General features: G+C 36.2%; 6 protein-coding genes, 3 long non-coding RNA genes and 2 pseudogenes across 15 annotated transcripts; 1 reads left to right on the top strand and 10 right to left on the bottom strand.

Moving 5' to 3' along the window:
* Positions 1–7,845: 7,845 nt before the first annotated feature.
* On the bottom strand, positions 7,846–8,565 carry LOC113341775 (dnaJ homolog subfamily C member 12-like). The gene has a single exon (XM_026586526.1). The coding sequence runs from the start codon at positions 8,563–8,565 to the stop codon at positions 7,846–7,848; it is 720 nt and encodes a 239-aa protein (XP_026442311.1).
* Positions 8,566–26,450: 17,885 nt separating this feature from the next.
* LOC113341730 (shikimate O-hydroxycinnamoyltransferase-like) lies at positions 26,451–27,935 on the top strand. Its single transcript, XM_026586490.1, has 2 exons — positions 26,451–26,885; positions 26,979–27,935. Exons 1-2 carry the CDS (start codon positions 26,451–26,453, stop codon positions 27,870–27,872), a joined length of 1,329 nt encoding a protein of 442 aa, XP_026442275.1. The 3' UTR covers positions 27,873–27,935.
* Positions 27,936–58,104: 30,169 nt separating this feature from the next.
* On the bottom strand, positions 58,105–59,347 carry LOC113341774 (uncharacterized mitochondrial protein AtMg00810-like). The gene is made up of 3 exons (XM_026586525.1): positions 58,614–59,347; positions 58,372–58,559; positions 58,105–58,238 (listed from the first exon to the last, which is right to left on the bottom strand). Exons 1-3 carry the CDS (start codon positions 59,345–59,347, stop codon positions 58,105–58,107), a joined length of 1,056 nt encoding a protein of 351 aa, XP_026442310.1.
* A 6,713-nt stretch (positions 59,348–66,060) lies between these two features.
* On the bottom strand, positions 66,061–69,277 carry LOC113341772 (endo-1,3;1,4-beta-D-glucanase-like). The gene is made up of 7 exons (XM_026586524.1): positions 69,202–69,277; positions 67,815–67,961; positions 67,163–67,184; positions 66,721–66,838; positions 66,553–66,643; positions 66,364–66,453; positions 66,061–66,104 (listed from the first exon to the last, which is right to left on the bottom strand). Exons 1-7 carry the CDS (start codon positions 69,275–69,277, stop codon positions 66,061–66,063), a joined length of 588 nt encoding a protein of 195 aa, XP_026442309.1.
* A 3,840-nt stretch (positions 69,278–73,117) lies between these two features.
* On the bottom strand, positions 73,118–78,418 carry LOC113341794 (putative germin-like protein 2-1). The gene is made up of 3 exons (XM_026586544.1): positions 78,172–78,418; positions 73,937–74,035; positions 73,118–73,824 (listed from the first exon to the last, which is right to left on the bottom strand). Exons 1-3 carry the CDS (start codon positions 78,374–78,376, stop codon positions 73,274–73,276), a joined length of 855 nt encoding a protein of 284 aa, XP_026442329.1. The 5' UTR covers positions 78,377–78,418; the 3' UTR covers positions 73,118–73,273.
* Positions 78,419–79,490: 1,072 nt separating this feature from the next.
* LOC113341798 lies at positions 79,491–82,659 on the bottom strand (annotated as a pseudogene).
* A 6,467-nt stretch (positions 82,660–89,126) lies between these two features.
* Positions 89,127–95,282, bottom strand: LOC113341778. 6 transcript variants are annotated; one of them, XR_003356127.1, is made up of 11 exons: positions 94,968–95,282; positions 94,847–94,879; positions 92,475–92,791; positions 92,032–92,334; positions 91,650–91,940; positions 91,432–91,520; positions 91,170–91,224; positions 90,780–90,848; positions 89,872–89,992; positions 89,527–89,659; positions 89,127–89,369 (listed from the first exon to the last, which is right to left on the bottom strand). It is a non-coding gene; the product is annotated as an uncharacterized LOC113341778 (long non-coding RNA). The 6 variants fall into 6 exon arrangements; XR_003356126.1 differs by having other exon boundaries at positions 91,432–91,940; positions 92,475–92,855; XR_003356125.1 differs by having other exon boundaries at positions 91,432–91,940.
* A 7,299-nt stretch (positions 95,283–102,581) lies between these two features.
* On the bottom strand, positions 102,582–112,487 carry LOC113341771 (annotated as a pseudogene).
* Positions 112,488–118,920: 6,433 nt separating this feature from the next.
* Positions 118,921–119,640, bottom strand: LOC113341770 (dnaJ homolog subfamily C member 17-like). Its single transcript, XM_026586523.1, has one exon. The coding sequence runs from the start codon at positions 119,638–119,640 to the stop codon at positions 118,921–118,923; it is 720 nt and encodes a 239-aa protein (XP_026442308.1).
* Positions 119,641–127,755: 8,115 nt separating this feature from the next.
* On the bottom strand, positions 127,756–130,281 carry LOC113341711. Its single transcript, XR_003356101.1, has 2 exons — positions 128,390–130,281; positions 127,756–128,249 (listed from the first exon to the last, which is right to left on the bottom strand). It is a non-coding gene; the product is annotated as an uncharacterized LOC113341711 (long non-coding RNA).
* Positions 130,282–133,369: 3,088 nt separating this feature from the next.
* On the bottom strand, positions 133,370–136,617 carry LOC113341715. Of its 2 annotated transcripts, none has more exons than XR_003356103.1 (5): positions 136,234–136,617; positions 134,969–135,112; positions 134,535–134,654; positions 134,102–134,172; positions 133,370–133,992 (listed from the first exon to the last, which is right to left on the bottom strand). It is a non-coding gene; the product is annotated as an uncharacterized LOC113341715 (long non-coding RNA). The 2 variants fall into 2 exon arrangements; XR_003356102.1 differs by having other exon boundaries at positions 134,535–134,647.
* Positions 136,618–144,179: the final 7,562 nt, after the last annotated feature.

Below are 144,179 nucleotides of genomic sequence, written 5' to 3'. Positions count from 1 at the left end.
TAAGGATTCCTTGAGTTTCCATCATACTGTGTAAAAATCTCTGCAAGTAGAAATACATGTGCATAAATCTAGCTGAATCATCAAAGTTAAGAAGCATAAATGGAAAGAGGTAGAGAGATAATCAAAGTTTGTCTGCGGAACTTACTTCATGAGGTTCAATGATTCGTTGTAGACATAAGTCTCTGATAATATAAAGGATAGGTACAATATAGGTAGAAAAACCACCAATGACTTCCGGTAACCTGGTTCCAAAAAAAACTTGCAGAAATGTGTTTATGCCAGATAAACATAGTAGTGTTTGTATCACTCGTATCTTGACACCTTGAATGGAGCCTACGAAGATAAAAATATTTCATTAATACCAAAATCCAAATAAACATCAAAAATGAATATATTAATACACAAGAAAGGGACCATTGATTCTTACGAAGATACCACCAAGCTTGTCAAGCATCCAATGCTTAAGCGCATTGAGCCTATTCAAATGCTTCGTTAACACTCTTGCCTGTTACCACTCAAAAATTAGTACACATACACATAGATGAATGTCAAACTCAGCTAATCCCAAGATACAGTCCTGTAATTTGATAAATATCATATCCCTGGAAAGGAAACTCAAACAACAATATGAGAAAATCTCATAATACATTGTCGATGGTTTAAACAATCAAAACTCATACCGATATCAAAACAGTAATGCCATCAGACGAGGTAATCTTTGTGAAGAAATATCAATCACCATTCAGCACAAGCATCACCATCACTATCTGAAGAAAAAAAAATCTATGAAAACAACAAGTAGTGCTACTTCAAGCCAACAAATAAGAAAAATCTGGATCGAAGAAAGAAAGAGCATTCAATTACAGCATATTGAAGATAGTAAAGCAACAGACAGACATTCTTTGTTGCTGTAGCTGTAAATTGACATTTAAAACAAGATAAGTTCAAAGTATACCTGTGCTCTGTTATAAGCATACATGAGACCCCCAAAAGAATAGCTATGAAAACTCCTGAACTACCCTGTAGAAATATATTACAATGTAAAATCAAATATGAATTAAGTATCAAAGATACCAAAGCTAACACGAGGCCACCGCCAACAACTGCAGAACCAACTAGCACCAAACGAATGGCTCTGCATATGTTGTTTCAAATGAGCTATATTTTGAAAACTAGCACCAAAAGAGTTATTTTATTTTAACACCCTTACATAGGTATAATTACACCCTTATCTCATCTGGAGATACTCTTGTTCTTACCGCAAACATATAAAGAAGAAACTTTAATGGCTGCACGGAGAGAAACCCTGATGGAATCTCCTGCCAAACCAATAGCGCATCCATTCTTCCAATGACACCTAATGAAAAACGGGGGCACCACTCAAAAAATAATACTACATGAAAAACAGATCAAACCCATAACATTACTCAAATTACAATTTCTCAATTCACCTTCATCCACAAATTTATAACCCAAAATAATACTTTTCAACATTCCATTCACAAAAACCATATGTAACTCCCCAATTATTGAAGAATCACTTAAGAAAATTGAATAAATTACCTCATCGTTTCATTGGATTGTTTCTGAAAGCAAATAATATTCAACACCTTCAAAGAAAAAAGACAAATATCAATCTGCAGATAAAAATCTAGGGTTTCAAAACTCAAAATCAAATCTAAGCAAAGAGAGAAATAAAAACATTTATACTTGAATTTCAGATGTGGATCTTGGAATAATCGAATTCGTTATTTCGATCTTAATTAACTTATGCACCAGGAAGATGTTTTACTCTTTTGTTCATGATATAACTTCCAGCTGCAAAACACACACATCCCATTAAAAACCCTAATCACTAATTGATCAAAAATAACGTTAAAAAAAACCCATTGAAGTAAAAGCCCTATTTCTATTAGAATTTGGAAGAACATCTCCATTAACACTACCTTGATGCCCTTAAAGTTTCTACAAATTGAACTTCTAATGACTTTACATCATCCTCATCAAGAAACCCCTAAATCCCAAATTGAAAAAAAAGACAGAATACAGATAAATCCCTAGATTGTAGCAAACTAACATCACAAAACGTTGCAAAAATGTACTGAGAAATCTTCTACATGACAGTTCTACATCGATTGTAGCTTATTTAAACCCAAGAAGATTTTCCCTTACATTAATTTCTAAATCGAAAAAAATTCTTCACACTGATTCAATTGAGATGGATATCGAAATTAAAGGTTTCAGGGTTTCACTAGTAATATGATTTAATCATGGTGGGATGTTTCTTCTTGGATTAATCTTTGTTCGAGAAAGCTTGGGTTTTTAGTTGTCTGCAAACGAGAGAAAAAACAAGGGAGAGAGGGATACAAAGGTGAGAGAGATGGAAAGATATGAGGTGGGGGTGAAGAGATAAGGTTTTTTCTTCTTCCATGTGCCCGCTCACTTCAGAATCTCAGATTGCATCGTGGCCATACATAGTGTGGGCCCAAGAATCCTGACACAAAATCACCAAATCAACATCGCAGTTTAAGCGTCTCTGAATCGGAGGGCAGAATGGTAAATATATTTAGTTATTCAGAGACCGTTGTATAGGCTCTCAGATTTTTTCCGTGTTTTTACCGTATCAGAGACCACTATATTTGGTCAGCGATCCAACTACGGTCAATGAGGGTCTCGGATGTGAACTTTAATAGTTTACAAACTTTAGCAAAAAAAGGAAATGGTGCCAGGATTACGTTTCATTGAACTTCCAAAATCAAGATGTGAAAATTGTGTCTTTGGCAGGAAGCACGGAGATCCATTTCCAGTCAACAAAGCTAGGAGAGATAATCATCAATTGGAGATTGTTCATAACGGTATGTGTGGTCCTATTGATGTAACTTCACATGGAGGCAATAATTATGTTATAACTCTCATTGATGATTTTAGTAGAAAGGCATGGGTTTATTTGCTTAGGAAAAAGAGTGATGCTTTTCAATATTTTAGAAGTTTAAAAGCTTATGATGAGAAATAGATTGGTAAGAGCATCAAGATATTAAGAACTGATAGAGGAACATCAGTTATTAGCATGATATACACCTCAATAAAATGGTGTAGCTGAAACAAAGAAAAAAACTATAATGGAGATGGAAAGAACTATAAGAAGAAAAAAAGATTTACCAAAGAATTTTTGGGGTTATGTTGTTGATACTGCAGTGTATCTACTTAACATATGTCATACAAATAGTTTGAATAAGAAAACACCAGAAGAAGCTTAGAGAGGAATAAGACCAAGTGTAAGACATCTGCGAATTTTTGGGTGCATTGCATATGCACATGTGCCAAAAGAACTTAGAAAAAAGTTAGATGATTAGAGTGAAAAATGCATTCTTGTTGGTTACAGTTCAGTGACAAAAGGATACAAGTTGTATAAACTAGAAACTGGAAAAATAGTTATAAGTAAATATATGATATTTGATGAAGACTCACAATGGAATTGGAATAATGGATCAATAACTAATGTTGACCCTCATAATACTGGATCAACAAGGAATGTTGATCCACCTACTGCTGTCAGAACTGTTCCAATTATGGTTGAAGAAGAAGTGCAAATTCAATACAATGGTGAAGAACATCATGAAGAAGCAACAATAGAAGCAATAACACAAAAGGAAACTACAAGACCAAGAAGAAAATATATCATACCTGCTAGGTTGAATGATTATGTTTTATCAAGAGATAATGAAGATATTGTTGATGATGTGGTGAACTTTTCATTATTTGGAGATTGTGATCCTATAGCTTATGACGAAGCTTCTAAAGAACAAGATTGGATTCAATCTATGAATGAAGAATTGGAGTCAATTGAGAAGAATAACACTTGGGAACTGACAACGCTCCCACCAGGAGAGAAGCCTATTGTTGTTAAGTGTGTTTACAAAATAAAATATAAGTCAAATGGTGAAATAGAAAGATTGAAAGAAAGATTAGTTGCTAAGGGATATATAAAGAGACAAGGAGTTGATTATTCATAAGTGTTTGCACCAGTTGCAGGACTTGATACAGTAAGGATGATTATTGCTTTAGCTTCACCAAAGCATTGGAAGATTTTACAGATGGATGTGAAGTCAGCATTCTTAAATGGAGTACTGGAAGAAAAAGTTTATGTTTAGAAACCAGCTGGTTACATTATGGAGGGAAATGAGAATGAAGAATACAAGCTAAATAAAGCTTTGTATGGTTTGAAACAAGCACCACGTGCTTGGTATACAAAAATAGATTCTTATTTCATCAAGAAAGGGTTTACGAGATGTCCACATGATCATACTTTATATTTGAAAGCTGATACTCTTGGGGATCATATTATAATATGTTTGTATTGGATGATCTTATTTTTACTAGAAATAGTTCTTAGATGATCAAGGTATTCAGGAAGGATATGGTGAAATAGTTGGTTTAATGTCATTTTTTCTTGGTATTGAAGTACAACAAACTGAAAGAGAAATTTTTATTAATTAACAAAGGTATGCAGGAGGAATTTTGAAGCGTTTCAATATGGATAATTGTAATCCAATTTTAACACCAGTAGAAGAGAGATTGAAGTTGATAAGAGATGAAACAGGAGAGCTAGTGAATTCAACAGATTTTAAATGTCTTGTTGGATGTCTCAGATATCTAACTGCTACAAGACCTGATATCATGTGTGCAGTTGGATTGGTTAGTAGATTTATGGAATCACCTAGACAATCACATTTGCAAGCTGCAAAATGTATTCTGAGATATGTCAAAGGAACAACTAGTTTAGGAATATTTTATATTGTTTCAAAAGATCCAAAGTTAGTTGGTTTTACAGACAGTGATTGGGCTGGAGATATATAAGAAAGAAAGAGTACATCAGGTTATGGATTTCAGTTGGGAACTGGATTTTTCTCTTGGTCATCTAAGAAGCAACAAGTTGTTGCATTATCTACAACAGAAGATGAATATATAGCTGCTATCAACTGTGCTACACAAGCTGTATGGTTAAGAATGATGCTGAAGTCATTATTTCAAGAAAAAAAGACACCTGCAACAATAGTTTGTGATAACAAGTCTACAATTTCACTAACTAAGAATCATGTGCTTCATGGAAGGAGTAAGAACATTGATATTAAGTTTCATTACATCAGAGAGCTTGTCAGTAACAAGGAAATTGCTGTGCAGTTTTGTGAAAGTGAAGAGCAGATGGCTGATATTTTCACCAAGTCTTTGAAGTCTAACAGTTTCATTTACTTGCGTGGAAAGCTAGGAATGATTTACAAAGAGTATCTTGGTTTAAGGGAGGATGTTGAAGGTTAAACCAAGATAATGAGAAGATCACACTATGGATCAACAAGTATTGTTGATACTGTTGATAGAGATAAACTATGAGAGTTGACAGAGTTTGAGTGGATCAACAAGTGTTGTTGACCCAATACCTGATTCAACTAGTTTGGTTGACACATTGGTACGGGATTTAGAAGTAAAGTAGGGTTACACGTTTTACTGGTTTTAGAGTTTGTTTGCGTGAGAATTCTCTATAAGTTTCTTTGTTAGAGTTTGATTATGTTTGGAAAGTCTTTATTGCTTGAGAGTCAAGTTTGTTAAACATATAAATAGGCTGTTGAGCCATGAGTCGTTTTACATCAATCAAGAGAAGTATTTTCTGAGTTTAGTTCTTTGTTCTTTCATTAAGTCTTTGATATCAGATTTTCTACAGTGTGCTCATATATTTAATCAGTTTCTGTTTCACGTTATAGAACTAAACAAACACCCAAAATCAAATTCTACATAATTGGTAAATGGTTATTCATTCTTGAGCATCATTTGTTGGAAGTGCAGACATCAGTTTAGTGTTTCAAATATATGGGAGTCCTCTTTATAGTCTATTGCAGTCATTGTATTTGGATTGCAATCCAAAAAGGTTACGGGATGTCACCTGTCACTTCGATTTTGGAACTGCAGTGGAATGGAATATTGATTTCGTACCTGCAGTAGAGTTTGAGGAGCCTGCAAATTAACTTTCTGGGCCTGTATCTTTCATTATGCAACTGCAGTGGCCTGTTCTCTTTTCTCTTTTGCTTCTGTGGCGTTTCCAGACTGTGCAGGCTTAGTGTACTCTCAACAAACTGATGTAGTCGCTGTCTGTGGGTCTGTAGGAAAAGAAGGTTATGAATTGGAAGTCTGCGAGCTAGTATTTGTACCTGCAGTATACTGCAGTCTGTCTGCATTGGTTGGGATTGCAGTTTTTTACCTCTGCAGTTTTTCAGTCCCATTTCTTTTCTGTTGTTTGCTCACTGTAAACTTGCATTGGGCTCGGCCTTTTTCTTTTTCAATATATTATACTACAATACAATGTATGGGTATGATGTACACTCTCAAGATTTAAAGTATTTGGAAAGTTGTGCTTAATCTACTCTTATTATTGATAAAATAGATCCACAAACTACCTGACATGAGCGTTCAGCAGAGTACTGCAAAGGGGTTTCCATGTAGAAAAACATCACGACCTTTGATTACAATACATCGTACTCACGAGGTTTATAAATGCCGGCTTGACATGACTCCCCCCTCTTATTTTGTATGCCGGCTTGACCAATCTTCCCTTGATCACTTATACAATGCATCATATATGTAGTTCAGAATTCAAGCATATCACCTAAATAATCATACAGAGAGAGATGTCATACTTAGTTTTCTTAATGTAGATCGAATGTTATCGCCTTGCACCTCCTGTTACACGAACCGTGCAAGTTTTTCCATCGGTCATGATGTCGTTTATTAATTCTGATCGCTTTGTCGGTATTGCTATTTTCTAGTGCTACCACATGAATATCTCAATTGGTTTTGCACTTACATATCATCCAAAAATGATAGAAGACATCTTCTACGTGCCACACATATATCAAGTCTCATCGGGCTTACCTAAGATTCATGTACCTGGCCAAAATTATGCACCAATGTACCTTCTTTGCCACAGCATTAATGAGAATAATGAAGAGTTGCTCCTTTAACTAAATCTTGCAATAGAGAAACTGAACCATGTTTAATAAGCTTGACTTATTCATAACAAAAGTATATGATGCTTGTCAAAAAAAAAAAAAGTAGTGGTGTTATAAAAGACTCAAAAAGTACCAACATGCCAACTATTGAACTAAACTCAAAATTTATCAAATAAAAACTCCACAAACCAGATGGATATGTACTTTTGGAACTCCAAGTCTGATCTCTAATTCCAAGTGAAGTTCATTGGAGTAGAATATTTTGAATGAGAGGAATATGAGGTTGATTGAAGAAAAGGTCAAAGATGTTGAATTGGTGGACAGAACACCTGAGCTATGCTATTATCCAGTAGTTTGAATGGGTTCCAGCAAATGTGCTATATAACTGGGATCTGCTGACTGCTGTTCTTATATTTCTCTGAATGTTTTTTCCATATTTGTTTTCTCATAAATCTTGTAAGTTGAATACATGTGTGTATATACTTCTTTCTCTGATAAAACTCAAAAGATCTCCAATTTGTTTTTGTTTCCATTATCCATAAAGAGGAAGACGCTCAAAGAAGAATTCATTAGATTAAAAGGAGTACAAGACATAGTACATTAGTACCACACTAGGTGGAATATACAGATAAAAAGAGAAAAGATTACAAGAAAAGCAAAACAAAGCTACAAAGGAAGCTAACAAAAAAATTTGGTGAAGGATTCGTAATTAAATTAAATTATACCAGGGTTTCTAGCTAAGAATCACAAATGAACATACAATCCATAAGAATGTCCAATATAGTCATATGACTTATAAAAGACCAAATAACTTAACCAATTTTTTTTTTTTTTTTAAATATGCTTGTTAATCAACTTGTACCCTTTTTCTGAAGCGGAAGAACATGTCTAACCCTTTTGCTGAATAGAAAGAAGAAGCAGCTTGATAGTATCTTTTCCCAGCAGCAATACCAATCGAAGAAGCAGCTTGGTAGTATCTTTTCCCAGCAGCAATACCAATCGAAATTATTTTACCGATAACGGTCATAATTTCTAGACCTACCAACGACAGCTCAACGCATATATCAACTTCTACTTCTCGAGCTAGTTTTTCTCGAGCTAGTTTATCAGAATCAGGAGAAGAAGAGATACTTTCAGAATCAGGAGCAGAAGAACCACGTTCCAGGTTGAACAGCGTCCTAAATAGTTTTGCTAAAGCTTCTCTCAACTGCTTACGACATCTCTCTTCTTCTTCTCGAACTTGTCTATCATGATTAGGAGGACAAAAATAAGCAACAACTTTATCATGATAATAAGCCATCATTTGGCCAAATTTTGTGGAATCATCCTGTGCACGAGACCTCAATAGATCATCGAAGCGTTTACGCTCTATTTCATCTCTAAGAATATCGTATGATGATTGAAGTTTTTGAAAATTAGTATTTGCATTAGGATCATCAGGACACTTGTCTGGATGTAACTCTAGGGCTTTGGATCTATAAGCTTTCTTAATGTCTGCTTGAGTTAATTTTGCCCCTTCTTCGCCTGATGGTAACCCTAGAACAGCATAATGATCAATTTCCGTCATAGATTCTCTCTTAATCCTAGAAAGATATTGAGGACGAGAGATATTTAATCATATAGAGGAAGATCCCATGTAGATTGGGTAATACGAAGACAAGATTTATATATAATAGCACTTTGCTTAATATGCACGACCAACTTAGCTTAATATGCACGAGAACGTCCACATTGCTATAAGTTGGCCCCGTGGAACGGCTTAATTAGGTTTCGAGACACGGTGAACATAATGGTAACACTTAGCCTAATATGCACGACCAACTTAGCTTTATGCACGACCAACTTAGCTTTATATGCACCACCAACAAGATTACAACAGCACCAACAAGATTACAGTAGCACCAGTAGTTTGAATTCTGTGGAGATCCTAATTCAACTCCAAGTCGTTAACCTACCATATTAAGGAATCCAAAAATTCTTATATTACTGAGAAAGTGTAAACGGTAAGAGAGCCGGTGGAATAGAGAGCATCACTGAAAATAGAATTGTGAAAATCTACACTACATATATTCTTCATGATTAAGTAAAAAGTTCTTACAAAATAAGGAAACCCTAATTCTTTATGATTAAGTGAAACACAAAATTGGTTAAAAAGACCAAAACCAATAATTCCTGGGTGAAAAGGACACTTAGATTTTGGTACTGTTTAAATGGACAAAAATGTAAAAATAGCCAGGATGTAAACAGTTTCATCCTGCCAATTTTCAAATACTTTTTCTTATTTTTTAATTTACACAGGATGCATCCAGTTTCATCCTCACTATTTTTTAAGTTTAAGCCAGGATGAATCCAGTTTCATCCTTGCTAAATTGTTTTTGTCCATTTCACCCATACTAATTTTTACTCGTCCATTTGAACCATGTTTTAAAAATATTTGGACAAATGACCCATTTTCCGTGAGTAAAAAGGTCTTCCAAAATAAGGAAACCGTAAATTCGTGTTTCATTATGAACATAAAATATGGAGGAAGGTTTAATGACTTCATGGGCCTTACTGGACCTAAAATTAGAAGCAAAAGTATAATGATTCTTTTTTTGGGGACCATGGGAATTTAGAAGTTGATAGGGGATGATTCTGTCGCAAAAAGGCAAGCTAATTCTACCTTCCACATCAAATTCTGTAATATTGCGCCATCTGAGATGGAATCTGGGACCTCCTAGAATGCATGAAACCTTTGTGGAAGGGGATGACCAGCTATGCTAGATACCCGTTTTTTTTTTTTGTTTTTGTTTTTTTTTCTGTTAATTAATTTTATTAAAATCTTATAATTTTTTTAAGAAAATTATTAGGTTTGGTTAAGCTAGAATTTTTTTTTAGCCGAGTTCGGCTACTTTTTTTTTTTCTAACAGAATCTAATGGAAGTAATTTAAAAGTAATTTTGTTCAGTTGGGAGAAAAAATTGCGACGTAGCCGATCTCGGTTAAGAGAAAAAATTGTGACGAAACCGAACTCAATATATAGGTTTTCAGAAAAAAAGTTTTTTAGGAGGAAAGAATTACGACGTAACCCAACTTAATATATAACTTTTGAGAGAAAAGTCCGGTTAGGAAAAAAAATTGGAATGTAAACGAACTAGATGTATAGGTTTCAACTCGACCGAACTCTACATTTTTTGAGGAAAAATTGGAATGTAAACGAAAAAAATTTCAGAGGAAAAGAAAAATTAAAACTCAACAACATAAATTTAAGAGAAAAGTTCGGTTAGGAGAAAAAAAAATCAACTCGACCGAACTCTACATTTTTTTCTTACTAACTAAAGCTCAGTTAAGAGAAAAAAGTTTCGACTTGCAACTTTACTTTGTGACTGTAAAAAGTCTCATGTTTTCAAAGCATAACTTGACGTGTGGATAAACTCTGGGGCAATGGTTTTATAAGCTTTCTTAATACCCGCTTGAGTTAATTTTAGCCCTTCTTCACCTGATGGCAACCCTTGAACAGCATAATGATCAACTTCCATCATAAATTCTCTCTTAAACTAAGAGAAAATAAGACGAAGTTTGTTGTTTATATTGAAGATGAGAGATGTTTAATCAGATTGAGGATGATCCCATGTAGATTGGGGAATACGAAGTTGTTGCAAGGAAGATCCCGCGTAGATTGGGGAATACGGAGTTGTAAAAAAGATATATTACCTTGAGAATACTAGCAGTGAGCTTAATATCCACGACCAACTTAGCATAATATGCACACCAGTAAGATTACAGTAGCATAGTAGTTTAGAATTCTATGGAGATCAAAATCCATCTCGAAGTCGTTAACCTTCCATACGAAGGAACCCAAAAACTCTTATTATATGAGATAATTGGAGATTGGTACTTAGGTTTTGTCCAGGACTAGATTTCGGTCTAACATTTTTCTAATGTTAGCGCTTGGTGCCTAGACCACACACTGGCCCGAATTGATTAGGTTAAGTCCTAACTTTTGTTTAGTAATTATTGAAAAATTTATATAAAATGTAATTATTAATGAATTTACTATAATACCCTTTCTGAATATTTAAAAAAAAATCAACTTCTTCTTAGCTTGTCAATACAAATAATCTATGGCAACCATCTCTTCCATCATTCCTAGTAACCGCAATAACCGCAAAAGACATACAACTTGCACATTCAACACACTTCTCAAAAAAAAAATCGCACTCCAATTCAGCCGCAAAAAACATACAACTTCAGAAAATCCCACCTATTCTATCTCTTCTCCCAACTATTGGTTGCATGCATTTCAACTCTTGATTGCATCCATCTCAGTCTACGCCACTTTAATTTCTTCATATCTTTCATTCTCCATTATCGTTTCTCCCTTAGCATCATCGTATCCACCACCAATGTAACATAGATTTGGTTTCCATTTACAAAAGTTAGGGTTTTGGATTTCGATCTAAATCAGTAACCTAGGGTTTTGTTCAATTCGGTAAATAATGGTTTTGTTTGACTCAGACATCAGGTTTCAATTTAATGAAATTAAGATGTTGATTTGAGTTACTAAACCATGGTTTTGTTTTATTCGGTAAATCAGGGTTTTGTTTTCTTCAGAAGTTGGGATTTTGATTTGGGAGATTAATTGATCCAATAGCTTTGTGACTGAATACATCTGGAAAGAAGTTGATGGAGTTTACAACAATTGTGTTCTTAATAAAAATCAAGGAAACTCGATTGATCAATTAACTTAACAAGAAAAAATTAGAGTAGAAAGAAGGAGAGAAAGAACCACCTGATGTCCGTGTATACAGGAAAAGCAACTGCTTTTATTGAGATGTGAAAAGAGTGAAAGAGAATATGTCGGTTTGGTGGAGAAATACAGGGATTTCGAAGTTTAGAAGGAAACGAAGATTGAGTACGATTCTATTTGGGTTTACGACAAGAACTGAAACCAAGAAAAGAAATAATTTCAAATATAGAAAACGTGTTTGAATTGAATTTATGTTTGTCAGAAAGATGGCTTGAGATTGGAGATGCTCTTGAACTGGATAATTAAACCCAAGACATGACTGAAATCGGTTAGAATGGGTTAATGTAGATTGTTGAAATTTCTGTAGGGAAGGCAGGATTTAGTGGATCTGGGGTTGTGTCGGTCATTGATATGAATGTTAGGATTGTGTAGGAATGTATGAATTCAATACAGGAAAGGAAGTATAACCAGGGTTAGAAGAGCAAAACAAACTCATCCGAGACATAGACTTTTTTTTTTCCAGGGCTAGACTTGTAACCTCAGTATTTTTACAGATTTTTATTTTACAAATTTTAATTAAAGTCAGACCATAGACACTCAACAGGGTCAAGATCTGCTCCAGGTGCCAAGCGCTAATGTTGGACAAATATTAGACCGAAGCGTAGTCTTGGAGAAAAAATGAGTACCAAAGTCTAGTAATCCCTATTAAAAAAGTGTAGAGATAGCAAGTGGAATATAACTCAATATAGAATTTTGAGAAAATTTATATACATATATTTTGTATGATTAAGAAAAAAGGGTGTTACTTCCCTCTCTTTTTCCTTTCGAAAAAAAATAAATAAATAAATTAAAAATAAAAAACCTTAGCTCCATCCACTTCTTTCTCAGATTTGGTCCTCTTTGTACCAGATGCGAGTAAGATTTCTTTTATTTCTTCTAAAGTTTTAGTCAATAGTTAATCGAATAAAACATATTTTCTACTATTTTGATGTTTTTAAACATATTTCTTCGCTATTTGGAGCGATTTTTCATCTCCATTTGTGGAATCTGTATCTTCGCTTTCAGTGCGGTTCGTTCAAATCTTCATGGATGGATTGTGGCTTTCTATTCTAGATTGAAAAACATCAATTCTTCAACATGGTATCGCTTTGAATCTATTCTCAGTATAAGAGATCTAGGGCATCCGGGTTCGTTTGGGTATACAAAATTACTGGAAAAATACTCATTTCCTTTAACAGTTCCTCAGGAGTCTTCTTGGTGTTGGGACTCTGTGAATTTATTAAATGATAATTGGCACCCTAAAGGTAGAGTTGCAGATTGGATTGATCCTAATGTGCTTGATGTTTTAGGTATCTCTCAACTGAGCAAGGTTTCTGATTTCATTAAAGATGAGAAGTGGACCTTTCCTGATAGTATGGAGGATACTGTGGTGGAGACCGTGGCTGACATTTCTTCTGTGGAGTTTTAATGTGGCTGAGGTTGATATGTTCATATGAAATAAACTTATAAATGAATTTCTTCTCACAATCTTGAACATAGATGGATAAGATCTTGTTTGGTTTAAAAACCATATCCCAAGACACTCTTTTATATCTTGGTTGGGCTTGCATGAAAGGTTAAAAACTAGAAATAAACTTCTCAATTGGAGAGTTATTCAAGATGATAATTGTATTATGTAGTGACCATGAGAATGAAAATCATCTTTTTCATGCTTTCCCTTTTGCTTCTATCATATGTAAAGGTATGATTTTTAAAATGGGGTATGTAAAGGATATGGAAAGTAGTTGGGATGAAGAAGTAGCCTGGTGCATTAATGCTTTTAAAGGGAGAAGCTATGTTTCTACGGTTAAGAAGCTGGTACTCAATAGTTATATCTATCATACGTGGAGAGAAAGAAACAATAGATTATTTAGATCTCCATTTGCTTCTGCTGATGCTGTGAGTTTTCTCATTGTCCAGGATGTTAGATTTAAAATGTCAGACACTAGTCATCAGGAGGTTGAGAATATTAATGCTAGATTGTTTACGCAGAGATGGAGGATAAATTATTTTTTTGTTGTTCCAGAAGTTATTAGCTGTTCTTCGCAGGGTCCTTGTGAGCCGGACATTATGATTAATTCAGATGATTCTCTAAAGGATGATTCTGGAGGTTTTGGGGATATTCTTCGGAAGTGAAAAACCGGGGGTCTAACAACCACACCCAATATTTCACTTAGCAATCTGTACGGAAAAACTCCAATATACTTTCTAGAGAATCAACTAGACAGTCAGACTCAATCTAGATAAAAAGTATATCAAAGAGTTATATCTCAATCTCTCAATTTGATATATACTCAACAAAATAGAAATGTGCGAGTGTTTATCAAATACTGGAGAGATAACTTGGATGGTACCAAAGACCAATATCCAAGTGTCAATCAATTTAAATCAACAACTAAAAAGTCGGATATTCTAATTGTTTGATCAACGCACAACCTTGATATTTCAATTATATAACAAAATATAATGCGAAAAAGAAATAACACCATAATTTTGTTAACGAGGAAACCCCAAATGCAGAAAAACCCCCGGACCTATTCCATATTGAACACACACTGTATTAAGCCGCTAAAGACACTAGACTACTCCAAGATAACTTCGTACTGGACTGTAGTTGAACCCCAATCAGTCTCCCAATGATCCAATGTACAGTTGAACTCCCTACGCCTATGATCCCAGCAGGATACTGCGTACTTGATTCCTTAGTTGATCTCATCCACAACTAAGAGTTGCTACGACCCAAAGTCGAAGACTTGATAATAAACTAATCTGTCTCACACAGACAAGTATATCAAAGGATCAATCTGTCTCCCACAGATAAACCCTAAAAGGTTTTGTTCCGTCTTTTGATAATAACCAAGGTGAACACGAACCAATTGATAATACGGTCTTATAATCCCGAAGAACAACCTAGAGTTATCAATCACCTCACAATAATCTTAATCGTATGGTAGAGAAACAAGATGTTACGGAATCACAAACAATGAGACGAAGATGTTTGTGATTACTTTTTATATCTTGCCTATCGTATATATCAATCTCAATCCAATCAATCTGATTGCACTCGTATGATAGAAGATGCAAGATCAGATCACACAACTACGATAAAAGTAGTATCGGTCTGGATTCACAATCCCAATGAAGTCTGTAAGTCGTTAACTTAGTTTTAGAAGAAGAAAACCAAAGGTTAAAGGAGTACCGACTCTAGTATACAAACTAGTATCACGCGTGAGGTGTGGGGATTGGTTTTGCATAGATACTATAGTTCCCTTTATATAGTCTTCCAAATCAGGGTTTACAATAAAGTTACCTTGGTAACAAAGCAATCAATATCCACCGTTAGATGAAAACCTGATTTAGTTTCAAGCTGATATTTCTCAACCGTTAGATCGAAAAATTAGCTTGTTACACAAACTTGACAATGCACGCTTCTAGGTTTGTTAACCGTACCCAAACGTATGCACTTGTTTGTTCAACAATAGTTAACCAAAAGGTTATCCATATGAACATTCCATATCAACCACGTTCTTCTTCACCATAACTAGTTCAAATGATTTCAAATGAACTAGTTAGAGAGTTGTTCAATTGTAAGGAAATCTCATGTACTACACAAGACACAATTGAAGAAAAGATGATTTGATTCACTTGAATCGGTTCATGAACTTTTATATCCACGGATTGTAAACTGCATTCCTTAGTCTTTTTAAGTTTAAGTTCAGAAATCATCTTCAGATATATAACCTTCTCAAGTTCGAAGACTAGGTTCGCGGACTTAAGTTACCGGGCAGAGTTTACAAACTCCAACACAAATTCTCGGGTATGAGAACTTTCCCGGTTCGCGGACTGGATTCGTGGACTTAGTTTCACGCAAGTGGTTTGCCAACTCCAGCATAAATTCTCGGGTTTGAGAACTTCGGCAGTTCGTGGACTTGGCTCACGCCATTCTTCCGGTTCTCTTGATCAACAAAGTTCACAACTTTTGGTTAAAGGAATATGACTTATACATAAATGTGTTTCCACAATAGTGCTTATGTCCACCATTGGTTATGTAATCTAAACTCTCATTTCAATCATTGAAACATTTTTAGAGGACGTTATATAGTTGTTACACCATTTCTCGTCAAAGCAATTTTCAAGATGATTGAAACATATCATGACTTTTGTCACATGGTAAAGATAAACTTGGTTAATGTGAAAATCTTACCAACTCATATTTCGAGATATAGATAGGCGAGGTATACTCGTCTCGAAATACCAAATGTGTATAACTACAGTCTATATATAGCATACGACTTCTTGTCTCAAAGAGTAGGAGATAGAGTAGATAGACTTTTGGGTGATAGATAAATTCAAGTCTTCACATACCTTTTTATCGAGAAGTTCCACCAGTTCCTTGAGTAGTTCTTCTACTTGTATGATGAATCTCAATGAAGTCCTTGAGCTCAACTACACTTTCTATCCTAGTCCGAGACTTAGATATAATAGACTAGAAATCAAGACTTATAGTTTTGATCACTAACATTGAAAAACATGCTTGAGATAGCAACGCATGCGAGTTCGACCGAGCAATGCTCTAAAAATCTTCCCCTTTGTCAATTTTAGTGACAAAACTATCAATACATATGGAATAACAAAAAGATAAAGAAACTCTAGTAGCTCCTATTCCACATGTCTAATCTTAAACATTCCTCGAAATCTTCGTCACTTCCAAGTACTCCAATGATCCCAAAGGTTGTAAGTTTAGCATCACCACTGTTGAAGATCCATAGCTATAAATTGACCATAAGAGAACCCATGATTAATTTAATCAAACATGCTCAACATAAGTAAACTTATGGAGACTTAAAAACACTCAATTAGATTAATCACAAGAAAACCCATAATTAATCTAATCGAAATACACAACTAAACTAATCACAAAAGTAATCAATTTAATTGGTCATGCTCGACACAAAGTATCTCATGGAACAACAACTATTTCAAAACAATGACTCGGTCGATAGAGCTCAATATAAGACACCTTATGGAACAACACGGTATGTACACAAAAATTGTGGATCGAAGATCGACCTTATACCGTCGAATAAGCAAGGACTCATTCTATTTTCCATCACTATTTGCACAATGACATTCAATAGACATAATCCTTGAACACAAAAGATTCTAACCTATCTTCCATCAAAAATTTACATAATAGGCTTAACTTTTGTATTTGTCAAAAGTCAATTCATTCTTTCATCAATACATGCATATCAATTCATGAACGACATTACTTTTTACAAAGTATGGGACAATCAAGTTCACGGACGTAAACACACATATCCCATAACAATATTGCAGTATATAAAACCACAAAGATTAATACTGCAAAAATCATCTTCCAAACAACTTTAGAATTTAAATAAATAAATCTAAAAACATTGCAAGATGAAAACGTTGGACATAACTATGTGTACTAACAATAATTTCTATTCTAAACTCTAGTAATCCTTCTCAAAAACAAGAATAAATTCTCATAAGAAGTTTCCTAGGCATCAAGATAAACTCGTAATGCACATATAAGATGATTTGTCCTTAGAGGGTAGAATCAATCTTTTTCGCCCGGATTTCCACCAAGAATAGTTACCAAAGGCGTATAAAATGATTTTCTTAACAAAGAAGAACATACACAGTCATTAACGACTATGCACCATAATTCACATAAAAATGATTTTGTGAACATTCAAGAATCCCATAGTAATGTGTGTTACTGCCCATTCTTGAACTTCCTTCTTTGTGATTAACCAACAACATTCTTGTTAAAATATACAAATGAGATTAAAAGAGTAGTACTCCAAGAATCCAAGTTCCCAAGTCCAAGAGAAGTGGAACAAGTGCGACGAGACGGAGCAAAACACTCGAAAACAAGAGGCAGGCCAAATACCAATCTTAACTCATCCAAATTCAGCAATTCGCATCTCCAATTTGAAGAGAATTCAATGAGGAAGAGAATGCTAAAATAATGGAGTCATTCCGAGTTCGTACGAAGAAGTTACGACCAGAACAAGTTTACCTAATATTGACAAGTATGCATACGGGTTTGCAAACAAATTTTCGTGACCTGGAGCAGTATGCAAACAGGTATGCTTACTTTAGTCCATGGATTTTGATTTTAAACGATGGTGTGCACACGAGGTATGTGTACCATGAAGTCCAAACATCCCGAACTACTATTTTCAAACCTAAACATTTAAGAACCTTAAACACAGATCAAGTTAGGTAGAAATGAACGATAAGCAAGGTACATGGATCATTATAAGAACTCTAAGAAAATAAAACAAAAATATTGCTCAAGTTTATAGATATACCTTTTTAGATGAATCAAATTGAATTTTACAACCATACCAAACATAATCTGTGTGCCCTAATTCTCGTGCTTCCCTCACCGTATACATCCTTGGTGAGAATGCACTTAAAACACACTCAAGTTGTGTTGAGGTGAAAAATGTCTTTCTCACCACAAGTGACTTTTGGATTATCATGAAAGAGATCACTTTTAGAACCTTTCACATCCAAATCCATCTTTCCAAAGAACTCTTTAAGTTCCAACATCATGGATACTGCCTTCTCCATAGTCATGGAATTTTTTGGGAGATCATTCCTTTTCACACTCAAAGTGTCATTGAATTTATTTGGAACCCACTTATGAGTACGTTTAGAAACAACCGGAACCTTCTTCCCATTACTCTATTCAAGATTTATCGAAAGAGGATTCGATTTACTATTCTTTTGCAAGTTAGTCTTTCTCCAACTGGGAACATCAGATCTGTCTTCGTCTTTATGAAGTTATCCTTTTGATAACCATTACAATTGTGAAAAGAATTCGTATGACGTTTGTAGGCCAAAATAGGTTTATCAGAATACTGATTCCTTTGCCTAAAGGTTGGACAGTTACAACCTGTAGATTTAAGGGGATTATCCTTAACATATGATCTTGGTTTTACAACTTCTTGTGATGCCCAAACAAGAACATCATGAAGTTTCTCATTCCTTATACGGAAACGACATCTCCTTTCCAGGTGACCTTTATTTCCGCAATAGTGTAAAACATAAGGAATGTTCTTACCTCGATCTGTGTGTGCTGACTTTGGAGGTTGATATACTTTGTTCTTTTGAACCTTAACTGTCGGTGCAAGTATATCACTTTTTCCATCAGGATAAACCTTTTGTTGAGAAGAATCACTAGCCTTGACAAATTTTACCTCTTTTCTAATACTTGGAGCATCTATTCCCTTATAGCCCAATCCTCGTGTATCACGATGATTTTTACTTGCTCATAGCATAGTGGTTAATTTGCTTGAACTAGTATTGATTCAAGTCATCTTCCAACATCTTGATTTTATCAAGAGAAGCAGCTAAATCATCCTCAAGGAGTTTTTCTCGAGCGAGACAAGCACTTTCTCTGTCATCAAAACTAATTTGTTGAGAGTTAAACCTTGCTTCAGATTCTGCAAGTTTCTCTTCCAACAAAAAGTACTTTTGATAAAGATTATCACATTCAAGTGACTTCATACTTAGGTTTTCCTCAGAATCCTTTAAGATAGATTCGTTAGAACGATTCGAAAAATAACCACCTGTGTAACATCTTTTCAATTTCTTGTTTTCTCAACAGAGATGAGTCAGAAGAGGTGAGACATGAGAAATTGTAAACCCTACGGAAGGGTACCCTTAAATACAAACTGTGTGCAGGGAAGGACGGTGATTACAATATCACCTCGGCCCCTCGGGTTCGCACACGGCATAGGAGTCGTGGCCCGAGTCGACGACAACGGTTCACCCCCCGTATGGTACGGGAGGTAAGTCCAATCGAAACACTCGCGAATCTCCTGTAAGAGAGTTACTGTATTTCTTAAGGTGATCATTGATTGAGGAGAACAAAACCTAACGCGAACCCATGCTTTAAATTCTGATTAGAACGAGACCTATAGGGTAACGAGCTTTGTAGGAAAGTCGTTTGAAAAATATTGGTTACTCTTTTAGCATACTTCGAAGTTCATGATGGTTTCTGTGAGTTGAATGCGTGACTGCGCCGCCTTGTGATAGCGGTGAGGCCTTGGGTATCAAATCTCCACTGAGCTTCCCTCGCCTAAATTCAACTTACTTTGACTCGGACTGATTCCAGAGGGGTTTGCTTAAATTTTAACGAATTCCCTTTCGAAGGATTAGAAGCTGGTCTAGAAACAATCTAAGTGGAGCCATCATGCTTGTTGTTTGCTAGATTTTATAGGTTAGATTTGGTCGAGTCATCCTTGTTTGTTATTGTGTAGAATTCCATTGCAATTAAGAATGTCGAACTGGTATGATAGAAGCCAATACAATGAGTATCGACCTGAATTTGAATATGGACATCATCCTTTCTATGACCATGTTGGGAATAGTGGTTGGGAACACCATCATTTGGAAGGATATGGTGATACCCTGGTGATCCCAATTACTATCCACACATGCATCAGTCTTACTAGAAAGAAGATTATAGTACTAGTTCTTCGTCTCTAGAGGATACAATAAAACTATTGAAAAGTAGTCCTTTTTATGATCCCCCTGTTCCTATTCCTCCTTTAGAAGAGTCCCTCAGGGAGTTAGCTGAGTCGACGCGTAAGTTAGTTGAGATGAATAGTGTAATTCTAGACGAAAGAACTACAATAATGAGTGAACTTTCTATAGAGGAATCCCTCAAGCTGATGACTGAGACGAACGAAAGACTTGCTCGAAATAATCTTACTTTCCAATATAGTGTTTCCAATAATACCCTTAAAAATGAGGATAGTTATTTTCATAATCAAGATGACAAGGTTAGAATTGGTAGCACTACTTGTTTTGATGAGGTTCAATCTTTTTCATGTTATTATGATGAGGATAGTATTGATGGAGAATCATACTTATGTAGGAATAGTGATCAGGAAATGGTTACTCCAATTGAGCTTTACAATGATAATATTATTTCTAGTTCAAATTCAAATAATTTTAATAATTATTCACCTATTCAAAAGGCCGAGGATTTGACTAGAGATACCCTCGTTTTAGACGATGTAGTATTTCCTGTTTACAAAGCCGATAATGATTTAGAGGAACGAGTTTATTCTGAGAATAATGTTTTAGAGTCTAGCGATTTAGAAACAATATTCTTAGACGAAGAAGATAGACCCGTAGAGATGAGTAAAGATGCACTACCTGATAATAACTTAGAAGAATCTCTTGAATATTTTAAGGACTCTGAAGATACGGAAATTCAAGAAATAATTAGAGGTCTATCTAGAGACACTGAAAACTCTAAGTTTGGGGGTGATTATCACTTCCATAGTGCCTTACCTTTAACTCTCAGAAAGTCCCCACACTTAGGACTTGCTATCTGTGCCTCGACCATTTTACAAGATTACCTTCATACTCGTTTTCCCGAGCCTAATGATGTCCAGGAAGAAGTTCAATCGTTAGAAACCCATCCTTGGTTTGATGTGGTTTTCCCAGGCTATGATACCCAGATTGACTTTGTTTTCCCACCAAATAGTTTTCTTCCAAATGTGGGAACGTTTATATTTCAAATGTGTCGAATATTAAGTTGTGAGACTAAACCTAAATGCTTTAGGAAATTAGAATCGACACATTTGCTTAAGAGTGACCACTACTCTCATTGTGGTCAATTTTGTAAGTCAAATCTTATTGACTTAAAGGATCCTCAGTTATTTAGGTTATTATTGTGCGCTTCTAAGATCATATTTGAGTTTTTCCAGACTCTAGGACCTAATGATTCGGATCCCACCTATGAAGAAACGCAACCAATGAAACGATTTTGGCGGGAAATTTCTAAACAGTTTTGGCAGAATTTAGATCGTTAAAATGAAGGGGTTATGGGTCGATTCAATGGCTGAAATTTGGTATATAGATGTGATATAGGTTAAGGAACATAGTATGGGTGACATGATCGATCAAATTTGGCTGGAATTTTCGGTATGATTCACACACCCAAAACAGAGCACGTGTACTGTAACACGAGCAAAATTGAAGTTCTTGTGTGCATGGGGGAGTTCTGCTGGCGTGAATAAGACATTTGGGAGCATGCAGGATCAAAGTTAACGCGTGCATGGGATTAAAAATGGAAATTTTTGTTATTATTGGCAGCCGAGAATATTTGGATTAAATGGAGAATGTATGCAATCAATGGTCGGATTTTTGGCTCCAATTCACTATAAATACAAGGCAAAACAGCTTGGGAAAGGCTAGCAAGTTTGGAGAGTCTTTGGGATAGTTTCGGAGTCGAGAAGAATCAATACAAGATTACACAGCGAAAAGCTTCCTGCTGGTGCAAGGAAGAACACGAAGAACATTAGACAGTAAGAGAAAGTCGTTGAAAAGTGTCGCTTAAGTGCGACAGTTTCCAATTCCTTTCTCCCGACTTAGGAACAACAACACTTCTGTTGTATAGTTCTTTTTGAACGCTTTATATGCGTCGCAAACACTGTTGTAAACCGTTTTTCTCCATTTTCTCTTGATTGTAAACAACTTTTGAGTATCAATGAATCAATTTGAGAGGTTTTTAATCATGATTAGCTAAACCCAATCCCAGGGGTGACGGAGGAAGCCTTTCTCGCAATATTTATGTGGTAATTTTTATTTGATTAATTTTTGCAATATTTATATATGATTAATTGCATTGGAAATAAATGATTTAAATGATTTTTATTAATCAAATATATTTTCTCTTGATAATACATGCTTAGTTTTATACTCTTGATGTATTATGCTTGCGATTAATCTTTGATATTTTGAGAATCTGCTTTTGGCAATAGTTAAAATCAAAATAATTATTAAATTTGCATAATAAAAAATAAATAAAATTACATAAATATTGTTGAATGGTGGAATCATCACCCCTATTTTCTCCATAAAATTTATATCACTTGTTAATTGAATTTTATACATTTCTAAATTATTTAAATCTAAAAAAAAATTATTCCCTTCACAAGTTCGAAAAGAACCCCTTTTACCACTATCTACAACAACTTATGAAAAACATCATAGTATCGGTCTGGCTTCACAATCCCAATGAAGTCTTTAAGTCGTTAACATGGTTTTAGAAGAAGAAAACCAAAGTTTAAAGGAGAACCGACTCTAGTATGCAAACTAGTATCACACTTGAGGTGTGGGGATTAGTTTTGTACATATATTAGAGTTCCCCTTATATAGTCTTTCAAATCAGGGTTTGCAATTAAGTTACCTTGTTAACAAAGCAATCAATATCTACCGTTAGATGAAAACCTGATTTAGATTCAATCTAATATTTCTTAACCGTTGGATCGAAAACTTAGCTTGTTACACACACTTGACAATGCACGCTTCTAGGTTTGTTAACTGTACCCAAACGTATGCACTTGTTGGTTCAACAATAATTAACCAAATGGTTAGCCATATGACCATTTCATAACAATCACGTTCTAATTCACCATAACTAGTTCAAATGATTTCAAATGAACTAATTAGAGAGTTGTTCAATTGCAAGGAAATCACAAGTACTACAAAAGACACAATTGAAGCAAATATGATTTGATTCATTTGAATCGGTTCATGAACTTTTATAGCCACGGTTTGCAAACTGCATTCCTTAGTATTTTTAAGTTTAAGTTCAGAAATCATCTTCAGATATATAACCTTCTCAAGTTCGCAGACTAGGTTCGCGGACTTAAGTTACCAGGCAGAGTTTACAAACTCCAGCAGAAATTTTCGGGTATGAGAACTTCGCCGATTCGCGGACTGGGTTCGCGTAGTGAGTTCGCGGACTTAGTGTCACGCAAGTAATTTTCCAACTCCAGCAGAAATTCTCGGGTTTTAGAACTTCGGCAGTTCGCGGACTGAATTTGCGGACTTGGCTCACGCCATTCTTCCGGTTCTCTTGATCAACAAAGTTCGTAAACTTTGGTTCAAGGATCGGACTTATACATAAATGTGTTTCCACAACAATGCTTATGTCCACCATTTGTTATGTAATCTAAACTCGCATTTCAATCATTGAAACATTCTTAGAGGACGTTATACAGTTGTTACACCATTTCTCGTCAAAGCAATTTTCAAGACGATTGAAACATATCATGACTTTCGTCACATGGTAAAAATAAACTTGGTTAAAGCGAAAAGCTTACCAACTCATATTTCAAGATATAGATAGGCGAGGTATACTCGGCTCGAAATACCAAATGTGCATAATTACAGTCTATATATATAGCATACGACTTCTTGTCTCAAAGAGTATGAGATAGAGTAGATATACTTTTGAGTGATAGATAAGTTCAAGTCTTCACATACCTTTTTGTCGAGAAGTTCCACCGGTTCTCTGAGTAGTTCTTCTACTTGTATGATGAGTCTCCATGAAGTCCTTGAGCTCAACTATATTTTCTATCCTAGTACGAGACTTCTCTATGATAGACTAGAAATCAAGACTTATAGTTTTGATCACTAACATTGAAAAACATGCTTGAGATAGCAACGCATGTGAGTTCGACCGAGCAATGCTCTAAAAGGAAGTATGGAGGTACAGTGATAGCTGCTGCTAGTGGTGGGGGTCCTCCATTATCTGTGATTGCTCATGAGATGTAGGGTTTGGAGTTGGGACTGAAAATAGAAAAAAAGGAAAAGGCAGTCAGTGTTCATATTTCTATTGATTCTAAGGTTGTTTACAATCTACTTACAAACCCTAAATTGAAGCCTCCTTGGACAGTTATGAAAATCTGGAGAAGAATTCAGGCTTTCAAAAGTTCTTTTGAAGGATGAAAAGTATCTCATTGTTATACTGAAACTAACAGGGCTGCGGATTATTTGGATGGGTTGCATACTAAGAGTTAGTGGGAAGAGTTGAGAGAAGAAGATTATTCTCCAGATTTCAGGGAGATTTTAGCAGCTGATAACGCTCAGAAAAAGGTTCTGACAAGAAAAGAGTCAGGTATAGTTAGGTTTTTTTCTGCTTTTTCCTTTTTGTTTATTTTGTTTGCTGGCTTGGATCCTTGTAACCCAGTTGAGCGTGTCAAAAAAAAAAAAAAACAACCAGAGGTGGAGTTGAGAGTATCGGTGTGCAACTGCACAACAGACCCACATGGCTCTCATTTTACTTTCTTCCACTGCTGATTTGGTATCGGGCTTCACCCCTGTCCTACAAATCGGGCGGACTTACAAATTACCCATAAAAATGAACAGATAAGTAAACCCTGTAAAAGAGAACTCGATGAAGCGGTTGCTATCTAATGATTATCATTAAGTTCCAAAATATTAATAATGTATTCGAGCGGGATTTATATGTTCAGCAATACGCCACTACTTTCGTCAAACTTTGGGCCAAGGCGGGACCCGTGGATACGGTGGGCATGATTGTGGATATATTTCTTTGTCTGTATGCTGTGCACATTATTTCTTTTTTGTTATGTTCCAAAAAACTTCTATCTAATGTTGCTATGATTTATAAGGATTGATATCAGTCTTACTAAGAGAGATATCATTTCATATAAGACAAAATAATCTGAAATGTTCCTAACCGTTGGATCGACATAATGGTATCCCTAATAGGACTGGCATCAACACTTATAAATCACGGTGTTTTCCATATTATTTGTAGTTGGTCCCCAATTCTTCCTAATATTAATTTCTTCCTAAGGTCGATTTTCCACAATTATTCACCGGGTCTGTGCAATGTTGTGAAATCATTGAGGTCGAGACTGCCGCTCATCTAAATTTGAATTGTCCTTACAGTTACTGAGTGTGGACCGATTTCACTAAGGCTTCTAGAATTTGTTGGACTTGTCCACTGGATATATTCATATGCTTTTTGAGTACGTCTTGGTGCGGTAATGTTTTATGAAAAAGTCTTGGTGCAAAGATGTATGGAGCAAGAAAATGTACGCTGTCATTTTGGTGTAAATCAAATCCATCTACAACTGGGAACTGGTTATTGCATATGTACTGGCAAGATTTTCACTGGGTATGGTTCACAAAGGTAGAAAGAAGACAATAGTTGTAGGCTTGTAGCAACGCGGCTTCACCTATATCGAGGAAAATCCCGCGATTCGTTTTTGGATGATCAGCGGTATTAAACTATTAATCCTTACGCGAAAGTCATGAGACTGTGGACTCAAACTTTTAACTTTAAAACCTGGGATACGAGATTTTCCAGGGTCAATTAATTAATCTAGAATTATTAAACTTGTAGGTCTTTTTCTCAAGCCAAATCTCATTACAATCACTCTTATTTATAGTGGCTGGATTTGTCCCCTATAAGAAAATGACTCGGTACCTTTTTTTTTTCTTTATTTGGGAGTAGATAATCCCACTACATTATTGCCAATGAAACTAATTATAATTTGTAGGATTAGGTGCATAATAATCCATAAGCCTAGATAATCCTACTCTCCTTTGACCCTAGCTAAGGCTATTAGCCAGTGTGTATAAAAGACATACGAAGCCAAGTTAAATATACTCAACACGGCTGTGTAGAAATACCTCCATTCCGGTTAGTTTTCTCTGCTACATTGTTTCTTAATTTTCTTGGTATTTATGTTTAGTTATAATCTTGTTCTCCACTAAGTTTTTTGATTTTCTGAATGTGCATGCAGTACTAATCTTCTAAGAACTTTTTCTTATATGCGCGAAGGTATGGTACCAGACAGTATGATGAGAGTTAGAGTGAGAGAGTCATCTGTAGTGAAACCGGCAGAAGAAACACCAAAAGTATCTCTGTGGACGTCAAATATTGACCAGCTATTCCTAATGCACGTACAATCTGTGTACTTTTACAAGCGTCCGTTAACAGACGGTTTATCTTCTTGTTCTGACGATGATTTCTTCAATTCTACTTTACTGAAGGATGGTTTAAGCAAAGCTCTCGTTACTTACTACCCGATTGCTGGAAGATTGAAGAGAAACGAGTCAGATAAAGGTAGAGCTGAAACCGATTGCAACGGTGAAGGTGTAATTTTTATAGAGGCCGAAACTGATTCCTTTATTAAGGATCTCGGTGAATTCACTCCTAATGAACAGCTTATGCCTCTCATCCCTAATCTTGATAATTACGATGATATTTCTTCATATCCACCCTTGTTGGTTCAGGTAACCAAGTTTAATTTTAACCTTGGTGAAAATCAACCACCTTTTCTACATATAAAGTGTTTTAATCTTTTTATATTTGACATATACATGCAGGTAACCCATTTCAAGTGCGGTGGTGTTTGTCTAAGTATAACAATAAGCCATACAGGAGTAGATGGAGTCACCGGAATGAACTTCATCAATACGTGGTCAGATCTATGTCGAGGAGTAGAAGACATTAAACATATTCCGTTCTTTGATCGGACCTTATTAAGAGCGCGTGATCCACCAATAGTATCTTTCCCACATATTGAACACAAACCACCTACCATGAACATACATTCTTCATCACCGTTATCAAACCCCAAGATTGCAATTGCCAAGTTCAATATCTCAACCATGCAGGCGAATCAACTCAAATCCAAATGCAATAAGGACGAGTTTCGGTTCAGTACATATGAAGTCCTCGCAGGACACATATGGCGTTGCTCATGTAAAGCACGCGAACTTAAAGACGATCAAGAGACCATGATATCAATCCCCTTAGATTGTCGTTCACGTTTGAGTCCTCGTCTTCCGGATGGTTATTTCGGGAACGCCATATTCGATTTAACACCAAGAGCAACTGCAGGTAATATCATCTCAAAACCATTAAGTTACGCTGTGAATATTATACACGAGATGATAACCACATCAGGAAACAATGAGTATTTTAGGTCAGCTCTTGATTTTCTGGAATTACACCCAAATATCAGTACCCTTATCAAAGGTCCTCAGACATTTAAGAGCTGCAATATCGGGAATATAAGTTGGGTTAGACTGCCGATATATGGAGTTGATTTCGGATGGGGACAACCAGATTATATGGGTCCTGGTATAATAGGATTTGCTGGTCTTTCTTTTGTGACTCCAAAACCACCAGGAAGTGACGCTGGCTTTTCGTTAATTCTCTCTTTGGAATCTGAGTATCATATGAATCTCTTTAAAGAGTATTTTTATGATATTTGATTTGGTTTCTTATTTGGATTTGATTTGATCAAATTGTGATAAGAAAAGTAAGCTAACTAATCTGGATTGCTTTTTTTGTATTGATTTCATTTGGATTGTATGTCTGCAAAATGATTTAAGTTGGCGTGTAGTTTATCAAGAAAAGAGAAAAAAAAATCTAAGTTGGCGTGTTGATCTTCATTTTTCCATGTCACTTTGTTACTATCGCCACAAAACTCGATTATGTTGTACATAAATTAATAGAGTTCTTGTCGTGCAACTTTTGTACAGTAAAGATACGAGTGTCTATGCTGTTGATATTAAATACCAATTAGCTTATGTACGTAATGGTGGATGGATATAGACTTAATATAATAAAATTAAATGTAGATATAGACTTTATATTAAAATCGGATATAGATATCAATCGTAGTTATATCTGATATCAATTGTAGTTTTAGGAAATCCTAAAACCACACTCTAATGATAATCTAAGGAATAATCTAAAAAATCATGAAAAAATATTTAAAATCTTTTATTAAAACTTAGAATAAATATAAAGATGATATGAGATAATCTTAACTTGGAAAACAAATAATTTTCTCTCTCCTAAATATCTTATCTCATATCACCAAAAAGATCTCTCATTTTACAATGGTGGTTGGTCCCTTTTATAGGAGTTTATATAGTGGAGGACAGCTAATAAAGCCTCTATTTCCGGACTGGAGCGCATCAATATCGCATAGAATTTATCATTGTCACATGGTTTCTTCACTACCGCACTGATCCTCACACTTTTATCGTGACTAGGCGACGTCGTCTGGTTCGTCATCCTGGGTGTACTATACGCGTTCATGTTCCCTTACTACTTAAAGGCATTCTTTTGCCTAACTAACGAGTGTGCTATATTTTGCACCCATATTTTTCCTATTCTCTTATCGTTCTTTTGGAAGAAAGAGCGGTAAGAGAAATTTTGGTCAGCCATTTTTCTGCACCAATTCATATTTTCGTATTCCCTTGAATAACGCTTTTCCGGAATCTCGGCATGATCCTTACCATGTGTTGACTTCACCACTCATCATTTGACACGTCCCTAGAAGAATATGATAACTGTCTCTTCGTATTTATCTCATCATTAATGCATTTGTAAAGAGAGATATCCTGGGAAAAGGAAATATAATCCTTTATATACCCATATACGCTTTCTTTCTCCTCTTTTTGTTCTTTCTCTTCTTTTCTTTTTTCTTCTCTACTTTTTTCTCTTCTCTGTGACCATCATCTTCTGTTGATGTTCATCTGTGTATGTTCAATCTTGATTTTTCATCACTTTCTACTTCGCATTCTCTTCCAATCATTCTTCCCATTCCCTTCTCATCTTTCTGATCATCAAACTCCACTCTTTATCTTCATTATCTTGATTATCCTGATCATATTGATTATCTTTATTAACCTTTCACCTTTTTGTATTTCCATTCTATAAATGGACCCTAAACCTGGATGGAAGAACGTCAAAAAGTTAGACAAATTAAAAATTGAATTCAAACATAGGGGCTTCATATTATCAGTTCCTTCTGGATCAGAACCTTCTTCTGCACTTGCACCTAAATGTTTTTCGTTTGATCAATGGAATGATCAGAAAATAATTATTTCGCTGGGGAAACTTTCTGCTGATCTTCCCATCCCCACTTACGTTCCTCAAATTCCTCTATTTTATGAGCTTTTGTCTGATACGAGATTTTCGCGCGGCGTACTCTAATTAAGTGGCTATTGTATTAGGATAATAGTGGAATACGCTCGTCGTGCGACTGATTTGGAATCTTCCTATCCAGAGTGGAAAAAGCCTTACAACAAGGAAGAATATACTGTGGAGAATTTCTTCCTTCATTATGATGTTGTCATTGTAAAGAACGATCAATTTCGCTGGGGAATCAGTTTGACGAGAGTGGATGGTATCGCTGATAAGAAAAGGATCATGCAGGACGTTGATTTTCACAACTCGGTTAATAACTCTGCGCGTCATTTAAAGGATATTCGTTGGGTGGAATATCCTATCATTTTGGAGGGCCTTTACAGTACTGGCAAGGGTGTTGATGAGTCTGTTCTTCCTCTTCCTGAGAAGTTTGCCACTTACAAACCTTGGGAATTTAAATGGCCAGAGGAAAATGATATGGCATGCTACTTTTAATTCCTCTATCTTGTTCATTTATTTTCATTCTCTTCTTATTTGTTTCTTTTAATATTGCCTTCGATCTCATATTGTGAAGAAGAAAAAGAAGGCTAAGAAAAATGCGTCTTAGGCGTCATATTCGCGCAATAATAAAGCAAAAAATACTCTTAATTGATTTTTGACAATATTGTTGCCTCTGTTTCTTATCTCTCATTATGCGCGTAGGTGGAGACTGGCGACGCTGAGGGTTCTAATGAAGGCGGTGGTGTTCCTTCAAAGGTAAAGGATAAGGGCAAGAAGGTTATCTCCAAAAAGAGAAAATTGTCTTCTCTAGCCTCTCTAAATACCTGCTCCCATGATGACGCGCTACTTCCTCCTGATAATTCCGCATCTACATCTTTTACAGACCAATTATCGAGTATCTTCTCCGACTCTTTATCATCCATTAATGGTGAAGCATTGACCCGTGCGTGTGAAGCGGTTGCTCAAATTTGTGATGCTCTTTCACTGAGTCATGAATCTCTACGAGGAGTTGCCTCTGCATTAAGCCCAAGTTTTCAGTTCGCATTTGGATCTTTGGTAAGTTCTACATTGTCGCGCCTATTATTATGATATTTTTATGCTTTGTGCTTATGATATTCAGATTAAGCTTCGTACTCTTGAGGCTGTGAATTTTAAACTTAAAGATGATGTCACTACTTATTCTAACAAGATGGTTGAACTTCGTGAGCGGAATAATCAGTTGATCGGTATGTATCCTTCTCTCTCTCCCACTCTCATATTGATGCGTCATTTTCGCCTTCTTTTAATTGTTTGTTCTTGCAGATATTTACAAATTACTGATGAAGCCATTAATTATCCGGTTGAAGATGAGATCCTTTTAGAGCATCTTAATTCTACTTTGAATAATATTGACAATGATGGAATAAAATCTCTTAATATGGCGGAATTGAAGTCAAAATACAAAGCTCTTCAACTTGAAGATAGAAACATGTTATCCGTTACTAATAGCTCTAGGCGTCGTTATTGTAGAGTGAATGAAGAATTAGGGGTTTGGAGGCGAAAAAGAACGCTCTTATAACTGAAAAGGATAATGTTGTTCTTAAGGGAGCGCAAGGTTTGAAGGAGTTTCATGAGGCTAAACTTCAAGTTCAAATGGAGAGGGATCAGGCCATAAGCGAAAAGAACGCCCTAATTGATCGAGAGAACATGAATCGTTATCGACCACTCATAGAAAATGATGATGAATTTGAGTAGGCTGCTAGGGTTATTGATAATGCTAAGAATGGTTTAGCTACAAATGTTAGTCTAGAATCTGATCATGCTGAATTGGTTAAGGCTATTGTTTCTGAAAAACAAGGTTGCTTATAATTCTTCTATAAAAGTTTCATCTTTATGCCTCCTTTTGATTTTTACTTTTAGGCGGTTTTAATCTCTTTGTTTTATTTTGTGGACACCGAGAATAAGCATCTCGAGGAAATTGAAAGTTTGAATGCGGAGCTTTCCTCCAGGAATTCTAAATTTCACAGACTCAAGAAGAAGTTGGTAGTTACTGTTTCCAACTTGAATAAAGATGGACTTCGTCTGCGTGATGCAGATGTCAAAAAGTACGCAGGGAAAATCTGTGTTGATCATAATATTCCTCTTCCAGATTTTGACTTTACTGAAGTTCCTGCTAATGAAGAATATTCCGAGATTTCTGACAGTGAGGCAGAATACAAAGATTATGAAGAAACTGAAGATGAAGACGGTAGTATCTCAAAGACTGGAGAAGATTCTGAATTTGAAGAAGGTTATTCTAAAATTAATGAAGCTGATAAAGGCGGAACATAGACGCATCTTCTTGAAGATTTACTTTGTTTTCTGCTTGTGAAATTTGTATCTTCTTTTTATATTATATTCTCCTTCATTACTTCTTGTACATCGGATGCTCATTATCTTTTGGGGTTTTTTCTTTAATATATATATTTTTTTCTTTCTTCATATGTGCTTCTTAATCCTGTATTTACCAATTAATCGAGACTATTCGCATGCTTCGTACATTTAGGGGGTTAGAGAATGAGAACCCGTATACCCACATAAGAGACTTTGAAATGATTTGCGACACAGTGAACTATTCGAATGTCTCCAAAGATGTGCTTAGGTTACGTTTGTTTCACTTCTCTCTGGATGAGAAACCCAAAGAGTGGTATCATTTTATTCCTTCCAAAAAAATTAGCACCTGGGATGGTCTTGTATAGGTATTTGTTAAGAAATTCTACCCACACCATAAGACTACTGTTGTTCCGCAGTCTATCCAAACCTTTAAGCACAAATTAGGTGAAAAACTTCATGATTATGTAAAAAGGTTTAGTGAATTGTTATACCAGTGTCCACATCATGGATTTGAAAAAGCACATATGGTTCAAATTTTATATGAGGACCTTGATAGTGAAACCCGTATGCAGGTAGAAACAATTAGCGGTGGAGAATTTACCCATCAAGACCCAAATGAATGTGTTTACGAGTTCATCGAGTTAGCTAAAAAAAACTAGGAAATGGGATTCATGAGAGAACATGAAATACCTAAAAATCTTATCCATATAGTCGATAAAGTTGATTATGGGTCAGATATTCTTAGGCGTCTAGAAGCCTTAGAAATGAATCAAGGTTCACACCATGCTAGATACGAAGAGCAATACCATGCTCTTTATAACAACTCTAGGTTTGAAAACCGTCAGATATTTGATCCATATTCAGATACTTATAACCCTTGTTGGAGAAACCACCCAAATTTCTCTTGGTCTAAGGGCCAGAGTCAAGGTCAGTCTAGTATTTCCCAGGCTCTCCCAGGTTTTGGGTATACTAAGAACCATTTAGGGCCAGATCAGTATCAGAACCTGTTGGATAAAAAAATCATGAGCTTTTAAGAGTCTCTCACCATGTTATATCATAACACTGCACTGTTTACGCAATCGGTTGAGAAAGGTTTACAGGAAAACTCTCAGGCTATTTCCGATCAAAAAACCCAGTTAGACTAATTGCCGAGTCTTTGCAAGAGAGAGAGAGACAAAGGAAAGTTCAACAGTCAACCACTACCCAATCCTAGAGGAATTCATGAAGTATCCACTAGAGATAATGAGTTCAAACATGTGAACTCTATAACAACCCTTAGGAGTGATAAAATGGTACACAATAAGGTAGTTATGCCTAATAGTGGACATATTGTAGATCCACCTTCTAGTTCCCACTCTAGTTCCCAAGAGGAACAAGAGGAACCACTAAATGAAGAGACTTACAAATTTTAGTGATGCCAGTGCGGTTCCTGATAGGCCATACTTTATTCCTAGATCCCCATATCTACAGTTGTTAGTTCCAACAAAGAGAGAGTCGACTTTCAACGAAATAATGGAAATATTTAACCAGGTGAACATTAATATCCCGTTATTAGAAGCAATTAGGAAAATGCCCGCTTATGCCATGTTCCTTAAATATTTTTGTATACGAAAGCGTAAGCTTAATGTCCATGAGAAAGCCTTTTTGGCTGGTCAGGTAAGTTCAATCCTTCTAAACCAAACAACCCTAAGTATAAAGACCCTGGATGCCCCACCATATGTTGTACGATTGGTAATCACATGGTTGATAAGGAATTACTTGACTTAGGAGCCAGTGTTAACTTACTCCCATATCATGTTTACAACCAGCTAGGTCTTGGTAAGTTGAAATCGACCAAAATGACCCTACAGTTATATGATAGATCTGTTAAAGTACCCCGTGGTGTCATAGAGGATGTTCTGATTGAGGTTGATAAGTTCATTTATCTAGTGGATTTCGTTGTTCTAGATACACAGCCTGTTCAGGACCTTAGTGCTCAAATACCGGTGATTTTAGGTCTCCTATTTTTATCCACGGCTAATGTTGTCATCAATTGTAGGACCAGACTTATGACCATATCCTTTGGTAATATGACCGCTGAAGTAAATGTATTTAATGTTATTAGACAACCTTCTGATGAATCAGAGGAAGTGAATATGATTAGCACTTTAGTTCAGGATCTAGATCAGGATAATTGGGACCACACTTTATTGGATGATTCCTTGGATGAATTTGATGAGATTCTATTAAGTCAAATAGGTGACCAAACTGTTGAACTAGAAAAACCTCTCGAGTACTTTAAAGATTCTACAGACCCTGAAATTCAATCCATAGTGCTAGGTCTTATGGAGAATAATGATAACCCTAAGTTTGGGGGTAGTGATCTAGAAGAAGTTGTTGAGTATTTTAAAGACTCTGAAGATCCAGAAATTCAAGCAACAGTTAGAGGTTTGTCCGATAATACTGAAAACCCTAAGTTTGGGGTTAGTTATGGTCAAGTATCCCCTTTAAAAGTCCCTAACTTGGGACTCGAGCCTAGTGTACCTAAGTTATTACTTGAGTCTCTTCCGACTTCACAACCTGATCCTCCTGATATTCCCCGGGAGGAAATCTATCTATTAGAGACATGTTTTTCGAATGAATTTATTTGTCTAGACACTCATATGAAGCCCAAGTGGGCACCTCAGATAAACCCAGTTGTCTTGCAAGAAATTTTAGATCAGGTTATGCTCAGTATGTTCATTTTTCTAATCCGGTGCAGTTGTTTCATAATTGTGGAAGTTTTATTTTGTATTGTTGATCCACATTTGTTTCGACTATTGATATATGATTCGAAAGGTAATTAGCCATTTTGTGGTATTTGACGTCTGGATGAATACTTTAAACTTAGCACTACTTGGGAGGTAACCCATTTTGTGGTATTTGACGTATGTATTGTTGATCCACATTTGTTTCCTTAACTCTTTTTCTTCAAATGGTGATATTTTCTCCTTGTTCATGCTTTTAATTTTATCTTTAGAACATCGAGGACAATGTTAGATTTAAGTTTGGGGGTATGGGATAAACTTTTTAGTTGCATCATTATACTCCAGAGCCTAGAAATTTATGACTATTAAGGATGGCACTAACCAATCTAAGTGATTGAATGCATCTTGGTTGTAGGAGTTGATGAACCAATCTGAGTGGATGGAAACATCTAAATAGAGTCTATTCATAAAAGCACAGAGCTCAGGTGTTAGAAATAACATGGTAGTTTCGCCATATCTCGTTGAGTCCTTTTCACCTTCTGTTTTTCTTTCATTTATTTTAAATATGTTTTTCCAAGTGATTTGGTGGGGCACACACATCGAATTTTTACCACTGCTAGGGTGAAGTAGAGTGATTGAGTTACTATAAAAAAAAAAGACCATACCAATCAGACCAATCAGAGTAAATATTAACACTTGTATAGCAATATGTGTGTGTTCTCCCAATCTCCGTCTCCTAAACAAGCGTGGAATGCAGGATCCATGGGAATTACCATGTAATCTGTTGACAAGAAGCATGCGCTTGGATCCAAAATATCTAAGCACACTACGGGAAAAATCATCATTGACGACACAAGATAAGAGTTGCAGTACCCCTACGACAACTCCATTTCATGCATTGTGGAACGAGGGTATTGTAGAAAGTCCAAGTTTTTCTATAATGGTTGACAAGTGTTGTAAAGAGTGATGTGATTCATGGTTCGACAATAGTTTGTCAATGTTGTGATTCTCTTTCGATTTTTTTTGGTAACCTAACACAACTCTTGCTTGTATTGTAGAACAATCGTGGACAACATAAGCAGCATATCATAGAAACATATGCAACAACAATTACCAGTATTATGAATAATATTTGCACAACACTTATATGAATTGTCGAACTATCTTGGACAACACAAACTTATGTTGTAAAGTAACTGTTTCACAATATCTAGTTTATGTAGTTGAAAACCTTTTCACGATGTCTATTAGTATTGTGAATACTCCTCTCACTACACTTCCTTGAGTTGTATAACTATTCTGAACAACACCTGCTGATGTTGCAAGATTTCATTTTACAATGATTGTGGTATGAAGTAGAAATTGTTAACACAACACTTACTAGTATTGTGAATATTACAGTCAGTACACTTGTTGGCATTGTAGAACATTTGTTTTTACAATTATTGTCATGGTAGAAATTGTTAACACAACACTTATTAGTATTGTGAATATTACAGTCAGTACACTTGTTAGCATTGTAGAAGTACCTTGATACAACTATACTATGTGTAGTAGGACTATCTTGGACAACACATAGTTGATTGTAAATAAACTATTTTACAATACTTGTGAATAAATCAAACCCATATTTCAGAATATATATTTCACTTTTGTCACTACTATTTGTGAAATGTAAAGAAACAACTAGATTAAACTGAAATGTAAATAAACAATTGGATTAAACTGAAAGATTCATTCAAATTAAACCAAACCCAGAGTTAAAGCATTCACATACCAATGTGATATACACAAAACATACAAAAAAGTGGCAGTGATATGTTTGTTACCAAAAGTTAAGTCTCCAAAAAGATCACAGAAGATTAAGAAGTCTATTGGTAGATTATTCTATCTTTGGGCCATGTGATAAAATTTGAAACAACATCATGAACAGTTCTGACTTCTGAAGTAGCTTGGTAGACAAGAGCATCATCCACATAAGAAACCTTCACACATACAGTGTAGGCTCCAAGACCGATTGGTTTTCCATGTATCTGCTTACTTGGATCTGTTTCAGCAATTTCAGCCTCTGCAACCACCTCGTCCTCCTTGTACCAGCTTAACAACTTGCAAACTTGGAATCTCTTTGGCACTTGAACCTCATTTTGTTTCCTGACATGACTTGGAGTGGTATCAGTTGAGACTCTTTCATTACAGATAACATTTCTGCTAGTGCTAGCCTCATGATTGTTGCTGGGACTTAACATGTGAGAGGGTAAGACTCCATTGCAGACACATTTTGATTTCGTTCCCTATATTAAGACCAATCAGCAGTATGAGGGGCATTATCGAGTTTGAGTTTATCAAGAAAAGGAGACCTAATAAAAGACAAGTTAAATTCTCACCTCTAGCTGCACCACTCGATCACTCAATGCTTTATAGGATTCTTGACACTCTTTAATCATCATCTTATAGTGGGACTGCGCAACAACCTTTTTACGTGTCGCTCCAAAACCAATTCCTTTAAGTCTCCCTTTAGTTTTCTTGTCCTCACCAAAGGCCTTTGCAAGAATATCATCTGTCACGGATGATCCACAGTCAGCATGATACTTTTCTCGAGCTTTTTCAAGTTTTTCCTGTGTAAGCGTGTAAAAATCAGATATTTTTGACTTTTTCAAGCACACACAAATAAAACAAAGTAACATGAGAAGATTTCTTACCAAAGCTTCTACAACACCAGGATGTGGTTTCTTTCCTTTGCGCTGTTTATGACCAACTTTCCAGATTATAGCTCTATCAATCTCTTTGGTTGTATTTTGCTCTTTTTGCTGCCAAATAAATGTATCAATACATGAGTCATCAAGAATAGCATAACAACATGGTATTATCTCAGAATATTTCTAAGATAAAACTTTGTAGAGAACTTCAAACAATTATATTTTTAACGATGCAATAGCTTTCACATGGTGAATATCAAGACTGTAGAACATACCAATTTCACCTCCAATCGGGCGTAACCTTCTCGACTTATGGTATGTGGGGTGGTGTGTTTTGAACGATTTTCTTGCATTTTTATTCTTCTGACCTGAATAGAAAAGTAAAAAAATCATTTGACAGACTTTAAAGTTTTTAATACAAATATATAGGCATTCTATATAATAGAAATTACTTACTCTGAATTCAATAGAGTCTACATGTTTCACAAACTCTTCCCACTCCCTAACTGTCATGGTCCTGGGCATTAACTTCTCCAGCCGTTTCTTTTGTTCTTCCCCTTGTAGCCGATCCAAAGCGTCGAGTACCAAACCAGCTTTCCTTGACCTTGCTTCTCTAAGATAAGTTCCCATCTTGCTGAAATAATAGTCTTGTAATACTCAGGCACAATGAATCGGTTCTACAAATAAATTTAAATAATTGAATTAGAATACGCTATGAATTAAATAATTGTTGACTATGACTTAAATAATTATTGACGAATGAAAAGATTAAAGAGTTATCAATTGCGAACCGAGACTATCTTCCATATGTTTTCTTTGGCTTCATAAGGGACAAGTCTCCAATCCTTGTACGTTAATGGAAGTTTCCGAACAAGCACCCCTAGCACACTGGCAAGTTGCACAGATGGATCACCAATCGGTTGTTCATTAGCGTTGAAGGAAATTGTTCTTTTCGGATCAGCAGAATCTAACTTCAGTGCATACATCTGGGTTGGACCACGTGGAACATATTTTCTTTTTTCTTCTTTTCCTTCTTCACCTTCCTCATTATCATCATTACCACTATCATTTTCTTCTTCCAATTCAGGCTCATCACCATTACCATTATCATTCTCTTCTTCCACATCAGGCTCCACATGATCAGAGTTATCCTCTTCCACAGCTTCCTCCTCCTCTTCCTCTTCTTCTTCATCTTGAAAATCTGCGAGAGTGTCGTGTGGATCCCTAAGTTGAACATTCAGACATGGGCCTGTGCTGCTTGTGTCAAGTTTTCGCTTTACATTCTTTCGCCCCACTCCAGATTTTTCAGTATCTCCTTCAGAGCTTTTTGATTGGGACTTTGTAGTTGTGGTCTGTGAATGTTGAGCACTTTCAGATTGCACATTCTTTTCCTAGTAGCCTGTCTCTTTGTAGTTGGTGATGACATTTTAGCACTTTCAGGTTGTCGACGACGCTTTGGAGTTGTTGCACATTAGTTAGAGAAGAAACAGAGCACTTGGTTCTAACTTCTTGTTCCTTGGTGATGATCGCCTACTTTCAGGTGGAAGGGATGGTTCTGCGGACTTGGTTTGAGTCGGGGTTTGCAGCTTTGAAGTGAGTGAAGCACTTTCAGTTGGGGACTGTTGAGTGTTCTGCTTGTTTTTCATCTGCAAAAAGTGTAGCTTAGTTAAAATGAGAAGGTAAGTAGTTTGTTGTGAAATTGAGATGAAAAGTCATTACCTTTATCGCAAACTTCTTGTTCCTTGGTGATGATCGCCTACTTTCAGGTGGAAGGGATGGTTCTGCGGACTTGGTTTGAGTCGGGGTTTGCAGCTTTGAAGTGAGTGAAGCACTTTCAGTTGGGGACTGTTGAGTGTTCTGCTTTTTTTCATCTGCAAAAAGTGTAGCTTAGTTAAAATGAGAAGGTAAGTAGTTTGTTGTGAAATTGAGATGAAAAGTCATTACCTTTATCGCAAACTTCTTGTTCCTTGGTGATGATCGCCTACTTTCAGGTGGAAGGGATGGTTCTGCAGATGGAGAACCTTTATCAGTTTTGGACTGTTTGTTTTTCATCTGCAACAACAATGCATATAGGTTAGTTAAAATGATATGGTGAATAAATTTATTTACACTGAAATTGAGATGAGAATCCTTTACCTTTATGGCCAACTCCCTGACCAGCTTTTTCTTTATTGTTTCCTTGTTAGTCTTCATTATTGCAGTTATGCCTTGCAAAAATAAATCACAGTGGCTAAACTTCATGCTTTGGCACAAATATAATCAAATCATACACCTAAAGAGAATAAGGCTACACCTATCAAATCACAAATTCTTACGAATTCTAAATTATACTTCATGCATCGAACAAAGGGTGGATTTTTTGTTATAACACAGAACAAAGACCTAAAAAACTAGAACATGAGCTGCAGAGACAATCATTGAAATGAAAATCATCATAAAAAGACCTAAAATCGAAAATTCCCTAAATTAAATAGGACCCAATACCAATTTCATCATGGAAACAACAAATCCTAAATTGCATGTGAAGATCTGAACATTTATGTGAAGAAAAAAAAAACTCAAAATTACTAAAATAGAAAACTGGAACAAAGAGATTTATTTTCTTAAGATTTGAGAGTATGAGAGATTACCCCTTCGTGAAATCCTTTTCTTGAAAATTTGTTAGGGTTCTCTTCAAAGTTGAAGAGCTCTGAGATTAATAGATAGTTATGGTTTTCTGAAGAGTTTCAGTGATTGAGAGATTGTTAGGGTTTCCTGGGGGAATTAACATGGGATAGGACACGTTGCAGTGTTCAAACATTAAATATTGTCTGAAAATTTCTTGGGCAGACACGTGACCAAATTTGAGCGGGATCTGGGGCGGGAAAGTGAAATATTCTGATTGGTCTAAGCAAAAGCATACGGATTGGCAAAGAAACACAATTTTTGACAAACAAACACAAGATTCCTACCATTAGATTTAGTAGCAGTTGCTTCCCTAAATTTGGTACGTTGGATTAGACAAAATTACAAAAAAAAAAAATTGGTGGTAACACTCTATGTAACATAGATATAACCTGGCTTCGAGCTCGAAACCTGGCGGTAACTGGTAAGTGGACTATTCTAAGTCAAAGACTTCGTAAAAACGATGAATCCGTCTATCTATAAATAATATCGGTGCCATTAGAATATTCCTCCAACCCTTAAACCTGACCGGTTTTGGCAACTTCGAGACATAACATGGCTCCGAGATCGAAACCTGGCGGTGAGTGGACTACTCTAACTCAGAGACTTCATAAGAACGATGAATCTGTCGATTCATAGGTAAGATGCTTTCATAATATTCCTCCAACCCTTAAACCTGACCGGTTTTGGCAACTTCGAGACATAACATGGCTCCGAGATCGAAACCTGTCGGTGAGTGGACTACTCTAACTCGGAGACTTCATAAGAACGATGAATCTGTCGATTCATAGGTAATGTGCTTTTATAATATTCCTCCAAACCTTAAACCTGACCGGTTTTGGCAACTTCGAGACATAACATGGCTCCGAGATCGAAACCTGGCGGTGAGTGGACTCATCTAACTCGGATACTTCATAAGAACGATGAATCTGTCGATTCATAGGTAAGATGCTTTCATAATATTCCTCCAACCCTTAAACCTGACCGGTATTGGCAACTTCGAGACATAACATGGCTCCGATATCGAAACCTGGCGGTGAGTGGACTACTCTAACTCGGAGACTTCATAAGAACGATGAATCTGTCGATTCATAGGTAAGATGCTTTCATAATATTCCTCCAACCCTTAAACCTGACCGGTTTTGGCAACTTCGAGACATAACATGGCTCCGAGATCGAAACCCGGCGGTAAGTGGACTACTCTAACTCGGAGACTTCATAAGAACGATGAATCTGTGGATTCATAGGTAAGATGCTTTCATAATATTCCTCCAACCCTTAAACCTGACCGGTTTTGGCAACTTCGAGACATAACATGGCTCCGAGATCGAAACCTGGCGTTGAGTGGACTACTCTAACTCGGAGACTTCATAAGAAAGATGAATCTATCGATCATAGGTAAGATGCTTTCATAATATTCCTCCAACCCTTAAACTTGACCGGTTTTGGCAACTTCGAGACATAACATGGCTCCGAGATCGAAACCTGGCGGTGAGTGGACTACTCTAAATCGGAGACTTCATAAGAACGATGACTCTGTCGATTCATAGGTAAGATGCTTTCATAATATTCCTCCAACCCTTAAACCTGACCGGTTTTGGCAACTTCGAGACATAACATGGCTCCGAGATCGAAACCTGTCGGTGAGTGGACTACTCTAAATCGGAGACTTCATAAGAACGATGAATCTGTCGATTCATAGGTAATATGCTTTTATAATATTCCTCCAACCCTTAAACCTGACCGGTTTTGGCAACTTCGAGACATAACATGGCTCCGAGATCGAAACTTGGCGGTGAGTGGACTACTCTATCTCGGAGACTTCATAAGAACGATGAATCTGTCGACTCATAGGTAAGATGCTTTCATAATATTCCTCCAACCCTTAAACCTGACCGGTTTTGGCAACTTCGAGACATAACATGGCTCCGAGATCGAAACCTAGCGGTGAGTGGACTACTCTAACTCGGAGACTTCATAAGAACGATGAATCTGTCGATTCATAGGTAAGATGCTTCATAATATTCCTCCAACCCTTAAACCTGACCGGTTTTTGGCAACTTCGAGACATAACATGGCTCCGAGATCGAAACCTGGCGGTGAGTGGACTCATCTAACTCGGAGACTTCATAAGAACGATGAATCTGTCGATTCATAGGTAAGATGCTTTCATAATATTCCTCCAACCCTTAAACCTGACCGGTTTTGGCAACTTCGAGACATAACATGGCTCCAAGATCGAAACCTGGCGGTGAGTGGACTATTCTAACTCGGAGACTTCATAAGAACGATGAATCTGTCGATTCATAGGTAAGATGCTTTCGTAATATTCCTCCAACCCTTAAACCTGACCGGTTTTGGCAACTTCGAGACATAACATGGCTCCGAGATCGAAACCTGGCGGTAAGTGGACTACTCTAACTCGGAGACTTCATAAGAACGATGAATATGTCGATTCATAGGTAAGATGCTTTCATAATATTCCTCCAACCCTTAAACCTGACCGGTTTTGGCAACTTCGAGACATAACATGGCTCTGAGATCGAAACCTGGCGGTGAGTGGACTACTCTAACTCGGAGACTTCATAAGAACGATGAATCTATCGATTCATAGGTAAGATGCTTTCATAATATTCCTACAACCCTTAAACTTGACCGGTTTTGGAAACTTCGAGACATAACATGGCTCCGAGATCGAAACCTGGTGGTGAGTGGACTACTCTAACTCGAAGACTTCATAAGAATGATGAATCTGTCGATTCATAGGTAAGATGCTTTCATAATATTCCTCCAACCCTTAAAACTGACCGGTTTTGGCAACTTCGAGACATAACATGGCTCCGAGATCGAAACCTGGCGGTGAGTGGACTACTCTAACTCAGAGACTTCACAAGAACGATGAATCCAACCATATACTGGGAATATTCCTTTGGAATATTCTATGTATATCATCACATCATAACCACCCATTCATTTAATTTTTAATTCTATTTCATCTACAACCGTTAAGTTTTTTTTTTTTGTTTAACATCATTCTCATATCTATTCCTTCCTCATCCTTTTCTTTTTTTCCCTCAACTGCATCTACCCAGTGTGTTCGACGGAGAAACTTCACCTCAAACCACCATTACTCAAACCACCATCACTCGAACCACTTCGGTACAGCAGCACCTCCATCACTCAAACCACTGGCAACTTCATCGTCTATGACTCCAACAACTCCGTTCATTACCATCGTTTTTAACTGCATCGATCTAAGGAGATTACTTCACCAACTTCATCATCACCACACAATGTAACCCATATCTCGACTAACCACCTCCACCAATTTCCCGAAGTTGAAGATCGATCTGTAACCAAAGCTCAATTTAGGGTATATTGTTTTTTTGATTTTTGAATTAGGTTTTTTTCAGTGACTTTTTTGCATTAAAATTTGAATTAGGTTTTTTGATAATCAACACAGAACAATATGGGTTTGGTTTAAAATTTGATTAAAATCAACAATATGGGTAGTTTGTTCCTTTCTTATTTGCATGACAGTAATGAAGAAAAGAGGGTTTCATGATTCTAGAGAGTTTTCAATTGCTCCATTTGTGTGTTCTGAATTCAATTTTGTTCTGATCCAATGTAGAATAAGAATTGCCTGCTCCAATGTGTTGAATGTCTAGAGTTATATTATCTGGGTGGTTACTTATGCTGGTTATCGTATTTTGAAATTATAAAGTAGTCTCCAAAATATTTTTTTATTGTTATATACTGGTATACAATGATTTCACTGAAATTTATTTCATTCAATTTCTCGCAATACCGGGGCGAAAGATGCTTACTTCGGAGATGTTCCTTGAGTAATTGATCTCAAGGTTCAGACTTTAAGTGACGGTAAGATGATTTACTTTACTCTCTTTCATTGTTTTGCTTACATGTTTGATGCACATGTATATATTATAGATATCAATGTGTGGTTTTCAATAAAGTAGGCAGTATGATATGGACCTGCCGGTTGCACCCCATTAGAAAAAAGTTTAAATATAATTTTCATACGGCCAGTGATTCGTGCATCAGTGAAATGAATGATGCATCATTGCATCAATGTAATTTAAGAAGTTACCACCCAGATAATATGAGAAAATTACTGCTCCAATCTTTTTTTTGTATATGTAAATATCTTATGATTTGTTAATCCGTTGTGGTTACTTATGCTGGTTATCATATTTTGATTGCGCCAGGTGCCATTAATCTTTAATAAATTCAACATTCTAACCAAAGAAGTGGCTCCAGTGTTGGTTGAGAAGGGAAATTGAAAGGTTTTTTTTAACTGGATTGAAGAACTGAACAGATTTGCAGATTCAAGTCATTCAAAATTATGAATAAAGATTGGGTTCATTGTCCAAGGTTAATATGTTGTTCACTGTAGAATATTATATTCTTTACATTGGTTTTCCCTCTTTTATTGTGTTATTCCATGATTAATTATTTCGTCGTTCTTTCATGTAGGGGTGATCTTCCATATCAGGAGGCCTTGAAGAATTTCATAGATACCGTTTGTCAGAGACTTGGAAATCCTTCTGAATTCAGTTGTCCTTGTGTTGATTGTAAGAATCTCACTTTCCCACTTCCTCCGAAAGAAGTACATCTTCACTTGATGAAACGAGGTTGGGATCCTACATACACTGAGTGGGTTTTTCACTGGGAGACTATACACACTTCTACTGATGTACACCAAGAGGGAGCAATAAGGGCATCATATCATATAGATGTTGTTGTTGAAGCTGATGCACATATCGATCAGGGACATGAACCTGTGCAAGATGAGGGTTTGGAAAACCATGTGGAAGAGGCGGACACACCGTTATATCCTAATTGTAAAACACACACAAAGTTATCCATCACTGTTGAATTGTATAGGCACAAGACAGTAAATGGTTTATCTAGGAAATCTTTTGACGAACTTCTCAAGACAATCGGTTCCTTGTTGCCGCCAGATCATTGTCTTCCTTGCTCAACATATGAAGTGAAAAATCTGCTGAAATCTTATCAATTGACTTACCAGAAAATACATGCTTGTATTAATGATTGTTGTTTGTTTAGAAAAGATTTGAAATATGCAGACGAGTGTCCTAAATGTCATTATTCTAGGTGGAAGGCAGATACATCTAACATGGACGATGCTGAAATGATAGACAAGCCGCAAAAGAAGATACCGGTGAAGGTGCTTAGGTACTTCCCCATTGTGCCGAGATTGAGAAGACTGTTTCAATCAGCAGCACTGGCTGAGCAGTTGATATGGCACGCGACGAACAAGAGTAAGGATGGGAAGATGCGTCATCCAACAGATTCTTTGGCTTGGAAGCACATAGACAAAAAGTATCCCGAGTTTGCTTCAGATCCCCATAATTTGCGTCTTGGGCTTGCTGCTGATGGATTTAATCCATTTGGTGATCTTTCCGCAGCCCACAGTTGTTGGCCAGTGATGCTCGTGGTTAATAATTTGCCCCCTCAGTTGTGTATGCAAGGTGACAACATAATTCTGAGCATGCTGATTCCAGGAAAAAAACAACCGGGTAATGACATTGATGTATACTTGCAGCCCTTGATTGATGATCTTTTTGAGTTGTGGGAGAAAAGGGTGCAGGTATATGATTCGTTTACTAAAACATATTTTAACTTGAAGGCGTTATTAATGTGGACAATAAACGATTTCCCTGCATATGGTAATTTATCTGGATGTACGTATAAAGGGAAGGCATCCTGTCCTCTTTGAGGTGAAAATACACTTTCAAACTGGTTGGCATTTAGTCGTAAAAATGTCTACTTGAATCATAGGATATTTCTTCGTCATAATCATCCTCTTCGGCAGAAAAAAGACTGGTTTAGTGAAGAGATTGAGAGGAAGGAAAATCCACCTGTTATGTCTGGTGCTGCGGCACTTGAATGTCAGAATAGTATTACAAATGATTTTGGGAAAGCGGAGAAGAACGAGGAGGAGATAAGGAAAAAGAAAGAGCAAAAAGAAGAAGAATAAGGGAAAGAGTAGTGCGGCAGCAAGTGCAAATGTGGGTAATTCTAAATGTGGGAAGCGGAAAAGGGATGTTGTTGCTGATGCGTCTATTTCTGGTGCAAATGATGATGAAACTGAACTTCGGGTGTTTAACAAACGGTCAATATTCTTCGACTTGCCTTACTGGAAGGTTAGTTCCATAACTTCAAACTTACTTGTTAATATTTGGCTATGGGTTCTTCTGCTTTGCACCATGTTAGCCTCTAAACTTCACATTATCAATGTAGGGTTTTTCCATAGATTAAATGTCTAATCTTTTATTTCTTTATAAAATTAATTACTAATGTTGGGTTTTTCCATCTTCCTAGGATTTATTACTACGGCACAATATTGATGTTATGCATACAGAAAAAAATGTTTGCGAGAGTATTATTGGTACCATATTGAATATAAAGTCCAAAACAAAAGACGGTCTAAAGTCCCGCAATGATCTGAAGAGTATGTGAATAAGACCAGAATTACATCCAGTAGAGATAAATGGAAAAATGATCCTTCCTCCAGCACCATACTGTTTAAATGACAAGGAAAAGGCTATATTGTATAATAGGATGAGAAATTTAAAGGTTCCATATGGTTTTAGTTCTAATCTTATAAAGCATTTCTCAAAAGATGGTTGCTTAGGTGTTCTTAAGGCTCATGATTACCATGTTCTTATGCAACAAATATTACCCTTTTCTTTGCAAGGACTTTTACCTGTAGGGCCAAGGGAGGCAATTTTCAGGTTATGTTCTTATTTTCGCGAAATATGCCAAACGGAAGTTGATCTCCATATATTAATAGAACTTGAAGTAGAAGTTGCTGAGACTTTGTGTATGTTGGAGAGGTACTTCCCTCCGTCAGTCTTTGATGTCATGATGCACTTGACAATTCACCTAGCTCGAGAAGTGCGATTATGTGGACCTGTACAATATCGTTTGATGTATCCATTTGAAAGGTATGCCAATTTAATTTATATTACTTCTGTTTTTTGGTTTCGTGTAGAAAGTTATGCCCTTTGTATCTTAGAGATACTAATATTTAATTAACTAGTAACTGTTGCATACTCGACTTTCCTAGGTATATGAATACATTCAAAGAATATGTAAAGAATTATGCACAACCTGAAGCTTGTATAGCCGAGTGTTATCTTGGAATGGAGTGTGTTAGTATTTTGATATTCGTAAGGCCCAAGCAGCTGAAACAGGATTAAAGCAAAGGTGTAACGAAAACACTCAAAATGGTTCCACACCGGCAGCACGTCCTCTTTCTAAAGGTGTCCAAGTGCGTATGGATAGTGAAAAGTTAAAGATAGCTCATAGATATGTTCTTTTTAACACACCCGAAATTGACCCATATATGATGTAAGTATAATGTTCACGTTTATTAAAAATGGTTTGTCAATTAATACTTCATTTTCTAATTTAATTTTGTCTTAGAATGCATATGGACGAGTTAAAATCTCCTGCTGGGAGGGCAATTACTAGTGAAGACCAACTCAATTCCATACAGTCTGACACATTTGCAGATTGGTTTCAACAAAAGGTATGTTTAGTCCACTCTTAGTCAGATTATGAATAATATAAATCTAACTTCTTATGCTTAGATAACAAATTTAGTTTTATTCTTATGTCCTGAGATTATACATTTGTAGGTTAAGATGCAAATTGAACAAGGCATGCTAATATCACACACGGTAGAATGGTTGTCATATGGGTCGTTAGAAAACTGCATATCATATAAAGGCTTGCTTATCAATAACACTAGGTTTATTACGAAGGATGTTAAGAGAGTCACACAAAACAGTGGAGTTTCAATTGAATCAACAACCTTAGTTGCAGGATTGTCAGAAACTAGTGGGTTCTACGGTGTTTTAGAAGAAATTTTATTGTTCGACTACAATCATATGTTTCAAATTCCAATATTCAAATGTGACTGGGCTCACACCAATTTTGGTGTGAAGGTAGAAGATGGCTTTACATTAGTCAATTTAAAGCAGCATAAGAACCAATACTGTAACGATCCATTCATTTTAGCAAAGCAAGCGCGATAAGTTTTCTATTCTAGAGAGTCAGATACATCTAACTGGTATGTGATGGTGAAACCACCGCCTAGGGGTTTCCATGAATTAGAGGAATACAATGAAAAGCATGACACAAATTTCTAACCAGTGGATACTTCAACTCTTGGTTTCCAAATGGATAACGAGAGCGAGAGTTACTTAAGAGAAGATGGGGAATATACCATAGTGGTTCCGACAAAGAAGAAGAACAAAAAGAAGAAGAAAAAGAAGTTCACAAGTTAGATCAGTAGTTTATTGTTTTTACGGTATTGTATTCTTACTTTAGCAATATTTGGTGTTATTTGCCTTCTCAGTAATCTACTTCAACTGCTATTCTCAAGTTTCTTGCTACAGCTGAGTGTGTAGTTCTGTATGAGTTGTTAATTAATAGTGCAAGATCTTTCTTTGTGAAGTATGCTTCTATTGAGAATGAGTATGGATAAGTAGTTGCTATCACTCGCCACTTCTATGGATATTTGATGTATCCATGCTACTGCCGCACATGGGGTGTTTTTTTACTGATATCAGTATTCAATGTGTGCTATGTGACTGCGCGTATTGGCTTGTATATTTATCACTTATCAAACTATATGTTCTATTGTTGGTAATTCAGGGTTGCTTTTGTTATCATCATTTGTGTGTGAATATCGGTTTGGAGATGGTAATGTTTTTCAGAAACGTGCAGAGTGCAGACCACTGTTCTCATATGTACAGGTTTGCAGGTTGTAAGAATGCAGCTTGCATACTCTGGTTGTATTTTCTTTACTAATACTAGTATTTTTCTTGCAAAAAGACAGTTAACAGCTCCATTTGTGTGCTTAGTTATAAAATGCTAGCTCTGTTACTTTTATAACACCATTTTTAACTCCGCCAATGCAAATGATATATCATTTCATTGCCGGTCTCAAGGCCGGATGAAGGAGGAGAGAAAATGAGACATTTCAGTTTTTATGGTTGCTATATTTGCCCACTTAAATTCTGCCTTGGTCTCAACTTATATTTTCTCTACATCTGCTTATATTCGTATATATATGCTCCCTTCCTTCTAACTTATAATTTGATGGTATACTTTTGCCATAATTCCCCAGTTTCATGCTTTGCTTAAAGTGGGTGGTCTTATAAAATGTATGTGATTATTTACAGAGAAGAATGTATATGGTTACAGAGAATGCTTCGCGCTCTTTGCGGCTCAGTCGGCTTTGAGCATTATATTTTGTTTTACAACGCTTATGAAGGGTTGTCATAATAGTATATTAAAGAACTACCAACTTTACAGAACTTGTGATAGTGTAGGTATGGTTAGTGGTGTAGACTTCCATATAGGAGGCTCAGGGTCGAATCCCCCAAACCTAATTTTTTCCCACATTCTATATTTTAACTTCAACAACACTTATAAGTGTTGTTATACGTTTCTATTAAAAAAAAGAAAAAACCTAAACTTGTGAACTGTAAGGATGGTTGAAGAGCTATACATCCACGCATTAGGTTTATGTTCGAATCTCCCCTCTAACGTATTTTTCATTATCATATTTTTGTGTTCTTCAACAACACTTGTGAGAATTGTGATAGGCTAAGTCACTACACTTATGAAACAAAGTTGTTATACCTAAATGTAGTCACAACAGTTTTGCTAAAGGAGTTTTCGTTTGTTTTCTTAGCGAAACCCCTTGTTCCTAAGGGTTGGTAGTGATGATATACGACAACTCTTTCTTTGAAACCAGTTGTAAAACATATGACTTTCTACGATGTATAACGAAGTGTTGTAAATCTCCAGTTGTAGATGTATATTTTTCCCGTAGTGGCATGTTGTAAATGGAAACAAAAATAAAAAAATATTAAGAATTTAATGAATAAATCGTCCACTGGTTCCCTTGTACATGCCAGTTGTGCTGATCTAGAATTAGGATTATCCACCGCTGGTCCCCTTGTATATGCCAAGCTGCGTTGATATTAGTCCAGACCAATATCTCAGTCCAGTAGGATAGGATTTGTCTTGGCAGTGACATTCAGATAGATATGGGAAACACTGATCACCTTAGTCAACATCAAAACCATCTATGTTTTTCTCGATATCCATCTTCTTAATCTATCCATGTGATTTGTGGACTCCGCATATTGATGTCCATGTAGAGGTCTATCACTTATATATGAATTTTAGTATGCTTGAGTGCAAACTCGTGTATAATAATTGGAATTTCGTATCAGGGTACTTCCTACGGTAGTCAATGAAAGTATGGCAACCAAGGAGACTCTTTAGTGATATTCCAAGGTTTTGTGTAGATAGCTGGGGTCTGGAGTAAAGGTTTTGTGGGTATATCTCTGGAAAGCCCTCCCAAGACTATAACTCGGCCAATATAGCCACCTAGGGGTTTAAAGGCTTGTTGCACACGCTAAGTGCAATCGCGATGCCTGCGACAGTGAGTTAGGATTTTATTTTGTAAATTAAATTTGCTCGGGAGTAGCAAATAATAAGTTTGGGAGTATTTGATAGACGCATTTATGTGTCTATCTTGATCTCAATTTTCTATATTGTTAGTACCCATTTTTGTACTTATGTTGGTATTTTATGTTTTTGTAGGTGTTTTTGGAGAAATAAACTTTTGCGGCAAAATTGGCTCGAAAAGTGATGTTTGCACCCTCTGGAGGAATTACTATTCGCACCCCAGAAAAGTGATAACGGCACCCCTAGGGGTTTCCACTATTTACAACCTAAAATTTATCTTTGTACCCCATAAATTGCTATTCGCACCCCAGGAATTGCTAAATGTACCCCAAATTGCTAAGGGACACCGGATTTGGATAAGGGGTAGTCATCTTCCTCGTTTGAATTTTAAATTTTGGCGGGAAAAATTATGGCAGAATTAGGGTTTGATAATTGATGGTGTTCTACTGAGACTAAAGTGCTGAGATTGAATGGGTATCTTTTTTAAGCCTAAACATGCCTGGTATGGTCGTTTTATTGGAACGAAATTGGCTAGAATGATTATTTGAAGCAAACAGATTGAAATGAATTTAGGAGGGAGAATTGTTCTTCAGGGGACAGAATTAGGGTTGGTATTTTGGGAGGTTTTGGAGGAGATTCAATCGCCAGATTTCGACGGGCTGGACTTGAATTAACCAAACATCCTTTGTATGATTGATCGAATCAGTGAAATTTGGCTGAATCTTCGAGTTTTATGAAAACAGAGGCGGGAAGAATCAGTTCATCTACGAACCTCCCTAATTTTGATTTGGACGAGATTTTTTCATGGATTTTCATCGGACCAAGTTAGTTTGGGCCTATCTTATCGAAACAGAGTGGCTAAGGGTTTTTTTTTTTTTAATAGGAAACAACATACATTATGACTTAAACTAGATTTTAAACTACATATAAGGAGTATTTCATGAGATCTCCAAACTCGTGAGTGGAGAATCGATCAGCTGACCTCCTACTTGAGAGTCAGACTCCTGGCCAACTGGGCTAACCTCTGTGGCTAAGGGTTTTGGAATCACAAAATACGGAAGTTTCGAGGAAAGAGGGAGGTGGAAATTTTATCGGGTTTTACCAGGAAGTTTTGGTTGAATAATTGGCAGTTACGTAGAAATAATGGATATATATCCTCTTTTTGATTCTATAGAAGGTTAAGGAAGATATTAGACAACTCAGGGTCGAGAAAAGAGGAAAGAAAAGAGAATTATTCTTGTGACTTGTCTGTGAAGAAGAAGAAAGATATTTTGAAGATTTCCGAGAGATTTGAGGGTCTATGTTGTATATAAGGTGTTGGTCAGAGTACCAGAAGGGTTATCGAGAGTTTGAGGGTCATACGGAGGATTGGGAGTAGTCACAGAGCGTAAAAAAAGAAGTTACAGGATTCTGCTGTAATTGTGAAGAAAAAGACGCAAAACAAACACCCTCCTAAGTCAGTCGCAGAGTGTGTAGCAAAATCAGTAGCACACGTATTACTGGCAGAAGACTTTCAGCAACTAAAGTTCATCTTTTCAACTATCTCTTTGTAATAGTGACGTCTTTAACATCATTAAAGTGTTGTAAATCTGCGTGTTATAATTTCTTCACTAAAACACCTTTTTGAGCTATGGATTATTCTTTTGATTGAGTGTTTGATATCATAAGCTAAACCTCAACAGTGGGATGACGAAGGAAGCCAATTCTCATCACTTTGGTAATTTTATTTAATTCTTTTTATGACTTTTGCATTAATATAAATTGAATTATAATTTCAAATTAATTAATTGTCATTTAGTTTGATGGGTTATGCTTAGCTTTACTGTTTTGATAATCCATGCTCACCATTTACAATTAATATTTTATAAAATCTATCTTGGCAAAGTTAAGAGTTAATAATTATTATTTTTGGAGTTATATTTGTCTAAGAATTAATATTGAACCATACTGATTGAGTTTGGTGAAATCCTGGTTCCCAGTAATCTCTCAATATTGTCCTTCTCTTTTATTTTATTTGCTAAATTAATTTTATAATTTAAATCTAAAATCAACTTCACAAGTTCGAGAATCAAACCCTTTTTTTACCACTGTTAAAACTACATCATTCGGTATAGGTAGATTTCCTTTTTCTAGTCGTAGTGTGAATGGAATTATTGATGCTAACTAAGAAAGGAAAGGAATGGAGGACATTGCGGGGAACAACAAGGATTTTGGTTATGGAGCCTTGACGTCATTCTGTTTTCATGTTTAAATTAATAAAATGATAAGTGTAGTTGTTATTCCATAATCAGACAACAATTTTTTTTTGTCTCCTTCATTTGAGCTTCAATACACTTTTTCCTTTCAACTTGCCTAGCCTAGGCCAACTTTTTATCACATTCTTTTCATTTTTGATCTCTCTGATCCTTCCGGAGGAACTAGCTCGTTCAGACTTGAGGTGTTGCAAGTGGCGGAGCTAAAAGTTTGGTTAAGAGCTTGCTTGAGAAGCTAGCCCGGCTTCAGCCTATATTTTAGGCCTGGATTAAGCCTACTTTTCAGGTCTACATTATCATTCTAACCAAATTAGGAAATTAAAAAAAAAAAATCTCCTTTTGAGGTGGCTTAAGCTAGCCTAAGTTAACATGGAGATCCTCCCCTGAGTGTTGTGGTTTCTAGAGAACAGTTTTATTGAATTATTGGAGGTTTGGTGGAGTTCTTTCTGTTTTGTAATTACTCCAAGTGGTGTGTTTTGGTTGAAGATTAAGAAACTTAAAGAATGGAATAAAACTATTTTTGGGCATATACTACTACAAAATTAAACGCTATTTTTTAGATATTCAAGCAGTTGACTTTGTTGCAGAAGATACACCCTTATCAGAAGATTTTTTTTGAGAATATATCCTACTAGACTGACTTTGAAAATACCTATATTATGGAAGAAACTGCATGGGGGATCAATTCCAAGATTTCATGCATGGATACAAGAAGGAGATAAAAACACTGCTCATTCTCTACCAGAGGAAGGTACAATACAATTAGAAAGCTACATGTTAAGTCCCTTAACTTTAACTAGTTAACCGGGACTTTGACTAGTTGACCAGGATCGGACTGGGCCGGACCTTGATTTTGAAAGTTGATCTAAACTCGTCCTTTGACTGGACCTTGACCCGTCGTCAAGGTTGGTTCAAGAGAAGCAAGTCAGTGTAAGTCTTTATGAAGGAAATTTTTACATATCTTCCCTTTGATGTAATAAAATGAGTTAATTGTGTCATGTTCTATATGTTCTTGGTTGGATGAATGTTGTTGGTAATGTGTGGAAATGTTTGCGTTCTTTAAGCATTTGAGACGAAAAGAAAAGGGAAAGAAAGGTTAGAGACTTTCGTTGCAAAACTGTGTGTGATGTTAGTATTGTGGCAAACTTATAAGGATGGAATAATTTTGGGTCAAGCTTGATTCAGTGAACCACGTAACAACTGCCATTTTTTGGATTTAATTTCGGATGACAACAACCGCTTTTTAAGGGTCTCAAGGTATAATAGGTTTTTCTGGTCTATCTGTTAGGAAATTAAGTGTGATTTCCTGTTTTGGGACTCTTCCATATTGAGATGGGTTTCCTATTCTAGATTTCATAGTGTTTAGGAAATAGTTTAGTTTCCTAATTAGATACTTGTGTTCTCTATATATATGACTAGAATTGTAGGTTTGTAAATATCCAACCTAGAAGAGTGGTAAATCCTTGTGCTTAGGATTTTGGTCTCTTTGGTAGGGAGGGTTGAGTGCTACCGTGAAGGTCAATATCGGTATGGGAGAAAAACTTCTTGAGAGATGATTTTGGTGTTCTACTGTTTAGGGTTCGTGGATTTTTCCTAAACCAAGTTTCTAGTGTTTCCATGTTTATCCTCTGCTACTGGAAACCGTGAAGAAGGTGTGGTTTAGACAGTTGGTTTCTATGGTTTCTTCAATGGTATTCTCGGGTATGTCTTGTTAACTCTTTGGGTATTGTCTTGGGATGCGTAAGGAGCATGTAATAGTCTTTGATTTAATGAAAGTTTCTCTGGTGGTGTTGGTCGTGGATGTAACCTGTAAAGGTGAACCACGTTTATCCTGTGTTGTGTGATTGTTTATCTTCTGTATCTATTATTATTTCTACCATGTTTGGTTCAAATCACCAATTTCCTTATGTGATCATGTTTTTCGTTGGGCTCGGGGTGCCAATTTCCCAACAATTGGTATTAGAGCCATGGATGGGCTGGTGTGATTGAATCAGAAATTGAATGATAGTTTATTGTTCTGGTGGAGAATTTTTTTTGAAGATAATATTTCAACTTGTGTTTACACAAAGATGGATTTGTTATGTGATTTACAAATCAGAGGTTCAACTTGATAGTAGTTTATTCAGTTAGGTTTATGATGTAGTATAGGATTCAAAATCAAGCTGAATGAGGTGGGATACGTATTTACTTCTTGAAGGGTGTTAGTAACCATAACTATAAAGAATAGGTTACAAAGTTTGAAGAAAGAATGAGACTGTGCGGTCTCATGAAGAAGCAAGTCCAGCAATGCTTCAAAGTTATACACGATATTTTATAGATTTATGTTCTTAAGTCTATGTTAAAGTATTCTTGATGGCTTGCACGTAATATCAAGAATGTGCCCGATCTCAGAATCATGAACCATGGTAATATGGGCATTCACACGGTATATATTCTAAGCGAGTATGTTGGGTGTGATGGTGGTAAAGAGTATGTCATATTGGTGATGGCTTTGAGAATCTCTTAAAGGATTAAGCCTGTTAATCACAGTGGAGACGCCTGATGGTTTATTTCAGATACACGGTAATCTATGTGTTGGAGTATGATATTGAAGCTAATTCTTTCTTTCTGGTTAGAATTCAATATGTTATTAGCTTAATGGTTAGGTGGAGATAATGGTGATTCTTCTAGATGGTTCTCTTGGTGATCAATGGTGGAATCTGCGCAAGGATTCGTTGATGGTGATTAAAGATTTTCATGGTTTTTGTGAAGCGTGGGCAGTTTCATAAATGTTCTTCATAAAGAAGATGGTTTGGATACTTTTATCAATGTCATGGTGTTTTGGTCGAAGAATTGGTTTCATGAAGATGGAAGATCGGGTTTGAGCTTCAAAAGTACTTCTATGAGTATATAGAGATGGTGAACAACTTTGGTGAAAGATGGAGGTAATTTCCTATGATCGTCTCATGCTTGAAAGCATGATCCGAGGTGGTGATTGTTAATAAATTTAGTGTGATTTCCTGTTTTGGGCCTCTTCCATATTGAGATGGGTTTCCTATTCTATATTTCATAGAGTTTATGAAATAGTTTAGTTTCCTAGTTAGATACTTATGTTATCAATATACATGAATAGAATTGTAGGTTTGTAGATATCCAACCTAGCAGAGTGGTAAATCCTTGTACTTAGGATTTTGGTCTCTTTGGTAGGGAGGGTCGAGTGCTACCGTTGAGGTCAATATCGGTATGGAAGAAAAACTTGTTGAGAGAGAATTTTGGTGTTCTAGTGTTTAGGGTTTGGGGTTTTTCCCTAAACCAAGTTTGAGCGCTCACCAAGTTTTTAGTGTTTCCATGTTTTCCTTCTGCTACTTGCAACGGTGAAGAAGGTGTGAAAGAGAAGATATGAGAATGGTTTGAAGAATGGTTTAGAAAGTTGGTTTCTATGGTTTCACCAATAGTATTTTCAGGTATGCCTTGTTAACTCTTTGGGTCTTCTTGTCTTGGGTTGAGTAAAGAGCATGTAACGGTCTTTGATATAATGGAAGTTTTTCTGGCGGTATTGGCCATAGATGCAGCCTTTAAAGATGAACCACATATATCTTGTGTTGTGTGATCGTTTATCTTCTGTCTCTATTATTATTTCTCTCATATTTGGTTCAAATCAACAATTATCCTTTATGATCATGTTTCCCGCTGCGCTCAGGGTGCCAATTTCCCAACACTATCTTCATTAAATAATCTCTCTCAAGTCTAATTAGCATGCATAAGAAATCCTTTAAAAAGTATTTTTTTTTCTAATAATATTTGATTGGATTTGGTGTGAGGGTATTATTTGATATCAAATTGCGATAAAAAAAAAAAGAAAACAAATGTGCGTGGTAATTTATCTATTCTCAATTATTTTGTTTTCCACTGGTCTTATTTTGACTGCTTTGTCTGCAAATGATTAGGTTGGTGCGTTCACTTTCCTTTTTTAAAACTGGCCTGGCACAGGGTGAAGTATTAATCTACGCCCACATTCAGATATTCAATCGACGCCTGTTTAAAGATACAGGTTAAGTGACCGCTCCATGAATTCGAATAAAATGAATAGATAAGTAATCCTTGTTATGGAACTTGATGAAACGGTTGCTATCTGATCTTAATTATGTTCCAAAACACTAATAATACAAAATCTAGAGGAAATTATATACTCGGCAATACGCGAATACCTTTGTCAGACTTTGGGCCAAGGCGGGACCTGTGGATACGGTGGGCAAAATTGTAGATTTTTTTTTTTTTTTTTTGGAAAATCAATATATTTCTTATTGCAAAATTGTAGATCTTGTTTTTTTTTTTTGAGAAAGGGAAAAGGAAGAGGAAGAGAGAAAAATGAGATATATTTGTTTTTTACTACGTTCAGACAAATTAGTTGTTTGCTCCAAATTTCACCAAATGGAACTAATGATATCAATATTATTTGTTAGTTATTTGGTCCGCAATTCTTCATAAGATCAATTTCTTGCTAAGGTCGAATTTTCACAATTATTCACCTGCTCTGTGCAATGCTGTGAAATCACGGAGGGAGTACTAAATGTGAAGGTTGTGTTATATACTATATATACTGAGGTCCAGACTGGCAATCATCTAGTTTTCTGAGTTTTCCTTACAGTTACGTAGTATGGCCCAATTTCCTTATTTCCTTAAGGCTTCTAGAATTTCCTAGACTCGTCCCCTGAATATATTAAGAAAAATAAGCGAAGATGTATGGAGTAAGACTATGTACACTGTGTTTTGGAATATTTGGAGGGGAAGGAATTTTGTCATTTGTGTGCTCTCAACTTGGTTCTTCAGTCATTTTGATGTATATCAATTCCTTCTACAACTGGAACTCGTTATTCATATGTAATGGCGAGATCTTCCCATGGGTATCTATTTATCTCTTTTCGGAAAAAGTGATTTGGTTCACAGAGAAAGATAGGCTTGTAGCAACGCCGCTAAACCTTTATACAAGGAAAATCCCTAGAGAAATCACCTGACTCCTTTTTGGATAAGTGTGGTATAATACTTACGCTCATGAGACTGCGGACTCCAACTTTTAACTTTCAAACCTAGGATCTTGGAAATATCAGAGAAGAAAATATCAGACAAGATGAGAAACAGAAAAAGTATTTTGTTATTGAATGAATTGTTAAAAACAATATAGGCTGTCTGAGAGTATTTATTTTTTTTATCATTACAGGACTGACTTGTCTATAAGGTCAACATAACTTTGACTTGACAAGATTTGACTTGACTGAATGCTATACTTAACACCCCCCTCAAGTCCACAGAATTCAACTTGACAGACTCAGTCAAAAAATAACAGCAACTGAAAATTTAAAACATAATAGAAGAACGAAGAGCAAGTCCAGAAAACAAAACAGCTTCATTGTCAGAGGAGAGTTCTTCTTCATCAGCAGTACATGAAGAATTCTGACACTCAGATACATCAACATCAGCACTTGAAGAATCTTCCAACAGTTGTTGATGTAAAGAATTAAAAGTAGGTGAGCACAACCCTTTTGTGAATAAGTCTGCAATCTGACTTTCAGAAGGAACATGTTGAATCTTCACAAAACATTTATCAACCAAATCCCTTATTACATGATGCTGAACTTCTATATGCTGGGTCCTGGGATGAAGTGTTATCACAAAACATTTGCATTGGAAGTTGAACTGAGATTTGCAATTCCTTAAACACATTAGATAGCCATTCTAACTCAGATGCAGTAACAGAGAAACATTTATATTCTGCTTCAGCAGAAGACCTAGCAACAGTGGGTTGTTTCTTACTAGACCATGAAATGAGAGAACTTCACAGAAATATAGCATAACCAGATGTATACCTTCTTGTATCTGGGCATCCATACCGATCAGAATCTGTATAAGCTCTTATTGTGGAGATATCACCTTTGTGTGGAGTAATTCTAACTCCAACAGTACCCTTCAAATATCTCAAAATTCTTTTAATTAAATGATAATGAACATCAGTTGGTGCATGCATGAATTGTGACACATAATTAACTCCAAAAGCAATATCTGGTCTAGTATTTGTTAAACACTGAAGATTACCTACTATTGTCTTATATTCAGCTGCATTTTCTAACAAAACACCATCATAGATAGAAGCTCTGGATTCCTTAACTACAGGTGTAGAACAAGGTTTGCAGTCAAGCATATTTTCCTTTTTAAGTAATTCTAAAGTATATTTCTTTTGTGTAAGAACCAAAGAATTTTCATTTCTGTGAGCTTCAATACCCAAAAAATAACTCAGATCCCCTAATTGTTTCGTAGCAAACTCAACACTTAAAGATTGAACTAGCTTATCCATAGCAACATCAGAATTCAAAGTAAGAATAACGTCATCAACATATAAAAGAAGTATCATCATTTCAGAGGAACAAGTATAGATGAACATTGAATAATCACTCACTGATCTTGTAAAACCAAATTTGACCAAAAAATTACTAAACCTCTCAAAACAAGCTCTTGGTGCTTGTTTGAAACCATATAAACTTTTCTTTAAGTGACAAACAAAATCTGGAAATTCAGGATCCACAAAACCTTGTGGTTGAGCCATGTAAACATCTTCATTTAAGGATCCATGAAAAAACGCATTTGATACATCTAACTATTTTATTTTCCAGTTTTGTGAAACATCTAAGACCAATACAATTCTCATTGTAGTAGATTTAACTACAATACTAAAGGTTTCTCCATAATCAACACCATCTTGTTGATTATAACCTAAAGCCACTAATCTGGATTTGAATCTATCAACTTTTTTATTTGCTTTAAGCTTAATCCTATAGACCCATTTTCAACCTAAAATGTTCATGTGAGGTTCTGGTTAACTAATTCCCAAGTGTCATCATCCTTTAAAGCAACATGATCCTCTTTCATTGAGACTTGCCACTGAGGAATCTTGATTGCACTCTTAAAGGTTTTTGGTTCAGATGGAATATCTAACAAAGATGAAAAAGCAACTGGAAGAGGATGTTTAACAGTACAATGCATGACATGATCTGGAAAAGTTTTTGGTTTTACAACACCTCTCATAGATCTTGTGACAATGGAACTAGATAGAGCAGAAAGAGAAGGTAAATCAGTAATAATAGGAGATGAAGACAAATCAGAAATTGCAGGAATTGTAGATGAAGAAGAACTAGAATGACAAGAATCAGATGAATAATAAAAGTATTGTTCTGAAAAGATTACATTTCTTGAAATATGCAGTTTTCTTGAAATTGGATCATAACACTTATACCATTTGCGTAAGGCACTATAACCTATAAACACACATTTGACTAACTTGGAGAAAGTTTATCTAATCTTGAATGACCCTAAAAAGGATAACATACAGTACCAAAAACCTTAAGAAAACTATAATCAGGTAAAACAGAATGAAGAACTTCAAAACGAGATTTATTGTGAAGAATTGGAGTTGGTGTTCTGTTAATTAGATATGTTGCAGTTAAGAAAGCATCATACCAAAAAAATTTAGGACAAAAAGAACTAAAAAGTAAAGAATTGCCCATTTCAGTTATATGTCGATGCTTTCTCTCAGCAAGACCATTTTGCTGAGGAGTATTGGGACAAGAAATTATGATGTTAGTGCCATTTGAAGTAAGAAAAGTACCCAAATCACCTTTTACAAGTTCACTAGCACCATCTGTTTGAAAAGATTGTATCTTTGTAGAAAACAAATTTTCAGTTATGTTTTTGAAATGGATAAAACACTTTAAAACATCAGTTTTCAGTTCCATTGGATATATCCAACGAAACTACTATAATCATCAATGAACAATATGTAGTATTTAAAACCTTGTAAAGAAGGAACTGGTGAGGGTCCCCATTTATGACAATGAATCAATGATAAAGGAGTAAGAGCATGAGAAGGAGATAAATGAAAAGGTAACCTTTTACTTTTGGAAATTTCACAAGAATGGCATAAATATGGAGAGGATTTTGAAGAGTTAAAAATAATGTGTTTAGACGAATGAAGTTGTTTAACAATATTATCACAAGGATGACCTAATCTACAATGCCAAAGTTCTGGAGAACCATGTAAAGCAGAAAAAGCATGATGAAAGTTTTGAGAAGAAATATGATATAAATTGTTAACCATTCTACCTTTTGCTAAGAGTGCATCAGTGGAAAAGTCTGTTATTTCATATCCTGTAGGGTCTAGCCTAAAGTAACACTTGTTATCTGATGTAAACTGACCCACTGAGAAAAAGTTATGTTTCATCTCAGGAACATGGAGAACATTCTGTAACTGAAAACTAGCATTTGAAGTATGCAAACTAGAATTACCAGTCAGAGAAATAAGTAATGACTTACCATTGCCAATTTTAACTAAGTCCTTTCCCTTGTAGGAGGAAGTATTCTGCAACAATGAAGCATCACCTGACATGTGAGCTGAAGCCCCAGAGTCTGATAGCCAAATATTAGAGCTTGAAAAAGCTTGTGGTGTAGTAGAAGTAGAATTCCCAATTGCTGATTGTGAAGGCTCAGAAACACTAACAAAACCAGAATTAGATGGAGGATAATATCGAAAATGGCACCTGCTTGCATAATTCCCTTTCTTTCTGAAAATTTGGCAATCAACTTGTGGTAAATCAAACCTCCTAGATCCACCAGTTGAGGTAGAACTACTTCCCGGATCATAATTTCCTTGAATATTAGAAGAACTACTTCCATACTGTCCACTTTTATTCCCATTACCTCTTCCATAAGGAAAATTTGAACCATTCTTCTTCTTGCCACCATTAGCATTATAACTATTCCCTGAATTAGAATTACCAATTCTTGCATATAAGCCGGAATTATGTTGACCATCATAAACTCAATTAATGTCACGGTCTTGATCAAATAACCATTGATCATGGGTAAGTAGTCTTTCTTTCAACTCACTAAAAGTATAAGGATTATCTTTGTTTTGAGCTGAGATAAGAAAAGTATCATACTCCCTACCCAAACATTCAAAACATGCATTATAAGATTAGAATCACTAACTTTCTCTCCAATGGCATCTAGGGAATCTGCTATGGACTTAATTTTCTGTAAATACACTAGAATGTTTAAATTTCCTCTCCTGATTCCAAATAATTTTGCTCTCAACATATTCTTTCTTGCTCTATATTGAGTTTGAAAACATGACTCAAGAAATTCCCATATTTCTCTTGATGTAGTTAGTCCAAGAACATCCCCAAAAATTGTAGATGTGAATGTAGCTTTTAGACAACTAACAACAAATCGATCCATTTTTCTCCATTGAACCCATTTTGGGTTTAAACTAAGAACACCATTAATCATAATTTTCTCCCCTGGCATTGGAATCTCTCCATTAACCTGACCATACAAATCAGTTGTAATCAAGATAGACTCAAATTGGTCGCGCCATAGAATAAAATTTGTATTATATAACTTAAGAGAAACAAAGTTAGTGATGTTAGTGAAAGTAAGTGTAAAATTACCGTTATCAGACGTTGATGCAGTGGAAGACATTGATACAATTGAAACTTCTGGTACTGGATTGATACGATTGCTTCTTCTAACCATAAAATTGCAACTTCCTGATCAAAGAATTAGAATCTTGAAGATCTTGATGTAAAACTTTTTATGAAAAACTGTATATGAAAGATTAGTCTATGAAAGATTTAGATCTTAATCAGCTGTAAAAGATTATTGTAAAAGATATTGAGCTGGTTTGTAAAAAATTTAGGGTTATTGAATGAATTGTTAAAAACAATACAGGCTGTCTGAGAGTATTTATTTGTATTATCATTACAGGACTGACTTGTCTGTAAGGTCAACATAACTTTGACTTGACTGAATGCTATACTTAACAGATCTAGTTACGAGATTTCCCAGGGTCAATTAATCTAGAATTATTGAACTTGTAGGTTTCTGACTCAAGCCAAATCTCATGACAATCATTCTTAGGTATGGTTCCTGGCTTTGTCCCCTGTAAGAAAATGAGCCGGTACCTTATTTTTTTCTTTATTTGGGAGTAGACTATCGGGAAAATTAGGCTAAAACACCACCCATGGATAACCCATAATATGAGGATCTTAATTAAAATAAATTTAAATCTAGGCCCCGAATTATTAAAAGACATCCATGCCCTTTTATATATTGTCAAGCCCCAAATTAAATAAAATTTAAATTTAAGCCCAAAATTATTAAATTTAGGCCCAAAATTATTAAAGTATATGTGAATGTGTAAACAGAAGTTATACATGCATATGACATGTGTATCCAGAAGTTACACATCTTTATGCCATGTGTAATGCAAAGTTACACATCAAAAAAATAGACGTCAAAAAGAACGCATACAAAAAATACATGTATTACTTTAATATCCATTTACAATAATTTTTAGCATGTGTAACTAGAAATTACACATGCATATGTCTAGTGTGATTGAGAGTTACATATGCATCTATCTAGTGTAATTGATAGTTACATATGCATCTGATTTGTTTATTCAGCGTCAACTTCAATTCCAGCGAGACCATTATCACATTTAACCAATTATCTTTTATGAAGTTATCTGAAACCTGAAATATAACAAAAAGAAATCAATATTTATAATATTAAAATTAACAGTACATATAACAATGTATATTCAGTTTCACCTACACGAAATCACATTCTATCATAAGGAGATGTGAAATCAAGTAATTAAAAACCAGAGCTTAAGAAAAAACTTTGCTGCAAGAATTCAAATTTTTTGTAAACTCAAAACAAGTGCTCATCAAACACACCAAAGTATAAGCATATGCAACAGATACACATCTACATACATGTGGAACTCACAATTACACATTCAATTAGCATGTGTAATTTATAGTTACATATCCAATTAGCATGTGTAAATAGCAGTTACACATCCATAAATCTTGTGTAACTGGATGCGTAATTTTTTGATTACAAGGTTTGTTCATTTTAGCATGTGTGATTATAAGATACTCATGCATCTGTCTAGTGTAATTCAGATGCATCCTACTTGTGTAATGTGAATAAATACGCAGTCTAGACATAAAATTTGAAACTAAAAACAACAAGAGATGGCATTATAATTTTAAATTGTATAATAAACGTGTAATGTATGTTTATGCATATAAGAAATCACTGACCCGCTCCGTAGAACGATACATGGCATGACTATGCATTAAGATTCAGATACACCAGATTGGCCTCCAACAATAAGCAAACAGTTTTGTACAGGAACTCCAGCATACTCTGCCCCTGCGCGCAATGTAGTTACCATCTTTTCAGAGCTAAACGGAAACTCAAAAGTATTATATTCCAAACTCTCTCATATTTCTTTTGTTACGATCTGAAAAAAAATAAACAAACTTTTCAGTCAGCATTGTATTGAGATCAACACCAATACTAAGCACCGAAGCAACTTCTTCTGTTATCTTTTGATTTTGTGCCTAAGCTACTCACAAAGAAAAGCTTCAAAAAGAATTTGAGTGCATTGAATAGTTTTTTTCCTTTTCATGGAGGATTCGAAAGAGTTTTAAGATAAAGAATTGACATGCTTTACTCGCTTCTATAGCTAGATCATCATCCAAACCGAATGATCACTAGTAGAATAAGGGATTACGGTCACGGTTGTCATTGTCACAGTTTAAGCTATAACCGTGACTAAATGTCCGTTGGACACGGTGTACTGAAATCCCGTGACCATTCATCATGTCTTTAGTCCCGGGATCTGTGTTAGCCGTGTCTCCAAGTTCGTCGATATTTTTATGGTCTCGGAATATTGTATGACGCGTGTCTAGATAATTAAAGGTGTAATTTAACTTGTCGTTCAAATACACGTGTCTAAGGACAAAGTTTTATCTTGTCTTTCCCTTCTTGGGAGAAAAATCGTGGTGTGGTGGTTAATCTCAATCTCCATATTCCCCACTGCACACTGTAATGGTGGAAAGAAGATTCGAGAAGGCACACCCCATTTTCCCCACTAATTCAGTTTTTTTCTACTTTTTTTTCTAATCCCGTTTTCTATTTTCTGTTCTCCAAATTTCTTCCATCCAGAGAAATTAGTTCCCTCTACAGTCGGAAGATTCGGAACACAGAAAGAGAAACCCTAGTAGAGAAATTATGTCCAGAGTAGCGGTATAGTTTCATGGTGGGTTTACATCTTTTGCTCTAGCTTGATGACATACTACTTACTGCAAATTTCAGGTAGCAGAAGTAAAGGGTTTACATCTTTTGATGTCTTCCACACCTCCATGCATCATAAACAAGAGTACAAGACAGTACAACAAGCCTGAATTGAATTTAAAGACGGGAATTTCTAGATATCTTATTATTCCAAGTACTTTCAGCATTTTATAGAGAATCTTCATCCATTTTTTGCTCGTTCATGTTAACAATATGTTATACGTATTTATGGAATATTGAGGAACTAACAAATCCTAAATTGCAACCAAAATCTATGTACTCTATAACTTGAGACGGGAAAATGTGACTTCGTGGTTTGATTTGGAATATATGGTCTATTTGTTGTCAGCTACTGCTTTGTCTTCTATTTGTTGTCAGGAACGAAGTGAAGATGAAAGAATTGAAAAGATACCAGTTTGAGCACATTCGCATGGAAGAAGAACACTAATAATAGAGGAAGAGCGATATAAACCAGATGAATGTGCTTAATTCAATTGATAATGTATCAAATTTCAAAAGAATAACATTGAAATTCCCATAAACTTCGATAAATCGTATCATGAATATAAATTTCACAAGAGCAAAGTAAGACCTCACGTTAGGAGGCAAATAAGATTCATGAAATAAGTAGTTTCTAGGAAAACTTAAAACCTTCGCCTAGGAAGGCTGAGAATCCACGACATGCACCCTAATTCGCATGAAAATGCAAGAGGCAACGCATGTCGTGAACAACTCTCAGAGAGATAAGCTAGGGGCAATGATAAGACCTATCCGCTGAGGGTCCCTTTTTATGATGGCTTTCAGTAAGGGATGCATAAATATGACACTACACCAAATTTAGTGTTTAGCAACGGTAGGTGGCAATTGCAAAGTGGGGTCGCTACATTTTTTAACTGTTACGAAAGTCGATGTTGCGAATTTTCACAGTTTTAATGTTGCAACGTTAAAAGTTCGCAACAGTTTGAACAGTTGCGATATTAGATGGACGCAACAGTTTGAAGCAGTTGCGAAATTTTTGTGACGTCAAAATATAGTGGTTTTGACCGGTCAAAAATGGTTTTGATCGGTCAAAACAAAAATCCGATTACCCCTATTCACTTGAAAATCAAATTAATCCAACAAAACTCCTAGAATTGAAATGGGCACCTTGATTTCTGAAAGATTGGCAGTTCAGTTCATGTTATTTGTAAAATTAATACTGCTCATAGTTGTTCAGTATAGCTACTAAAACATACGTCCTCCGTTTCAAAATAATAAGCTGGTTTTATGTGTAATTTGTACATGAAACCTGCCTATTTTTTAAACTGAGGTAGTATGAGAGAAACATCTTCAGAAACAATCAGAAGCAGAAACTCATCAATGACACGATTAACTGGAGTTCTAAGAAGAAGCCAAGTCGTGACTTTTACGTACCTTTGATATCTTCAATGGTAACACGTGACGGGTGCATCATTAGGATAGCTTTGAGATCATCAGACTTTGCTAGTTCTCCGACAATTTTACCTGAGACGAAACCAGAAAACAAAATACAATTTTTTTTAGCTGCCTAATAACACCAAAATACTGAAAACGTTCATGTAAATGTAAAAACAGCACACTTACCACCCCAGCACATCCCAGCAGCTCCAACGGCGGAAATTCCCTTATATTTTAGAGCTTTAATAACTTGTTTAGCTTCTACAGCTCCCTTATCCTGCAAATTTTAAAAAAACAAAAATTTCAATACATTGTTGATCCAGTGAATATATGAATTTTCTGAAACGAACTAACCGTTCCATGAGATTGAAGCCAGACTAGTACATCCTCGCTAGGAGTAAAAGGATCCCCATGGAAGAAATCTGGAACTACAACATAATATCCAGCTGCTGCAACTTTGTCGGCCAGTTTTCTTTTATGTAAAGCAACACTATGATTAGATTTGGTATACAAAATGATACGATTCATCAAGAAAATATTTAAGAAAATTTCGTAAACTGTTACTGCAAGTAGTATGAATATACTTTGTAAAGAACACACTCCTAAATTCCTAGATCAAACATGTGATATGTACTGAATCTGAGAAGGAAATAAATTTCAGGCTATAATCCCATGAGGAACTGTGTTGCAGTAATAATATATACACTAGCATTTATGGTATTTTCCAGTTTTCAAACACTGACTTTCATATCCATAGACCACTAGTTGTAAAAGCGAGTGAAGGAATTCGGTATACCTCAAATTAGGTGCTTCATATCCTGCAAAACAAAGTTGAGAAAAGCAATTCGACAAAGCCTAATGGAAATGAATCACCTTTATCTCCACAAATGCAAACAATTTAGAGAATCAAAAAATGAAAAGCAGATGGCTATGTAAGGCATATTTACATATAACGGGATATCCCTTCAAACATAGACGAAAAAATAAAGGAATAAAGAAGCGGAGAACCGTGAGGCCAACTGAGCTGCTCAGTTCAATCTATCATATTCTACTCCCACTATTTGGTAGGAGGGAACTTTCAAAAAGGGATAGTACAAGAAGATAACTTGTGAACCAAATTGGAGTGGCAAATATTGTGACTGAAACTAAGTTTTTGCGCAATGAAAAATCAAATAATTAAGAGGTTAAAGGTCTAATTTAAAAGGACCAAATAAAATTTGTAAAATTCAACCACATATACCAACAGCAACATATAAATATTAAAGCATCACTTTTAATAGCTAATGAATTCAACCAAACCATGTAAACCAAACAATAGTAACACTATTAAAACCAAAACCCATGTCAATATTAACACATTTATTTGAAGCTCATACACAAAATAGTAATGGAAGTAGCATGTTTTAGAGATTAAAAGGACAAGAAAATTAACCAAAGTGAGTAGTTACCAAAAAAGTCAGAAATAAGAAGAATTCTGAGTTTTGAGTCCAAAGAACCCGAAACATAAGCCTTCAGACCTCCAATTTCTTCGACATGTCCATAACCTGAACTTGAAATAAGAGCCGGTGGGTTCTTAGTACAACAATGATGATCTCCTGCAATTATTCCATCAACAACAAAACACAAAAGAACTATCAAAATTAGAGCTGTTGCTATGATTTTTCCTCGCAATTATTACAGATCACTTCCCATAACAATTCATATCGACCACAACACATTACAGGTCCCTTCCAATCCATGGAAATATTAACAAACTCAACTGAATTATCGTAAAACAAATTAGACAATGCATGGAACGCACAGACAGAAATACATGAATTTGTTAAACATAAACTTTTGTAAAGGAAAACAATAATGGTTACCAAAGATTCAAATGTACTCCCACCTCTTTTGACGACAAGCCACACCTACCTCGAGATCCACGATCCACTGGTTCGTTCTTTGAATCGATCGTTGTTAATAACTAACTGTTAATCACACAAGAATCTAAGAATCTAGCCAAAAGGCTCACACAAGGCTCATAATATAAACTCATACAATTCTCTAGTTATAGGCTAAGTGAATTACTTTAATTTTTCTAAGCCTATTATGGTTCTGCACATCTTCATTATCCATCTCTTGCATATCTAAAGATTTACTAGTTCAATTAGGTTGGTTTTATAGTCCATTATCTAAGTCTTATGAATATCTACAACTTTGTAGAATAATCCAAATACTAATTCAGTCCACAAGAGGTCCAAAACATAAAAATAGGATAACTAATCATAAGCTCAAATCCACTAAATAAGCCCATTACACAAGGCCTGGTCCACTAGGGTCAGTTAACAGTCAAACAAACGGTCAATGAAATCAACTAACGTTCAACGTCCAAAGTCAAGTCAATGTCCTGGTAAATGGTCACACGAGTCAACTCAATGAGTTGAAACTGATCTAGACTGAGTTAACTCAGTCAGTCACACTAAGTCAGCTAAAAAAATTGAGTCAGCTAAACTGACTGGGATGACTTATAGGTCTTAAATCTAACAATAGATTTCCATTCTATCAGATTTGGTGCAACATTTTCACTAAACAAAACAACAGTGATTCAAACATTTATCTTAAATAAACTTCACAACTCAATCACGAAAGTAAACTAACTTTACCTTGATCTGCATTGCAGGATCTTACTAAGATCACTGCCGTAACAGTACTACAACTCCCATTATAAACCCTTTCTCATAACAAATCAATTCTTCCCAACCCCATCTTCACATTCAGCATAACCCAACAACAGCTCTTGTATTTCCACACATGCCATTCACATCACCAGCACCAACCGTTGCTATCTCATCTAACTATCCATGACATCTCCACCTGCAATTTCAGTTCTATAGACCACATCACCAACTCTATGAACTGGAACTCCATACATTTTATTAATTTCATTCTCTCACTGAAACTACCACCAGACTAATAACCACATAATCTTTCAACACCACAGATCCATCATTCTCATCAACTCCCCCACTACTTCCATATCATGTAACTTATACAACCATTACATACTTGATTTCATTTCCACAATCTCGAACACAAACAATACCACATCCTATGCCTTAGCATCACCACTGCCACAAACAAAACCACCAACACCAATCTCTTTTATCAACTCCACCTACACAGATAACTCCATCACCACCTGCAACACTCACAACAGCATCAATACCACCAATCCTAACAACTCTTCACACACACCTAGTCTGAATCTCAATAATAACATCATCTATAACTCCTATTTCACCATAGAACCTTTGTAGTTCAACTTACAACTACAATTACAGCTCCACCACTATCTCAACTAACACCACCACCTGCAGTTCAGAACTTAACAACCATCACCACCAACAAATCTCAGTTCGATTCATTCACCCTCCAACAACATCATTATCACTTCAACTAATTCCAGACAACACCAATCTCTACTGATCATAAGTATCTTAAATTCACAATAAAACTGAAATTGAAGCTCCATATAATAGATTCATCTTCAATGTAGACAGACCCATCTAACATCCATCAACTATTATCAAATTTTACAAGAAAACAAATTCAAATTGAAGAACCCTAATTTACCCGGTTTCATGATTCTCCGTCAGAATAGTCTCCAATCGATAATTCAACAACAACCCCTCTTAATTCTCATCAATCATCAACCTCATAAACTTAATCGACTCCAAACAACTTCAAACTCAGATGAATCTAGCTTCAGATTTAACGTAGAAACCCTAGTTCTTCACTAAAATTCTTGAATCAACATATAATTCTTCTCCCTTGTCTTAAATAAACAAAGCCCATCATCAAATGATCGATTTTGTCATCAATCTCACTTATACTCCAAAGAAACAAAAAAATCTTATCTCGTTCTTCTCAGGTTATCTCGAAGCTAAATCCATCTTCAATTGATTTTCTCCATAAATTACAATCACGCCATCTTCATCATCCACTAGATAGCTTCAACAAATGATTCTCTCAAACAGTCGCAGAATAAAAAGGACAGAGGAAGAAAAAAGAGAAGAGAAGCAGAAAGAAGAAGATAAGAAGAAAGAAAAAGGGATTTTTAACAAACTTCCACACTTGCAAATCCCGATTCAAGAAAATGCCACCGTTTTTTTCAGAGTTTATTAAATGCCACAACCGTTAGTTTTTCCGTCAGGACCCACACACTTGGTCTTTTTCGCTGACTCGGTCAAAAGAATCTTTCGTGATTTACATATTTACCCTTGAAAACCCTATTATACTAGTCATGGGTTCACCTTCTTTATCACCGGTAAACAAAAAAAGAAAAGAATAACAGGAGGAAATGTGTTGCTTCCGTGAATCATTTTTCAGAGCCTACAATGGGTATTTGCCAGGGTCTATCAAGAGCTTTTATATCTCGACTTCCAGGCTGAAATGAGTTCGAAATGCTGAGCAGTTGATGGAGTTTGAAGACCAATTAAACCAGTGAAGATAATGGTCTTGTTGGTTGATAATTTGGACTGGATTTGGAGATTTATGATTGTTGGATAGTTTCTGAACTATGGGTTTGTTGTGAATTGAATTTGCAGGTGTTTCAGTGAGTTTAGAAGCGCTAGAAATTTCAATGTTACACCAAGATGAGAATGGCACATTAGGTGTTCGATAAAAGTCCTAAATGGATTTTTCTTCACCTCTTCAAGCTCAGTTTCTACCAGTTGAGCCTGTGTACAAGGGATGTTGCTGAAAGTTGTTGAATAGAAGATGAGTTCAACTCGGATTCGAGTTTTGAGTGATTTTGGGGATGAAATTAATATCGAATTGAATTTTAGGGTTCAGTGAAGAAAATCTTCAAGGAAAGGAAGTTGATGAGAACAAGGGATAAGAAGACACTCCTGCTACTGCCATTGATAGTACTTGAGGAAATGATGTTGCTGTTGATATTATAGATGAACTGAAGATAGGTTTGAGCTGGAATTGCAGGTGTGTTTTGCAGTGGTAGTTGCAACAGAATTGAAGGTGGTTTGTGCTTGGTTAATGTCACAGGAGCTGCAAGGAGTTGTTGTAGGCTCTTGAGATGAAGCAAGAGAAAATGACTGCGATGGTTGGTGATGAATTGCCATGGAACTGAAGTGTTGCTACAGAGTTCCATGGGTATTTGGTGACTTAGATGAATGCTAGGACAGGTGACATGACAGTGTTGATGCTGGAGAGTTTTACTGGTGGATGTTGCAGGTGCAGTGAACCCAAGAACAAGGAGGAATCGATGATGGATTACGGATGGGTATGATGTTGTTGAACTGGACATGGCGAGATTGCAAGCGAGATGAGTAACAGATTTGCTGGTAATGAAATTGAATTGGCACTGGAAATGGTATGAGGAGATGTATGTTTATGAGATGAAATGGTGCAGCTGGTATTGTTGCCGCTGCAGTTTGGTGGTAGTTCTGATGTGTTCGCAGGCAGAGATTGTTGGAAATGAAGAAAGGAGGTTAAGCTGGTCGTGGTCCTGGTGAAGCTGAGTATGCCAGATTACAGGGTGATGGCTGGAGTAAATGGAGTTGAGATGTTTAAGCAGAGATAGAGCTGTGACAGATTTGAGGGTGTATATGTCTTTTACTAAGCTGGATAAATGCCACCTATGCACTAACTGATGGCAACAGTTTTTTTGGATGGAAAAGGTCAAACGTGTGGCAATAAATAAACTCTGAAAAAACGGTGGCATTTTCTTAAACTGCAAATTGGAAGTGTGGCACTTTATTAAAATCCCCAAAGAAAAATGAGAACGAGTTAATCTTCTCGAGTGAGGGATAAGGCCGACCCAATTTGATGAGTCTCCCACTCGCTTAGACACGTGCAGCCCACAAGGGTAAATTTCAAAATTACTATTTTACCCTCCGACAACAAATTGATAAATTATCTTCATCTGGTATCCGAATGACACGTTCGAGTAGTCCATTTCACATAACTTTTCGAGATCTAACCAATGGTACTAGTTTCATATCTAGATTGTTGTTAGATTAATTTTTAATAATTAACGTCCATGTTAAACTAATCGAACTGTTATCGGCTAATACGTCTCTTGACTACTCTAATAGCGTTGACGAGCTTGAGGGTCCTTACAGCTGTGCTCATGTTGATACGACTTAATTTACACCTCTAAGTTATAAAAAGGGGAAAATGCAGTTGAATATACACGAAAAATAAGTTGTACGGGCAAAAGGAATCCCAGAAATACAAGGCATTCGTAGAATAATGAATATTTCTTTTAAGGAACTTAAAGGACATCTTTTAGATATTAAGTTTGTTTCAGTTCCTAAACATGTAAATTTCATTGCTCATGCACTATGTCAATTTGCTACGCATGTAAACTCGATTGGTTGGCAAAACTCTAATTCGTTCCTTATGTGTATCTTTTCTAAACCTCAGTTTTAACGAGGTAATCTAATAAAGTAGTTTGTTCTTAGAGTTCTTTGGAACCCCTGTTCCTCCAAAAAATAAAATAAAATGGAATAATGAAAAATATAATCAATGATGAACAAGTATCCAGTTCCACGGTCCCGAAAGATTCATGGAATTCAGATCTTAACTTGGAGTATAGCCAAGTGGCAAGGCACCGGTTTTTGATACCGGCATGCAAAGGCGAGCCAAGTGACCCCCATTGGACGTTGGAAGAAAACAAAAGCTAATAGAGAAGAAAATAAAGAAAGAGATGAACTCGATCGGGTTAACTCAAAAATTAAGAGAGTTCGCATCGAATAAGCCAATTGAGACTATCGTAAAAGAAAACAAATGTGGAATCACACTTTTTCAAACACAACAAAATAAAATAAATGAAGGCAAAGTTCTGGGTTGCATCATTTGGGTTTATCCTTCAATACATGTACAAAACAGTTGTTATCACACAAATTCTTCAAGCCTGCTTCGGAAACTGAGCTTGTAGATGGTCAATAATATTATTGTCAACTTGAAAAGCCTTGGCGAGGATATCCGTAGGAATGAATGGTTTAGAACCAAAAACAGCATTAGCAATCGTGATCACACCGGGGTTTTGACTGCTTAGAGCAGCAATAGCAACAGCAGGGGTCTTTCCAACATTAACTTGAGCATGAATGAGGCCGATGGGGAATACAAACACATCTCCCTTTTGAAGGGTCTTTGCGATGAGTTTGTTTTCCGGATTTGATGTGACAAATCCAACATCAAGGGTACCTTCCAAGACGACTAAAATTTCGGTGGCCCTTGGGTGGGTATGTGGAGGATTCATACCTCCAAAGGGAGCATAATCAATACGGACCATAGAGATACCAAGAGTGTTAAGTCCTGGAATTTGAGCAACATTAGCGGGTTTTACTAGGGAACCTTGTGGGCTCGTAATTACTCCACGTTTATTGAATGCCGCAAGAAAGAAATCTTCTGCCACAGCCAGCTTTGGATCTTTGCAAAATTGACCGTTCACGAACACTACAAAGAATAGAAGCAGTTACGTTGAGTCATAGATATTAGGGTTCGAATAACAGAAGTTAAACAAAACATGCTATAGAAAGGAAACAAACTTTAGATAATCTAAAAATACCAGCAGAATTTGGGTTTCTAGCTGCAACACAAAAGTCTTGTACGGATCCTGGATCGTTAGCATTGACAATGGAAGAAACCGATGCCAGAAAGACTGCAGCTACAATCAGATGAACCATGGAGCTTTTCATTTTCTCGATCTTTCTCTTTTTTTAGAATGAGCAAATTAAGTTGTTAGCTTAAGTGATGATGAGAACTTAACACATTATGTATTGCTACTTATAGATAAAGAAAAGGACATTTACTTGGCCTAGCAATATATTAAAAAAATTAACACTGGAAATTTAATAAAGATCAGTGAAGGTTTCATATTTATTTGTGCTGGTTGAATTAGTCCCCGAACAACAATTACTAGGAAAGTTGTTCATCTTATCATTGATTTGGCTCGAATAATCTTAATTTTATGGAGTTGCCCCACCAGCTAATTAAGCAATTGGGCGACTAACTTAAAATCATGCCACATATAATGTTTGTATTTCTTGAATTTTTCTTTGTTTACTCCACTTGCTATAATGACAAGGATCCAAATCAGGTATATTCTTTAAGACTGCAAGCCTTATCCTACTGTTAATCTTGAAAATTATTTGAAGAAGACTTCTCTATGTGAAGAATTAGCACCCCGGCTTAACCGAGGTGCACGTTCCTCCACTCATAATTGGAAGTCTTAATTACCCGAAGAAATATTTACTTTTTTTTATTATTGATTTATTACTTTTTATGTGTGATCATGAGAGAATATGTCTTTGCATTGAAGAATGCAAATTTTAATTGATTTTTCAAATTTACATTTATGAAGTGTGAGATTATGCATTCTCCAATGCAAATATGCATCCTCGCTCTTGATTTTTAATTATATTTTACAAGTTCCAATGCAATGATTGGATCTTGTGCATGGATGCATTAAAAATAAATCTCCAATAATCGTAGAATTACATTAAAAATCAACAAATCATGAGAGGAGTAATGTGCACCTGCGGGTGCACAAAGTTGCACTCTCTCAAATGCGAATGTTAAATTTTTAAATGTTATACAAGGAGTATGTTGCCAACAAAGATGTAGATGAAACATTCTTTAACGATCAATTTTATCTATTAGACCACGAGGAAGACCTTGGATCATGAGGTTGTTAGTTTGTACTCGTAGGTGTGAAGACTGCTTAAAGGTATATCTGGGAAGTGAATGTTCATATTCTAAATGTTTAGGGTACGTCTTGAGATGAGTTGCAGAAGGTTCACCTAAACTAAGAATATGCATGGTCACTCGAAGGCTGCTTCAGTCGGCCAAAGGAATGAAGAAGCAGGTTGGTCTCAGGGAGGAAGCAGAGAGATAAAAAATAATTCGTTGGTTGATAGGAATCAGAAAAGTATACACAAAATTGGTCAATTAATCCAATAACGATAATTTTGGGGTGAAAAAGATATGTAAATTTTAATACTGTTTAAATGGACGAGAATGTAAAAACAGCCAGTATGTAAGTAGTTCGTCCTACCCATTTCAGATACTTTTTTTTTTATTTTTAATTTATATCAGGATGCATCCAGTTTTATCCTCGCTATTTTTTAAGTTTAAGCCAGGATGAATCTAGTTTGATTCATGCTATTTTTTTGGTGTCCATTTCACCCATACTAATTTTTTTACTCATCCATTAGAACCATGTTTTAAAAGTATCTGGATAATTGACCCAATTTCTCAAAAGTAAACCATCATAGAATCATTGGCTTTATCAATTCATCGAATGAAATTTGAAAACAGTAATGCCGAGAAGCATAAAATAAGTTACACTAATACAAATATGATACTGTGGGACTGATTAGAATGTATAGCCTTAAACAAACACCACAAACAGAATATATAGCCTTAAACAACACAAAAAACAGATAGGGTATAGTAGCTGTGGGAATTAACGTCATCCCGACTAACACCATGTTTGTTTACTCCTGATTCATCTGAGTCGTCTGGATCTGAATCATCCGGATCTGAGTGAAATCACCTGACTCATCTGGATCTGAGTCGATATGTTTGTTTTGAGTCAGATCTGACTCATCTGACTCGGAAATAAGTGAGTCAGTGATTTGGTCTCATGAGTCAGGGGTATTTTGTTACCTGACTCAAATGAGTCCGAGTCAGGGGTTATGTCTGAATCAGAGGTCGAGTCAGATCTGACTCAAAATGGAAAACAAACGGTCTGACTGCTGACTCGGTCCGAGTCAGGGGTTGACTCAGATTCAGACGCCGAGTTAGCTGCAAACAAACAAGTTCTAACACTTGACATACTTAGAGAGCCATTTTAACATGTAATGATGAGCCTTTTCACCTTGCTTAACAGCTACTTTATTTCCAATGTTGTATCTCAAAGTCCAGCCGTGATCAACCCCTTTAAAGATCTTCACAAAGCTGTCAACCTGTAAACAAAACATAGCCAGCTCTGTTCAATTCGAAATTTTTTTTTCATCGTATAACATTACGAGAGTCTGATAATACAACCATTTTTGCAGTCATGTGCAACATAATACATTAAACGTATGTATATGATAATATTACTTACCTCGGGTTTTGTAGATAAAACTTCTTCAAATTGTCTCAAAAGTGCTGGTGGAGACTGCTTGTCGAGTTCAGCTCCTAGAATTGAAATGGGCACCTTGATTTCTGAAAGATTGGCAGTTCAGTTCTTGTTATTTTTAAAACTAATACTGCTCATAGTTGTTCAGTATAGCTACTAAAACATACGCCCTGCGTTTCAAAATAATAACCTGGTTTTATGTGTAATTTGTACATGAAACCTGCCTATTTTTTAAAACTGAGGTAGTATGAGAGAAACATCTTCAGAAACAATCAGAAGCAGAAACTCATCAATGACACGATTAACTGGAGTTCTAAGAAGAAGCCAAGCAGAAACAAAATACAATTTTTTTTAGCTGCCTAATAACACCAAAATACTGAAAACGTTCATGTAAATGTAAAAACAGCACACTTACCACCCCAGCACATCCCAGCAGCTCCAACGGCGGAAATTCCCTTATATTTTAGAGCTTTAATAACTTGTTTAGCTTATACAGCTCCCTTATCCTGCAAATTTTAAAAAAACAAAAATTTCAATACATTGTTGATCCAGTGAATATATGAATTATCTGAAACGAACTAACCGTTCCATGAGATTGAAGCCAGACTAGTACATCCTCCCCAGGAGTAAAAGGATCCCCATGAAAGAAATCTGGAACTACAACATAATATCCAGCTGCTGCAACTTTGTCGGCCAGTTTTCTTTTATGTAAAGCAACACTATGATTAGATTTGGTATACAAAATGATACGATTCATCAAGAAAACATTTAAGAAAATTTCGTAAACTGTTACTGCAAGTAGTATGAATATACTTTGTAAAGAACACACTCCTAAATTCCTAGATCAAACATGTGATATGTACTGAATCTGAGAAGGAAATAAATTTCAGGCTATAATCCCATGAGGAACTGTGTTGCAGTAATAATATATACACTAGCATTTATGGTATTTTCCAGTTTTCAAACACTGACTTTCATATCCATAGACCACTAGTTGTAAAAGCGAGTGAAGGAATTCGGTATACCTCAAATTAGGTGCTTCATATCCTGCAAAACAAAGTTGAGAAAAGCAATTCGACAAAGCCTAATGGAAATGAATCACCTTTATCTCCACAAATGCAAACAATTTAGAGAATCAAAAAATGAAAAGCAGATGGCTGTTAAGGCATATTTACATATAACGGGATATCCCTTCAAACATAGACGAAAAAATAAAGTAATAAAGAAGCGGAGAACCGTGAGGCCAACTGAGCTGCTCAGTTCAATCTATCATATTCTACTCCCACTATTTGGTAGGAGGGAACTTTCAAAAAGGGATAGTACAAGAAGATAACTTGTGAACCAAATTGGAGTGGCAAATATTGTGACTGAAACTAAGTTTTTGGGCAATGAAAAATCAAATAATTAAGAGGTTAAAGGTCTAATTTAAAAGGACCAAATAAAATTTGTAAAATTCAACCACATATACCAACAGCAACATATAAATATTAAAGCATCACTTTTAATAGCTAATGAATTCAACCAAACCATGTAAACCAAACAATAGTAACACTACTAAAACCAAAACCCATGTCAATATTAACACATTTATTCGAAGCTCATACACAAAATAGTAATGGAAGTAGCATGTTTTAGAGATTAAAAAGACAAGAAAATTAACCAAAGTGAGTAGTTACCAAAAAAGTCAGAAACAAGAAGAATTCCGAGTTTTGAGTCCAAAGAACCAGAAACATAAGCCTTCAGACCTCCAATTTCTTCGACATGTCCATAACCTGAACTTGAATTAAGAGCCGGTGGGTTCTTAGTACAACAATGATGATCTCCAATTATTCCATCAACAACAAAACACAAAAGAACTATCAAAATTAGAGCTGTTGCCATGATTTTTCCTCCCAATTATTACAGATCACTTCCCTCTTCTAATATTTTTTCCTGCAAATTTGATAAGACACAATACTGTGGTATTATGGATTACCAATCTAATCTGTCTTTTCTATAGTTGACCTGATTAGTGTAAAAAACAATATTAGTTAAGAGATTAGAGCCGACGCGTGGTTTCGAGAAGGTTACACATGTCGGTGGAATTTAACTAATCAAGTTGATCGAGTCTATGCTAATGCTCATGTATTAACACCACTTACATTTACTTTCAAGTTTACTAATCGTGCGTACGAGTACTATGGTTAGGTACCAAAACTAGTCTAGCTTAAATTAATTTAATTCGCTGCTTGGTAATTTTGCTTCAATATATCCCTTTCAAGAGGGTTCTTTTGCTAATATCACAAGGTGTTGTTTACAGTGGTTGGTTCGTTTTAGTGTGAGTCTTTTGTGCTTAAGTTTTACTCAAGTCACTGTTATCATCACCCGATGATGACATCTATTATCTTTACCAACGACTTTACAACCTGTCATAGGTTCGGTAAGTTCATTCTAAGGAATTGAATTCCAATAAAAAATGGTTTCTTATACAACAAATTCAATGTTTGATCTTGCTTATTCAATTACAGGGTAATCTGACTATGATGATGATGAATGCAGCACTTGTGTTAGATTGCCCTGTAATTTTTTATTTTTTAAAAAACAACAAACTTTTAGGTTGCGTCATTTGAGTTTATTCTTCAACAAGGCTGTTCGATAATGCTCTGCATAGTGTGTCATAAAAACTGCTTTTCATATTCATTTTGTTTTTTCCTATAGGCTACCTTAAAAATAAGTTTTATTCATAATGAAACATAGATAATCAGTTCAGTAATAGCCATAACTTTCGCAAAGCCATGCAGCAACTCAAAACTAATGCCCACATATTTAAATATTTTAGTTCAACATTTCATTCTTAGTTCATAATTTCATATACAGGCTGCATGCATGCAAATATCGAAAACTAAAATCAACTACTCAACAGTACTCACAACTCTTCTCTCACCAACTTATATACCTATATACGTCCAAATTTATGATGTTTTTGGTGATGACGATGATGGGTCGTAATTAAAATTCAACCAGTGTTCTGCATACCCGAAGCAATACCTTTCATGGTTAAGATGAGGCTGTCCTCCAGTCCTGGAGCATATTCACTTGTTGGATTAAGCTTCACCAATTCAGCAGCTGGCTTGCTTGATTCTGTAATCTCTCTCGAAAGGTGAGGCCTCAATGTAACATGGTAGTTAGGGTCTCGGATCCGTTTCAGTGTGTAGGCCTGGCAAACATTTAGGGTTGTTATGTATGACTGACGAAGTCGGAGTCTCTGTTTCAGGTAGGGGTTTCCTTCGAGAAGATCCTTGTGGCCTGCAATCTTGAGGAGATAGCTTTTGGTTTCTTCATAATCAGCTCGCAATTGCTGTCCGAAAGACCAAAGATCCTCCGACACTAGCAACTTGTCATATAAAGCAGCAATACCAGGGTCTCCTTTGGCAAACACCATTTCAACCAAATCGATTGTGACTCTGAAAAAAGGCCACTGGTTGTACATCTCTTGGAGCATATGGAGGTTTGTAATGTCTTTCTCGATGACATGTTTAAATGCATCTCCAAACCCAAGCCACACAGGAAGATGAAACCTTGTCTGGGTCCATGCGAAGATCCATGGGATAGCACGTAGAGATTCAATCCCCCCACTCGGCTTTCTTTTTGATGGACGACTCCCAATGTTCATCCTACCAAACTCAAGCTCTGGTGTTGCCTGGCGGAAGTATTCAACGAATCGAGGTTCTTGGAAGACAATAGAACGATACTTCTCTGTTGAAATGATGGCCATCTCATCCATAAGTGCGCGCCACTCCGGCTTTGGTGATACAGGTGGATGCCTGCCATGCTCGAGTGTAGCAGCAGTGTAACGCTGAAGTGTTCTAAAACACAAGTGCTCTTCCCCAAAAGATTGTTCAATCACTTTTCCTTGAACTGTAACACGTAATGATCCTTGAATAGTATCTGGGGGTTGAGACAGGATAGCAAGATGGGTTGGTCCGCGAAACATTGTCAACTTCACTGCGAATTGCTTTGCAACTTTTATGAGGTCTTCTTGAGCTTTATACAACTGCCAGGCTGCAGAGAATCGACCAGCATCTTTTCCAGAATCAGAATAACCAATCATGACTTCTTGTTTCCCTTCGATTATATTCCTGTACCATTCTACAGAGAAGAGACGAGCCATTGCAGCAGGAGCAGCTTCTAGATCCGCAAGCTTTTCAAATAACGGTACAACTCTTAGGGGATTCTTCATGTGACATTCACGTTGTAGGAGCTCTACAGAAAATACATCTGATGGGGATGTGGCCATTGAGATAATATACGCACCAAAGCTGTCAGAAGGGAGCTCTGATAGGACACGTAATGTGTCCAACACATCAGCGATTTCTTCGGTTTTTGGAAGATCGGGTCCAAAAAGAGGTCGCTTTCCACTGAGTTCAGAGAGGAGCCACTCTTGGCGGCGTTCCTCGGGCCACTCTTGGTAGGAACCAATGCCCAGGTGATTTGTGATGGCATCCATGACATCAGTGTGCCTATCTGATTCTTGCCTAATATCAAGTTTCACGAGTGAGAGACCAAAAGTGGAAACTTGGCGTAAGAAATCAAGAACGCTACCATCAGCAATTGCTTGATCACCACAAGAGCAAAGGGATTTGTAACAAAGCTCGAGAGGATCTAGGAACTGCTCGAGATTTGTATATGTAGCCTCCTCTGGAACCACTGAAATTTCATTGGATAGTAACTGATGTAGTGCAAGATATGGCAGAATCTTATTTGAAAGGAAGAGATCAGCGAAAGAATATTCGTTAACCATGCAAGAATATCTGCATGTTTGTTTTTGTTAAGAAATAAGAGATATCTTGCATGATATCGTATTTGGGTAGATTTCCTTTTATTTGCATTAATCTTAGAAGATATTGTCATTAAGCCTAATAAGGCCTATATATGTCCTTGTCTAAAGAAAAAGAGGACAGACTTTGAATAATCATATTCTTCCTTTGAGAAGTTTTATCTATGTGTGGTTTCTTCCGTTTCAAGTACTAACATCCTACACCAGTAACTGTCGAGAACGTTAACGAGTCTGATATAGCTTATCCCTCACGTCACTAAGTATAACACGATAGGGTTCACTCGGTGGAACTTTTCTCCAAAACTCCATGTAGTGTTTGGATTCTTTCTTTGAGGACCTGTGGCGCTCATCTGCACGTTCACGAAGTTCATCGCTACAACGCCACATAGACAACTCAAACATAAGGTCTTCTATCTGGGAATAATACAAGTTGGAAGCCATCATTCTAGCCAATAAGCACACATCTCTTGTGACTTCCGGTGTAACCCTTGGATTTCCATCCCGGTCTCCGCCCATCCATGAAGAAAACTGAATGAGTGGTGCGTTGTATGTAAGGAACCCGATCGTTTATCCCTAAATTCTTCAACGCTGTGTCAAGACGACGCAAGAATTTTGGGACACCCTTCCAGATTGTCTCATAGAAGTAGCTCATTCCTGCCCTCATCTCATCTTGAGGAGTAGGAGGTGTCCTACGGATTTCATCAGTTCGATATGCTGCCTGAATCTCTCTCTGAAGTGCTTCTTCGAGTTCCTGCTTATCATCAGGAGTGATATCTTTTGCATATAACTGCGACAAACAATCACGAATCCTTCCATGTTTCTGAAGCAAAGATCTTCGGACGGATTGTGTAGGATGAGCAGTAAACACGAGATCAACAGTCTGGTTCTTGAGAGCATCAAAAACCTCTTCAGGGGATTTTCCCATCTGTGTGACAAGTTTCTTGAGAGTTTCTTCGATATCTGATTCAGTTGTTGCTGAATTCTCATCTGCAAAATCCCCCTTTTTAAGCTTAATTCTTCTACGATTAGCGATTTGAACTTCCTCAGCTGAGTTAGCCAAGTTAAGCATGTGTGAGAATGATTTAGCAAAAACGATTGAATCTCCAGGATCCAAATTTGTTAGTATATTCCCAAGGTCTTCTAGCTTCTTAGGGTCATGGTTTCCTCCTTCGTAATCGGCTGAATGCTCATACAACTCTTTAACAGTTTTTTTGATGTCGTCTCCATGCAAATCTTCAAGGATATCAAGAAACCTATCAAGAAGCAAAGCATCATATTCAACAAGTTTGTCATCTTCTGAAACTTTTCCAGGAATTAAAAGCCTTAGTTGAGCATCAATTGATGCCATATTTGGTGTTTGTGTTTCCCTCTCTCTTCTCTACCTTGTGGTGATGGTGATGTTATCTTTCCTTAAACTTTTCCTGGTTGATGCTCTTTTCTTTGTGCGCTCACAAACTTCTCTCTTTAATTGTAGATAAAATTCTTGGTTTGGAGCGTATTTATATGGTGATTATTTGACACTAGTTACATCAGGAAACGGATTCTTTTCACAGGAAAAAAAAAAAGGAAACGGATTTGTAAACTGATTAATTGATACTAGTTTAAGATAAAACCTAATTACATCAGGAAACGGATTCTTTCCATCAAACAAAAGGGAAACGGATTCTTAAACTGATATAGTTGTCATGGTAATTTAAGCCGAGTAAGATACTGATTTACACGAACGACTTGCCAAATCGCCTTTCATGTCAACAAAATGTGTGTTGAAGGTTAAACCAAGATCAACAAGTATTGTTGATACTGTTGATATGGATCAACTATGAGAGTTGACAGAGTTTCAGTGGATCAACAAGTGTTGTTGACCCAATACGTGAATCAACTAGTTTGGTTGATACGGTGGTACGGTATTTAGAAGTAAAACTTGGGTTACAAGTTTTACTGGTTTTAGAGTTTGTTTGCGTGAGAATTCTCTAGAAGTTTCTTTGTTAGAGTTTGATTATGTTAGGAAAGTCTTTATTGCTTGAGAGTCAAGTTTGTTAAACATATAAATAGGTTGTTGAGCCGTGAGTCGTTTTACATCAATCAAGAGAAGTATTTTATGATTTTAGTTTTGTGTTCTTTCATTGAGTCTTTGATATCAGATTTTTTAAAACTGGTAGCAAAGCACTGATATCATATTATAGGGTTGTGGGTATGAGTTGTTAAGTTGAAGAGGATGACGAGTTTAAGTTCAATTGAGGTACCTGTGTTTGAAGGTAAAAACTTTGAACACTGGAGGTTGCAGATGGAGAATATTTTCTTTACCAAGAGGTATGGGATATTCTAAAAGACGGTTATGTAGAAACCACAGAAGGAGTAGTACTTGAAGGAGCTGTGCAAACTCTATTAACTGATGCGGTGAGCAGTCCTCAGTTACATTTCTGTTAGATTCGATGGCATGGCCGAATATGTGAATGTATCTTTATGGCGTGCTTTTGGATTCTTCAATGCACATGTACGGATTCATGTTGAGAAATTCCTGCGGCTCATAAAACTTCGGAAGTGATGATGTTGAAATCAGAAATAACCAGGTTGAGGGGAGAGAAAGCGTCTCATGCTGGTAGTACCCATGTGTAGCATACTTTCATTGCATCGCCTTGAATCCATGACCAATGGATTTGATACAAGCTTATTGTACTCTTCTGGATGTGACGCTGGGATGCTTAGGATATCACATGGACGAAATATTCTGGATAGCGAAGAGGTAGATATTAGAGAGTTATGTTGTTTATCGTTGCTCCCTCTGTTTCTTCAAGAAAATGTTTCAGCCGCGTTTCTGGAGTTATCTCATGAGTCTTTGATGATCGTCGGGATGGACTGCGATGAGCAGTCCCGAGTCGCATTTTTCTTTAGTTTCTGAAGTTGTTTTACTCTGAGCAGGCTTGGGATCCACCGCGGCCTCGTAAAGTGTTGAAGGCGTCTTCTAGACAGAAAGTGATGATATTCTTGCGCTACACCCCTGAAGGGTAGATGACCTTGTTGTGGCTATGGACTTTTGGTTGACTGTGTCTTGTGAGCTTTGACAGTGAAGGTATTCCTTGTAGATCTTTGTAGTGATTGCTGCTGCGGTGGAGCTCTGGCTGGTATCGGCAAATGAGCAGCAACAGTTCTTGGTAGCAGATGTAATTAGAAGAGACTACATTGTCGTAGGAACAAAGTACGTTTGATGGAATTTTATGGGCATCCATGGAAGTAAAAGGATTGGCTGGATGCGTAAGCGAGCAAACTTTCCATGATCATAAGTTTCTACGGGATGGATCAAAAGGTGTCCATGACTACGAAGATTGGCTGGCTGCGATCATGATCCTTGACATGGGGAGTGTGATGGAACGACCCTTTGCAGGAAGGAGCGGCGGCCACGGTACGATCTTTGGAAAGAGGGAGCGGCGTTGAAGCGGCTTCGGCTCCTGGAGAGGAGGTTGAAACTTAAGGAGCCAAACGTTGAAGCTTCGGCTTCGGATCCTGGAGAAGCTTATGGAGAGAACGCCGAAGCGGAGCGGCTGCTGGAGCGGACGTTGAAGCGGAGCGGCTGCTGGAGCGGACGTTGAAGCGGAGCCGCTGCTGGAGCGGACGTTGAAGCGGAGCCGCTGAAGGTGGACGTTGAAGTGGAGCTGCTGTTGGAGGACGTTGAAGCGGAGCGGCTGTTGGAGCGAACGTTGGAGCGGAGCCGCTGCTGGAGGACGTTGAAGTGGAGCCGCTGCTGGAGGACATTGAAGCGAAGCGGCTGCTGGAGCGAACATTGAAGCGGAGCCGCTGCTGAAGGACGTTGAAGCGGAGCGGCTGCTTCAATCAGCGTGTTGTCAAACTGGACACCTTTCAAGCGAACAGTGGTTAGGAGTCCCCAGTTCCATCTATCAATCGTTCTTTCCAGGAGAGGTTGGGATTTGGGAACGGCTTCTCTGACTGGAAACATCTGCTTTCTTGATGCAGTGCGGTTGAGGGATGCAAATATGTCTTGACGCTATACCTTGGAGAAACATAGAATCTCACATAAACGTTTCTTCATAGACTGCACGATTTTGTGGGCGAAGTCCCCAGAAATCATGCAGCTCCTGACGGGAAGAGGGTCTCTGTGAAATCAAGAGGGTTGCTAGTTTCCTTTGCCTCGATTTTGGAGAAGTCGTTCCTGATCTTTATGTGTGATGAAATGGGATTGCTGATTCCCTTCTATTGGGCATTCAAGAGCAAAGCGAGCCTCTTCATCTATAAACGCACTTCCTGCTGAAGTGCCTGCGCCGGATGTTAAAAGTATTCCTTTTCAGCTTCCTCTTGGGTTGATGTGACTCTTATGGTGGCCGCTCTGTCAGTGTCTTGAGGAAATAGGTATCTTTTTCTGAGTTATAGACACGTCTGTCTAAGCCTTACGAGAACCTTTTGTCTTTCCATCAAATCATCAGTGGTAAAAGGAGGTCGGCATCTTCCGAATCCTCCAGTCTCTTGCCCTGATGGTGGAGTAGCAGCGGCTCTGGTGACGGTTGGAGTTGTCATACTTGAAGAAACGTTGGGGTGGCGGAAGCGGCTCTGGTTCTGGTGATCGTAGGTGTATCGTGCAGAGATGGCGCGGGTTTGATCACGGAGTGCTGGAGCCATGGCGCTGTTTCGAAGGGTGATGATGGCACTGCTTTGGATGGTTATGGAGCGGAGAAGATGGCACTGGACTTTGGATGGCTGTGGAGAGAAAAGATGGCATTGGAAGGGTGCAAGCTGTTAGCGCTGGAAAGGATGCAAGCTGCTGGCGCTGGAAAGATAAAAGTTGTTGGCGCTGCCAAGGAGTGGAAGGGACGTGGAGATGGCGTTGGCTAGGATGCGAAGATGGTGTCGGCTGAAGCATGGAGATGGCGCTGGCGGTCTCTTGGCGCTGGCTTGGCCACGGCCTGTTGGTGCCATGGAGCGTCGCTAGCGGGCCCCGTTTCCTCTTCCCATGTGTAACCAAAAATAGGAAACCTTCCTCCATTCGAGATCCAAAAACATCATGCCTATAAAAGGCGCTACCCATCTTCTTTATCCTGTATCATAAGTTTTATTCCCTCGTCTTAGAGCTAGTGGCAATACAACGAGCATACTCTAGGTATGTATTCCAGCGTTTCTCCTTTAGCTTGTTCTTCCATATTGGTGCGAACCCTAGCCATAGGCATGTCCGTCGTAGTTTTATGGGTGACGCCGTCCTGACCGCGATAATTCCCCAGTCACTCCTCGTCATGTGATAACTGATAACTGAGACATTGATTCCCGAGCGGATTGTTTGCTTCTACCATCTTGAGATCGGAATTGAAAGATGTAACTGGAAATTGGAAATCGATATTGTAACCGAGAGATTAATCTCCCACTGTGGTCGCCAATTGTTTTAGAGTGAAAACAGTTTCTGCTGATTTTGGTAATTTTGAGTGTGTGGGTGAGAAAAGAGTCTAAACCCTAAACAATGTACTGCAAGGGAGTACTTTGATTCGAGAGATCAATATGTCAAATCCGGGCTAAACCAAGAAATGTCCGTTCCAGACTTGCTTCGGTCACAAAGTGAAGGATAAGGGTTGGTCTAGGGAGGGAAGCGAAGAGAATGTTGAGACCGGAATAGTTGATTCCAGAAGAGTAGTTGTTTAACGACTTGTATCAGAAAGTGGAAAGCTAACTGATGGGAAAGCTAACAAGTGATTTCTAAGTGTTGTATTATCCTCACCAAAACCTCTCCTTGGTGGAAATAGGTGAGACCTATTTATACAAGTCGCAACAAAACGTACCCTGGTCTCGTAAGAAGTGGAAACGGTTGAGTAAATGGAAGAAAATGATAACGGGTAACGCCTGGAATTGATGTTTTCATAATGAAGGAAACGTTTCACCGTTACTTCTTGTATTTACTAACCGCCTCACCCTTATGACACTTTCCTGTAACGGGCGTAGTGTACACCGCACGGTGTAAACCGCTAGACCAATACCCTATGAGCATCCCCCAGTTTGTGACATGTTTTGATGTCTCGAGTGTTTTCGTGGAAAACGTGTAGCATGTTGTTACGTGTGGCATTGCCAAAGGATTTGGCGTTTCTAGACAAGTTGGTGTCGTGACCAAAGAATAAGCATCGTAGCCAGGTTGGTGCCGTGACCAAGAGTTAGCATCGCAGCCAAGACATTGCCATGAGTCATTTGGTGGCAGGTTTGTACAGATGAGATCTTCATCTCAGGAGGAAGGGTAGCCGTAGATTGTTGCAACCCTTCGTTTGGTAACCAGCGGCATGGTTGCAGCGCTTGTATGCTCTTGGCACGACCAAATTAGGGTTTTGGCGTCGTGGCCAAGAGATTGCCATAAATCGTTTGGTGGGAAGTTTGTATGGATGAGATTCGTATATCAGGAGGAAGGGTGGTCGTTGATTGTTGCAACCCTTCGTTTGCAGCTAGTGGCATGGTTTAGGCGCGGCCGAGCTAGGATTTTGGCGTAGTTTAGGCGCGACCAAAACTAGGATTTGGCATAGTTTAGGTGCGGCCAAAATTAGGGCTTGGCATTGGGCCAAAAGTTTCCATGCTTTCGGTGGCAAGCTTGTACGGCTGAGATTTGCATCTCAGGAGGAAGGGTGGTAGCTGATTGTTGCAACCCTTCTTTTGGCAGCCAGCGGCATGTGGTAGGGACGGCATGCTTTGGAATCTTTTAGGCGTGGCCAAATTTAGGGTTTTGGCAAAACCGTGATGTTTGGCCTTGGGCCGGAAGTTTCCATGCGTTAGGTGGCGAACTTGGACGGCTGAGGTCTGTATCTCAGATAGAAGGGTAGTCGTTGATTGTTGACACCCTTCGTTTGGCAGCCAGCTGCATGTGCTAGGGTCGGCATGACTTTGGAATATTTTAGGCGCGGCCAAAATTAGGGTTTCGGCAAAACCGTGATGTTTTTCCTTGGGTCGTAAGTTGCCATACGTTAGGTGGGGAACTTGGACGGCTGAGATCTGCATATCAGATGGAAGGGTAGCCGTTGATTGTTGCAACCCTTCGTTAGACTTCCAACGACATGTGGTAGGGCCGGCATGGATTTGACATATTTTAGGCGCGGCCAAAATTAGGGTTTTGGCAAAACCGTGATTTTTGGCCTTGGGACGGAAGTTGCCATGCGTTAGGTGGCGAATTTGGATGGCTGAGATCTGCATCTCAGATGGAAAGGTAGGCGTTGATTGTTTCAACCCTTCGTTTGGCAGCCATCGGCATGTGGTAGGGACGACATGGCTTCGGCGCGGAGATGTGGATGGCATGGCATGTCATTGGCACGGTGGTGCGGCTGGCATGGTTGGCATGAATTTGACGTGGAGATGTGACTGGCATGGCATGCCATTGGCACGGTGGTGCGACTGGCATGGTTGGCATGGCTTTGGCGCAGAGATGTGGCTGGCATGGCATGCAATTGGCACGGTGGTGCGGCCGGCATGGTCGGCATGCCTTTGGCACGGAGATGTGGATGGCATGGTGGTGCGGATGGCATGGTTGGAATGCCTTTGGTGTGGAGGTGTGGCTGACATGGCATGTCATTGGCACGGTGGTGCGGCTGGCATGGTCGGCATGCCTTTGGCGCGGAGATGTAGCTGGCATGGCATGCCATTGACACGGTAGTGCGGCTAGCATGGTTTGCATGCCTTTGGCGCGGAGATGTGGATGGCATGGCATGCCATTGGCATGTTTGGCTAGCATGCGTGGCTGACATGTTTAGAGATGATGCCAGTCAGTACCGAGGGCTCTGCCATGGAGCATGACATATACATAAAAAAGGTACCCCGGTAATTTTACGCAGTCATGTTGAATGGTTCAATAAATGTGCTAGTGGCGACATTATTACTCAAGTGTGACGTCATTATTTGACTAAGGTTTTACGATTTTAACCCTAAGTTAAAAACCACCATCAACACCCATATATTTTTCATGGACCTGGGCTTCCACTTTACCGGCCTGTAATACTGGTCCTCATCCTGGACTTGGAATTCCAGTGTACACGCCTACAATACAACCAAATTGCAGGCCGTTCTTTTTGGAATTGCAATTCATACATTCAAAAACTGCATACAGGAAGACAATACATTCAATATAGAAGCTCAAAGGAGGTAAATTATCCAAAAACAATTCAATCTTATTCATTAGTCTCAGACAAGAGTTACAATTGCATATGCAAAGTTGATAATAGACATGGTTCAACATGTGATGGGGATAACTCACATGTTTAATTACGCTGCTAAATCTTGAAAGAGCTAACTCAGATTTCCCAATGTGGATATCTGTGTGTGTGAAGTGTCAAGTAGATCATTCATGTGTTGTGTCTCTGGTTCACATATGACAAAGAACGTCGTTCCTACAAAGCAAATCAACATCAGTACAATGAATTCGTTCAGTTCTTAATACATAGTAGAACAAAATAAGTTACTAGAGTATACTTCACTCATCCAATTCTACAAGTTATACATCTCACAAAGGAGTGTGTTAAAAAAGAAAAAAGAAAAAAGAAAACAGAAATTATATTTTATTAATTGAATATACTTATTTTGGTATAAAATCCAATCTTACTAGCTCATAAATACTATGTGGATCAGTAGCCTGTCCACATCTTCCTCTCACTCTAAGGCGGAAGGCAGGTGGTTGTGAAAGCAACGACACAACGGGTGGATGTTTGATGTGCATGTAAAGGCTGGAAAAATATGAGAACACGAAAATTGATTATCAAAAATTTATACAGATAATTGATTAGAAAAACTATAGCTTCAATTCAAGATATAGACAATGTAGAACAAACATTAGAATTTGAGGCGGGAAATGGAATAGCTTCCCTTTACCACTTATGTTATCACACACCAAAAATGTATAATGGAAGGTTCAAAAGACTCGCTACCTACGGTAGAAATGAGTAACCTTATACTAATGCACCAACATACGTCATGTTAAGAAAGTACAGGCACAAGTGACACGACTGTGCTAAACAAATGACTATGAGGTAAAATAATAAAAGATTTCAAGGCTTCATCAAACATATATAAACAAATAAGGTACAGAATAATCAGATGTAGAAGCCTAGTGAGAGCATTCAACAGAAGAATACAACGGTGTAAGAATGGATTTCTTAGTAATGACTTTGCCACATGATGTCGTGTAATATTGTCATCACCCGAAGCTCATACAGGTATCTAGCCTCTCCATTCCAAATCGTATATGAAACCATTATTCAATCCATTCTATAATCACATATGGAATTGCAGCATCACATATGGATTCATCCATACAATCAATCGACACAATTACAGATGTAAGATGACTGAAATTTAACAAAATAAACTATAGATAACAAGTCTGTCTCTACAATTTGGGATCAAAATTGAGCATGTTTTGCGTTTCTTGTTCAACCAATGTCACCGGACTTCATCATGCGCGCATAGGCAGTGGATACATTTTCTACAAGAATTTAAGAAATAAGAAATTACCTACAACTTGTTCACTCAAATATTATTATGCTTATCCAACTGTTTTCTTGATTTCCTTATAATGACACCCTGATATAAATGGAACATCTCTAGGAGTTAGTTTACACATCAATGGACCAGAACAAAAACAGGACAAGATCAAATGGTGCTAACAGTTGTGGAAACATACAGGAAAGCTATACCCCAATGATGTGAAATAGGTATGTTAAAATTCAGATTCAGATTCAAATATTTCAAACTTTAGTGGTAGAAGCACATTGAATGGATTAGTTATACGTGGATGGATTGCTTAATGGTAAGTGGTAACAGAATGCTCAAGATTCTAAAACAATTATTATACTTAAACAATTATTGTACTAATTTCAAGATAAAGAAAATATATAATTATACCTCATCATATACTTTCTGTTGTGCCTTGGGTTGCTTCAAAGGCTTAGTTTTACACCTACAAACAAAGAAATTTCCAAATCAGGATGCTTATTAAGAACATCATAGATGAATAGCTGAATTCAAAAAAATTACCTGGTTTTAAAGACATGATTCGATCTATGATTACCAATAACAGATACTAAAATTAGACCCGTTACACAAATTTCAAATAAGATGTTCTTGAGTAAAATACACAATTTTAAATATTAGGAAGTAGAAGTACCAATTAATATGCTAGAAAACAAATTCTCCGGCTCTGCACCCACCAATATTTCAAGATTGCATCTACTTGTTCTTTTTCTTTGGCCTCAACTGCAGTTCAAACAAGAAAATCAAAACACAAGTTTGAGCATCATCATAATGAATATCAGAAACCCAACAGACCAAAAATATATATAAATGGAAAAAACTGTTGAAAAGGTACAAAAAAACATCCCATACTAATGCAGACTGATCATGAACTTCCTTGACATAGACCCTCTTCTCTGTTGGCTTTACCATTCTACAATGAACATAATATCTAGTAACAATACATCCTGATGCAACAACCCTTCTTCGATTATCTAGTAGTTCAACTTTCAAGGAAGGAGGTCCATTGGTTATACTGTCAGCATGATCCAAGCTTTGATCATGTTGATAACCTAAGTGAGAATTGGACCGCTTCTCTGGGATGGGAGTGCCTACACGAGCTAATGATGTAGGTTCCTTGCGTTTCATACAGTTCAACATCTCCTAAGAACAAGAATAGATAAAATCATTATCTATTAACTATTAAACCTGAACATACTGCCTACATTACGACAAGTCAGAACTTAAAACTTACCTTCACTGCGCTGCCCAAGGACCCCAATTCACCTTCAATACCAATCAGTTTACGGCCCATAAACCCCACATCGGCTTCGATTTTGTTTAGCTAGCGCGCATTCTCGTTATCTCTTTGTTGAAGGGCATAATATGCAATTTCTTCCATTCCAACTTGCTTCTTCGACATATGGGATGAGTATCCACGAATCCCACAACCTTGTTTTCGTCCAAACACCTCCTCTAATTCAGCTGAAACCACATTACTAGAACTTGACTGATCTCCTTTTCCTTTGTTCCTCTCTAGAGCCCTTGATACTTTTCCCTGCATTTAGAATGAAAAAATGTAGCTGCAATAAGTACCATTTACCGATGAGATCATAAAGACACAAAATAGTAGGTGTTGGTTGAAAAAATGTAGCTCCAATATATAAAAATTAATTGTTACAAATACAAATAACTTACGCTATTCAAGTGCACTAGGATGGACACCATCACATCTTAAATGCCCGTATAACCACTTCTTTGTAGTTGACGGTGGTACCCCTTTTTCGCTTACTACCTTCATTTACATCCTTATTTAACCCTTCAAATACTCAATAGGCATTATCGACAAAATCTCCTAACTTACATTGTTCATAGCTAATGTTCTCTTCTACATGTTCCTCAACAGAAATTTCCTCCTCTAAATTTTCTACATATACATTATCAACATCCACATTTTCTTCTACATGTTCCAGCACCACTTGTGATGATGTGGTGGATTTCTCCCCATGTAGACACTAAAGTACATATGACTTGTTTATTAGGTGTACTTCTAAATGATACTTGAGAGAATACTTATTTCTACAAATATGACAAAGACAGATACAATATCACTCTAGAATTCAAATTAAAAAAATCCAAAGTGTACATAAGCAAAATCACATTAATCGATCTATAAAACATTGTCGAATAACCAAATGCTATCAACCGAAACATGTTATAGTAACCAGCAAAACATGTTATAACAATCTTATACTCATATCCCTTCTTAAAGATCAAATATGTTATTATAACAACCAGCAAAACACACAAACCCTTACTTGTTTAACTTGTTTATCTGGTCTCTACATCAACTACAAACAAAAAAAATCAACATTTACGATTGTAGTTTACTGGCTTGATTCATAGATTCAGACTCTTTTGTCAGTAGCCGATTAAGTTGAACTCTGATCAAATCTACAATCTGTGCAACTTTATAGTTCTCAAGCAAGCTCTATACCTGAACTCTGATCCTAAAGATGAAGGATCTGTCCCTCTCTTTAGAAGAGGTCATGTTCAAATATATTCATCCAGGAGCTCACAATCGCCAGGTTTGCGCTAACAAACCAAAACCCAACAATGATGAATCTGAATCTAGTTCTACAAACTTAAACTGAAATCCGACAAAAACCCAAGTTTGAGAAAGAGTTGAATTTATGTGAGATTCAGAAACAAAATCATACTAAGAATATATCATTCAACTTCACTATCATGAATTAAAATAATAAGCAGAGACAAAGATATATAACTTAGGTTGTTACTAAGGAGCTGCTAAGACACGTGAAACCCATCTGATTGTTGTAAGAAATACTGCAACATGATGTATGCAATGCCATGCCATGATACTAGGATACCTTTGCCATGTTAATATCTGTAATCATGTATAGTGTTTATATTCTCTGACGGTTCTACAGTTTAATGATAACTTCCTAAAAAACCCATATATTCACAACTGCGAAACTCTTTTGGTACATCTTTTTGGATACAAAATACTTTTCCTTAATCTTTTTTTTTTACCGAATTTTAAGAATGAATCTGAAATGAAAAAGATGTTAGTTAACACTTAATGCTGACAAGTCATTGGTATAACTGCATTACGCAACATTTATGGAAAATGTAAAACCAACTTTTATTCTAGAAGTGTATCCAAGGAATGCAGATGGCAATGCAGTTTTCCAGTTACACAAGACCTGCAGTAGATGGACCTATCGAAAAGGGGACTGAAACCCCAAAAAAACAGCTTAAAAATACAAAAACCAGTGCATAAGAACATGGAGTGATGAAGAGATATGACAAAGAATTTATCTCCTCAGCAAGCATACATACTTAGTCCGGGACCATTCTGTTTCAAGACGTTTAACCACATCACACGTTTGATTTAAAATGTCAGAAATTTCTATCGACTTCTGACTGGGTAACAGTCCAGAGCCATGACTGAATAAGATCTACGCCTGAATATGGTACTCTAGTTTGAACCAGACTGTGAATCATCTTCGTTGAAGCCCAAAAGTGATATGAAGGATAAAAATGAGAAGGGGTTTAAGAAGTACACTAACTTCAGCAAGGACTAGAACATACATATAAAGTCATAAAACTTCTTTTAATTATTATGTCGCTCCAAAATTATAGAGCAGAGGCTGTCCCAATGAACACACATTTGAGGAATCTTACCCCAGCAAAAACCATAACATGGATACATAAAAAGATAAAGAGGAAATCCAAACACCACTAGAAAACATGGGAAAGAAGCATCTCAAAGATCAAAAGTTTGATAAAGCTGTGCACAAAAGCAGCATCTCAAAGATTTTCATTAACATTCATTTTAAAACACTTGCAGAAAAATAAATGCACTCAGCACTTCTAGAACTTCAAGAACATGTTAAAGATCAAAAATGCAAAACCCACAAACCCACTATGAAAAATGAAACACATAAGCCTCAAATGGAAATCAATTCATAAATACATAAATCAAACACACAACTTGCAAAACATAAAGAGAAAAAAAAACAAACAAATAGGGTTAGAGGTAATACCTGAATTTTCAAGGATTTTACTTCAATCTTCTTCTGCGAATTTCAGACACAAAAATTAGAAAACTCAAATTTTTAGGGCTTATCAATCAAAATCGATTTATGTAAAAAGGATATTTCTTACCTGATGATAAAGATTTCTAGGGTTTCTACTTCTCAATTGAATCTTCTTCAGAGAGTTTCAATCCAAAAGCAAAATCAATTTACAAAATCAAAGATTTTGATTTGTAAATTAGGGTTTTTCAAATGAGATTTTAGGTTTAAAAAATCATAAATCAGTTAAGAACTTTGGTTTAGTTTCTGTTTTAGATTGATATTAGTTTTCTTTCGATTTCTGTTACCCGATTACTCTGGTTTCTTTTGAGCGGTGCAGAAAGAAGTCGAGAGGGGAAAAGGAAATAAAACACAGTGAGAGAGAAAAGGAGTTGGAATGAGTGGTTTTATTAATATCACAAGGACCAGACTTTTATAAACATTAAAAAAATATTGTCCAAATTTTAGACAGCCCAAAAATAAAGGTGGGAACTAAAAATAAATGGTGGGAATAAATGAAAATCATGTGTTTCAAATGATTTGGTGTGAGACAAAGATTTAGGGGGGAATTTTAGGGGGGAAAAATGTTGGGGGGTGGGGACTTTGAGAAGGAAAGTAATGGGAGAGATTAAGAAAATTGGAGAGGGAGGGAATTTTGGGGGAAGTTTGGAGTTTTGGAGGGAAATAAAATGGAATTATAATGAAAAAGAAATGATAAATTAGATATATAATAAAGTTATTAAATTTTGTAGAGACACATTTTAAGACACTTGTAAGAGTAGTTGAAAAATCGGAATTAAAGCTACTCATAGTTTTTATTTGAGACTCTTATATGAGTGGAAGCACTAAAGACATATATATGTGTCTCGAACCCAAAAATCAATAAGTCTCAAATTGGGGCATATGGTGTAGGGAAAGATTACTAGAGTTAGACCCGAGTTTCTCGTTCGAATGAACTGTAGACGAAATATATCAGAATTGAACATCACAGGTTCAAAGATTACCAGAGTTAGACCCGAGTTTCTCGTTCGGATGAGTTGGAGACGAAATATATCATAATTGAACATCCCAGGTTCAAAGATTACTAGTGTTAGACCCGAGTTTCTCGTTCGGATGAACTGGAGACGAAATATATCAGAGTTGAACATCACAGGTTCAAAGATTACTAGAGTTGGACCCGAGTTTCTCGTTCGGATGAACTGGAGACGAAATATATCAAAATTGAATATCACAGGTTCAAAGATTACTAGAGTTAGACTTGAGTTTCTCGTTCGGTTGAACTGGTGATGAAATATATCAGAATTGAACATCACAGGTTAAAAGATTACTAGAGTTAGACCCAAGTTTCTCGTTCTGATGGACCGTAAGCGAAATATATCATAATTGAACATCACAGGTTCAAATATTACGGGAGTTAGATCCGAGTTTCTCGTTCGGATGAACTGGAGACAAAATATATCAAAATTGAACATCACAGGTTCAAAGATTACTAGAGTTAGACCCGAGTTTCTCGTTCGGATGAACTGGAGACGAAATATATCAGAAATCAACATCACAGGTTCAAAGATTACTAGAGTTAGACCCGAGTTTCTCGTTTAGATGAACTGGAGACGAAATATATCAGAATTGAACATCACAGGTTCAAAGATTACTATAGTTAGACCCGAATTTCTCGTTCGGATGAATTGGAGACAAAATATATAAAAAATTGAACATCAGAGGTTCAAAGATTACTAGAGTTAGACCCGAGTTTCTCGTTCGGATGAACTGGAGACGAAATATATCAGAACTGAACATCACAGGTTCAAAAATTACTAGTGTTAGACCCGAGTTTCTCGTTCGGATGAACTGGAGACGAAATATATCAGAATTGAACATCACAGGTTCAAAGATTACTAGAATTAGACCCGAGTTTCTCGTTCGGATGAACTGGAGACGAAATATATCAGAAAGAGTTGGACCCGGGTTTCTCGTTCGGATGAATTGGAGACGAAATATATTATAATTGAACATCACAGATTCAAAGATTACTATAGTTAGACCCGAGTTTCTCGTTCGGATGAACTGGAGATGAAATGTATTAGAACTGAGCATCACAGGTTCAAAGATTACTAGAGTTAGACCCGAGTTTCTCGTTCGGATGAACTGGAGATGAAATATATCAGAACTGAACATCACAGGTTCAAAGATTACTAGAGTTAGACCCGAGTTTCTCGTTCGGATGAACTGGAGACGAAATATATCAGAATTGAACATCCCAGGTTCAAAGATTACTAGTGTTCGACCCGAGTTTCTCGTTCGGATGAACTGGAGACGAAATATATCAGAGTTGAACATCACAGGTTCAAAGATTACTAGAGTTGGACCCGAGTTTCTCGTTCGGATGAACTGGAGACGAAATATATCAAATTGAATATCACAGGTTCAAAGATTACTAGAGTTAGACTTGAGTTTCTCGTTCGGTTGAACTGGTGATGAAATATATCAGAATTGAACATCACAGTTAAAAGATTACTAGAGTTAGACCCAAGTTCTCGTTCTGATGGACCGTAAGCGAAATATATCATAATTGAACATCACAGGTTCAAATATTACGGGAGTTAGATCCGAGTTTCTCGTTCGGATGAACTGGAGACAAATATATCAAAATTGAACATCACAGGTTCAAAGATTACTAGAGTTAGACCCGAGTTTCTCGTTCGGATGAACTGGAGACGAAATATATCAGAAATCAACATCACAGGTTCAAAGATTACTAGAGTTAGACCCGAGTTTCTCGTTTAGATGAACTGGAGACGAAATATATCAGAATTGAACATCACAGGTTCAAAGATTACTATAGTTAGACCCGAATTTCTCGTTCGGATGAATTGGAGACAAAATATATAAAAAATTGAACATCAGAGGTTCAAAGATTACTAGAGTTAGACCCGAGTTTCTCGTTCGGATGAACTGGAGACGAAATATATCAGAACTGAACATCACAGGTTCAAAAATTACTAGTGTTAGACCCGAGTTTCTCGTTCGGATGAACTGGAGACGAAATATATCAGAATTGAACATCACAGGTTCAAAGATTACTAGAATTAGACCCGAGTTTCTCGTTCGGATGAACTGGAGACGAAATATATCAGAAAGAGTTGGACCCGGGTTTCTCGTTCGGATGAACTGGAGACGAAATATATTATAATTGAACATCACAGATTCAAAGATTACTATAGTTAGACCCGAATTTCTCGTTCGGATGAATTGGAGACAAAATATATAAAAAATTGAACATCAGAGGTTCAAAGATTACTAGAGTTAGACCCGAGTTTCTCGTTCGGATGAACTGGAGACGAAATATATCAGAACTGAACATCACAGGTTCAAAAATTACTAGTGTTAGACCCGAGTTTCTCGTTCGGATGAACTGGAGACGAAATATATCAGAATTGAACATCACAGGTTCAAAGATTACTAGAATTAGACCCGAGTTTCTCGTTCGGATGAACTGGAGACGAAATATATCAGAAAGAGTTGGACCCGGGTTTCTCGTTCGGATGAACTGGAGACGAAATATATTATAATTGAACATCACAGATTCAAAGATTACTATAGTTAGACCCGAGTTTCTCGTTCGGATGAACTGGAGACGAAATATATCAGAACTGAACATCACAGGTTCAAAAATTACTAGTGTTAGACCCGAGTTTCTCGTTCGGATGAACTGGAGACGAATATATCAGAATTGAACATCACAGGTTCAAAGATTACTAGAATTAGACCCGAGTTTCTCGTTCGGATGAACTGGAGACGAAATATATCAGAAAGAGTTGGACCCGGGTTTCTCGTTCGGATGAACTGGAGACGAAATATATTATAATTGAACATCACAGATTCAAAGATTACTATAGTTAGACCCGAGTTTCTCGTTCGGATGAACTGGAGATGAAATGTATTAGAACTGAGCATCACAGGTTCAAAGATTACTAGAGTTAGACCCGAGTTTCTCGTTCGGATGAACTGGAGATGAAATATATCAGAACTGAACATCACAGGTTCAAAGATTACTAGAGTTAGACCCGAGTTTCTCGTTCGGATGAACTGGAGACGAAATATATCAGAATTGAACATCCCAGGTTCAAAGATTACTAGTGTTCGACCCGAGTTTCTCGTTCGGATGAACTGGAGACGAAATATATCAGAGTTGAACATCACAGGTTCAAAGATTACTAGAGTTGGACCCGAGTTTCTCGTTCGGATGAACTAGAGACGAAATATATCAAAATTGAATATCACAGGTTCAAAGATTACTAGAGTTAGACTTGAGTTTCTCGTTCGGTTGAACTGGTGATGAAATATATCAGAATTGAACATCACAGGTTAAAAGATTACTAGAGTTAGACCCAAGTTTCTCGTTCTGATGGACCGTAAGCGAAATATATCATAATTGAACATCACAGGTTCAAATATTACGGGAGTTAGATCCGAGTTTCTCGTTCGGATGAACTGGAGACAAAATATATCAAAATTGAACATCACAGGTTCAAAGATTACTAGAGTTAGACCCGAGTTTCTCGTTCGGATGAACTGGAGACGAAATATATCAGAAATCAACATCACATGTTCAAAGATTACTAGAATTAGACCCGAGTTTCTCGTTCGGATGAACTGGAGACGAAATATATCAGAAAGAGTTGGACCCGGGTTTCTCGTTCGGATGAACTGGAGACGAAATATATTATAATTGAACATCACAGATTCAAAGATTACTATAGTTAGACCCGAGTTTCTCGTTCGGATGAACTGGAGACGAAATATATCAGAACTGAACATCACAGGTTCAAAAATTACTAGTGTTAGACCCGAGTTTCTCGTTCGGATGAACTGGAGACGAAATATATCAGAATTGAACATCACAGGTTCAAAGATTACTAGAATTAGACCCGAGTTTCTCGTTCGGATGAACTGGAGACGAAATATATCAGAAAGAGTTGGACCCGGGTTTCTCGTTCGGATGAACTGGAGACGAAATATATTAATTGAACATCACAGATTCAAAGATTACTATAGTTAGACCCGAGTTTCTCGTTCGGATGAACTGGAGATGAAATGTATTAGAACTGAGCATCACAGGTTCAAAGATTACTAGAGTTAGACCCGAGTTTCTCGTTCGGATGAACTGGAGATGAAATATATCAGAACTGAACATCACAGGTTCAAAGATTACTAGAGTTAGACCCGAGTTTCTCGTTCGGATGAACTGGAGACGAAAATATCAGAATTGAACATCCCAGGTTCAAAGATTACTAGTGTTCGACCCGAGTTTCTCGTTCGGATGAACTGGAGACGAAATATATCAGAGTTGAACATCACAGGTTCAAAGATTACTAGAGTTGGACCCGAGTTTCTCGTTCGGATGAACTAGAGACGAAATATATCAAAATTGAATATCACAGGTTCAAAGATTACTAGAGTTAGACTTGAGTTTCTCGTTCGGTTGAACTGGTGATGAAATATATCAGAATTGAACATCACAGGTTAAAAGATTACTAGAGTTAGACCCAAGTTTCTCGTTCTGATGGACCGTAAGCGAAATATATCATAATTGAACATCACAGGTTCAAATATTACGGGAGTTAGATCCGAGTTTCTCGTTCGGATGAACTGGAGACAAATATATCAAAATTGAACATCACAGGTTCAAAGATTACTAGAGTTAGACCCGAGTTTCTCGTTCGGATGAACTGGAGACGAAATATATCAGAAATCAACATCACAGGTTCAAAGATTACTAGAGTTAGACCCGAGTTTCTCGTTTAGATGAACTGGAGACGAAATATATCAGAATTGAACATCACAGGTTCAAAGATTACTATAGTTAGACCCGAATTTCTCGTTCGGATGAATTGGAGACAAAATATACAAAAATTGAACATCACAGGTTCAAAGATTACTAGAGTTAGACCCGAGTTTCTCGTTCGGATGAACTGGAGACGAAATATCAGAACTGAACATCACAGGTTCAAAAATTACTAGTGTTAGACCCGAGTTTCTCGTTCGGATGAACTGAGACGAAATATATCAGAATTGAACATCACAGGTTCAAAGATTACTAGAATTAGACCCGAGTTTCTCGTTCGGATGAACTGGAGACGAAATATATCAGAAAGAGTTGGACCCGGGTTTCTCGTTCGGATGAACTGGAGACGAAATATATTATAATTGAACATCACAGATTCAAAGATTACTATAGTTAGACCCGAGTTTCTCGTTCGGATGAACTGGAGATGAAATGTATTAGAACTGAGCATCACAGGTTCAAAGATTACTAGAGTTAGACCCGAGTTTCTCGTTCGGATGAACTGGAGATGAAATATATCAGAACTGAACATCACAGGTTCAAAGATTACTAGAGTTAGACCCGAGTTTCTCGTTCGGATGAACTGGAGACGAAATATATCAGAATTGAACATCACAGGTTCAGATATTACTAGAGTTAGACCCGAGTTTCTCGTTCAGATAAACTGGAGACCAAATTTATCAGATTTAAACATCACAAGTTCGAAGATTATTAGAGTAGACATGAGTTTCTTATTTGGGTGCATTGAAGATGAAATTTATCAGAATTGAACATCCCAGGTTCAAAGATTTCTAGAGTTAGACCTGAATTTTTAATTCGGGTGAACAGAAGATGAAAGTTAGTGAAATGTTCATTTTGCCACTTACTTAACTTTTTTTTTTTTGAAAATGACCATTTTACCCCTTATCGGAAATAAGTTCAGTAGATATTCCATAGACCGTGAAAATGACAATTTTACCACTTGCCCAAAAGTTAGTGAAATGGCTATTTTTCCACCTATTTTAATTTTTGAAAATGACCATTTTGCTCCTATACCTAAATTCTACCTAAAATGACTATTTTTTAAAAGAAAATTTCAATGCCAACTAGTGAAGAATGAGAATATATTGACAAAACATACAAAACTTTACACAAAATTTAAAAGACCGTTATCCAAAATTCGAAATATAAATTTACACTAAATGGACGTTTGCACAAAATGTTGACAAAATGGATGATATTTAGTGGTAATTCACGCAAAATGAACAAAATTTTAAGGAAATGTACACAAAATTTTAAGAAAATGACCAGACTACCCTTATCAAAAAAAGTACAGCATATATTTCAATGACTGTGACCCTTTACCTGAATAAGTGCAACAAATTCCAGACACTCTGAAAATGGTTAGACTACCCTTATCGAAATAAGTGTATAAAATTCCCTGGAGACTGTGAAAATCTCCATTTTTTCCACCGATTAAATTTTTCGTAAATGACAATTTTGCCCATGAATTGAATTTTTATAACATGTCAATTTTGCCACTGGATAGGGTGAACCAGGCATTTCAGAAGTTGTGAAAATGACCCGACTACACCTACCGAAATTCCGAGGACTGTAAAAATGGACAGACTACCCTTACAATAACGAAGACTGTGAAAATGACCAGATTACCCTTAGCAGAATAAGTGTAGTTGGTACTTTGGAAAAATGCTAAAATGGCCAAATTACCCTCAGAGTACGTGTGTCGAGGAGTTATCTTTAGGAAGGGAATGTTCGAGGAGTTACCTTTTTGACTAAACACATTTGATATCTTGTTAGCGCCAAATTTGTTCTTTTTGCCGCCATTTTAGTAGAGACACTCGGTAAAGAAAAGATGAGGCCTTAATAACTGCACACGTTTGAATACCTTTTTATTTAAGCACATTTGAACACCCGTTTGACTAAACGGCAAGAAACTTAGTAAAAGAAAAGATAAGGCCTTAATAACTTAACACGTTTGAATACTTTTTTGACTAAACACTTTTGAACACCTCTTTGTCTAAGCACATTTGATATCTAATTTTGCTTTTTCTCCCCCCATAGCATCACATATGCTGTTAACTCAGCTGTCTGAAATTAAAGGATGATCATTTTGAATGTCGGGAAGTAGAAAAGTAGTGAACAACTGACTGTTCCGGCCGCTATGAAAGAGTCGAGATTCTGGAACAGTCACTGCTGCTGAGCTCAAAGCAACAACATCACCAGAACTGTCATCTCATCACCAAACATCAATCTCCAACCAGTACTTCAGCCGTACTTCCCCTGCAATATCATTCATTTAACACAGTTCAATCAACACCAAAACAGTCATTCTTCCATCTTTAGTTTAACAGCAGCATCACCTCCGGGGCTCAACCAACATCAAAATTATCTCAAACTTTCACTCCCGTCATCTTGAATTGCCGTTCGAAACCAGCAGACAACAACTTCACACACATGGTTCTATTGCAACTACCACCAACACCTGAGATAAAGAAACCTTCACCCAAATCATGGCTTCAAAGTCTCAGTCCCAGCACCTTCAAACCCATCAAACCACTTCTCTGTCACCTAGAATTTGTACCTGAATCCTAACATTCATCTATAATACTCAGGCCAACACCAACCGCAACAGACCCATCTTCTCCATTCAAACAGATAATTGCAGTTCAGACCAAACACCTGCAACAGCCACACATCCATTTGTATCTCCAATTCCATAAACACAGATTTCCATCAGCTCATCTCCTGTTGCAGGCCAGCAATACAAATTAGGTAATTCCTCTAATTTGAGGAAATAAAAAAGGATATCATTTTATGATTCATATCTAGCTTCATGACCCGAGAGCAAAGCAACCTTCTTAACAGAACGCTAGATGCCGCATAGCAATTCCCTTGTGAGTAGCAACAGCTACTATCTCACATGGCCTGTAAAATAGTTCATGACGCGGTCAAAGTTGATCGTTCTGTTGGCTTTAGATGAACATGTGTACAAATAACAAACAAGAGGTGCGGCCAAGTAAAACGTATGCTTAGCTGTTCCTAAAATGCATCTTTTATCGGATTCTTGGGGACATTCGTAATGGATTTTTAAGTGCAGCTACCTCCAAAACAATTTTTGGTGATTCCTCGTGCAAATGTTACACACTTATTTATCATGTATGTTATTCACATGATGCGATGGCTGCCGAAAGACAGACCCTAATTCAGGATCAGCATTGCCCTCTCAACAGGTTTGTTTGCAAAGTATTTGGAACAAACACAATGAGTCCTAGTAGCATATGCTTACCTGTCAACATTGGGTGCCCAAGCAACAGAATAAACTTGATCACCCTTGTCTCCCGCCAGTGCCAACTCTGCAACCTGTAGTCACCGCTGATGAGCCTCATCAAATTCCCAAACCTGTATACTTTAAACTTGTGTCATTATTCTTAGAATTTTTTATCTTTTAGTAAATTTGTTAAAAGTCGACAGAAGAGAAAATTAATAAGCCAGTAAACTGAACTTGAGAAAAAACACACGAAAAGCAGATATTTATTAGGCCAGACACAAGTAATTATTTTGGACCAAAACAATCTTGTATGGGTAAACTTACAGATTGCAGTTCCAATAATGGAATCATCTAATTTATGTTAATCATCAGGGTGAACTATTGACTCTGAAGTAATTGACAAACACAAGTAAAAGATCTTTGAAGATGTACATGATAGAGCTTAAACATACACTTGGAAGAGTTGAACTGAGGTAAATCAGTGCAAATGTCAATGGATTCCCTTCACCTCTCTGCAGATTCCACGAGATCGATGCAGATAAGAACGATGGTTTCTCAAATGCAGACGCTGAATCATTCACATTCTGAAACCCAGCCTGGTAAATTTGAATCATAGTCAATATATAAGCAATCAAAATCACAGCCAATGCGCAAACATTTAAAAAATGTGTGTAAGATAACTTATACAAGCACGAGTAAATAATACAAAACAATGTTTGACATCTGATCAGTAATTCATACCCTACATATGAAAAGGGTAAGTAGTTATTTAACAAGGAACCAGTGGTTATCCCAATTTTACTTGGGAAGTTTAGATATTCGTCGTGTGAATAAAGAGATCCTTATTCTGGTAAATACCTTTTGGTCAGTCGTTCAATATATCTGCTTATTTTTTATGATCAGTTCAAGAAATTAGCTACTTCTTCTCCTAGTAGCCCTATGGCATCCTGCATTAATATGTCAAACATAAGGTGTTACTCTTTTGTGTCAAAAGGTGTTACTCTTTCTATCAGAGGTTTCTGCCCGAAGTGACTACTCCACTTAATCAATAAATTTTCTTTTTTAATGGGTTTCTGTTATGTGTTGCTATTGTTTTTTGACCAAGTGGCTACTCGCCTTACTGATACCTTGAAATCGATGGATCTAGGCAAAGAAATTGTCAGAAACAGGGGTTAGCATTGAACTCCATAAACAGCGTACAGACTATTTGAAGCCCATCTATTTTCGAATCAATTAAAATTCTAAAACGAATAACAGACTTCACAATGGCATGCTTCATCACTTCTATTGTATTTGCACATGGCATGGCCAGATGGCCTAACTCCTAAGTCAACTAGATTCACCTTCTGGTATACATCATTATTAATTAAAATCACCCTGGAAAGTTTCTATTCAGGTCCTAATCTATCTGAGCCTGACAATAAATAAAATCAATAATCAAGTTCTCCTTGTCCAGCAACATTTCACCAGAATCTACTTAAGCAAAGCAATTTCAGTTCAGTACAAACACAAATTGAATCCTTAGCAAATAAACCAATTTTACGCTCTAAAAAAACATCCAACAACCAAAACCCAGTTCTAAAATCAATCAAAACTAACCAAAATCTAGGTCCCCCTGATTTTGCCGTAATTTCCCCCCAAATTTCATATAACACAACCTAGAACATGACTAACTATCAATTCAAATGTAAAAACAGAACTCATAATCACTTACCTCATCAACAAAATCGACAGACCATGATTTTCTTCAACACCAGAATCACTTCTAGACCATGTTCATCGTTATCATCGTTCAGATTTTAGGTTAAATTTGTCGACATGATTAACATAAAACCTAACCTGGATAAAATCGATCGATTTAAAATCAGATTGACGGATTAGGTTGGAACTGCAATTTTTACACTCTGAGTCTCGTTAATCACCGGTTAACCATCATCTTCAGTTGCATGAAATCCAGATTGGTCGAGATGAAGAGCGGTGGTGATATTGATCCAGTTTAAATCAACATCACCCATTTCAATGGCAGCAAACCTGAGCTGAAATCGATGGAGATGGAATGAAAACTGGTGTTTTTAGGCGTGTTAATGGAGGAGTAGAACAGGGGGTTAGTCCTCGAGTGATTTTGAGGGAGTTTAGTGTATTTTAAATCTCGGATTTTGAGAGAGTTTGAGAGTGTGTAGGAATTTTGAGAGAGTTTTGTGTTTTTGAGTTCAGGGAGTTTGGAGGAGTGTAGTGTATTTTAAATCTTGTGGATTTTGAGAAAGTTTGAGAGAGTGTAGGGAGTTTGAGAGTGTTTATTAGAAGGAGTTTGGGGAAGTTTGAGAGAGTTCACTCCTAACTCATTCTCTTTTAAGAAACAATAAACCCTTATTTGCAAATAACATTGATCTTTAATCAAAAGAAAAAAATAAACGAAAATGATCATATCTCTGTATCAATAGTATGTTATTTTGTGCAACGAGATAATTTTTTTCCCTTCAATTTAACGGTCTCCATACAATTCTAACTCCCTTTGTTCACGAACATTTTCCCACGTATCATCCGCTATACTCTTTCTCCATGCATTAGCTTCTTGACGTTGTTGTTCTTGAGTTTGTTGTGTCAAAATTTCATCGTCATTTACAAGCGTTGATGGATGGCTATCTTCCTCTTCCTCGACCGAAAACTCATCTGAACGGCATTCTTTTCGTAAGAAGTTGTGTAGGCCTGCACAAGCTGTCATTATCTCCGCTTGCACCTGATACGGAAATGGAGGTTGAGACTTAAAGATCAAGAAACGAGACTTCACAATACCGAACAATCTTTCAACTACATTCCTCAAAGAAGCATGACGCATGTTAAATAATTCTTCAGCCTTTTTCGCATGATTACCCGGTTCCGTATTCTTATTCTTCCTAACATTCTTTTTCTTCTTGTTGTTTTCAGCAGGTTGGCTGGATTTTTCCATTCTATGGTCTGACATGTTAGCTACATTAGTACTTAGACTAATACTAGAACTTAACAAAACAAGGATAGTAATAACACCAAACAGTCTAATGTAAACATGATAAAAAAATGTGATACTAGATTACACAGTACTAACACGCAGAGCTACTTAGCCAAATTGTTAATCAAAGAAAATCCCTTAGCAACTCCTTGCAACAAAAGCACCGTATGAATTGGCTAAAACACGCCAATACGGAATGAAGTACGCCACTGTATTGAACTTTGGCATATAGAATAGAAGAGAAGTACGTGTCTAAATAAGAGGACTTAACAAGTGATAGTGATTCTCAATGAAACCCATGCAAAGTAGCAAGCCAATTAATGCTTGATGACATAACAAATTATGAAGATAGTTGTAAAGGAATTCTGTTTCACCGAAACACAGTTTCAGATTTTCCAATCTTTGCAGTACTAATACTTACCTGATCCTCTTTAAATTTTTATGGTACACTTACAACTCAATATTCCACAACACACTGAATAATCATAGCATTCCAACGGTTCATTAAAAATATACATTACTCAGAACCCGACTACTTTCAATACGTGCATACAGAATTCAGTTCTGGATTTCTCATACTTTGGTGTACCTAAAGTTATCAGAACTTCATGAAATTTCTACAGTAGGTAACCTTCATATATACAAACATCATACTAAAATTTCATCTTTGTCCGATAAGCGGAGAATGAGATAAATAGGAACCAGTCCCCTATTCGGGATTTAAACTCAGCAGACCATAGTAATATATTGTGCAAGATTTGCAGTAGCAAACGTGACCTGATCCGTGTGAAAGTTTTACTGTACTTCTATAGCAAGGTATACTACGACATAATCAAATTTCATCATATTCCGACGGTTGAATTTAAAGTTATCATTATAATCAAATCATGCAATTTCTTTCCAAGATATTTTGAACCACAAATTAGGGTTTTGACAGAGAGAGAGTACCCACAAAAAAAAAACTATACACACAATCAAAATAAACAATCATGGAGATCAAATATATGAAAAACAATCAAAATAGTACACAAATAAAACTATTATAAACAATCATGGAGATCAAAGAAGAAAAAAAACATACCTGGAAAAAAACGTTTCCTCTTCTTTCTCCTATGGTTTTCTACGCACCAAACTCCTTCCCAAATCTCTACTCTTTTGAGAGATTTGTTGTGAGACCAAAATACACTAAAAACTCCTTCGAACTCCCCAAATAAACCAACTCCCTAGTATTGTAGGGTTTTATGACTAACAGGGAGTTCAAGAGCTTTTTTTTTAAACTCCCCAGCGACTAACAGGTGTTTTCTAGAGAGTTTAGGAGACTCCTCTAAACTCCTCCACGACTAACGGAGATTTGGAGAGATTCCCTCAAACTCCCTCAGGACTAACAGGAGAAAACCTAAATACATTAAAATCTCTCGAACTCTCCCACGACTAACCCCCTGGAAGACTGCAGGTAGTGTTCGGGTAAAAGAAGAAGTTTGGGTCGTGAATCGTGATGTTTTTGATTTTGACCAAGTCTTTCTAAGTCTTTTGGTATTTTGGGTAAGGATTATTAGAAAAAAAATAAAATAAATGGTGTTTTATTAGATATTTAGAAAAAGAAAATATTTATTTTGATTTTTAAAATTTTAATGAAAGTGTGCTTTGTTTAATTGTTGGTATGCTAGCGATAAATGAAATCTAAATAGTGGTAAAATTAGGGGTTTGTTTTTGGTATTGAAAAACCTTGGGTGGAATTAGTATTTAAATGGTAACCGTTGTTTTTAAACTTTTTCGTCTCTGATGGAGTCGCTGATAAAACGTATTTTTTTTGTACGACCCTTAGCAGTGGGTTTCAGAATGACGACTGATTTTAAGCGTAACGAGGTACATACCCCAACCGAGGGTCCTAGATTTAAATTATAATGTAAAAAAAAGATTCAGATTTGCTGAAATGCCTGAACGGCTGAATCTGAAATAATCTGACTCCATCAAAGTCAAGTCAAACTGAACTCAAATTAAAGTCAAGTCAAATAGAACTCAAATAAATTCAAGTCAGCATCAAGTCAAATTAAACTCAAAATTTGACTCAAAATTATCTCATCAAATTCAATTTACAATCTGGACCAAAATTATTCAAGTTCAAAGTATGAAAACTTACACTAAGTTCATTATTGAACATCAAATTCTTTTACATAGCTTCACCTTACAAAATAGAGGGACCAGTTCATATATCCCCAAAAAATAAGCAAGCACACCACCAACACCTTCAATATCCTAAGAAATTATCCAATTTTCCAACATTTTTGGTACTTCCAACTCTATCGTAACTACTGAGTGAACAAATTTGAACAAAATAAAAGCATAGACCAGCAATTTTGGCATAAAATTCTTTGATCAAATTGTTGAATCTTGCATCACCGGGAGACAAGTAAACACCTCTTTCTAATGATGCTTTAGCTGTTTGGTACTCCTTTAGCTTAAAAATACAGTGCTGTGAACAGAAATAGAATGCCACAATGACATCAAAAGCTAAGCGTAATATTATCAAGAAAGGTTGCATCAAAATACATTTTCCATAATGAAGCTCAGAATTTAAGTATGAACACTAAAATAACCATTGCAAGACAAACACACAATGAAACTCATGTAATTAATTATCAATCGGAAAAATGCAAACACTTGGGTACCTAAGGACTAAAGATTCGCATTCTAACAGAATTATGAAATTGTAAAACTTTAATATAATAAAATATGCTTCATAGAATACACCAAACTTGTGTCATTTAGAGCACCAGGTGGGTTGAATAAGGCTACATTGACTAACAAGATGATTAAGTATAAGTAAGTACAAATAAGGATCTAGCTAGGTAAAGATGAAGAGGCTCTTTTAGACACAGAACTTACCGTTTATCATTGAGTTTTCTGCTGCTTATATAGTCTGTTGTCACTTGGCACTCCATAATTTCCGAGTATCTTCTCCTATTATGATTTTCCTGCGATAGAAACTACCTAGTATTAGTAACATAACAAAATACACACAAGACGAGAAACTTGCAAAACTTTAAACGCTACCGGACAACGACAAGCAATTTACCTCTACCAATAGTCGTTATTGCAGGTACAGGCAGTATCCATGGTACTTGTACAAATGCATGAACTTCCAACCATCTGGTACACAGTAACCTCAATGCGGAGGCTACAATTCATTGTGTACCTCTGAAGATGAAATGGGTTTGGTTTTGTAGCCTTGGAAGCAGCTGTTCATTGTGATGGCGTTCTGAGTTTAATGAAAGTTGTAAGAGAACATTTTAGATAATGATTATCCAATTATGGATAGATAATTTCACATAAGAAGAAGAGAAAAGTGATTATGTTGTTTGTACCTTTTCAAACAACTCAAAAACTGTCCTTGCAGGAGGAATCCATTTATTAGTTGCAAAGTGGAACTCTATAGGTTTAATCACATGACGTTTTGAGTAACATTAAATACTTAAACTCGTTAATACTAAGATTAAATGTTATCTCAACCTCACATGGTGGCGTCAAAAACTAAGAAATCTATAAACTGACCTTTTTATTCAGTGGCCTAGCCTTGAATTTTGGAATCTTTTCTAACTGCTCAGGCTCGGTTGTCTTTTTCACTTTGTAACAAAAAGGGAGAAAAACGCTGCTCACCTTCACAATTCAGTTCTTGTTAACCAGCAGATTCGATGACTTCAAATCACAATGAACAATTGACGGGTTACAACGACGAAGATAATTCATACCTCATGCATATCAAAGAGATAAACCATGCCAATAAATTTCATAACCAACTTTCTACGAATATAATTCATATGAAAAATTATAGAAGTAGTGGAGAAGAAGAGTACTTACGGTATCTTAACCCATGTTAACACGATCAAATAACCCCAAACCAACCAATCCAACTACATGTGCCATACCGAGAAGGTTGAAAAACCTGTGATTCAATCACGAAGAACTAAGTAAATAAGATGCAATTAGAACATATGCCAACACAATCTTGAGAAACAAATTGAATGTGTACCGTGAAAAAAGCCCCCATACTTGACTATATCCCAGTATGATATGTAAACTTACAGCTACAATCAGGATTCCTTGAGTTTCCATCATACTATGTAAAAATCTCTGCAAGTAGAAATATATGTGCATAAATCTAGCTGAATCATCAAAGTTAAGAAGCATAAATGGAAAGAGGTAGAGAGATAATCAAAGTTTGTCTGCGGAACTTACTTCATGAGGTTCAATGATTCGTTGTAGACATAAGTCTCTGATAATATAAAGGATAGGTACAATATAGGTAGAAAAACCACCAATGACTTCCGGTAACCTGCTTCCAAACAAAACTTGCAGAAATGTGTTTATGCCAGATAAACATAGTAGTGTTTGTATCACTCGTATCTTGACACACTGAATGGATCCTACGAAGATAAAAATATTTCATTATAACCAAAATCCAAATAAACATCAAAAATGAATATATTAATACACAAGAAAGGGACTATTGATTCTTACGAAGATACCACCAAGCTTGTCAAGCATCCAATGCTTAAGCGCATTGAGCCTATTCAAATGCTTCGTTAACACTCTTGCCCGTTACCACTCAAAAATTAGTACACATACACATAGATGAATGTCAAACTCAGCTAATCCCAAGATACAGTCCTTTAATTTGATAAATATCCTATCCCTGGAAAGGAAACTCAAACAACACTATGAGAAAATATCATAAGACATTGTCGATGGTTTAAACAATCAAAACTCATACCGATATCAAAACAGTAAAGCCATCAGACGAGGTAAGCCTTGTGAAGAAATACCAATCACCATTCAGGACAACCTTCACCATCACTATCTGAAGAAAAAAAAAACCTATGAAAACAACAAGTAGTGCTACTTCAAGCCAACAAATAAGAAAAATATGGATCGAAGCAAGATAAGTTCAAAGTATACCTGTGCTCTGTTATAAGCATACATGAGACTCCCAAAAGAATAGCTATGAAAACTCCTGAACTACCCTGTAGAAATATATTACAATATCAAATCAAATATGAATTAAGGATCAAAGATACCAAAGCTAACACGAGGCCACCCCCAACAGCTGCAGAACCAACTAGCACCAAGCGAATGGCTTTGCATATGTTGTTTCAAATGAGCTAGATTTTGCAAACTAGCACCAAAAAAGTTATTTGGTTTTAACACCCTTACATAGGTATAATTACACCCTTATCTCATCTGGAGATACTCTTGTTCTTACCGCTAACATATAAAGAAGAAAATTTAATGGCTGCACGGAGAGAAACCCTGATGGAATCTCCTCCCAAACCAAGAGCGCATCCATTCTTCCAATAACACCTAATGAAAAACGGGGTCACCACTCAATTAATAATACTACATGAAAAACAGATCAAACCATAACATTACTCAAATTACAATTTCTCAATTCACCTTCATCCACAAATGTATAACCCAAAATAATACTTTTCAATATTCCATTCACAAAACCCATATGTAACTCCCCAATTATTGAAGAATCACTTAAGAAATTTGAATAAATTACCTCATCGTTTCATTGGATTGTTTCTGAAAGCAAATAATATTCAACACATTCAAAGAAAAAAGACAAATATCAATCTGCAGATAAAAATCTAGGGTTTCAAAACTCAAAATCAAATCTAAGAAAGGAGAGAAATAAAAGTATTTATACTTGAATTTCAGATGTGGATCTTGGAATAATCGAATTCGTTATTTCGATCTTAATTAACTTCTGCACTAGGAAGATGTTTTACTCTTTTGTTCATGATATAACTTCCAGCTGCAAAACACACACATCACATTAAAAACCCTAATCACTAATTGATCAAAAATAACGTTAAAAGAAAACCCATTGAAGTAAAAGCCCTATTTCTATTAGAAGTTGGAAGAACATCTCCATTAACACTACCTTGATGCCCTTAAAGTTTTTACAAATTGAACTTCTAATGACTTTACATCATCCTCATCAAGAAACCCCTAAATCCCAAATTGAAAAAAAAAAGACAGAATACAGATAAATCCCTAGATTGTAGCAAACTAACATCACAAAACGTTGAAAAATGTACTGAGAAATCTTCTACATGACAGTTCTAAATCGATTGTAGCTGATTTAAACCCAAGAAGATCTTCCCTTACATTAATTTCTAAATCGAAAAAACTTCTTCACACTGATTCAATTGAGATGGATATCGAAATTAAAGGTTTCAGGGTTTCACTAGTAATATGATTTAATCATGGTCCGATGTTTCTTCTTGGATTAATCTTTGTTCGAGAAAGCTTGGGTTTTTAGTTGTCTGCAAACGAGAGAAAAAACAAGGGAGAGAGGGATACAAAGGTGATAGAGATGGAAAGATATGAGGTGGGGTGAAGAGATAAGGTTTTTTCTTCTTCCACGTGCCCGCTCACTTCAGAATCTCAGACTGCATCGTGGCCATACATAGTGTGGGCCCAAGAATCCTGACACAAAATCACCAAATCAACATCGCTGTTTAAGCGTATCTGAATCAGAGGGCATAATGGTAAATAAATTTAGTTTCATAGACCGTTGTATAGGCTCTCGGATTTTTTCCGTGTTTTTATCGTATCAGAGACCGCTATATTTGGTCAGCGATCCAACTACGGTCGATGAGGGTCTCAGATGTGGGTTATATAATACCCATTTTCCACTAGTGATTCTTGGTTATGACATAAGAGGACGAGACATGTGAATTTTAATAGTTTACAAACTTTAGCAAAAAAAGGAAATGGTGCCAGGATTACCTTTCATTGAACTTCCAGAATCAATATGTGAAAATTTTGTCTTTGGCAGGCAGCACGGAGATCCATTTCCAGTCAACAAAGCCAGGAGAGCTAATCATCAATTGGAGATTGTTCATAGCGATATGTGTGGTCCTATTGAAGTAACTTCACATGGAGGTAATAATTATTTTAAAACTCTCATTGATGATTTTAGTAGAAAGGCATGGGTTTATTTGCTTAGACAAAAGAGTGATGCTTTCCAAGATTTTAGAAGTTTCAAAGCTTATGATGAGAAATAGATTGGTAAGAGCATCAAGATATTAAGAACTGATAGAGGAACATAATACACTGTAGTTGATAGTTTCATGGAAGAACATGGTATTCTACATCAGTTATTAGCAAGATATACACCTCAATAAAATGGTGTAGCTGAAACAAAGAAAAAAACTATAATGGAGATGACAAGAACTATAAGAAGAACAAAAGATTTACCAAAGAATTTTTGGGGTTATGCTGTTGATACTGCAGTGTATATACTTAACAGATGTCATACAAATAGTTTGAATAACAAAACACCAGAAGAAGCTTAGAGAGGAATAAGACCAAGTGTAAGACATCTGCGAATTTTTGGGTGCATTGCATATGCACATGTGCCAAAAGAACTTAGAAAAAAGTTGGATGATTAGAGTGAAAAATGCATTCTTGTTGGTTACAGTTAAGTGACAAAAGGATACAATTTGTATAATCTAGAAACTGGAAAAATAATTATAAGTAAAGATATGATATTTGATGAAGACTCACAATGGAATTGGAATAATGGATCAATAACTAATATTGACCCTCATAATACTGGATCAACAAGGAATGTTGATCCACCTACTGCTGTCAGAACTGTTCCAATTATGGTTGAAAAAGAAGTGCAAATTCAATACAATGGTGAAGAACATCATGAAGAAGCAACAATAGAAGCAATAACACAAAAGGAAACTACAAGACCAAGTAGAAAATATATCATACCTGCTAGGTTGAATGATTATGTTTTATCAAGAGATAATGAAGATATTGTTGATGATGTGGTGAACTTTGCATTATTTGGAGATTGTGATCCTATAGCTTATGACTAAGCTTCTAAAGAACAAGATTGGATTCAATCTATGAATGAAGAATTGGAGTCAATTGAGAAGAATAACACTTGGGAACTGACAACAGTCCCTCCAAGAGAGAGAAGCCTATTGGTGTTAAGTGTGTTTACAAAATAAAATATAAGTCAAATGGTGAAATAGAAATATTGAAAGCAAGATTAGTTGCTAAGGGATATATAAAGAGACAAGGAGTTGATTATTCATAAGTGTTTGCACCAGTTTCAAGACTTGATACAGTAAGGATGATTATTGCTTTAGCTTCACCAAAGCATTGGAAGATTTTTCAGATGGATGTAAAGTCAGCATCCTTAAATGGAGTACTGGAAGAAAATGTTTATGTTGAGCAACCAGCTGGTTACATTATGGAGGGAAATGAGAATGAAGAATACAATCTAAATAAAGCTTTGTATGGTTTGAAACAAGCACCACGTGCTTGGTATACAAAAAGGGTTTACGAGATGTCCACATGAACATACTTTATATTTGAAAGCTGATACTCTTGGAAATCATATTATAGTATGTTTGTATGTGGATGATCTTAATTTTACTAGAAATAGTTCTTAGATGATCTAGGAATTCAGGAAGGATATGGTGAAAGAGTTTGAAATGACAGATCTTGGTTTAATGTCATTTTTTCTTGGTATTGAAGTACAACAAACTGAAAGAGAAATTTTTATTATTAACAAAGGTATGCAGGAGGAATTTTGAAGAGTTTCAATATGGATAATTGTAATCCAATTTTAACACCAGTAGAAGAGAGATTGAAGTTGATAAGAGATGAAACAGGAGATTCAACAGATTTTAAATGTCTTGTTGGATGTCTCAGATATCTAACTTCTACAAGACCTGATATCATGTGTGCAGTTGGATTGGTTAGTAGATTTATGGAATCACCTAGATAATCACATTTGCAAGCTGCAAAATGTATTCTGAGATATGTTAAAGGAACAACTAGTTTAGGAATATTTTATACTGTTTCAAAAGATCCAAAGTTAGTTGGTTTTACAGACAGTGATTGGGCTGGAGATATATAAGAAAGAAAGAGTACATCAGGTTATGGATTTCAGTTGGGAACTGGATTTTTCTCTTGGTCATATAAGAAGCAACAAGTTGTTGCATTATCTACAACAGAAGATGAATATATAACTGCTATCAACTGTGCTACACAAGCTGTATGGTTAAGAATGATGCTGAAGTCATTATTTCAAGAAAAAAAGACACCTGCAACAATAGTTTGTGATAACAAGTCTACAATTTCACTAACTAAGAATCAGGTGCTTCATGGAAGGAGTAAGAACATTGATATTAAGTTTCATTACACCAGAGATCTTGTCGGTAACAAGGAAATTGCTGTGCAGTTTTGTGAAAGTGAAGAGCAGATGGCTGATATTTTCACCAAGTCTTTGAAGTCTAACAATTTCATTTACTTGCGTGGAAATCTAGGGATGATTTACAAAGAGTATCTTGGTTTAAGGGAGGATGTTGAAGGTTAAACCAAGATAATGAGAAGATCACACTATGGATCAACAAGTATTGTTGATACTGTTGATAGGGATCAACTATGAGAGTTGACAGAGTTTGAGTGGATCAACAAGTGTTGTTGACCCAATACCTGAATCAACTAGTTTGGTTGACACAGTGGTACGGTATTTAGAAGTAAACTTGGGTTACACGTTTTACTGGTTTTAGAGTTTGTTTGCGTGAGAATTCTCTAGAAGTTTCTTTGTTAGAGTTTGATTATGTTTGGAAAGTCTTTATTGCTTGAGATTCAAGTTTGTTAAACATATAAATAGGTTGTTGAGCCATGAGTCGTTTTACATCAATCAAGAGAAATATTTTCTGAGTTTAGTTCTTTGTTCTTTCATTAAGTCTTTGATATCAGATTTTCCACAGTGTGCTCATATATTTAATCAGTTTCTGTTTCACGTTATAGAACTAAACAAACACCCAAAATCAAATTCTACATAATTGGGAAATGGTTATTCATTCTTGAGCATCATTTGTGGGAAGTGCAGACATCAGTTTAGTGTTTCAAAAATATGGGAGTCCTCTTTATAGTCTATTGCAGTCATTGTATTTGGATTGCAGTCCAAAAAGGTTACGGGATGTCACCTGTCAGTTCGATTTTGGAACTGCAGTGGAATGGAATATTGATTTCGTACCTGCAGTCGAGTTTGAGGAGCCTGCAAATTAACTTTCTGGGCCTGTATCTTTCATTATGCAACTGCAGTGGCCTGTTCTCTTTTCTCTTTTGCTTCTGTGGCGTTTCCAGACTGTGCAGGCTTAGTGTACTCTCAACAAACTGATGTAGTCGCTGTCTGTGGGTCTGTAGGAAAAGAAGGTTATGAATTGGAAGTCTGCGAGCTAGTATTTGTACCTGCAGTGTACTGCAGTCTGTCTGCATTGGTTGGGATTGCAGTTTTTACCTCTGCAGTTTTGCAGTCCCATTTCTTTTCTGTTGTTTGCTCACTGTAAACTTGCATTGGGCTCGGCCTTTTTCTTTTTCAATATATTATACTACAATACAATGTATGGGTATGATGTACACTCTCAAGATTTAAAGTATTTGGCAAGTTGTGCTTAATCTACTCTTATTATTGATAAAATAGATCCACAAACTACCTGATATGAGCGTTCAGCAGAGTACTGCAAAGGGGTTGCCATGTAGAAAAACATCACGACCTTTGATTACAATACATCGTACTCACGAGGTTTATAAATGCCGGCTTGACATGACTCCCCCGTTTTCCCCCCTTTTAGTTTCTTTAGTATACCAACCTTCCCTTGATCACTTATACAATGCATCATATATGTAGTTCAGAATTCAAGCATATCACCTAAATAATCATACAGAGAGAGATGTCATACTTAGTTTTCTTAATGTAGATCGAACGTTATCGCCTTGCACCTCCTGTTACACGAACCGTGCAAGTTTTTCCATCGGTCATGATGTCGTTTATTAATTCTGATCGCTTTGTCGGTATTGCTATTTTCTAGTGCTACCACATGAATATCTCAATTGGTTTTGCACTTACATATCATCCAAAAATGATAGAAGACATCTTCTACGTGCCACACATATATCAAGTCTCATCGGGCTTACCTAAGATTCATGTACCTGGCCAAAATTATGCACCAATGTACCTTCTTTGCCACAGCATTAATGAGAATAATGAAGAGTTGCTCCTTTAACTAAATCTTGCAATAGAGAAACTGAACCATGTTTAATAAGCTTGACTTATTCATAACAAAAGTATATGATGCTTGTCAAAAAAAAAAAAAGTAGTGGTGTTATAAAAGACTCAAAAAGTACCAACATGCCAACTATTGAACTAAACTCAAAATTTATCAAATAAAAACTCCACAAACCAGATGGATATGTACTTTTGGAACTCCAAGTCTGATCTCTAATTCCAAGTGAAGTTCATTGGAGTAGAATATTTTGAATGAGAGGAATATGAGGTTGATTGAAGAAAAGGTCAAAGATGTTGAATTGGTGGACAGAACACCTGAGCTATGCTATTATCCAGTAGTTTGAATGGGTTCCAGCAAATGTGCTATATAACTGGGATCTGCTGACTGCTGTTCTTATATTTCTCTGAATGTTTTTTCCATTTTTGTTTTCTCATAAATCTTGTAAGTTGAATACATGTGTGTATATACTTCTTTCTCTGATAAAACTCAAAAGATCTCCAATTTGTTTTTGTTTCCATTATCCATAAAGAGGAAGACGCTCAAAGAAGAATTCATTAGATTAAAAGGAGTACAAGACATAGTACATTAGTACCACACTAGGTGGAATATACAGATAAAAAGAGAAAAGATTACAAGAAACGCAAAACAAAGCTACAAAGGAAGCTAACAAAAAAATTTGGTGAAGGATTCGTAATTAAATTAAATTATACCAGGGTTTCTAGCTAAGAATCACAAATGAACATACAATCCATAAGAATGTCCAATATAGTCATATGACTTATAAAAGACCAAATAACTTAACCAATTTTTTTTTTTTTTTAAATATGCTTGTTAATCAACTTGTACCCTTTTTCTGAAGCGGAAGAACATGGCTAACCCTTTTGCTGAATAGAAAGAAGAAGCAGCTTGATAGTATCTTTTCCCAGCAGCAATACCAATCGAAGAAGCAGCTTGGTAGTATCTTTTCCCAGCAGAAATACCAATCGAAATTATTTTACCGATAACGGTCATAATTTCTAGACCTACCAACGACAGCTCAACGCATATATCAACTTCTACTTCTCGAGCTAGTTTTTCTCGAGCTAGTTTATCAGAATCAGGAGAAGAAGAGATACTTTCAGAATCAGGAGCAGAAGAACCACGTTCCAGGTTGAACAGCGTCCTAAATAGTTTTGCTAAAGCTTCTCTCGACTGCTTACGACATCTCTCTTCTTCTTCTCGAACTTGTCTATCATGATTAGGAGGACAAAAATAAGCAACAACTTTATCATGATAATAAGCCATCATTTGGCCAAATTTTGTGGAATCATCCTGTGCACGAGACCTCAATAGATCATCGAAGCGTTTACGCTCTATTTCATCTCTAAGAATATCGTATGATGATTGAAGTTTTTGAAAATTAGTATTTGCATGGGGATCATCAGGACACTTGTCTGGATGTAACTCTAGGGCTTTGGATCTATAAGCTTTCTTAATGTCTGCTTGAGTTAATTTTGCCCCTTCTTCGCCTGATGGTAACCCTAGAACAGCATAATGATCAATTTCCGTCATAGATTCTCTCTTAATCCTAGAAAGATATTGAGGACGAGAGATATTTAATCATATAGAGGAAGATCCCATGTAGATTGGGTAATACGAAGACAAGATTTATATATAATAGCACTTTGCTTAATATGCACGACCAACATAGCTTAATATGCACGAGAACGTCCACATTGCTATAAGCTGGCCCCGCGGAACAGCTTAATTAGGTTTCGAGACTCGGTGAACATAATGGTAACACTTAGCCTAATATGCACGACCAACTTAGCTTTATGCACGACCAACTTAGCTTTATATGCACCACCAACAAGATTACAACAGCACCAACAAGATTACAGTAGCACCAGTAGTTTGAATTCTATGGAGATCCTAATTCAACTCCAAGTCGTTAACCTACCATATTAAGGAATCCAAAAATTCTTATATTACTGAGAAAGTGTAAACAGTAAGAGAGAGCCGGTGGAATAGAGAGCATCACTGAAAATAGAATTGTGAAAATCTACACTACATATATTCTTCATGATTAAGTAAAAAGTTCTTACAAAATAAGGAAACCCTAATTCTTTATGATTAAGTGAAACACAAAATTGGTTAAAAAGACCAAAACCAATAATTCCTGGGTGAAAGAGACACTTAGATTTTGATACTGTTTAAATGGACAAAAATGTAAAAATAGCCAGGATGTAAACAGTTTCATCCTGCCAATTTTCAAATACTTTTTCTTATTTTTTAATTTACACAGGATGCATCCAGTTTCATCCTCACTATTTTTTAAGTTTAAGCCAGGATGAATCCAGTTTCATCCTTACTAAATTTTTTTTGTCCATTTCACCCATACTAATTTTTACTCGTCCATTTGAACCATGTTTTAAAAATATTTGGACAAATGACCCATTTTTCATGAGTAAAAAGGTCTTCCAAAATAAGGAAACCGTAAATTCGTGTTTCATTATGAACATAAAATATGGAGGAAGGTTTAATGACTTCATGGGCCTTACTGGACCTAAAATTAGAAGCAAAAGTAGAATGATTCTTTTTTTGGGGACCATGGGAATTTAGAAGTTGATACTGGATGATTCTGTCGCAAAAAGGCAAGCTAATTCTACCTTCCACGTCAAATTCTGTAATATTGCGTCATCTGAGATGAAATCTGGGACCTCCTAGAATGCATGAAATCTTTGTGGAAGGGGATGACCAGCTATGCTAGATCCCCGTATTTTTTTGTTTTTGTTTTTTTTTTTTCTGTTAATTAATTCTATTAAAATCTTATAATTTTTTTAAGAAAATTATTAGGTTTGGTTAAGCTAGAATCTTTCTTTAGCCGAGTTCGGCTACTTTTTTTTTTCTAACAGAATCTAATGGAAGTAATTTAAAAGTAATTTCGTTCAGTTAGGAGAAAAAATTGCGACGTAGCCGATTTCGGTTAAGAGAAAAAATTGTGACGAAACCGAACTCAATATATAGGTTTTCAGAAAAAAAGTTTTTTAGGAGGAAAGAATTACGACGTAATCCAACTTAATATATAACTTTTGAGAGAAAAGTCCCGTTAGGAAAAAAATTGGAATGTAAACGAACTAGAAGTATAGGTTTCAACTCGACCGAACTCTACATTTTTTGAGGAAAAATTGGAATGTAAACGAAAAAAATTTCTGAGGAAAAGAAAAATTAAAACTCAACAACATAAATTTAAGAGAAAAGTTCGGTTAGGAGAAAAAAAAATCAACTCGACCGAACTCTACATTTTTTTCTTACTAACTAAAGCTCAGTTAAGAGAAAAAAGTTTCGACTTGCAACTTTACTTTGTAATTGTAAAAAGTCTCATGTTTTCAAAGCATAACTTGACGTGTGGATATAACTCTCGGGTTTTGGTTTTATAAGCTTTCTTAATACCTGCTTGAGTTAATTTTAGCCCTTCTTCACCTGATAGTAACCCTTGAACAGCATAATGATCAACTTCCATCATAAATTCTCTTTTAAAAATAAGACGAAGTTTGTTGTTTATATTGAAGATGAGAGATGTTTAATCAGATTGAGGATGATCCCATGTAGATTGGGGAATACGAAGTTGTTGCAAGGAAGATCCCGTGTAGATTGGGGAATACGGAGTTGTTGTAAAAAAGATATATTACCTTGAGAATACTAGCACACCAGTAAGATTAAAATAGCATAGTAGTTTAGAACTCTATGGAGATCAAAATCCATCTCGAAATCGTTAACCTTCCATACGAATGAACCCAAAAACTCTTATTATATGAGATAATTGGAGATTGGTACTTAGGTTTTGTTCAGGACTAGGTTTCGGTCTAACATTTTTCTAATGTTAGCGCTTGGTGCCTAGACCACACACTGGCCCGAATTGATTAGGTTAAGTCCTAACTTTTGTTTAGTAATTATTGAAAATTTTATATAAAATGTAATTATTAATGAATTTACTATAATACCCTTTCTGAATATTTAAAAAAAAATCAACTTCTTCTTAGCTTGTCAATACAAATAATCTATGGCAACCATCTCTTCCATCATTCCTAGTAACCGCGATAACCGCAAAACAACTTCAGAAAATCCCACCTATTCTATCTCTTCTCCCAACTATTGGTTGCATGCATTTCAACTCTTGATTGCATCCATCTCAGTCTACACCACTTTAATTTCTTCATATCTTTCATTCTCCATTATCGTTTCTCCCTTAGCATCATCGTATCCACCACCAATGTAACATAGATTTGGTTTCCATTTACAAAAGTTAGGGTTTTGGATTTCGATCTAAATCAGTAACCTAGGGTTTTGTTCAATTCGGTAAATAATAGTTTTGTTTTACTCAGACATCAGGTTTCAATTTAATGAAATGAAGATGTTGATTTGAGTTACTAAACCATGGTTTTGTTTTATTTGGTAAATCAGGGTTTTGTTTTCTTAAGAAGTTGGGATTTTGATTTGGGAGATTAATTGATCCAATGGCTTTGTGACTGAATATATCAGGAAAGAAGTTGATGGAGTTTACAACAGTTGTGTTCTTAATAAAAATCAAGGAAACTCGATTGATCAATTAACTTAACAAGAACAAATTAGAGTAGAAAGAAGGAGAGAAAGAACCACCTGATGTCCGTGTATACACGAAAAGCAACTGCTTTTATTGAGATGTGAAAAGAGTGAAAGAGAATATGCCGGTTTGGTGGAGAAATACAGGGATTTCGAAGTTTAGAAGGAAACGAAGATTGAGTACGATTCTATTTGGTTTTACGACAAGAACTGAAACCAAGAAAAGAAATAATTTCAAATATAGAAAACTTGTTTGAATTGAATTTATGTTTGTCAGAAAGATGGCTTGAGATTGGAGCTGCTCTTGAACTGGATAATTAAACCCAAGACATGACTGAAATCGGTTAGAATGGGTTATTGTAGATTGTTGAAATTTCTGTAGGGAAGGCAGGATTTAGTGGATCTGGGGTTGTGTCGGTCATTGATATGAATGTTAGGATTGTGTAGGAATGTATGAATTCAATGTAGGAAAGGAAGTATAACCATGGTTAGAAGAGCAAAACAAACTCATACGAGACATTGACTATTTTTTTTCCAGGGCTAGACTTGTAACCTCAGTGTTTTTACAGATTTTTATTTTACAAATTTTAATTAAAGTCAGACCATAGACACTCAACAGGGTCAAGATCTGCTCCAGGTGCCAAGCGCTAATGTTGGACAAATATTAGACCGAAGCGTAGTCTTGGAGAAAAACTGAGTACCAAATTCTAGTAATCCCTATTAAAAAAGTGTAGAGATAGCAAGTGGAATATAACTCAATATAGAATTTTGAGAAAATTTATATACATATATTCTGTATGATTAAGAAAAAAAGGGTGTTACTTCTCTCTCTTTTTTCTTTCCAAAAAAAAAATTAATTAATTAAAAATAAAAAACCTTAGCTCCATCCATTTCTTGCTCAGATTTGGTCCTCTTTGTACCAGATGCGAGTAAGATTTCTTTTCTTTTTCCTAAAGTTTTAGTCAATAGTTAATCGAATAAAACATGTTTTCTACTATTTTGATGTTTTTAAACATATTTCGTCGCTATTTGGAGCGATTTTTCATCTCCATTTGTGGAATCTGTATCTTCGCTTTCAGTGCGGTTCGTTCAAATCTTCATGGATGGATTGTGGCTTTCTATTCTAGATTGAAAAACATCAATTCTTCAACATGGTATCGCTTTGAATCTATTCTCAGTATAAGAGATCTAGGGCATCCGGGTTCGTTTGGGTATACAAAATTACTGGAAAAATACTCATTTCCTTTAAGAGCATCTCTTTTCAAAGAAAAAAAAATCATATTAAGTGGTCGGATTTGATTCCGTTTAATATCATCATCCTTCCCTACTACACCAATAAATTGGGTATCTTTACCATTTATGGCTCTTTCTCTTCACGATATACTTGTAATTGATATCTTTAATTATATTAGATTTTTAATTATCTTGTATTTGATGTTTTATTTATTCTTGTAAGCAATCATATAATTAGTATTTTGATTTGAATAAATTTAAATATCTTGCAACCATATATTTATGCTTGGTTATGGACGTAAAATATGGAGGAAGGGTGCATGATTTCACGGGCGCTACTCGACCTAAAAGTAGAATGATTCTTTTGTGGTCCATGGAAATTTGAAGGGGACAAATACCATTCTTTCATTATTGGCTGGTCATCACCATGATTTATAAAGGAGGATTTCAGTTCTACTAAGTGTTGATACCGTTTCATATAGAACAAAAAGATCCCACCGATTCTGGTAATTGGATCGATGAAATGGTATCAGCACTTAATATGACTGGTATCTCCCTTTATAAATCGTGGTCATCACGAAGTAAAGTTCAATAATACATGTATCCACATATTTTAGTTAATGGACAAAATACTCTTATATTATTTTGACCAAATTTTCATTTTTTATTTTAAATTGTGGACATAATTATTTGTATTAATGGATAAGAGTATTATTACAAGAAACTAGTTGGAAGCGTAACAAGCTAAGCTCCACCAGAGTACTACTATATTAATTGAACAGGCTGTTGTGCTAGCCCACCATCAAGCCTCATGAGGAACCAGCCAAGGGAGTCGAAGCGGATAGGGAGGCTTATTATGTCGTAGGAGGGAAAGCTAACTCGACCTTCCATGTCAAATTCTGCAATATTGTGCCATTAGGGGCACGAACTTGAAACCTCGTAGACCGCATGAAACCTTTGAGGAACGGAGATGATAAACTGTGCTAGCTACCCGTTTTAATTTTTTTTTCTTCTAAATTTCTTTTAATAATTTATGTTAAATTTTTTTATTAGGTTCGGTTAAGATGGATTTTTTTTCTCAGCCGAGTCCGGCTAGTTTTTCTTTTCTTTTTTTTCTTTTGCTAGCCGAATTTAATGGAAGTAATTAGAAGAAAGTTCAGTTAGAAGAAAAAATTGTGACGTAACTAAACTCAATATTAAAGTTTTAAAAAAAAAAAAATCGGTTAGGGAAACAAATTGTGATGTAACCTAACTCAATATATAGGTTTTCAGAGAATTTTTTTGTAAAGTAACCGAACTCAACATGTAAGTTTTCAAAGGACAAGGTTTTACATTTCTACTCGGTAAAAACGAAGACAATTACTAAAAAAAAGTAAGGAAAAAAAAAGATCATTTATAAATCATAGAGTATATTATTAGTTGTTAAATTTGGATGAAACTGTATATATTACACATTAAACTTAGATGAAATCAGTTTTATCTTAGTTTAAAGTCCTTCCCACTTTGTTCTAACAAATAAATCATCAATATGTATTTGGTTTCATCCTCCATATTCTGACAAGTAAATATATTTCTTTAAGGATGTGGCAGTAATGTGGTATTTGTTGCGGCTGAAAATGTTTCTAGTTGTGGTGGCGGTAACGGTGCAAGATCTTTTTTTCTTTTTAATATATATACTACTTCCGTTTCTGGAAAAGAGATACTATCACTTTTTCATTGAGGCTAAAAATAGGCTCTTTTCCGTAAACGGAGGGAGTATATAGTGTAACTTGTCTACCTTATTTTAAGCTAGAATACAACCAATTTCATCCTTATTATTTTTCTAATAATTTTTTTTTTCTTAGTTAAAGTTACGATGAATCCAGTTTCATCTTAGCTATTTTTCAAATAATTTTTTCTTTCTTGGTTTACGGCTGGATGCAACCAATTTCATCCTGCAAAAAAAAATCGAAAAAAACTTTTGAATTTACCTTCATTAATAGCTCATGTATTACGGATCACCTAAACACTTTTCGAAAATATAAATTTCATTAATATCAATCATGTATTTTGAAAGTTGTGAATCTTTTTGTAGTTTTTCTCAAATTGGAGAATGAAAGAGATATATTAAAAGAAAAAAAAAAAGGAAAAACATAAAGATGAAGGACATGTTTTCTAGAAAGTTAGGCACTCATTTCCTCCGTTCCTAATGTTTATTTGTCTATTTGAACCATACTTTAGGAATGTTTGCATAATTGACCCATTTTACTCGTTTTTGTAGAGTGTCATTGATTTTGTTTAGTAAAATTTATGGTTTATAATCATAAATAGATAAATAGTTTTGATATAATCATTTTAAAAATAAATTTTGCTGGGCATCCGGTGAAGTAATAATTTACGCCTAGAGGGACACACATTCAATCGACGCCTTTTTCAAAATATATATCAAGTTACTGTTCGGTTTGATGTAATTTAAAATCATGTGTAAATACAAATAGAACTGACACCTACACCAGGGTTGGAGTTGGGTTAATTTAAGGAGCTCAACACTAAATTCAAGACGTTTCTTTGGGTGGGCCAGATACGGGGAAAAAGCATAGCCCCATTAGTTGGGTTAATGTTTGTCATACTCATGAATAGGGGTGTCAACGGGTCCCATTGGATCCGAATAATATACCGGAACTGGTAATTTTTATCGGTTCCGGATCTTAATGGTTTCGGGTCTGGTTCCTAAATCGGTGGACCCGGAACCGGACCCGATAAAACTCTTATATTAGCTTGAATTTAGTAATTTTTCATATAAAATTACTATTTATATCTATATGAATGTTCTAGTTATGATTAAACATAAGAAAATAAAGGATAAGTGAAAAAAATTTAAGCAAAATTACACTAATCTTTCTATTTTAAGTAAAATTTACAAATAAAAGATAAATATTCAGGTACCCGATACCCGACGGGTACTTGCCAGGTAATACCCGTTAGGACCCGAAAGCTTATCGGTTCCTAACGGGTCTATCCGTCGAGTAATCATTTTGCTAACGGGTCCGTTACAGGTTCGGTTCGGTTCCGGATGATTTGGTATCCGTTGGCATCCTACTCATGATGAAGGTGGCTTAAGTGTCAAGGACTTAGAATTTACCAATACTGCTGCTAATTTAAGACATATATGGGACTTTGTTTGGTAAAGTCACCATTTAAACTGATTGGGTAAATCATAATCTAATAAAAGGTAGAGATTTCTGGAGTTTAACAGTTCCTCGGGAGTCTTCTTGGTGTTGGAGAATACTTTTAGAGCACAAAGATCTGGCTAGACAGTTTATTGGAGTTATAGTTGGAAATGGGTCTTCTGTGAATTTCTTAAATGATAATTGGCACCCTAAAGGTAGAGTTGCAGATTGGATTGATCCTAATGTGCTTGATGTTTTAGGTATCTCTCAACTGAGCAAGGTTTCTGATTTCATTAAAGATGAGAAGTGGACCTTTCCTGATAGTATGGAGGATACTGTGGTGGAGACCGTGGCTGACATTTCTTCTGTGGAGTTTTAATGTGGCTGAGGTTGATATGTTCATATGAAATAAACTTATAAATGCATTTCTTCTCACAATCTTGAACATAGATGGATAAGATCTTGTTTGGCTTAAAAACCATATCCCAAGACACTCTTTTATATCTTGGCTGGGCTTGCATGAAAGGTTGAAAACTAGAAATAAACTTCTCAATTGGAGATTTATTCAAGATGATAGTTGTATTATGTAGTGACCATGAGAATGAAAATCATCTTTTTCATGCTTTCCCTTTTTCTTCTATCATATGTAAAGGTATGATTCTTAAAATGGGGTATGTAAAGGATATGGAAAGTAGTTGGGATGAAGAAGTAGCCTGGTGCATTAATGCTTTTAAAGGGAGAAGCTATGTTTCTACAGTTAAGAAGTTGTTACTCAATAGTTATATCTATCATACGTGGAGAGAAAGAAACAATAGATTATTTAGATCTCAATTTGCTTCTGCTGATGCTGTGAGTTTTCTCATTGTCCAGGATGTTAGATTTAAAATGTCAGACACTAGTCATCAGGAGGTTGAGAATATTAATGCTAGATCGTTTACGCAGAGATGGAGGATAAATTTTTTTTTTGTTTTTCCAGAAGTTATTAGCTGTTCTTGGCAGGGTCCTTGTGAGCCGGACATTATAATATGCAATTGCTTCCATTCCAACTTGCTTCTTCGACATATGGGATGAGTATCCACGAATCCCACCACCTTGTTTTCTTCCAAACACCTCCTCTAATTCAGCTGAAACCACATTACTAGAACTTGACTGATCTCCTTTTCCTTTGTTCCTCTCTAGAGCCCTTGATACTTTGCCCTGCATTTAGAATGAAAAAATGTAGCTGCAATAAGTACCATTTACCGATGAGATCAGAAAGGCACAAAATAGTAGGTGCTGGTTGAAAAAATGTAGCTCCAATATATAAAAATTAATTGTTACAAATACAAATAACTTACACTATTCAAGTGCACTAGGATGGACAGTCCCATCACATCTTAAATGCCCGTATAACCACTTCTTTGTTGTTGACGGTGGTACCCCTTTTTCGCTTACTACCTTCATTTACATCCTTATTTAACCCTTCAAATACTCAATAGGCATTATCGACAAAATCTCCTAACCTACATTGTTCATAGCTAATGTTCTCTTATACATGTTCCTCAACAGAAATTTCCTCCTCTAAATTTTCTACATATACATTATCAACATCCACATTTTCTTCTACATGTTCCAGCACCACTTGTGATGATGTGGTGGATTCCTCCCCATGTAGACACTAAAGTACATATGACTTGTTTATTAGGTGTACTTCTAAATGATACTTGAGAGAATACTTATTTCTACTAATATGACAAAGACAGATACAATATCATTCTAGAATTCAAATTAAAAAAATCCAAAGTGTACATAAGCAAAATCACATCAATCAATCTATAAAACATTGTCGAATAACCAAATGCTATCAACCGAAACATGTTATAGTAACCAGCGAAACATGTTATAACAATCTTATACTCATATCCCTTCTTAAAGATCAAATATGTTATTATAACAACCAGCAAAACACACAAACCCTTACTTGTTTAACTTGTTTATCTGGTTTCTACATCAACTACAAACAAAAAAAATCAACATTTACGATTGTAGTTTACTGGCTTGATTCATAGATTCATAGATTCAGACTCTTTTGTCAGTAGCCGATTACGTTGAACTCTGATCAAATCTATAATCTGTGCAACTTTATAGTTCTCAAGCAAGCTCTATACCTGAACTCTGATCCTAAAGATGAAGGATCTGTCCCTCTCTTTAGAAGAGGTCATGTTCAAATATATTCATCCAGGAGCTCACAATCGCCAGGTTTGCGCTAACAAACCAAAACCCAACAATGATGAATCTGAATCTAGTTCTACAAACTTAAACTGAAATCCGACAAAAACCCAAGTTTGAGAAAGAGTTGAATTTATGTGAGATTCAGAAACAAAATCATACTTAGAATATATCATTCAACTTCACTATCATGAATTAAAATAATAAGCAGAGACAAAGATATATAACTTAGGTTGTTACTAAGGAGATGCTAAGACACGTGAAACCCATCTGATTGTTGTAAGAAATACTGCAACATGATGTATGCAATGCCATGCCATGATACTAGGATACCTTTGCTATGTTAATATCTGTAATCATGTATAGTGTTTATATTCTCTGACGGTTCTACAGGTTAATGATAACTTCGTAAAAAGCCCATACATTCACAACTGCGAAACTCTTTTGGTACATCTTTTTGGATACAAAATACTTTTCCTTAATCTTTTTTTTTTTTACCGAATTTTAAGAATGAATCTGAAATGAAAAAGATGTTAGTTAACACTTAATGCTGACAAGTCATTGGTATAACTGCATTACGCAACATTTATGGCAAATGTAAAACCAACTTTTATTCTAGAAGTGTATCCAAGGAATGCAGATGGCAATGCAGTTTTCCAGTTACACAAGACCTGCAGTAGATGGACCTATCGAAAAGGGGACTGAAACCCCAAAAAAACAGCTTAAAAATACAAAAACCAGTGCATAAGAACATGGAGTGATGAAGAGATATGACAAAGAATTTATCTCCTCAGCAAGCATACATACTTAGTACGGGACCATTCTGTTTCAAGACGTTTAACCACATCACACGTTTGATTTAAAATGTCAGAAATTTCTATCGACTTCTGACTGGGTAACAGTCCAGAGCCATGACTGAATAAGATCTACGCCTGAATATGGTACTCTAGTTTGAAACCACACTGTGAATCATCTTCGTTGAAGCCCAAAAGTGATATGAAGGATAAAAATGAGAAGGGGTTTAATAAGAAAGGTGGGAACTAAAAATAAATGGTGGGAATAAATGAAAATCATGTGTTTCAAATGATTTGGTGTGAGACAAAGATTTAGGGGAATTTTAGGGGGAAAAATGTTGGGGGGTGGGGAATTTGAGAAGGAAGTAATGGGAGATTTGAAATTGGAGAGGGGGATTTTGGGGCGTTTGGAGTTTTGGCGGAATAACGGCCTTCTCCTGCCCCCGAAGAACTTAGCTCTCTATAAGTTATTAATTTTTCGAGACACTTTAAGACCACTTGTAATAGTTGAAAATCGGAATTAAAGCTACTCTCTTTTATTTGAGACTCTTATATGAGTGGAAGCACAAAAGACATATATATGTGTCTCGAACCCAAAAATCAATAAGTCTCACATTGGGGCATATGGTGTAGTGAAAGATTACTATAGTTAGACCCGAGTTTCTCGTTCGGATGAACTGTAGACGAAATATATCATAATTGAACATCACAGGTTCAAAGATTACCAGAGTTAGACCCGAGTTTCTCGTTCGGATGAGCTGGAGACGAAATATATCATAATTGAACATCCCAGGTTCAAAGATTACTAGTGTTCGACCCGAGTTTCTCGTTCGTATGAACTGGAGACGAAATATATCAGAGTTGAACATCACAGGTTCAAAGATTACTAGAGTTGGACCCGAGTTTCTCGTTCGGATGAACTGGAGACGAAATATATCAAAATTGAGTATCACAGGTTCAAAGATTACTAGAGTTAGACTTGAGTTTCTCGTTCGGTTGAACTGGTGATGAAATATATCAAAATTGAACATCACAGGTTCAAAGATTACTAGAGTTAGACCCGAGTTTCTCGTTCGGATGAACTGGAGACAAAATATCAGAAATCAACATCACAGGTTCAAAGATTACTAGAGTTAGACCCGAGTTTCTCGTTCGATGAACTGGAGACGAAATATATCAGAATTGAACATCACAGGTTCAAAGATTACTATAGTTAGACCCGAATTTCTCGTTCGGATGAATTGGAGACAAATATATCAGAATTGAACATCAGAGGTTCAAAGATTACTAGAGTTAGACCCGAGTTTCTCGTTCGGATGAACTGGAGACGAAATATATCAGAACTGAACATCACAGGTTCAAAGATTACTAGAGTTAGACCCGAGTTTCTCGTTCGGATGAACTGGAGACGAAATATATCAGAATTGAACATCACAGGTTCAAAGATTACTAGAATTAGACCCGAGTTTCTCGTTCGGATGAACTGGAGACGAAATATATCAGAAAGAGTTGGACCCTGGTTTCTCGTTCGGATGAACTTGAGACGAAATATATTATAATTGAACATCACAGATTCAAAGATTACTATAGTTAGACCCGAGTTTCTCGTTCGGATGAACTGGAGATGAAATATATTAGAACTGAGCATCACAGGTTCAAAGATTACTAGAGTTAGACCCGAGTTTCTCGTTCGGATGAACTGGAGATGAAATATATCACAACTGAACATCACAGGTTCAAAGATTACTAGAGTTAGACCCGAGTTTCTCGTTCGGATGAATTGGAGACGAAATATATCAGAATTAAACATCACAGGTTCAGATATTACTAGAGTTAGACACGAGTTTCTCGTTCAGATAAACTGGAGACCAAATTTATCAGATTTAAACATCACAAGTTCGAAGATTATTAGAGTAGACATGAGTTTCTTATTTGGGTGCATTGAAGATGAAATTTATCAGAATTGAACATCCCAGGTTCAAAGATTTCTAGAGTTAGACCTGAATTTTTAATTCGGGTGAACAGAAGATGAAAGTTAGTGAAATGTTCATTTTGCCACTTACTTAACTTTTTTTTTTAAAAATGACCATTTTACCCCTTATCGGAAATAAGTTCAGTAGATATTCCATAGACCGTGAAAATGACAATTTTACCACTTGCCCAAAAGTTAGTGAAATGGCTATTTTTCCACCTATTTTAATTTTTGAAAATGACCATTTTGCTCCTATACCTAAATTCTACCTAAAATGACTATTTTTTAAAAGAAAATTTCAATGCCAACTAGTGAAGAATGAGAATATATTGACAAAACATACAAAACTTTACACAAAATTTAAAAGACCGTTATCCAAAATTCGAAATATAAATTTACACTAAATGGACGTTTGCACAAAATGTTGACAAAATGGATGATATTTAGTGGTAATTCACGCAAAATGAACAAAATTTTAAGGAAATGTACACAAAATTTTAAGAAAATGACCAGACTACCCTTATCAAAAAAAGTACAGCATATATTTCAATGACTGTGACCCTTTACCTGAATAAGTGCAACAAATTCCAGACACTCTGAAAATGATTAGACTACCCTTATCGAAATAAGTGTATAAAATTCCCTGGAGACTGTGAAAATCTCCATTTTTTCCACCGATTAAATTTTTCGTAAATGACAATTTTGCCCATGAATTGAATTTTTATAACATGTCAATTTTGCCACTGGATAGGGTGAACCAGACATTTCAGAAGTTGTGAAAATGACCCGACTACACCTACCGAAATTCCGAGGACTGTAAAAATGGACAGACTACCCTTACAATAACGAAGACTGTGAAAATGACCAGATTACCCTTAGCAGAATAAGTGTAGTTGGTACTTTGGAAAAATGCTAAAATGGCCAAATTACCCTCAGAGTACGTGTGTCGAGGAGTTATCTTTAGGAAGGGAATGTTCGAGGAGTTACCTTTTTGACTAAACACATTTGATATCTTGTTAGCGCCAAATTTGTTCTTTTTGCCGCCATTTTAGTAGAGACACTCGGTAAAGAAAAGATGAGGCCTTAATAACTGCACACGTTTGAATACCTTTTTATTTAAGCACATTTGAACACCCGTTTGACTAAACGGCAAGAAACTTAGTAAAAGAAAAGATAAGGCCTTAATAACTTAACACGTTTGAATACTTTTTTGACTAAACACTTTTGAACACCTCTTTGTCTAAGCACATTTGATATCTATTTTGCTTTTTCTCCCCCCATAGCATCACATATGCTGTTAACTCAGCTGTCTGAAATTAAAGGATGATCATTTTGAATTCGGGAAGTAGAAAAGTAGTGAACAACTGACTGTTCCGGCCGCTATGAAAGAGTCGAGATTCTGGAACAGTCACTGCTGCTGAGCTCAAAGCAACAACATCACCAGAACTGTCATCTCATCACCAAACATCAATCTCCAACCAGTACTTCAGCCGTACTTCCCCTGCAATATCATTCATTTAACACAGTTCAATCAACACCAAAACAGTCATTCTTCCATCTTTAGTTTAACAGCAGCATCACCTCCGGGGCTCAACCAACATCAAAATTATCTCAAACTTTCACTCCCGTCATCTTGAATTGCCGTTCGAAACCAGCAGACAACAACTTCACACACATGGTTCTATTGCAACTACCACCAACACCTGAGATAAAGAAACCTTCACCCAAATCATGGCTTCAAAGTCTCAGTCCCAGCACCTTCAAACCCATCAAACCACTTCTCTGTCACCTAGAATTTGTACCTGAATCCTAACATTCATCTATAATACTCAGGCCAACACCAACCGCAACAGACCCATCTTCTCCATTCAAACAGATAATTGCAGTTCAGACCAAACACCTGCAACAGCCACACATCCATTTGTATCTCCAATTCCATAAACACAGATTTCCATCAGCTCATCTCCTGTTGCAGGCCAGCAATACAAATTAGGTAATTCCTCTAATTTGAGGAAATAAAAAAGGATATCATTTTATGATTCATATCTAGCTTCATGACCCGAGAGCAAAGCAACCTTCTTAACAGAACGCTAGATGCCGCATAGCAATTCCCTTGTGAGTAGCAACAGCTACTATCTCACATGGCCTGTAAAATAGTTCATGACGCGGTCAAAGTTGATCGTTCTGTTGGCTTTAGATGAACATGTGTACAAATAACAAACAAGAGGTGCGGCCAAGTAAAACGTATGCTTAGCTGTTCCTAAAATGCATCTTTTATCGGATTCTTGGGGACACTCGTAATGGATTTTTAAGTGCAGCTACCTCCAAAACAAATTTTTGGTGATTCCTCGTGCAAATGTTACACACTTATTTATCATGTATGTTATTCACATGATGCGATGGCTGCCGAAAGACAGACCCTAATTCAGGATCAGCATTGCCCTCTCAACAGGTTTGTTTGCAAAGTATTTGGAACAAACACAATGAGTCCTAGTAGCATATGCTTACCTGTCAACATTGGGTGCCCAAGCAACAGAATAAACTTGATCACCCTTGTCTCCCGCCAGTGCCAACTCTGCAACCTGTAGTCACCGCTGATGAGCCTCATCAAATTCCCAAACCTGTATACTTTAAACTTGTGTCATTATTCTTAGAATTTTTTATCTTTTAGTAAATTTGTTAAAAGTCGACAGAAGAGAAAATTAATAAGCCAGTAAAACTGAACTTGAGAAAAAACACACGAAAAGCAGATATTTATTAGGCCAGACACAAGTAATTATTTTGGACCAAAACAATCTTGTATGGGTAAACTTACAGATTGCAGTTCCAATAATGGAATCATCTAATTTATGTTAATCATCAGGGTGAACTATTGACTCTGAAGTAATTGACAACACAAGTAAAAGATCTTTGAAGATGTACATGATAGAGCTTAAACATACACTTGGAAGAGTTGAACTGAGGTAAATCAGTGCAAATGTCAATGGATTCCCTTCACCTCTCTGCAGATTCCACGAGATCGATGCAGATAAGAACGATGGTTTCTCAAATGCAGACGCTGAATCATTCACATTCTGAAACCCAGCCTGGTAAAATTTGAATCATAGTCAATATATAAGCAATCAAAATCACAGCCAATGCGCAAACATTTAAAAAAATGTGTGTAAGATAACTTATACAAGCACGAGTAAATAATACAGAACAATGTTTGACATCTGATCAGTAATTCATACCCTACATATGAAAAGGGTAAGTAGGTATTTAACAAGGAACCAGTGGTTATCCCAATTTTACTTGGGAAGTTTAGATATTCGTCGTGTGAATAAAGAGATCCTTATTCTGGTAAATACCTTTTGGTCAGTCGTTCAATATATCTGCTTATTTTTTTATGATCAGTTCAAGAAATTAGCTACTTCTTCTCCTAGTAGCCCTATGGCATCCTGCATTAATATGTCAAACATAAGGTGTTACTCTTTTGTGTCAAAAGGTGTTACTCTTTCTATCAGAGGTTTCTGCCCGAAGTGACTACTCCACTTAATCAATAAATTTTCTTTTTTAATGGGTTTCTGTTATGTGTTGCTATTGTTTTTTGACCAAGTGGCTACTCGCCTTACTGATACCTTGAAATCGATGGATCTAGGCAAAGAAATTGTCAGAAACAGGGGTTAGCATTGAACTCCATAAACAGCGTACAGACTATTTGAAGCCCATCTATTTTCGAATCAATTAAAATTCTAAAACGAATAACAGACTTCACAATGGCATGCTTCATCACTTCTATTGTATTTGCACATGGCATGGCCAGATGGCCTAACTCCTAAGTCAACTAGATTCACCTTCTGGTATACATCATTATTAATTAAAATCACCCTGGAAAGTTTCTATTCAGGTCCTAATCTATCTGAGCCTGACAATAAATAAAATCAATAATCAAGTTCTCCTTGTCCAGCAACATTTCACCAGAATCTACTTAAGCAAAGCAATTTCAGTTCAGTACAAACACAAATTGAATCCTTAGCAAATAAACCAATTTTACGCTCTAAAAAAACATCCAACAACCAAAACCCAGTTCTAAAATCAATCAAAACTAACCAAAATCTAGGTCCCCCTGATTTTGCCGTAATTTCCCCCCAAATTTCATATAACACAACCTAGAACATGACTAACTATCAATTCAAATGTAAAAACAGAACTCATAATCACTTACCTCATCAACAAAATCGACAGACCATGATTTTCTTCAACACCAGAATCACTTCTAGACCATGTTCATCGTTATCATCGTTCAGATTTTAGGTTAAATTTGTCGACATGATTAACATAAAACCTAACCTGGATAAAATCGATCGATTTAAAATCAGATTGACGGATTAGGTTGGAACTGCAATTTTTACACTCTGAGTCTCGTTAATCACCGGTTAACCATCATCTTCAGTTGCATGAAATCCAGATTGGTCGAGATGAAGAGCGGTGGTGATATTGATCCAGTTTAAATCAACATCACCCATTTCAATGGCAGCAAACCTGAGCTGAAATCGATGGAGATGGAATGAAAACTGGTGTTTTTAGGCGTGTTAATGGAGGAGTAGAACAGGGGTTAGTCCTCGAGTGATTTTGAGTGAGTTTAGTGTATTTTAAATCTGGGATTTTGAGAGAGTTTGAGAGTGTGTAGGAATTTTGAGAGAGTTTTGTGTTTTTGAGTTCAGGGAGTTTGGAGGAGTGTAGTGTATTTTAAATCTTGTGGATTTTGAGAGTTTGAGAGAGTGTAGGGGTTTGAGAGTGTTTATTAGAGGAGTTTGGGGAAGTTTGAGAGAGTTCACTCCTAACTCATTCTCTTTTAAGAAACAATAAAACCCTTATTTGCAAATAACATTGATCTTTAATCAAAAGAAAAAAATAAACGAAAATGATCATATCTCTGTATCAATAGTATGTTATTTTGTGCAACGAGATAATTTTTTTCCCTTCAATTTAACGGTCTCCATACAATTCTAACTCCCTTTGTTCACGAACATTTTCCCACGTATCATCCGCTATACTCTTTCTCCATGCATTAGCTTCTTGACGTTGTTGTTCTTGAGTTTGTTGTGTCAAAATTTCATCGTCATTTACAAGCGTTGATGGATGGCTATCTTCCTCTTCCTCTTCCTCGACCGAAAACTCATCTGAACGGCATTCTTTTCGTAAGAAGTTGTGTAGGCCTGCACAAGCTGTCATTATCTCCGCTTGCACCTGATACGGAAATGGAGGTTGAGACTTAAAGATCAAGAAACGAGACTTCACAACACCGAACAATCTTTCAACTACATTCCTCAAAGAAGCATGACGCATGTTAAATAATTCTTCAGCCTTTTTCGCATGATTACCCGGTTCCGTATTCTTATTCTTCCTAACATTCTTTTTCTTCTTGTTGTTTTCAGCAGGTTGGCTGGATTTTTCCATTCTATGGTGTGACATGTTAGCTACATTAGTACTTAGACTAATACTAGAACTTAACAAAACAAGGATAGTAATAACACCAAACAGTCTAATGTAAACATGATAAAAAAATGTGATACTAGATTACACAGTACTAACACGCAGAGCTACTTAGCCAAATTGTTAATCAAAGAAAATCCCTTAGCAACTCCTTGCAACAAAAGCACCGTATGAATTGGCTAAAACACGCCAATACGGAATGAAGTACGCCACTGTATTGAACTTTGGCATATAGAATAGAAGAGAAGTACGTGTCTAAATAAGAGGACTTAACAAGTGATAGTGATTCTCAATGACACCCATGCAAAGTAGCAAGCCAATTAATGCATGATGACATAAAAAATTATGAAGATAGTTGTAAAGGAATTCTGTTTCACCGAAACACAGTTTCAGATTGTCCAATCTTTGCAGTACTAATACTTACCTGATCCTCTTTAAATTTTTATGGTACTTACAACTCAATATTCCACAACACACTGAAAATCATAGCATTCCAACGGTTCATAAATACATTACTCAGAACCCGACTACTTTCAATACGTGCATACAGAATTCAGTTGTATTTCTCACTTTGGTGTACCTAAAGTTATCAGAACTTCATGAAATTTCTACAGTAGGTAACCTTCATATATACAAACATCATACTAAAATTTCAGCTTTGTCCGATAAGCGGAGAATGATATAGGAACAGTCCCCTATTCGGGATTTAAACTCAGCAGACCATAGTCATATATTGTGCAAGCTTTGCAGTAGCAAACGTGACCTGATCCACGTGAAAATTTTACTGTACTTATATAGCAAGGTAAACTACGACATACTCAAATTTCATCATATTCCGACGGTTGAATTTAAAGATCATTATAATCAATCATGCAATTTCTTTCCAAGATATTTTGAACCACAAATTAGGGTTTTGACAGAGAGAGAGTACCCACAAAAAAAAACTATACACACAATCAAAATAAACAATCATGGAGATCAAAGATATGAAAAACAATCAAAATAGTACACAAATCAAACTATTATAAACAATCATGGAGATCAAAGAAGAAAAAAAACATACCTGGAAAAAAACGTTTCCTCTTCTTTCTCCTATGGTTTTCTACGCACCAAACTCCTTCCCAAATCTCTACTCTTTTGAGAGATTTGTTGTGAGACCAAAATACACTAAAAACTCCTTCGAACTCCCCAAAGAAACCAACTCCCTAGTATTGTAGGGTTTTATGACTAACAGGGAGTTCAAGAGCTTTTTTTTAAACTCCCCAGCGACTAACATGTGTTTTCTAGAGAGTTTAGGAGACTCCTCTAAACTCCCCCACGACTAACGGAGATTTGGAGAGACTCCCTCAAACTCCCTCAGGACTAACAGGAGAAAACCTAAATACATTAAAATCTCTCGAACTCTCCCACGACTAACCCCCTGGAAGACTGCAGGTAGTGTTCGGGTAAAAGAAGAAGTTTGGGTCGTGAATCGTGATGTTTTTGATTTTGACCAAGTCTTTCTAAGTCTTTTGGTATTTTGGGTAAGGATTATTAGAAAAAAATAAAATAAATGGTGTTTTATTAGATATTTAGAAAAAGAAAATATTTATTTTGATTTTTAAAATTTTAATGAAAGTGTGATTTGTTTAATTGTTGGTAGCGATAAAGGAAATCTAAATAGTGGTAAAATTAGGGGTTTGTTTTTGATATTGAAAAAGCTTGGGTGGAATTAGTATTTAGATGGTAACCGTTGTTTTTAAACTTTTTCATCAACAAATATTATTGCTCCTTACCTAAGTTACAAATACTGAAAAAAATCTGTGATAATCTGCACTGTGAGAACATCCTGGTTTTGGTGTAGTGGTTCCTAAGAATGGTTCTAAGGCATACATCATGGATGTATTTTATGTTCCAGGTTTACATCAAAACTTACTAAGTATGAGTCAGTTGTCTGAAAGAGGATACTCTATGAATATTTATAATGGATTGTGTTTCATCAGAGATAGAAGAAGAAGGTTGATAGCTAAAGTACAGATGACCAAAAACAGATTATTTTCTTTGAATATTCAGCATCAAAAGGAAAGTTGTTACAGTAGTAGTGTGATTCACTAGTGGAAAATAGAAGTTCCGCGACCGTCAGGACAGGTCATATATACGAGTTAAACGACCTGTTCTAACGGTCTCTGATGGAGTCGCTGATAAAGCGTCTTTTTTTTTGTACGACCCTTAGCAGTGGGTTTCAGAATGACGATTGATTTTAAGCGTAACGAGGTACATACCCCAACCGAGGGTCCTAGATTTAAATTATAATGTAAAAAAAAGATTCAGATTTGCTGAAATGCCTGAATGGCTGAATCTGAAATAATCTGACTCCATCAAAGTCAAGTCAAACTGAACTCAAATTAAAGTCAAGTCAAATAGAACTCAAATAAATTCAAGTCAGCATCAAGTCAAATTAAACTCAAAATTTGACTCAAAATTATCTCATCAAATTCAATTTACAATCTGGACCAAAATTATTCAAGTTCAAAGTATGAAAACTTACACTAAGTTCATTATTGAACATCAAATTCTTTTACATAGCTTCACCTTACAAAATAGAGGGACCAGTTCATATATCCCCAAAAAAATAAGCAAGCACACCACCAACACCTTCAGTATCCTAAGCAATTAGTCAATTTTCCAACATTTTTGGTACTTCCAACTCTATCGTAACTATTGAGTGAACAAATTTGAACAAAATAAAAGCATAGACCAGAAATTTTGGCATAAAATTCTTTGATCAAATTGTTGAATCTTGCATCACCGGGAGACAAGTAAACACCTCTTTCTAATGATGCTTTAGCTGTTTGGTACTCCTTTAGCTTAAAAATACAGTGCTGTGAACAGAAATAGAATGCCACAATGACATCAAAAGCTAAGCGTAATATTATCAAGAAAGGTTGCATCAAAATACATTTTCCATAATGAAGCTCAGAATTTAAGTATGAACACTAAAATAACCATTGCAAGACAAACACACAATGAAACTCATGTAATTAATTATCAATCGGAAAAATGCCAACACTTGGGTACCTAAGGACTAAAGATTCGCATTCTAACAGAATTATGAAATTGTAAAACTTTAATATAATAAAATATGCTTCATAGAATACACCAAACTTGTGTCATTTAGAGCACCAGGTGGGTTGAATAAGGCTACATTGACTAACAAGATGATTAAGTATAAGTAAGTACAAATAAGGATCTAGCTAGGTAAAGATGAAGAGGCTCTTTTAGACACAGAACTTACCGTTTATCATTGAGTTTTCTGCTGCTTATATAGTCTGTTGTCACTTGGCACTCCATAATTCTCGAGTATCTTCTCCTATTATGATTTTCCTGCGATAGAAACTACCTAGTATTAGTAACATAACAAAATACACACAAGACGAAAACTTGCAAAACTTTAAACGCTACCGGACAACGACAAGCTATTTACCTCTACCAATAGTCGTTATTGCAGGTACAGCAGTATCCATGGTACTTGTACAAATGCATGAACTTCAACCATCTGGTACACAGTAACCTCAATGCGGCTAAATTCATTGTGTACCTCTGAAGATGAAATGGGTTTGGTTTTGTAAGCCTTGGAAGCAGTTGTTCATTGTGATGGCGTTCTGAGTTTAATGAAAGTTGTAAGAGAACATTTTAGATAATGATTATCCAATTATGGATAGATAATTTCACATAAGAAGAAGAGAAAAGTGATTATGTTGTTTACCTTTTCAAACAACTCAAAAACTGTCCTTGCAGGAGGAATCCATTTATTAGTTGCAAAGTGGAACTCCAGGTTTAATCACATGACGTTTTGAGTAACATTAAATACTTAAACTCGTTAATACTAAGATAAATGTTATCTCAACCTCACATGGTGGCGTCAAAAACTAAGAAATCTATAAACTGACCTTTTTATTCAGTGGCCTAGCCTTGAATTTTGGAATCTTTTCTAACTGCTCAGGCTCGGTTTGTCTTTTTCACTTTGTAACAAAAAGGGAGAAAAACGCTGCTCACCTTCACAATTCAGTTCTTGTTAACCAGCAGATTCGATGACTTCAAATCACAATGAACAATTGACGGGTTACAATGACGAAGATAATTCATACCTCATGCATATCAAAGAGATAAACCATGCCAATAAATTTCATAACCAACTTTCTACGAATAGAATTCATATGAAAAATTATAGAAGTAGTGGAGAAGAAGAGTACTTACGGTATCTTAACCCATGTTAACACGCTCAAATAACCCAAACCAACCAATCCAACTACATGTGCCATACCGAGAAGGTTGAAAAACCTGTGATTCAATCACGAAGAACTAAGTAAATAATGCAATTAGAACATATGCCAACAATCTTGAGAAACAAATTGAATGTGTACCGTGAAAAAAGCCCCCATACTTGACTATATCCCAGTATGATATGTAAACTTACAGCTACAATCAGGATTCCTTGAGTTTCCATCATACTATGTAAAAATCTCTGCAAGTAGAAATATGTGCATAAATCTAGCTGAATCATCAAAGTTAAGAAGCATAAATGGAAAGGTAGAGAGATAATCAAAGTTTGTCTGCGGAACTTACTTCATGAGGTTCAATGATTCGTTGTAGACATAAGTCTCTGATAATATAAAGGATAGGTACAATATAGGTAGAAAAACCACCAATGACTTCCGGTAACCTGGTTCCAAACAAAACTTGCAGAAATGTGTTTATGCCAGATAAACATAGTAGTGTTTGTATCACTCGTATCTTGACACACTGAATGGAGCCTACGAAGATAAAAATATTTCATTAAAACCAAAATCCAAATAAACATCAAAAATGAATATATTAATACACAAGAAAGGGACTATTGATTCTTACGAAGATACCACCAAGCTTGTCAAGCATCCAATGCTTAAGCATTGAGCCTATTCAAATGCTTCGTTAACACTCTTCCCGTTACCACTCAAAAATTAGTACACTACACATAGATGAATGTCAAACTCAGCTAATCCCAAGATACAGTCCTGTATTTTGATAAATATCCTATCCCTGGAAAGGAAACTCAAACAACACTATGAGAAAATCTCATAAGACATTGTCGATGGTTTAAACAATCAAAACTCATACCGATATCAAAACAGTAATGCCATCAGACGAGGTAAGCCTTGTGAAGAAATATCAATCACCATTCAGGACAACCTTCACCATCACTATCTGAAGAAAAAAAAACCCTATGAAAACAACAAGTAGTGCTACTTCAAGCCAACAAATAAGAAAAATATGGATCGAAGCAAGATAAGTTCAAAGTATACCTGTGCTCTGTTATAAGCATACATGAGACTCCCAAAAGAATAGCTATGAAAACTCCTGAACTACCCTGTAGAAATATATTACAATATCAAATCAAATATGAATTAAGGATCAAAGATACCAAAGCTAACACGAGGCCACCCCCAACAGCTGCAGAACCAACTAGCACCAAGCGAATGGCTCTTCATATGTTGTTTCAAATGAGCTAGATTTTGGAAACTAGCACCAAAAGAGTTATTTGATTTTAACACCCTTACATAGGTATAATTACACCCTTATCTCATCTGGAGATACTCTTGTTCTTACCGCTAACATATAAAGAAGAAAATCTAATGGCTGCACGGAGAGAAACCCTGATGGAATCTCCGGCCAAACCAAGAGCGCATCCATTCTTCCAATAACACCTAATGAAAAACGGGTTCACCACTCAATTAATAATACTACATGAAAAACAGATCAAACCCATAACATTACTCAAATTACAATTTCTCAATTCACCTTCATCCACAAATGTATAACCCAAAATAATACTTTTCAACATTCCATTCACAAAACCCATATGTAACTCCCCAATTATTGAAGAATCACTTAAGAAATTTGAATAAATTACCTCATCGTTTCATTGGATTATTTCTGAAAGCAAATGATATTCAACACATGCAAAGAAAAAAGACAAATATCAATCTGCAGATAAAAATCTAGGGTTTCAAAACTCAAAATCAAATCTAAGCAAAGAGAGAAATAAAAGTATTTATACTTGAATTTCAGATGTGGATCTTGGAATAATCGAATTCGTTATTTCGATCTTAATTAACTTCTGCACCAGGAAGATGTTTTACTCTTTTGTTCATGATATAACTTCCAGCTGCAAAACACACACATCACATTAAAAACCCTAATCACTAATTGATCAAAAATAACGTTAAAAAAAAACCCATTGAAGTAAAAGCCCTATTTCTATTAGAAGTTGGAAGAAAATCTCCATTAACACTACCTTGATGCCCTTAAAGTTTTTACAAATTGAACTTCTAATGACTTTACATCATCCTCATCAAGAAACCCCTAAATCCCAAATTGAAAAAAAAGACTGAATACAGATAAATCCCTAGATTGTAGCAAACTAACATCACAAAACGTTGAAAAAATGTACTGAGAAATCTTCTACATGACAGTTCTAAATCGATTGTAGCTGATTTAAACCCAAGAAGATTTTCCCTTACATTAATTTCTAAATCGAAAAAACTTCTTCACACTGATTCAATTGAGATGGATATCGAAATTAAAGGTTTCAGGGTTTCACTAGTAATATGATTTAATCATGGTCGGATGTTTCTTCTTGGATTAATCTTTGTTCGA

Source organism: Papaver somniferum, unplaced genomic scaffold (genome assembly GCF_003573695.1).
Source record: "Papaver somniferum cultivar HN1 unplaced genomic scaffold, ASM357369v1 unplaced-scaffold_31, whole genome shotgun sequence".
In the NCBI taxonomy this organism is placed as follows: Eukaryota; Viridiplantae; Streptophyta; class Magnoliopsida; order Ranunculales; family Papaveraceae; genus Papaver; species Papaver somniferum.
The sequence above is the reverse complement of the archived record's forward strand: the minus strand, read 5'-3'. Positions and strand labels throughout refer to the sequence as shown.

Bases quoted from the DNA above. Each gene is read 5' to 3' on its own strand.
- LOC113341775 (XM_026586526.1), bottom strand. From the start codon at position 8,565: ATGACGGAAATTGATCATTATGCTGTTCTAGGGTTACCATCAGGCGAA.
- LOC113341730 (XM_026586490.1), top strand. From the start codon at position 26,451: ATGAGAGTTAGAGTGAGAGAGTCATCTGTAGTGAAACCGGCAGAAGAA. The intron at 26,886-26,978 runs GTAACCAAGTTT...ATATACATGCAG, and splicing joins ATCCACCCTTGTTGGTTCAG to GTAACCCATTTCAAGTGCGG.
- LOC113341774 (XM_026586525.1), bottom strand. From the start codon at position 59,347: ATGGCTCAACCACAAGGTTTTGTGGATCCTGAATTTCCAGATTTTGTT. The intron at 58,560-58,613 runs GTATACATCTGG...TTCATGGTCTAG, and splicing joins GGATGCCCAGATACAAGAAG to TAAGAAACAACCCACTGTTG. The intron at 58,239-58,371 runs GTAATAAGGGAT...AACTGTTGGAAG, and splicing joins ATATAGAAGTTCAGCATCAT to ATTCTTCAAGTGCTGATGTT.
- LOC113341772 (XM_026586524.1), bottom strand. From the start codon at position 69,277: ATGTATGGAGTTCCAGTTCATAGAGTTGGTGATGTGGTCTATAGAACT. The intron at 67,185-67,814 runs GTAACTACTCAC...TTTGTTTTGCAG, and splicing joins TCTTATTTCTGACTTTTTTG to GATATGAAGCACCTAATTTG. The intron at 66,105-66,363 runs GTACGTAAAAGT...CCAATCTTTCAG, and splicing joins TACCATTGAAGATATCAAAG to AAATCAAGGTGCCCATTTCA.
- LOC113341794 (XM_026586544.1), bottom strand. From the start codon at position 78,376: ATGGCAACAGCTCTAATTTTGATAGTTCTTTTGTGTTTTGTTGTTGAT. The intron at 74,036-78,171 runs GTAACTACTCAC...ATCTGATTGTAG, and splicing joins TCTTGTTTCTGACTTTTTTG to CTGCAGTCTTTCTGGCATCG. The intron at 73,825-73,936 runs GTATTTTTAGAT...TATTCTTTGTAG, and splicing joins TAGAAACCCAAATTCTGCTG to TGTTCGTGAACGGTCAATTT.
- LOC113341770 (XM_026586523.1), bottom strand. From the start codon at position 119,640: ATGACGGAAATTGATCATTATGCTGTTCTAGGGTTACCATCAGGCGAA.